Source organism: Syzygium oleosum, unplaced genomic scaffold (genome assembly GCF_021117445.2).
Source record: "Syzygium oleosum isolate NSW1041296 unplaced genomic scaffold, Sole_v2.1 Sole_v2.01, whole genome shotgun sequence".
NCBI classification, from domain to species: domain Eukaryota; kingdom Viridiplantae; phylum Streptophyta; class Magnoliopsida; order Myrtales; family Myrtaceae; genus Syzygium; species Syzygium oleosum.
Genome location: NW_026607485.1, coordinates 27,893,001 through 28,031,931, shown reverse-complemented (window position 1 = coordinate 28,031,931; position 138,931 = coordinate 27,893,001). Strand labels below are relative to the sequence as shown.

Genomic DNA, 138,931 nt, shown 5'->3' with positions numbered 1-138,931 from the left:
CTTGTCAACTGCTTTTTGTGGGTGAATCTTGAGTGAAGATCGATGAAGTGTCCATGCTTCTTGTCCTCTGGAGCGACGGCGCACGGTGGAGCCGGCACCGGAACGAACCAGGGTGGGTGGTCGGCGAGCACAGGCAGGTGTTCTTGGTGGCGCTCGGCTGCCTCGTGAGAACGGATGGGGCGGGGATCTCGTTCTCGCACGAAATCTCCACCTTCAAATCCTTATTCTTGGCAATCTCTTGATTCTCCATTCTATTTCCTAATTCCTGCAAGCATAATTCAATTGGGCTTGGATCAGTTGTCAGATTCGGCGGAACCAAACATATATGTCTAGATAACTGCAAGACATAAGTCAAGCAATGTGTAGCTATACGATTTGGTGCAAAACATCTGGACACGTGAGCTTTGGATGTTGAGAAGAAGATACGGCCTCAAGTACTAAACTGAAGTTGCATTTGGAATTTGAAGAGGGCGAAGATAAGGAAGGTAATGAGTCAAAAACTTGAACGATAATGAAAGCAATATATCCCAACTGCTCTCTCTCTCTCTCTCTCTCTCTCTCACGGGAGTGATGATCCAAAGTCCATCAACGTCCCACCTAATTTTGTCACTTTTGATAATGCTTCAACCACTCAAAAAGAAGCCATCATAAACAGGGAAGCACATCTTGTATTTTCCCATCTCTCTAAAATGTAAAAGGTGAAGTAGCATATATCTCGTGAGAATCATATCGAGCAATCCTTTATTAGAAAAATTGCCAAATCAGTCATAAACTAATTGTACGGATATCAATACAGTCTTAAACTTTTTAAATTTATCAATACAATCCTAAACTTTTGTGTTAAATTCCAGTTTAATCCTTCTGACCAATTGCTGTTGAAAATTGCTAATATGGCGATCCACGTAGGATGTCATTTTGATTAAAGTCAACATGTCACATAGGATGGCCGAAAATGACCACACGCCACATCATCAATTTCTGACGATAATTAGTCGGAAGGACCACATTAGAATTTCGACCAAAGGTAACAAAATTGGAAAGTTTAAGACTAAATTGACATTCGTATAATAAGTTTAGGACTACTTGGCAATTATTCCATCCTTTGGTAGAAATATCAGAGATATGTGCGCTTCTAATTAGATATAGCGAAAACTTTAAAAACCATCTTCACTTTTCATTTCAATATCAATTTGCATCCGTGAATTCTGAAAATCTACGATTTGTATCTCCAAACATAACTTTCACATCCAACAAGACCAACCTACCCTCGATCTTATCCACGCCCTAAACTCTCTCCGCATCATGGTCTCCCACCACCGACCCCGACCTATGCCACACTGCCACCATGTCGCCATCAACCTTGGCAAAGCCCTCTGTGCATCTCTCTCTCTCTCTCACACACTATGCTCTCTATGTCTCTCTCTTCTTAGCCATGGCCAAGCACAAGCAAGGGTTGAGCTCGACTCATATCTGGGTCAACGTGTCAAGCAAATTTAACTCGAGCTCGACGCTAGCGAAACTCGACATATGTGAATGGAGCTCGATGCTAGCAATGTTCAACTGGCTGTGGCTCAGCTACGGTGGCAGTTGGAGGCCAGTGGCGATGGCACGATGGGCGACAGTAGTTCCAGTTAGAGAGGGGCTAAATAGTGGGTGGGTTAGGGTTTTGGGCAAGTGAGTTTTCATTATGGGTGGATTTGAAATGGTGAGAAGAACAAAATTGAAATGAAAATGGCAAATTCATAAATAGGATTAGATGTTAGATGAAATTTGAGATGCTAATCGTAGGTTATCAAAGCTCGAGATGCAAATTGATATGACGTTGAAATGCAAAGATGATTTTTTTATATTTTTTGCAAAATAAAAATAGGGAAATATATAGATGGTCTCTCTTTAATTATTATGGCAGACATTCTCGTGGGCCTCATCAATTTCTCTCCCCGGTTCCAACGGTGGATCACATGCACTCATCTTTCATCATCCCAATGCCATACACATCATCAATAAGTTCTTTTCACTGCCAATATAATCATAAAAGACAGTCATTTCGAAGCTTTGGTGCTTCTCCCTTGAATTTGCCATATGGAATCTAGATTGAGGGCCAACCATCACCTTTTGCCCACTTGGAAATTGGCCAAACAAAACCAATAAGAGGTCTCTTATTTTCAAAGCGATTTGAATACTAAGTAATTATTCTCATAAAACAATAAATCCGAATCAAATAAAGATGAAAAATCCTCGATATTTAAGTATTTTTAATCCCAACGAAAACAAACATTATTTTCTTCAATTTAATTAAGATTTCGGAATAAAGAAAGAATAATATATAAGTCAATCCGTTTGTATCTTTAAATGGACTAAAGACTAAACCCTCGATTTGTATCTGTAATTTTTAAATACGATGCATGAACTTTCACAATGATCTTGCTCATGAAGCTTCTGATTGGACTTGAAATGCTAACGTGGTATATAGTCGATCAAATCAAGTGTCGTTATATCCACAAATTTTTCAAAAAGTCTAGCCGACAGCATGATCTACGTGATCTGCAAAATGTGACGTGGTCATTGGCACCACGAAACCTTATACTCATCCACAGTTAGAATAAGCAAAAGCAGATATAGATTTTGTTTTTTATCGGCCCAAAAAATAGTTATAGGTCAATGTGACTTCGACCAGCATGGCCTACATGTACGTCCACAAGGAAGATATGGCTCGGAATTTGCTATGTGAAAACCTAGATTACAAAAGTGATGAGTTATCACCATATAATTACAATGTAAGCTAGCGACCAAAAAAAAAACTACAAAGTAAGCCTAGAAAAAATCCCAATTATATTTATCCACAGGAAAAAATGCCACAAAGTGTCACTCGCTCGTTTCCAAACAATAATCACCACAAGTGCACAAATTTCAATACCGCATCGAATTCTCCGACAAATGAGTAATCGTCTGAAAAGTTATGACATTTGTGCTGTTGTCTTCTCTCTGTCCACGAACATGACAAACTACTCTAATAGCCAATATCCATAGGAAATAAATACACATATGATCTCTAAACTTTGGTCAAGTGTGCAATGTGGTCATTAAACTTTGGTCTAATCTGCAATGTTGTCCCTAGACTTTTAATTTGTTCAATGTGGTCCATAAACTATTGGTAAGTATTCAATGTAATCCCTAGATTATATGAAAATATTTAAAAGTGCAGGAACCACATTAAACATTGAATCAAAATTCAGAGACCACATTGAACAAATTAAACAATTATGGACGACATTGCATAATGGATCAAAGTTCAGAGATCACATTGAACAAATTAAAAGCTCATGAACGACATTACATATTAAACTAAAATTTAGGAACTATTTGTATCATTTTCCCTATCCCTAAATCAATCCAATAAAAAATATAGTGACAGGGACGACCCAACAATTGTAGAGAATTGGGCTTTGCTGATCCCTACACACCACAAATCTTCTCAACTTTCTTGTATTTTGACGTTTTTTCCAACATGGCCAAAGTCGAGCTACCAACTCGGCCCAAGTCACTGGTTGGGCTTCATGCCACCGTAAGACCCTCCAACTGTTGACCTTTCCAACCCTTCAATGGAATTTATAAACGTTACATAAGCATTGCTGCTTGCGTGGTTCCTCCTTAAAAAAACAAAAATAAATCATGGGGATGGCTTAGTCATAATGAAAGGACACGTGTTGGGCACACATTCGGCGCATGGCACAAGCTCGATTCTCACACCACCAAGTGCAATGATTTTGTGTTTAAGCCATCAACCCAATTTTGACTCGTCTCTTGTCTAGTCTATAAGGTTATCAGAAAATTTCATAGACCCGGGATTCACATGCTTAAGATGGACTTCCTTGTTATTCCATCGGCAGCAATTGCAACAATTATAGCAACAACAACTATATTTTCTCTCTAAAATTTTGAAAACGGAAAAAAGTATTTTAAGTCTCCAAGAATCATACAAAGTACAATCTGTAACTAGATATGTCAATATATTCTATAGTTTGAAAATGTTTCAAGTCATTTATGTTGAGTTAAATAAAAGTTCAATCTCAAATGTTACAAGAAAAGTACAATGTAAAAATAATATCAAATACCCACTAACGTCATACATGACTAAACAATCTCTCTCATTAAGACTCATTTCACTTATTTAGCACTAGCAAATTATATCTCTATTATTTTTAATTTGGGAACATATTTTCTTTCATGTGTTGTTGGGGGCGCTATGGAAAGAAACAGTTTGGATTGCTGCCTACTCAAGTGCAAGAAACATTTTTTTTTCTAAACATAAGTAAATGAAACTTAAGCTATACATTCTATTGATCTGCTTATGAATTCCAAAGTAAGCTTTCTTTTCCTATTTTACTAAGCCAACTACGAAGCAGGATATCTATTAAAAGAAAAGATTTTCATAGCTACATAAACGAGTTAATTACAATTTCTCTCTGCTAATTTTTCCATGGACTCCAACGGGAATTGACTTGCTTTCATCGAAATGTCCATGTCTAATCGACGGGACCACATTGAGGTATGTCAACAGCACAAGCAGATTTCATTTGAGCCGCAATTGGTTATCATGATCGGCTAAACATGATTTTCAATGTTTTTCCTTCTTTGGCCAAGACTACCTAGCCAAGCTTGAGTACCAAAAACCTTGTTATGCCAAGGCAAACCCCAGAAACTCCCGAACCTTCACATCACAAATTCAGATAATTAAGATAAAATTGATGGTTCGAAGTGCTTAACATTGAATAGAAGCTATGTGACATTGACACATGTCGTAGAAACAAGTTTCTAGATCGAGTCGGAAATGTCACCTTGCAAGCAGTTTAAGGAAGAGAAATGGAAATCAAACATCTCCGGGTGCAAAAGCTTGCTGTCCTCTAGAGATTAATGCCGTGTTGACATCTTTTAATTAACTTTTTTAATCACGAATTTGGGAATCTGGAGGACCAAAAGCATGGTCCAGCATCTACCCACAAATAATAACTACTTCCGTGATTAAACTCTACTTTTATTATAAGAGGAAGGTTAGACTTTTCGATTAGGGTTTGGTTAATCAATGACCCCACTTCTGTAAAGTGGTAGTACCTCTAGGAGTCAGCTATTTATTATCAATTTGCTTTTGGTTCAACAATAATGGACTCTTAGGGGAGGCATTGCATAAACCCTTTTCTACAAAGTTTTAGATCAAATGGTATTGCTACCAAGGTAAATTTTTTGGTTCGACAATAATAAATCAGATTTGATTTAATGCTTGAAGAGGGCTGTAAATTAGATTTGGATTCTTAATGGCTTTGAGGAAAGAATGGCTGGTCCATGCTCTTGTGGATGCGTACAAGAGCTACAGATAGATGCACATGTGATTCCCGTTTAAGTTGTGAAATTTCTTGTCCACCTTGAAAAGGACTCATGGGACTTTAAACTGTAGTTTGGCAAATCAGTTAGAATGTCATTCTGTTCCATCGCATAGCCCCTTCCCAAAGTTCTAGAACGTCGACAACGTTTGCTTATTGATAATAATACGTGCGAACTTAAGATCGTCCACAGAGGTGGACTAGTTAAGGTGTGTGACAACCGACCCGGACATCATCTGACTGCTATAAAGAGAAAGAATAACCTAACTTAAAATGGACCTGAACCGATCTTTAGAATTTTCTGGATAAAAAATTGTTTGGGGGTGACTTTACTTTTTTTTTTTTTTTTGGTATTGTGACTTTACTTTTTAAGTTTTTGTAAATCTTGTTCTATTCATAATCTGACTTTTATTTAAAGGGAAATACTTGAAATGATTCAAAATAGTCGGATATTGATATATTGTTGTTTTTATCTTAAAGTAAACAATATTTTGTGTTTTGGCTAGAAAAGCAATAATCTACTATTTACTTAAAAAGAAAAGGAATCTTACGTATAAATAAATCCAGTCATAAGTTCTATGAACATTAAGCTCTGGAGATTGTAAGGATGTGAAAGTATATTGATGCAGGGTAAGATTCTCCATTATCTTCATTTGGTTAGCATACTAGTGTGAAGCATTATCTTTTAAATAATTACTTAGGGTCCGTTTTTTTGAAGAAAACTAATTTCAAGAAATTGATTTTCGACTTTTCTTTCTGGATGACGAAAACTAATCAATGGCTGAAAACGTTTTCCATAAATTAAAAACAACAAACTTAGATCGGGGAAAACGACTTCCTACTCCAGCAAGGATGAAATCACCTTTCCCTAACTACCAATAAAATGAAAACTAACCATTTTCTTTGAAAATGATTTTTAGTTAAATATTTTCCTTTGTCGTGAAATCTTCAGTGAAACAAACGCACTGAATTTTGTTATTCCTTTAAGCTCTGTTTGTTCCGTGAAAAAAAAATTATGAGAAAACATTTTCCTAGGTTTGGATCGAAGGAAATGAGTCAACAATAAATTTGTTCCTAATCAATGGAAAACCTATGGTTAAATTCAAGAAAATGATCTTCTCTTTCAAAAATTAGAAATTATTTTCCAAACTATGACTAGACATTGGTATATAAACCAGAGACTCGTCTCTATGGACATGGGCCCAGAGATGGTTTCTTGGGACCGGCTTCTCTGGACCCACAACTAGTGCATGTGCTCATGCCTCGAACCCCAATGCCTATGCTCGCGTCCTTGATGCCCGGGTTTGGATCCATCTAGGTTGGGCCCGAGACCCCGGTGCCCGCACCCGTTTCCCTAGCTACCCGTGCCCAAGTTACTAGCGTCCAAATAATGTATGTCTATTTAAGAAAATAAAAGCAGGTATTCCTTTCTAAACGACAAAAAATTATTTCAAATTCATTTTCAAATTTCAATCAAATATCGAAAAATTTTATCGTTTTCCTAGAAAAACAACTTCTTATAAATCGTTTTCCGATATGTTAATTTATTTGCAAAATAAATGGAGCCTTAGGCTCTGTTCGTTTGGCGGAAAATATTCTCCCGGAAAATATTTTCCGGATTTTCCCGTGTTCGGAGGGCGGAAAACGTTTTCCGTGGGAAAATATTTTCCTTCCCCCCCTCATAAAATAGCCTAAGTCTACGGAAAATGACTTCCGCTTCTTCAAAAGCGGAAATCATTTTCCGGAGCTTCTTTTTCTTCTTCTTCACTAAGGTCGCCGGCCGCCGCCGCTGCGCCGCCGCGCTGCCGCTCGCCCGCCGCCACCGCCGCCGCCACCGCCGGACGCCGAACGTTGGCCGTCAATCGCCGCGCCATGCTGCTGCCGCCGCCGGCCGCTGCTGCCGCGGCCGCTGCGGCCGTTGGCGCGCCGCCACGCCGGCGAAAAATATTTTCCGAAACTTTTTCATATTGATCGCCGAACACCGGAAAATTATGTTCCGGGAAAATATTTTCCAGGAAAATGACTTCCGGGAAAATATTTTTCAAAAGGAGAATATTTTCCGCCAAACGAACGGAGCCTTAGAGTTATTTGTTTTTGCTATTGCCTAGATTGCTCATCAACATGGATTGACAAAAGTTTTATTAGTTTCAACATGATGAATTGCTAATGACTCTTGCATTTGACGATGATGAGCGTCTTCTCATCACTTTGCGTTGTCTTCGTTCTCTCTTCTTCGTCCTTTCGTGCTACCTGCTGTCTTCTCTTCCCTTTTCAAGAACCAATTTATGCTAAGGACCATGGACGGGTTCACGAGATATCCCACGCTTCTTCTCTCGACTGCCCATTGCACCGGATCTTAGCACGGCGTTGATGGCGGAGCCGAGTCCTTCGAGGATTGAGGATGAGGCTAAGGTCCAATGATCATGGAGGAGTCGTCAGGCTAGGCGGCGATGCAGCAAATGACACAGACACACACACACAAGCTGAGGGACTCAAGGTCTCGCCGGCAAAGGTGAGCGGCGTGGTGATCGCGATGGCTTCTGGCACGGCGGCGATGATGCACAATGGCGATTGTGGCTAAAGTAGGGTGATCAGGGTGGGGATTTTTCTAGGGGGGTCTATTTGGAGTTTTGGGGAATTTAGATTTATGATAGGGACAATATAGAAAAGAAAGTGGCAATTTTCAAAATGACTTCAGCTTGTTAATTAATGTGAAATGCAATTTGGTGTGCCACTCAAAAACTCAAAATACAAAATGGTTTTTCAAAAAAAAAATAGAGGATGGATACTGAAAATTCTAGATAAAAAGTTAAGGATGGTTTTTGGTACTTTTCCAACTATTTAAGTCCAAGACCAATTTGGCCATTCATACCGTCGATAGCCACCGCTGAGGAGGATGTTCCTAATGTGGCTTCACAACCTCTCCGAGATTAGGCTGCACTTCTTTTCCGATTTGGATTTAAGTCAAGTTTTGGGGGTTTTACTCTCTCGAATTAGATCTACGTATAGATTTGGAAGCTCCTTATATATATTTGATCTGAGTTCTTTCAACATTTTGATGTCGGTGTCTCTGCATGGCGGTAGTGATGAGGACGTTGAACCTAGATGTGCACCTACAGATCTCGACATGTGATCATCACTGAATTTGGTGATTGGCCGCCAATCGTTTATGGTAGTAAATATTCTTGAGGGATGAAAGTGTGCTCCTAACTACAAATTGTGCTTTTTTATTTACTTTCTAGCTTTTGCTTTGTTATGCACTTATTTGGGATTTGCTAGGCTTAAAAGCCTTCTATGTACCTCTCGAGTATTATATACGAATGGTATCTTTCTTTCGACCAAAAAAACAGTCCAAGTCATTAATTGAGTGATCAACTTAATTAATTAGCGTCTTCAAGTGACAAACTAAATAGGGCGGTGTATTTAATCAGTCAATGTCTAATTCACTTATCCATGCAATTCATTCAACCCCTAGATGTGTCAAAAGAACCTTAATTTCTCATTAACTTAGGGAAAATTGGACAAATTCATATTTCACGCAACTTATTAAGAAATTAAATTAGTTTGGCTTACCTCATTTTACTTTCGAAGTAAATTGGGTATATTTTAACTCTTCATTTCATTGCTTCTCACAAAAACTTTAGAGTTTACCCAATTTTCTACAACCCTTCCATTTTCCCTCCCCACTCATCTCCCAAAAAAAAAAAAAATTTCACGAATACATGAAATGTAAATGTATCCCCCCTTTTTTTTGTTAACTAAACATGTGATGAGATGTAAGATAAAGGAAATAAATTGATTGTGTATATCACCAATAATAAGAGAAATGACAAATCCCAAAAATCATTTCTAGTTTCTCTTAATAAAAGCTTTGCACCTTCTAATTTGGAATCTTACATCTTTACAATGTAAATCATCAAGAACAGATTGAGAAGATTATGAAACATGGTCATGGGAGAACTAAATTATAAATGAAATTTTCTGAGGCAAAGTACTGGCCGTGTTACAAGTAGAAATTACAAAGGGCATGATTCACCATTTTCATAAAAATCTTATTAACAAATATAATAAGATGAACCACCAAATTATGTAAGAATGGTAACACAGTTTCTTTGAGAAATTTCCAAAATTGAAGAAGCAATTAGTTATTTCAGAAAAGGATTTACATTACCAAAGCGAATTTAATAAACTTAACAAGTACACCTAAAACTCATTTTAACATTGTTCCCTTCCATAATTTTTTTTCCCAAACAATCAGTAGTTTTATTTTTCCAAAAAAGTTAAAAAACCTTTCCTTCCCCGGAGGATTTGTGTCGCCAAACCAAGGAATGCACAGACCACAGCTTTTTTCATTACCAAGGTCAACGCTCACCACCATGAACTCCAGAACAAACCTCGAGAATTAACTCAGTTGCAGACCACGCTCCGCCATTTTTTCGAGCCCCTCTCGTTCATCAATAACTCGCACACGCTCTGCAAATTATTAGCTCCCATCAACCCACCATTAACGACGCTTTCGAGCTTCCCCATCTTATGTTCAACCACGCACTTAGCAACTGACAGAAAAGTAATCATCGACATGACCCTGTTATCGATTCAACCATAGACAGAATCGGACAGAGAACAGAAAACCAAACAGTGGCACATATGTAGAGGATGACAAGGGGAAGCGAAGAAGAAGACGAAGAGAATTTGGAGAGGAGTACATGGCTACAACACCCGTCTTCACAAAACCCTAGAGAAAAAACCAGCAAAGATGGAAGAAAAATGAAAAAGCAAAGCACAAACTCCTTGGACGTTCAATCTAGGTTCATAGTTTTCTTTTTCTCCAGAACTATATCGTCAATACACAGAAGCAACATATGAATATATAAAAATATATATATATGTGAATATAGTGGAGACTCCCAAGTGATCGGCTTAAGCATCATGTACCCTAGCTGCGAAAGTGCCGAGAAATTCGGGGTACTGGAGCACATCCACATCCAACAGCGACGGAGCAGCGGCGGGAACCCCGACGAGGTCGTCGCTGTCGCCGCCGCACGAGTAGGTCTGCAGGTGTAGGCTGGTGAGGCCGTTCAAGCTCTGCATGTGCTCGCGAGGCGAAGTGACGGCGCCGAGGCCGTGCGGGTCGTCGTTCCAAAACTGACCCTTCACTTGATCCGAGCTCTTCTTCTTCCTGGGGAAGAACCCTTGGATGACTTCCTCCAAGAGGCCCGACTCGGGAGATTCTTGAAGGAAGAAGCCGCACGAGCCGTCGTCCTCGTTCGGTTCGGCCGGAGCTTGTGGCTTCTGGTACTCATTTGGCACGTGGAGACTCGGAGGCTGAGCATAAGAAGAAGTTTGGGACGGTGGTTGTGGCGGTGGTGGTGGTGGGTACAGAGGAGCGGTGTTGGGAGGGTTGAGAATGTCGCGAAGGAAAAACGAGACGTCCAGAGAGGCAGCGTTCCTCGGCGGCGCCGCCACGGGAGTTGCGGCGAGGACTGTTCCCCTAGTGTTTATGTTGGTTAAGTCTCGAGAGTAGGGTTTTGGAGGGAAGGTGTTGAAGGGAGCTGCGTTATGGAAGAAGTGGTGGTGGTCAGAGAGAGGCGGCGGGTTGGTGGGGTAGACGAAGTTGGTGCGGGCCTTGATACCGCGCATGGCCCGGGCGGCGCAGTCGTAGGCGCAGGCCGCCTCCTCGGCCGTGTCGAAGGTGCCGAGCCACCGCCGCTCCTTCGACTGCGGGTCCCGTATCTCCGCCGCGTACCGCCCCCACGGGCGCCGCCTCACTCCCCGGTACCTCATCGTCACGCCCGACCCGCCTCCCCCGCCGCCGTCCCTCAGCGTCCTCTTGCCGCTGTTGGCAAGGGTGGTGGGGGTGGGGGTGGGGGTAGTAGGGGTGGATGGTTTCTTGTGGAGGGAATTGTGAGGTGGGTTGGGGGTGAGGGTGTTGAATTGGGTGTGTTCTTGATCCATGTCTGCTAGAGGATTGATGAGAGATTGGGGTGAATTGGAAGAGAGGGAAGAGAAGGTTTTGGGGCACCTGAGGATTGGGTTGGAGTGGGACTGTGGGAGGGTGTGTATTTATAGAGGGAATGGAACGGAACGAAACGAAACGTAACGTGAGACTTTCGAGATTGTTGGGGGCCTAGGAAATTGATTGATTTAGTGCCATTCGAGTTTCGTGTGCTTCCTAACCTCTTAAAAGCTTAATTCGAGTTTTGTGTGCGTTCTAATCACAAGAGTAGGCTTTTTTTTTTACTTGCATAATTCCGATATAATTTAGTTAATTAATATAGAAGCGTAAAAACTTGGATAGATAGAGGCTTATCGCTTTTAATATTAACAAAAAGAAAATTACAAAGTGGCTACCTTTCTCAATTCGATGTATCCATCATTGATCGATGCGAGATTAAAAATGTAACTAGTCAAACGATCGTCGCTTTTGTGTATTCAAAGAAAACAGATCATGAATATTGCGTGAAAGGACTTTTCTTGATTTGGTCTATTTTTGTAGTCAACATAACATAATTTCTAAAGGGAAATCGAATAATGTTTTCATTTTTTTATAATATTGCGTTATGAAATTCAGGTAATCATTTTCCTCAATTCTAAATTAAAAAAAAGTTGGATTGATCATGTCACATTAAAATGACACAAATCTTTTAAGAATATCTCCACTCGATTGACTACATCACTTGCATCAATAATAAGTCCTTTCACGCTAGCACGAGTAGAATGCAAAGTGAATGAACAACAAATTCTTAATGCACCAAATGGGTTGAAGTCCCCCAAAGGACCTTCAAGCTACACCATATAGCTGAAAAACATGATCTTGTAATATGAATCAAATCCAAGAAACCCAAGACGTTATAAGGTAACAAGTGTTATTAGGGCAGCATGATAAAACCCAAGAAAAGATCCAAGATTGCAGTGGTCCAGATCTGATTCGACCCTTTGTGCCCTAAGTCCATTCTTTCTTATTGGTTTTTGTCAATGTCAAATACTGTAGATTTGATGGGTTTTATTATGAATATTGAGTTTTAAGTTCACTCAGACGACACATCTTATTATATTATATTTCTTGAGGTCATGTCACGATCCACACGTAAATCTTGATGGGTTTACCATGTGCCCTATCGATCCTCTTAACTTGTGTGGTTCGGCACCGCCAGCTAAGGGGGCAATTATTCCGCCAGTAATTGTCTTCTTCTTCGACTATTTCCAAAGAGCCGTGACGTGAACCCGATTAATGCAGAACATCAATGGGAAGAGCACGGGGGCAGATTTCTTCCCCTTTCCTTTCCCCCTTTCCTTTTCTTCTTTCTTTTCCACTTTCTTCATAATGAAAAGCAACATTTGCTTTGAATAATAATAATCGCTTCGCTGGTAATAATGCCCTACTTTTCGACACCCTTTTGTCCCGCAGGGAAAAAGTCGAAAAGGGATTATCTGCAACTGGTCTGCATCTTCACGTCCCCATCACACATGCAATGAAAAGAAGTCGGGATTTTCGGACAAGTAAATGGAGCTGTTTCCTCCTCTTCCATGGCTTTTTCATCTTCCTCGCTCTGCTTTATTTATTCATTCTGTTTGAATTTTCCAAGAGCTTTTTTCTGGGAAGTTGGACAGAGGGGGAGGGAGGGAGAGGGAGAGGGAGAGGGAGAGGCAGTGTGGTCAGAGAGGATTATCATTCAGAATGATTACACTGGCGGCGCTCAGAAGTTGTTCCTCCGTCTTTGGGTTTTGTCATTGTTCCACCTTTCCTTTTCGATTTCCTCTTGTTTGACTATTATCTCACTTGTATTTATTTCTCCCTCCTTCATTTATGCTGAAGCGCAAAAGTTAAAAAGAAGAAGAAGAAGAAGAAGAAGAAGAATTACCCATGATTTCACTTCGGTTAAACCCATTAAATGCATCTTTATGAATATGCCGATGTGATTCTTTATGCTGGTAAACTTTATTACTTGCCAGAGGATATAATGCATGAAAAAGTTTCTGTATATTGGGTTTTCTACGACGAACACATGCTGTATAAGCCAGATAATAAATGTTTCTATCTTTCAGAGTTAATTGAAGCATCTTATATTTGCAATTCCCTTGAAAATTTGAACTACATTTTCTAACCTTCTAGATATGAATTTGTATTAGTGGTAGAATGATTCAGCGATGACAAATCTTTTTTCACATAGCCTGACTACGTAGAACTAAACCATAAATGGAGCTATCATATAAACCATTGTGTTGATCGTATTTTCGCTCGTGTTTTTCATATGATTAATATCGTCGCTGCAACGTTTTTGTGCAATTACTTAAGTGAATAATAATGATTAAGTTTTCAAGAACCATGGATTAAATGTCACATGGATTTGTCTTGTCTAGGGTTTATATAGGTTGTAGGGTTTATATTAGGCTATGTTGGTGAGTTAATAGTCACATGGACTTGTCTCTCTAGGGTATATAGGTTGTGTGATTTGCGGGTTTATTAGGCTATGTTGGCTGCAGGTTGTTAGTGTTCAGCAGTACAATCTTGCATTAGTGAAGAAGATAGGTAACTCCCACTTACATATATAATTCCACTTAGCTTTCTCGTTGCCTCTACTATAATCATTCAGTTATAACGAGCAGTGAATAGGAATTCTAGGGTTTCCTAAGAGCTCACAAATTATTTCCGCACCTTTACTCGTTAACAAAAACTGACACGACTTAATACGTTTTCATCCATCTTCAGCAAAGACGAATCATACTGGTTATAAAAAAAAGGTTTCTCATTTTCGCTTGAATCATAAAGAAACACGAAGATGTAGTACTCGAAAGATTGAGTTGGTGGAAATCATCCAACCTTCATATCGGCCTCTCATCGGGCATTTAAGTTCTATACCATTTTTCTGTTTTTGTTTAACATAGGCAAAGGACAGTGATAACCAGCTACTGAGGTTAACACTCGAGGCATTTCAATATAAATCATGCTTTATATAGTTATAATGGCTAAACTCAATTCTAGATGGATTGGCATTGTTCAGATAATTGGTTCAAAAGGAATGATTTTTTTAAGGGTTCACTTCACCCTGCGCTGTATCACCAACCCACATGACACACATTAGGGTTCAGTGCCTGTAGTTTCATCAGGGTCATTCAGCTGATCTGCAAAGTATCAAAACTAATGATAATCAGAAGCAACATCACTAACCACATGGAATAACCTCTTGATCACTTCATGTTACACCTAGAAATATACTACAACAGTTGCTAGGCAAAGCTCAGCATGTTAGTCGCATTCACAGCAGAGGAGGTGCAGTATTCTCCTCCATTACTTTGTCCAGGTTTTCACATTATGAGATGTGCTTTTTATCAGTGCTAGAGACGATTAGGCAATGACCAGGACTCTCCATAAAAATTGATGAATTTATGAGAGAAGAGCTCTTAAAGTTCCTGTCCTTTCTCCTGGGTTGCTTCAGACTGTACGCAAAGAACTACAGTTGTATCTCAATTTATTTGCGTAGTTGTGTACTTCTTGTACCGCAAGCGAACTCCGTCACCATCGATCTGGATAGCTATGCTTTAGAATATAAAGAACTATCTAAATCGATCTTGATTCAGCGGCTTTTGTTTAAGACCGCAAGGAAGTATTTCACTTGACTTCCCTGAACTATCACCCTCTTATAGTTCGTTCTTGATTAAAGACAACATCTATGATAGATCCATTTGCGATTTACACAAAGGAGTTTTGTAAGGAATACAAATCGTTGAAGAGAAGAAAATAGAGAAGAAGACCCACGAATTTACACGTGGAAAAACCTTTCGAAATCAGAAAGGAAAAAACCAAGGAGCCGCACCAGGACAACTTGAGAAACAAAGACAAGTGAAGACTATAAAATTTCTATTCATTTTTCAGGAATAAAGTGCATGATCAATTTACATAATTCTCCACTAGCAAAGAACCCTTGCGGCACGCAGAAAACATCTAGCTCCTCGAAAGTCCGATAAAATTATCTTTATTCGAATTTTAGAGAGAAATCCTGATAAACAAACCATAAAGTAGTTGTAATGTGTTAAATTATGTAAAATTCATTCATTACAATCACATTAGTAAAAAGAGAATGATATTTTGATTTCTAATTAGTTCAAAAATGATAGTTGGTTTTGAGCTTTCAAATCTTCCAGAGGATTATCGCTTCTTCTTGGAGCGCAATTCTATCATTTTGAGTAAGGGTGATCGATTTCAGGGTGGATAGGTTCTAGATATGGAACCTTAAACCTACCATGTTAGACCCGATTTTCAATTTTTTGAACCTAAAATCTACCATATTTGCTTTGGAACCGGTCCTAGAACTGAACTGAACCGAACCTACCTTGTTTTTCGATTCGGTTCCAAGGTCTACCAGAGAAACGATTTTTTTTTTTGGTTATTTTTTTGTTTCATTTTTTACAGCAAAATAATATAAGTAACAAAACGATTCAAAGTAAAGGATGAACGAGGGCAAACAAGCAATGGCAAGTCAAGAAGAGCGAGGGTTGCGAGACTCGAACGAGTGAGGAGAAGGGTGAGTCGCAAGCAAGAGAGAGAATCGTGAAGTGTTTAAATGAGATTGGAGAGACCAAAGAAAAATAGAGATAGAGAAGAGGGTGCCGAGAGATAAATTAGGATTTTCAGGCTTTATGAAACCAGTTCCAAGTTCGGTTCGGTCGATCTGGTTCCCAAGTGATTCCTCACTCGAAACCACGAACTCATGTTCCCAACGCGCACAACTATTTGCAGTTCTAGGAATTAAAGCCGACTAACGCCTTCCAAGTTCATCAACTCTTGCCTACATTGCTCGATGATTGGTTTCGCTCTCCAATTATAGACCAGGCATGCTCGCATGGGGGGATTACAGTTGTTCGCCCTATACAAGTCCAAGATGTCGAGCCTATCTTCTAATAAAAAAAGGAAAAAATTATCTAATCAGTCTTAAACATATTTTTTCAAATGTCAATTCAATTTTAAACTTTTCGATTTTGCTAATTCAGTCTTAAATATTTGCATGAAATTTTCAATCTAATCCTCCCGATCAATTTTCGCCGGCCGTCCCATGTGATAAATTGTCACGCTAGCAATTTCCGTCCCTCATGGGATGATAAGTTCACGTTACGTCACGAACGAACCTCTATCCAGCTCGTGCCTTCGGCAACCTCACGCGCCTACGAATGGGACCAAGTAATTTTGGCCGAATCAAAGCAATTCCATAGCAGAGATGTAAGGCCCTTGCGATGCGACAACATGCCTGTCTTTTGAAACGGATTGCACGTACACAAGGACCTTTCGGGGGGCGATTCCGTTTGATGCGACCCAAGAAGTGCCTAGTTGCAATGAAAGAGGAGGAGGAGGAGGAGAAGGAGAGGACGCGAGCAGCGAATTGGCTTTGCAGTGCTCTGAGAGAAAAAGAGATGAATTAAATGAAAAGGTGGTGGGGGGTGGTGCGTGTTGGTGTTGTTTTGGCGGCTATCTCAGAGTTTGTTTCTCCAATCAATGGAGGTCCTGAGAGTCTTGTCCCCCCACCCCCACCCTGACCTCCATTGATATCTCCACCACCCCACCATCCTCCCTCCACCACTCCATGCATCTCTGCAAATCCTCAGAACTCCTCTTTCTGAAACCTCGACAACCAAAAGCTAAAGCCTACAACCTACGAACCACCCCCATCTACTTCTTCCCCTTTTGCCTTTTACTGTTCTTCTGTTTTTCTAATAGAAAAATGGTTTTGATTTATGCAAAAAGATATATAATAAAAGTAATCGCATCTGGTTTGAGAGAAACTTCATGGTGTTTTCTGTACTCCTGGAAGAGCCTACTTATGGCCCGAAGAAGATGAAGAACGGAATGGGATGATGCGTGGTTTTCCGACCAAACAAGAAAATGGTGATGGCTGATCAACTTTGGTTTGATCTGTTCTCTAGAAAATTAGACAATAAAAGAACTTTAGACCCAAAAATAGATAATAAAAGAAATGTTAGTTTTTGGAATTTTCGACGTGTTTTTCCTCATCTTCTTAAAACGTTGGGAAGGAAAATGGGATTTCCTAATGATTTTTCTATGTATATATAGCCGATTATTGAATTTCACGTATTCGAAAGAATCTAATCAAGTTAGAAATTGGATTTCCTATTTATGTTGCCAAATTTTCTAGACAATTTTGTTTAGATGGCAATGTTAGAGCTCTTCTCTTCCTCAAGATTAATGAGCACATCCACGTTTTTCTTTTTCTCTTCACTTGTAATTCATCATTTAACTCATATAATTTTGGTTTTTTATACAAGACTAAAATAGCGTAAGAAGAAAATGTAGTCGAGACATATAGAACAATATTTATGACTTTTCTGTAGAAAATATACACAAGATGAAATATCATCTAATGTTCATATATGGACTAGTCTCTTTGTTAAAAAGGCCTGTGGCGATGTGTGGGCTAACACCTAGTACATATATGAGTGAGTAATCGGATAGGTTTGACCCGGGAACCAGACTGAACACCCAAACGGCCAATTCCAAGGTCAAAGCGGTCTTATACAATGCAACCAAGGAGAATGGAACCGACGACCACCAGTTTGAAGTGGACACACAAAATCACTCAATTTAGAAGATTTTACTAGTCCTAAGGTAAAACTCCTTTTGCAGTATCAAATATGTGATCTTTACAAAACAAATCCGATTATCAGGTAGAATCAGGAATTGGCTTGTAACCCATTAGTTCTAATCAAGATTGGTTCTCGGTTTCAATTTTTAGAAACTAGGGCCTATATGGTAGGTTCCAAAATCTAGTCTTGGAAGCAACTCATCCTGGAACCCAACACCACCAGTACATTCGTATGAAATCATTTTTTCCTCCATGCTTAAACGGTTTGAGGGCTCTAACAATTTTACAAAGTTTCGAGGATTTGATGTATGTTAAAGAATTATTTGGTTCGCCCTAAATTACTCGGTCCATTTTAGGTGCATGAGGTAGCAATTGCCGAAGGCACGAGCCGGATAGAGGCAGGTTCCAAAATTTGTTCTTGGTCACTTGTGTAAAATTTTTGTATAGCGTACAGTATAATTCTTCATTAAATCCTTATCCGAAGTTGAGAAAATGGAAAACGACATAAATGGTCCATAAAACTTTGACCCAACATGCAATACCATACCTGAACTTTTAATTTGGTTCAATATGATCCCCGAACTTTTGATACATATTCAATTTAGTTCATGGATTATATAAAAATGTTCAATGTTGTCTCTAAACTTTTTTCTATGGAATGATAACGTTAGATATTTTCATCTAGTCTAGGGACCCAAATTGAACATTTATCAAAAGTTCGGGGATGACATTGCATATTTTGCTAAAATTTAGGGACCAAACTGAATAAATTAAAAATTCAAAGACGATGTTGCACGTTACGTGAAAATTTAAAGATCATTTGTTTAATTATCCTTTTAAAAAAATATCCCGGGCAAGAACCAATTGAACAGGGATCTACCCCGTGGATCTAAACCTAGTCCTTATCCAAAAGAAGTAAAGAATGGACAGAGGCCAAGTTCGAAGACAGCTATTGCAGCTAAGAAAGGCAAGAGAATCAGAGGGCTGAAATAGTCAACATGCCGACATCCTAATGTCCAGCAAACATTTCGAAGACATCGACTGCACTATCCATCGGACAAACATTGTTATAATGCTAATTCCTTCTTAGTATCTTAATCCATGAGATTGGCTTGGTAATTGAGAGATCGACTTATGTTAATCGACTCGGTACGCGGCACTTTAGTTTGATTTCCCACGTTTGATCTCTTGTAAGTATAAACAATTCTATGTTTAAGCCCACCATTTCGGTTATGATTAGCGCCTAATTTGGGATATCCCATGGGCTCAGGGCTTACCTACGTAACACGGGCTTTCATGTCATAAAAGATATCGGGGTTTGACGACTGATCAGTAAAGCAACGGATGCATGTGGTAAATCAGATGCACGACCTAAGTTCGACTCCCATATTATCTAATGCACATTATATCGTGGGCTTTATTAACAAGTGCCTTAAGTGGACCCGTTAAACACCTAAATAAAAGAAAGATTGTCATTTTCAATGTAGCGTTTCTCTCGTGTTAGGTGCAATCGGTGCATTGGAAATAGCAGTTCCTTCTGTATTTAAGTATGGTTATCAAGACCCTAGCTAGTCTTATACATGGACCATTCTTATGGATTTTGAATGACGTCTTACATGATCTACGAAGTTGTTACGGAATTTAAAGAGTCGGATTTACCTTACTTGTTATTGCTATTGTGTTAGTAATAAATTTAACAGAATTCAAATATTTAAAAACACTTGTGTGTTCACCAAATCTAAATCTTTCATAAACTCCACACACGATCCTATGTCAAATATTCCCCGAGAAGTAGCATGAGTATGCATGTCAATTGTCATCGCAACGAATTAAACAAGACACATCGAGATCGTGACGTAACCTGAGAGGACGCCATGGCCAAGAAGGGTGAAAAGAACTCTAGAGAGATGATCTAATACAACGGTTTCTCGATCCGAATACTATCTTCAAGGTACAATATAAAGTGTTTGTACGATATATATATAGTCGTTGTTATGTTGTAATTGTGCGGTAAAGTATTGTAACTTACGACGAAGCTAGCTTTGTGACACGTTTTAATATTGGATGCATTATGAATATCGTGTAATTCAACAAGAGATCTCAAAAGTGTTCACTTTGACCCGGAAGAAAGTCATGCTTGGATCTAGGAGTCATTGGCTAATTCAAACTTGTGACTAATGAGCCCACCAGCATGCCCTCTGAATAGAGTTCAATTTCACCATCTAACAGTTAGATTACTACAAGGACTAAACTTAGCTGCTGCTGCTCGCTAAAGGTCGCTCGTCTATTGATGTTTTTAATCGCGCACTGCACTCAACCGCACAAAATAAATTCACAAATCATACCGACAAAACCATCTCTCTCCCCCCTCAACCCACAGAGTCTGTCCTACTCCGCCGCCGTTGCCGCCGCCGCCACCCCCCGTCTCACCTCGGCCACCCCCAATGAACCTATTGCTAGCCGACCCCCATCATCAGCTCCTCCCTCGCTCAACCCCTTTCCCTCTCCTCGTCTTTGTTTGCCGTGGTCTTACCTCCACGCCCGAGGTCGGCGCTGGCCGTCGAGCTCGAGAGACCCACCGGAGGCCATCGCCGACCTTATACCGGTCGCCATCGAGGACGGCCCAAGCCCTACATCTCGCACGCACGAGTGCACGATAAGAGCAACAATGAACGAGCATCACCTAACGAGCAGCAGCCACGGCAAGTGACCCAACTTAGTCCCGTACTAGAAGTAACAAAAGGGGCGGACACCAAACAGATCCGTGAGAAAATTTTATGAAATTGGCGGGTATGCTCATATGGATCTAGTCAAATTTGCTTCCACAGAGATACACGCGCGGGGGTCAGGATGCTTGCCTCCATCAATCAAGCGCCACGTGTGTTTGGTGGTCTCTTCTGAGTTTTACACGCACAGCTTCACATTCCTTATAGGCTCAGTCCAGCCAGACTTGATCCTCACGCGCTAAACACGGTAGGTTACACGTGACCCTGGGCTTTACGAAAAAATTATTAAAACAGTCTTAAGTTTATTGCAATTATTATCAATTCCATCCTAAATTTATTTTAGTATTAATTTAGTCTAAACCTTTTGTATACATATCAAATCAGTCCATCCGGCTAATTTTGACCGATCGTCCTACGTGAAATGATCGACACTGACGTAGATAATTTTCAATAATATTTTGAATTATTTATTTATTTTTCTTTTCTTTCTCTTTCTTTCTTTTTTTTTTCCACCCTTCATCTTCAACCTTTAGCCGGTCACCGGAACTCGACGACCGGCAAGAGACAAGGGCGAGCCTCCCCCGCCCCAACCTCGCCAGGGGCCAGCAAGGCTCGCCCTCGCCAATGGCCGAGCGGCCTTTGTCCTGTCGTTGGTCGTCGACCAGCTAGAGGTTGAAGATAAAGAGGGAGGGAAAAATAGAAAGAGAAAGAAAAGAAAAAAAAAAGGCCGAATTGTCAATTCAATCCATCTGGCCTGTCAAAATTAGCCGGACAGATTGAATCGACACAAATATAAAAGGTTCAAGACTCAATTGGCACAAACAAGATTTAATATTGAATCAACATAATTACAATAAGTTTAGGACCGTTTTGGCAATCCTCCCCTTTTTTTTTATAAGAGGAGATGCAGTGAATATTAAATCATCAGTGTAATTAACGATTCTGATGCCACTTACGAAGGATAATCCATCCCACTACTACGGGAAATATAAGTCTTACATCACGACACGAAATCAACAACACAATATGGACTTTCTCATCACAAAAAAGTTCGAAACTTTACCGTTATTTTGAAATCATGACTCTCTCTCTCTCTTTTATTGAGAGTGCACTTGCTAATAAAATTCAAACATACATATAAACTTACATACATTGATATATATATGTATATATATATTTCAAAACTTGGAAAAAAAAATGAGGGATTGTGTTTAAGTTGAGTTCTAAGTAAGTAAAAAAAAAAAAATTGCGATTCATTTCTTAAGAAGAGAGGCAAAGAATGGGGGAACGAGGGAGCGGAAAAGGTGGGTGCCGCCATATCAGAAAGTCAGCGTTTGGCGGGGGGGGGGGGGCGCGAACCCCGAAAATGACAAACCTTCCCTGCGTTTTCTCGGCCATTCTGAAATCAATCTCTCCTTCCTTTTTGCGTTGTTCGAGGGGAAGAAGATCCGATTGTCGGCATTTAAATTCCCTCCCATCACATCAATGCCTCCATTCTCCTCCTTCCTCCTTCCCTTCACCCCCACCCCCCATCAAGTCAAATCAACCCCCCACCACCACTTTTTTATTCTCCCCCTTTTCATGCACACTTCGGATTTAAAACAAAATTGGAGTAAAACTTTTCTAGATTGATTTTGGCTACTTATTCTCCTTCCAATCGATTCAATTTTTTTTTGATTTTTTCCTTTTTTAGTTCCAAGTATCCGCAATTTCACAATATAGAGATACCGACGCTTTCTTTTCGAAGCTCAGCTAATTTTAAGTTTCGAGGGAACGCTGCTTGTGCCTTCTACTTAACGCCATAAAAAGAAATAGGAATGGTGGTCGAGTACGTTAAAGAAAATATCTTGTATCTTTAGAAGCGTTAAGTATTGATAAAGCGAGAAAAATGTAATATTGGAAATCATATATTTCGTTATTTAATTGATCAATAATATCCATTCGCTCGTCAAATAAATCCACTTGATGTAGAAACTTCATTCGCTGGTTGGGTAGAATTTGTTAAGTAAGAAAGTGATGATACCACAAAAAAAAACCTCAAATTATGTCCATTGTAATACAGATATCTAAAAAAAAATCATAAACATGTCTACTGTGATCCAGATACCCCTTTGTGTCACGAAAAAAAATCCAAACTTATATATATGTGACACATATACATTCTATTTCAATTCCATCCGATGTATATTTTGTCACACTGATATTTGTATCACAGTAAGTAAATTTAAGATTTTTAGTGATAAAAAAAAAGTTCAAGGCATTTGTGTCTCGATGGGTATAGTTTGGAGTTTTTTGCAGATTAATCCACTAAAAAAGCAATGGAACGTTCAATTCTTTATAGAGTAAAGTTAATAAATGCCTCAAAGCAATTGTTAACAGTAAAAAAACAAGTACCTTATTCTAAGTTGCTTAAAAAATAATCATATTTAATTTATCTAGTGAATTCAAATGGTTTCCCCATCATCAAAAGGACTATAAAAATTCATATTTGGTTTAACAAGTACCCACCATATAATTTTTTTTTTTCTGTTTTTCGCTAGAACCCACATTTTTTTTGAAAGGTAAAAAGTAGATACTTAAATTTTTTTTTTGAAATTGGGGCTATAATTAGACCACAACCATCATGTGAGGTAACTAATTGTACGGAACAAGAAATCCACAGCAAAGAACCAGGAAGGAGTGCGTGGGTGATCGTGACGATAAGACAATGTTCCCATAAAGAAGCCTTATTCGCCCCCAACCCCGATCGCCTCGAGAAACGAAGGGGTCCTCCTTAGATCCTTTGCTCTGAGTCTTGGATTTGGATTTTGCTTTTTTGTCTTTAGGGTGGTACAAATATAAATATGGCCATGAATATTTCTCACTTTCTTTATAAAAGGAAAAGGCTGACCCCTTTTTTTATGGTCTTTCTATTGATGCTGCTAAGCACCCCCTTTTGCTTCTTAATTTTTTCTCTTTTTCAGTAATTGTATAAACCTAACTTCAAAAATTTAGTGTCCATATGTGAGATATCCAATGTACCCTCGACATATAATCTTATCTCGATGAGCAAGGACGAGGTGAATGTGTAATTTGACGGGCGAGGCGGAGGGAACGGTTTTTTTCCTCGGCCGCTATGTGCACCGCTGTGGTTGAATATGAAGAGAAATTGGAGAAAGTGATGGAGCAACACCTATTTTATTTTATTTTTTCGGGTCGAAAAATTAATTTCCATTTCATTAAGTACGGGCCCAATTATACGATGAAAGGGGCTTCGCATCAAATGAGCTCCCAAAGAAGGGGAGGGAGATTTGAAACACTAGTTTTGTGAAAGGGCTTTATTTTTATGGGGCTTAACATCCTAGTATGCAAGCATATTTCTTTCTCTAGGACATTGGGCTAGAAGTGTCCTGTAGTCGGCGATGAGCGCGCGGACATCCCGGAGGCAGAGCGAGTCGCCCGTGAGAGAATCTATCGGACTTTAGATTGTTTTAGTCGAGTTCTATCCTATTTCTTTGTCTATTTTACAAGCCACTGTTTGTGTATATGCTATGGGCAGGTTTCGAAACTGTCCTCCTTTACTCGCGCTAAAGTTCAGTTCATATTTTGTTGAGAAGTCCTCGAGGGTTTGAAGACGTGCAATGGTTTCGACTTGCAAGCTCTGAAGAAACCTTCACTGTCTTCGAGAATCCATCAATCAATCTCCCCTCAAAATTGCGGCAAACGCAAGTTACGGAGCCTTTGGATGATCGATCCTTCATGGAAAGATCCGTCGATGTTTAGCTTCGCTACTCCTTTGTTCGGACGTTTCAGGCTCCTTTTGGCAAACAGGGCATGTCGGCATAGGTACTATCTTCATTATGAATGGATTTTCTCTAGTAGGCAGGGCACTTTGGCACACACTAGTCTGACTTTCGATAGAGTTTCTAGATTCCAAATCGTTTTCCAGAGAGCTGTGGGGGGTTTGGGTGGAAGATGAGGCCTGATTTACATTGTGCTTTGTCTAGCATCTCCGAGCTTGTTATAGCCACTTTGGACTCGGTAGCATCTTGATTGATTGCATGTCTAGACTAGCTTATCTGCGGTTGATGTTGTTGAGAGAGGAATAGCTACAGACGGACACTGGAATTTTGAAAATTGACATTGCATATTGTAGGAAAAACCTACAACACGGCTTTAATTATAATTTCCTTTCCCGCCTTTGAAAAAAAACTTTTGTTCAAGGCCTTCAAGCTCCATGTTCACTGTTGCCATGCTCCAAGCGAACATTTGCTTTTTAGATTGGCCACAGTTTGATGAAATACCCAAGTATTTATTTGCTTTATCAATTTCTGAGACTCTCATTTCCTGAGCCATGTTCCTTCCTAAAAGTTGTGGACATCCAGCACTAAAGTAGATTCATAACTTGAGCAAATCAATGGCCTGACTCGTGGTAAAACGGTACTGATTAGGATAGCAGTTCATTTATGACATTCCCTAATCTTTCTGTCAAGAAAAAGGATAGAGTCATTTGCAAACAATGAAAGGTCTAATGTAGGCGATGACTATTTAATTTGATACCTTTAAAGCTACCATCTTTTTTTGCATAAGGAATGAGAGTACACTCGCCACAATTATGAACAAGTTTGGGGATAATGGGTAACCCAGATAAAGTCCTATCGAAGGTTTGAAGTAGGGAAGAGGTTCCACGTTGAATTTAACATTCCCCGTTGAATTTAACACTAGAGATTCCTAGGTGACACATTGCATGACCTATGAAACCCATCTCTCACTGAATTGCATTTTTTAACATACAAATTTTCAAGAAATCCCATTCCACTCTATCATAGGCCTTTTTCATATCCAGTTTCAGAATAGCCTGAAATTTCTTTTTTCTCTTCCTAACTTTGAGTTGGTGTAGTACCTCCGGAAAATTGTAAGAAAAAGTTATAGATGTGAGCTTGCAATTAACTATCCACTAAAAAACAAAAACTATTCAGATTTTTCCATAAAAATAAATGTGTCACCCGGAACACGCAGTTTTTTACTCTAGTTCTTTTTTTTTTTTTAACTAGGGGCTACTTATTAACTTTGTCATTAAAATCTGAAATTTATTTTGAACGTACAATAATTATATAAAATTTTGTAAATGATTATGTATGACAATGTACGTATACTTTGAAAATCATTTCTAGCTGAACAAAAGTCCATCTGTGAGAATTGTAAGATTTTATGAAGTATTTCAAATGAAAACTAGAAATCACTTAAAAATAACATTTAATGCATTCGAATGCTGGCCACAAATAAAAGCAAGATTCGAATAAGTGCTAGCAAGTTCCCACAATTCTCTTCTTTTCGGCTGTGCTCAAAGGAGTTTCTACACTACAATGCACATATCACTCGATCAGCACAGCTTGTGCAGATGAGATGTCCTGCACAAAACAACCTGTCTCACAATCCACACCAAGAATCCACTCAACAGGACCAATAGAGAAGATGCTGGACAAAGGCTCAAGCCCCATGTCCTGGAGAAGAGTGCCATTTCAATCCAAGCTTCAGAGCTCTCCATCCCAAAGTTCTTCCACAGATTTGAATGGCCCTTTGGCTGAGACAAACTCTTCCTTGAGCATCATTTTCTTCTGTGGGATCCGCTCGATCTTCTCGTGGTCACCCTCCGTCAGTTCCCAGTCGAAGATGCTGAGGTTCTCCTTCAACCTCTCCTTGTTGAAGCTCTTCATCACAAAAGTGACTCCTTGCTCATATAGCCATCTCAGACATACCTGCCAAGAGCAATCCCAGATTGCTACTGTTATATTTACACATAATAATCCATTTTAAAATGCAAGTTTATGTCAATCTCCATCAAAATTTAGCAGCCTAGTCCTTTTTTTTACTATTGTAACTTTGAATGCTTGGATTTACTGATAATCGGGTGTCTTCTATGGCCGATTTACTTCTAATATGATTCGCATATGTACAAAAAATAGGAGTCAGAGCAATTTATCTGAAAACTTTAACATCTAAGATGTTGAAGAGATTAACAATCAACTTGATAGCACCACCCGCTGGGTGGCGCTGCTGGAGCGCGCATTCTTCCGCTCGCAAAGGTTGAGTGTTCGAATCCCGGGTGCCGTAGGGTGACTTAACCGGTGCACGTGTGTGGTGGCTAGCACGTGTCGCCCCGGGTTTACCTCCCGGCTGTCGGCCGTGCGGGGGTTCCCCGGGTCATCAAAAAAAAAAAAAAAAAAAAAAAACAATCAACTTGATAGCGAAACCTGGGCAATACTCTTTCCCCGAGCCTTCGCAATTTCCTTCAGAGATTCATTCTCCATGACTTCATTTGTTCCCCAATTCGTTCCTGGAGCTCCTAAGGGAGAGAATGCGGTGATGATGATGTTATTCGCTTTACAGAACTCTCTCAGCTTCTTCTGCTGCCAGAGAGGGTTCATTTCCACCTGAGAGACAAACATCATCCAAACAGTTAGCAGGTCATTTACAATGCGGACACTTGCATACTGCCATGTCGACTAGTCTTCAACTTCCTTTAATTTCTTGAACCAGAATTGTATGAATGAAAAAAACAGGCTCGCCTGATTTACTGTTGGAGGAATCTTGGCGAAGCTGAGGATGTTTCCGAGTTTCTTGCAAGAGAAGTTGCTGACTCCGATGGACTTTGTGAGACCTAACCTCTGGCATTCTTCCATGGCTGCCCAGACTGCCTCGAAATCCATTGTCATGAGGTCAGATTCGTCCACAGGGAACGTGTACGACCCTGGCTTACAGCTGATTGGCCAGTGGATGAGATAGAGGTCAAGGTAATCCAGTTGAAGATTGCTGCACATATAAAACAGTCATTGAAGTTCGGCTCGCCAAATATGGGAGAAAATGATTTTTACAAGAATCAAAACACTGACACTGATGCTAATGATGAAGTTAACATGGCCTTCAACATATATGGCTTCGGTTCAGAAACCGTATAACACGATGACTGGAAAAGCCAATCATGAGTGTCTGATAAATTCAGCAACAATATCATTCTCTTCTTCCATTACCTATTAACTGAAGGAAAGGAGGCTCACTCACAGTCATAGCCAGTAGACAACTCGATAATCGCATAGGACAGTACACCTAACATAAACAAATTTCATTCTACAAGTGCAACTGATGCAGAGAAAAACACTCTTTAGTCCGTCATGGTGCAAATTGTTTGAGCTACAACTGATGTGAATTCGAGTTTATTCGTTCTTTCACATGAATTCATCCTTTCAAGTTTCAATTACAGCTATAGATGTTCCTTACCCCAAGAATCCAAGAGGGCTCCAACTTAGAAAAACGGAGTGGCATCGCTACAAAATTTGGTGTTAGAAGTTGCCCAGCTCAAGTCTAAGGAACATCCATGAAACAAGCTAAACAGCAAGCATGATCATCTTTCTTAGGAAGACCACTAATTTCTGTTGGTGCCTCAACAGCTGATCGGACAAACAAGAACTATGAAGGGTAACCAGCCAACAAGGTACTCTGTTGTCACTAGTCAATATGTTTTAACTCATCCTTTTGAAATCATTAACCAACAATAATTGGTCCAACTAGATATGTTGATAGCTGGATCGCAGTACAACGATCTACTAATTCCAGAACGAAGACAGGCCCAGATAGCAGGATTCTGCAGAAAACAGTTTGCAAGCAACAACACCAAAAGTGATCGAAACAATCAACCTCAACTTTATGCAAAAATCACGAACAACATAGCGACCATACAATTCATAGTTGAGCTAAGGCCCAATCGATAATGATTACCTCAGCGACTTCCTGAGTGCAGGCACAACGCGATCAGCATGAGCATCGCTGCTCCAGAGCTTCGAGGTGATGAAGAGCTCAGCCCTCGAGCCGACGAGCCCGAGCCCGAGCGCTTCGGCCAGGACTTCCCCGAGCGGCTCCTCCGATCCGTACATGGAAGCCGTGTCGAAGTGCCTGTAGCCGAGCTTGATCGCCTCCAGCACCGCCGACCTCATCGCGACCGCGTCGAGGGGTTCCGCCGCCGTGCCCAGGCCGATCACCGGCATCGGGCGGCTCCCAGCGGCGGCGGAGCTAAGCCGCACCTCCGGGACCCCGATCGACGGTCCTGAAGCGCTCTCCATTGCTGCTCGAACTTCGACTGCTTGCGAAGACAGTGTGCAGAAGAATTGAGAATGGTTTCGGGGGCTTTCGGCACGCGAAGTGGAGTGAGCAGGTCAGGCGTCACGAGTCAAAAAGGTTGCAGGTTGAGAGCGTAACCGACAGTCCTAGCCGCCATCAAGCTTTCAACGTAATTTTTAGCGCTCCCATGATCACAAGTTCAGCTCCAACTTGGCGACCACGGTGGACCCTCGCCGTGCAGCGTCCACGCCTCTCGTATCCCGTCTGACATTGTTCGTGCGTGGCACGGACGGAGGGAACCTTGAAGAAGCTTCAGGATCGGCGAAGGTGGTCTTGTCTTCTTCGAAATTGGACCGTTGACCTTGAGGTTGCGGGCTGAGACAAGGCCAAGTACGTTGTGATATTTCCTAGACTTGACGTGTGATGCTCCAGTTCTCCTCTCTCTTTTGCCACTTCTGACATTCCCCCTCCGCACGGGCACGACCACAACTTGCCAACCACTCGGCAGAGTCGCCTTCCACCGCGCCGCGGTTTCTACCGCTACTCCGCGGCCTCTCTCTCTCTCTCTCGACCCTTCTCACGCGGCCTCTTCTCTCGTTTGTCCCTCGCTGCTGCGGCGGCCAAATGTCGTATTTGTGCTGGATTGATAGATTAATAGAATTTGGTTTCCTCCATTGCTGACCTGCGAACCGTAGAGAAAGAAGTCTATTGGGAATCTATTCGGGGGGATCCTCAAGTGCCTACAATGAGTAAGGTGGGAAGTTGAAAGATTATGGAGAAGGGTTAGGGAAATTGACCATTATATTTGGGGATACTTGTTATGATCTTGGTGTTTTTGAGTATTTGTACTAACCATTGAACACCCTTTTATACTAGAGGTGGAAATAAAAATCCAAAAATCTGAAACCCCCCCTTCTCGCTCGACCGGAAATTCCTTAATTTGAATAGCCCGAGGCAAGGTTTTCGCGCTAATTTGATTTTACCACTCAGGTAGGGCCAAGCTGTCAAGCTACATACCATGCGGCACGTTTATATTTGGGATAATGACATAAATAATCCATGAACTTTGGCCCAATATGCAGTATGATCACCAAATTTTTAATTTTTTCAATATAATCCCGAAATTACCCAACGTGCAATGTGGTCCCTGAACTTTTAATTTAGTCAATGTGGTTATTGAACTATATGAAAATATTTGATGTGGATCACATAATCCGGAGATTAAATAGAACTTTCACTAAAAGTCCAAGGACCACATAGTACAATTTAAAAATTTAGGGATGATATTGCACATTGGGTTAAAGTTCAGGAACTACATTGAACAAATTAAAAGTTCAGGGTCATATTGCACACTAAGCAGGGTCATATTGCACACTAAGCTAAAAGTCAGAGACCACTTGTGTCATATATCCCTTAATATTTCATATATATATATATAGAGTGAAGGGCTCTAATTTAAAAATATTTGAAACTTGGTTGATGGGCTCTTGAAGTATAAAGCCTGGGCACTCGTGTCAAATGATTACCCTTTAGCACATTAGAAATTCCACGAAATTCGAGTTGGAAAGGACAACAATTCGGCATTCCAATTAGGGGAAAATTATCCAAAATTTTTTAAATCTATTGAACTTTTGTTAATTAAGTACGAAACCCTTTAATTATATCAATTGAGTACTAAACTTTTCATGTTTAGAAAAAAAAAAGTAAAGGAGGAAGAGAAGAAAAGAAAAAAAAAAGGAAAAATAAAAAATTAATGAAAAATTCGAAAAAAATATTAAAAATTGTTCGCGTTAGCACCGACTGTCCTATGTCGATCGTACCACATAGGATGGTCAATATTCACGTCAGCGATTTTTTGGAAAAAATTGGCTGGATAGACTCAATTGGCAAAATGTGAAAGGTTTAAAACTCAATTGATACAATTAAAAGGTTTAAAACTGAATTGACAAAAGCGCAATAGGCTTAGGACTTTTTGAACAATTTTCTCTTCCAACGAGTGCTTTCCTTGCGACTTTTCGAATTTTGGGCTTAGCCTAGCCAGAACCGAACAGGCCCCGAAACGTTGCCCGAATCACAACCATCTCTCAATTGGCATAATTCCTTAAAAAATCCCTAACTTTAGGTCTAGTCCAAATTTGTCAGGAATTTTTTTTTGTTAAAAAAAAATCACAAACTTTTAATATAGTCTCAAATTTGCCCCAGTTAATCTTTCGTCCAAAAACCGCCATTAATCGTTTGACGTGACATTTTCATGTTAGCAATAAATCTACATCAACAAGGTGACGTGGCAAATTTTCTCCAAAACAAATCTGTTCCTTGATATTACAATTAGAAAAATTAGGGACGAGTAATGGCGATTTTTAGACGGAGGGCTGACGGAAACAAATTTGAAACTAGAGTTAAAGTTAGTGATTTTTTTTAGACAAAAAAAAATTGTGGATTTTTTTCTAGATAAAAAAAAATCAGGACATATTTCGACTGGACCTAAAATGGTTTGAGGTAAAATTGGGGCTTTTCAGGAGATTAGGGCTGCGAATGATAACCATTCTATTTCTATTTTCTGTTCCAAAAATAAGTTTGGAACAGAAATCCGTTTGGTAACGCAATTTCATTTTTCAATTTTTGGAACAAATTTTGATTTTAGAATTAGGTTTGAAACAGAAATAAGAAGAAATTTTTTTTCAACTTTTCTATTTCCGGAACTAAAATGAGAAATTCTTCTTATCGCTTACCCTTGCTACTAGTCGGCCACTCATCCACTGCCCATTGCCGCCCACTTGCCGGCCGCCGCCTCCCGCCGTTGGCCGTCTCTCGCCGACAGCCGCCGTGGGCTGCCATCCGCCGGCTATTGTCTCCCATCGTTGGTCGTCTTCCTCCCGTCGCCGGTCGTTGCCCACCTCCTGCCGTTGCCGGACGCCGACCGCCTCCAATCGGCCGTTCTCCACACTGGCCGCATCACGGTCCACCGCCGCCTCCCCCCACTGTTCGCCGCCCGCCTTTTGCTACCATCGTCCGCCCTCCTCCCGCTGCCGCCCCTCTCCAGTCACCCGCCTCCCACCGCTGCCCGATGCCAGCCGCTGTCCTCCGCACTGGCCACGTAGCCGTTCGTCGCCGCCTCCCCCCACCGTTCGCTGCCACCGTCCGCCCTCCTTCCGCTGCCACCCCCCTCCCACCGCCGGCCGTTGTCCGCCTCCCGCCGCTGCCCAACGCTAGCCGCCTTCAGCTGCCATCCTCCGCACTAACCGCGTTGCCGTCCGCTGCCACCATCCGTCGCTCGCTGTCCGCCACCGCCATCCGCCCACCGTCCACTCGCCGGTCACCCGAGAGGAAGAAATTTTGTGCTGTTATCAAACAAATTTTTGTTTCGGGAATAGAAATTTTGTGTCGTTATCAAATGTATTTTTTTGCTCAGAAACTCGTCCAGGAACAGAAATAGAAAAATCTATTTCTTGCTAGAAATTGATTTCTGAAATAGAATGATTGTCATTCGCAGTCTAGGCCTCTCTCAATTTATTTTTATTTTTGAGTAATTTATTTTTTGGTCTAATATATATTGTAGTTTGAATTGAAGTCAATAATAAGACTTTTGGAAGAGCCAACAAGCACCACTCATTTGAAGAGAGTAGAGCAACAAGCAGCCAAATCCACTCCGTACCAAACTCCCTCCTCCGTCTTTCCACCAGAAAAACTCTTCTATTGAAAAAAAACGAAAAAAAATCAATGAAATCTCTTCCATCTTCTTCATCTCCATCTCCACCTTCATCTCCCTCCCATTTCTCCCTCCTCCTCCCATGGCCGCCGCCGCCGCCGCCGCCGTCGCCAGTACTCCTACCTAACAGCGATCCGGCAGCCACCATCCCCATTACTCTCTCGCCACCTCTTCCCCCTCCGCATACAGCCAACTCATGACTTCTTCTTACTTCTTATCCTCCACCAAACAGTACACCACACCTGAACCCCTCCTCCTCCACCACCGCCACCTCCGCCGCCACCACCTCCCAAGACACCGAGTCCTTTCCCTACTATCCTCCGCCGTTGGCGAAGCTCACTTCCCGCAGAAACCATCCACCTTCTCTCTCCAACTGCTCCGACCCTCCGCCCGCTTCAGGAAGCCTTCCTTTGCCACCACCGTCTCATCCTCCTTCGAGGGCGAAGAAGGAGGAGAGCAGCGACGGGATGAGGTGCCGGGAGGTATGGCGGAGGAGTTCCACATCTCGTCGAGCACCGCGACAGCGATCTCGGTCCTCATAGCCGTCGCCGTCCTGTCCTTGCCGCTGCTGATGAAGTCGCAGCTGGGGGTGGGGGCGCCGCTGAAGAGCCGGGCACTGACGTACGTGACGCTGCTGTTCGGGTTCTACATGGCGTGGAACATCGGGGCGAACGACGTGGCGAACGCGATGGGGACGTCGGTGGGGTCGGGGGCGCTGACGCTGCCGCAGGCGGTGGTGACGGCGGCGGTGCTGGAGTTCTCCGGGGCGCTGCTGATGGGGACGCACGTGACCAGCACGATGCAGAAGGGCATCCTGGTGGCCGGCGTCTTCCAGGGCAAGGACACCCTCCTCTTCGCCGGCCTCCTCTCCTCTCTCGCCGCCGCCGGCACTTGGCTCCAGGTACCATGTTTGCTACTTTTATTTCGGGATCAACTCTTGTTGTCGTGCGGTATTTAGTGTTTGTGTTATGAACTGTTTTGTGCGTTTAGTATGGTTCTATGAAAGTTCATATAGATATATATAGTGGCGGAATCGAGTCATGTCTCATTGGAAATCATGTCATTTGGATTCATAAGGATATAAAAATTACGTACTTTATCTAGATACTTATACAAAAAAAAAATGCAAGAAAAAAGAAAAGGAGTAGAGAAATAGGGAAAAATTCAAGAAAAATAAAAGGCAGAACACATGTCGCGATAGCATTGACAACTTATAACTTTTTTTAGTAATTATGCATGACTATTAGGTGTAGAGACTAGACATAAGAAATATGATTAATGAGATAGATGCGGCTCAGCCCATGCGAGGGTAAAACGAGGTCCGTGCGACCCTCGCCGGCCCTCGAGAGCTAAGGTAAAGGGATCGGTAGACCTTTTACCTAGGCTAGGCAAGCGCGGCCTAGCTTTCGATAGAGCTCACGAGGGTTGCACCTCCCCTTGCCTAGGCGGAGGCAAGGGTCATCATGCTTCCCTCGTCCATGGCTCGAGAAAGTTGGCCGTCAGGGTCAGGGTAGACCGCACGATCAGCCCTTGCAAGGGCATGAGGATTTTCGTGCGACCCTCATCGGCCCTAGCCTAGGTAAGGTCATGCGCACCCCTTGCCAAAGCCCTTGAGGGCCGAGAAAGGCAACCGTGGTCGGGCTAGACCACGGCCATTGCAGGCCACCCGGTCCTTGTCTCCCCTGATTTTCTTTTGATCTATGTGCTCTTCACACCTTTTTTGTTTTTTGGACGATGGCACAAACAGTTCCTAAACTTTGTGATTCAATGTATAATGTGGTCCTTAAATTTTTAATTTGTTCAACGCAGTCCATGAACTTTAGCCTAACGTGCAATGTGATCCCCGAACTTTTAATTTGTTCAATGTGATCCCTAGACTTTTGGTATATGTTCAATATAGTCCCTGAATTTGAATTAATGAAAAAACAACATTGAACATTTTAATATAATTCAGGGACTAAATTGAACATGTATCAAAAGTTCAAGGACGAAATTGAACAAATTAAAAGTTCACGGGCCACATTGCACATCGGACTAAAGTTCATGGACTGTTTGTGTCAATTTCCCTTTTTTTTAGTGATATAATAAAACTTTCCATGGTAGCAGTTTACATATGAAACGATGTTTCGGTATCTATGCAAGGCATTGCCAAAATTTCTAAGAGGGATTTATTTAAATCTTAAAGCTTCATGCTCCTCGTGCATCATTTCACATGGATTTTCTATGGTTTGAAAACTGATCCATTGCCCTATAAATATCTTACCCTAGTATATTTTCTCGTATTTATTACGAACCAAATGCGCTTGCGCACAAACACTTATAAAAATTTCTTAACGAATGATCAAGATTTAATACTTTTGTGATCAAATGGTTATCAAATTTCAAGTATAAGATCCTTGGGGTTAGCCATTGTATTTTATAGTCATTACTCATTAGAATTTGCTAAAATCTTCTCTCGGCCACTGTAAGGGCATGATGCCCTGTGAGCCAAACCCCTAAAACAATGCTTTTCTAACTCAAAGCCCTTGCCAAGATTGGAAAATTATAGCTTCTTCCCCCAACTTCAATCCAACAGAAGTTGATAGCCATGGCGTAAAAGCCACACAAGAAGAAGCTCATAAGCTCATCAACACTCACTTCGTTCTAAGATGCACAGAGAAGTCAGCTTGCTCTAGCTTCTTGATCTGCATCAGTGATGTCTGCAGTGTATAGTCTATGCCAGTGCTTGTAAGGGTCGAAGGACAGGGCAGCGAAAAAGGGGCACGCCGGAGTTGTTAATAGCTTGCCAACAAAGCCGTTGTTGGGCTTAGTAAGTTAATGTTGGGTTATTGGTTTGATCAGGTTGCATCCTACTATGGTTGGCCCGTCTCCACCACACACTGCATCGTAGGATCAATGGTTGGGTTCGGCCTCGTGTACGGAGGACCGGGCGCTGTTTTCTGGAAGTCGCTGGCGAGGGTGATGTCGTCGTGGGTTATTTCGCCTCTGATGGGCGCTCTCGTCTCGTTCCTTGTCTACAAATGCATCCGCCGGGTATGTTCAGACATCTGAATAGAGTAGTCTGCTTCGACTTCGTAACGTTCAAAGTGCAGATGTCTAAGATATGCTTCCTTTGTTTGAGACCTAACCTTGGTTTTAGCTCTGCTTCTAATTGACCTTTGCTATGTCCAGTTTGTGTACAGTGCTCCGAATCCAGGACGGGCTGCCGCCACTGCTGCACCGGTTGCGGTGTTTGTCGGCGTAACCACAATCTCTTTTGTGGCTTTCCCGCTCAGCAAGAGCTTTCCTCTGGCTCTGGCCCAGGCTTTAGCTTGTGGCACGGCTGGTGCGGTCTTGGTTTACAGAATCATCCGGAAACAGCTCGGTCATCTCCTCGACAAAGCCGACTCACCAGGGACAGAGCCAAAAGAAGCGGCCATGCTCAATCAAAACATCGGATTCCTGACCGAAATCGCCGGCCCGAAAGGCACCCAACTGGAGATAGTGTACGGGGTCTTTGGGTACATGCAAATCCTGTCAGCCTGCTTCATGTCGTTTGCTCACGGGGGGAACGACGTATCGAATGCCATCGGTCCATTGGCCGCTGCGCTGTCCATTCTTCAAGGCGGGGCGAGTGGGGCCGAGATCGTGATCCCGACCGACGTTCTCGCTTGGGGAGGATTCGGGATCGTCGCGGGTCTGATGATGTGGGGGTACAGAGTGATCGCCACGATCGGGAAGAAGATAACGGAGCTCACGCCGACCAGAGGCTTCGCCGCCGAGTTTGCAGCAGCCACCGTGGTTCTCTTCGCATCAAAGCTGTGCCTGCCGATCTCAGCCACTCACACGCTGGTCGGCGCCGTCATGGGAGTCGGGTTCGCTAGAGGACTGAACAGCGTGAGAGCGGAGACCGTCAGGGAGATTGTGGCCTCCTGGGCAGTGACAATCCCTGTTGGTGCGCTCTTTGCGGTCGTCTACACATGGATATTGACGAAGCTCTTGTCATACATATTGTGAGCAAATGATTCGCTGGTTCAATGCCTCTGTTGTTGTGATTCAGCCTTTGCTCTCTTCCCTGATGATTCTGGGGGATGATTTTGGTTTTCTCCGAACTTTGATAAGGCGATTCCCGTCGAGCCGAAGCGTGCATCCCATCTCGAACAAGAGCTTCCCATCAATTTTGCTTCTTCTGCTTGTGTTTGTTTCAGAGCTCGAGCCTCTTTCTTATCCTCCGAGTCGTTCCTGGATGTGTTATATGCCTTCTTCTAGATGAGCAGATTCTACCTATGAGGTCTTAAGATAGCATTTATTTATGAGGCTCGTATGGGCAGAATGAACTTCGTAACTTCTCTGTTGGCCTGACCAGACCAGTTTTCGCACTTCCAGTAATCACCGGTGTAAGCAAACACTTGCTCCAGAGATCGAACGGAAAGAAAACCGTCGCATTTTAACAACTACAATGACTTTTCTTCGTGGTGATTCATATTAGTACAGAGCAATAACTATAACTACAAAGCCCAGCAACAGTAAATGGATCTTGAAGTTCTGTCATACAGCCATCCCTAACTTGATCTGGCACACCGAAAAACTCTTAACACATTCCAATACCCACTTTGGCAAAGCTTGTCAGCATGCTTTGCCTCACTCAAAACACATCCAGCACGCCATGAGAAACTACAGAACTTAACTTTAAGAAACTTTTCCTGGAACAACGGGTACCACCATACAGCAGCTTCCACTAGATTTCTGGATTCAAGGATCTCATCATGCTCGATTTTCCATTCTATTGTCAACATTAACAGTGCATTACTGGAACCATCATCTTTGATGACGAAGCGAACAAATTAAAAGATCATAGCAGACAAGCACCAAAAGTCGGCATCTACACGAATGAGGATTCTAATTTCTCTCATTTTGACTGTAAATTACAGATGGGAAAATAAAACAGAATTGCTAGGAGATGACAGAGAGGAGATGGATCATCTCGCAGCCAACAGGGCACTCTTTTGATCACTGTAGAATTCACGTCTTTACTTTTCCCCGCGCCCATGATGTATGAAGACCATGATGCTCGGGCATAGTAAGAGGGTAAAGGAATCATCGGCAACCACGGTGACTAGAGCACTCGTTTCAAACTTAAAACCAATCTTCTCGTCATCTTGGCCTTCTGATGGGTGATTTAGACCTCGACCTTCTCCTTCCCCTGCAAGGAAAGAGAAGAAAAAACCCAACTCTTATTGAAGATCCAGATATACATATAGAAACTGATGTCTTCACCTGAAATTCTATTGTTGTTAAGAGTGTCATGTCTTGAAAACATCAACACAGAGTCAATTGTCAGAGGCTTATGGAAACGTACCTAGTATTCCCAAGAGAAGAGTAGGGAGAATGCCTGCGCTGAGAATGCTTGCTATGTGGGGATCTCGATGGTCTAAAAATGAGACATCCATCACACTAATTTGGTGAGTTCAAACGTGCAAATCCAAGAGAAAGATGCTCAGCCTTTTAAAACATCAATTATCCTCCACTTTCTAACAATCACTAAAATGAGAACACGCTAAAAACCGAAGCACCATCGTTTACCAGCCAAAGGAGGAAAAAAAAAACTGCCAAATAGTTCACTGTGATGATCATTAAGACACCCTATATCATAAAACTACATGAAGGATGCTAATCTATAAACCGGACAGTATCAGTTCCCACACTACAATCTGTGTGCAACCACAGCTGCCAACAGCTGCTAAGCTGACTGGGTAGAGTTGGCGGGGGGCAGGAATGGGAATCTATCGAAATGATGGCACCTGCTCGCGTTATCTCTCTCAACGAAAATATTATCGACTCAAAAGAGAAAGATGTTCACTGTTTAACAGTCGGAGGGGAAAAAAACAGGTTACTTCCGGGCAAAACATAAATATTCTGTTGCTCCTATAGTTAATATTTGTTGCTGTCAAAGCAACAAAATATTTGTGGAGATGGAAGGGAAAGGTGTTGCCGCAAAATTTGACAAACTTATAGAACAGAGAAGCAACAAGCGAATCACCATTAGAAAGCAAATTAATATTGCTGACCATCTGTCCAAGAAAACAAAGCAAAGGGAGAATTTATTCAGATCCTTCAATTGGAAGTTTAATACCAGCTAAAGCCAACTTCCACAAACTTCACAATAACTTGTTTAAAGAGCCAAAAGCGCAAGTCGCTTGCAGCTGACTGTAAGATCAGCCCAAAGCAAGAACAGCAAAACCACCATATCTAATGATATGATGTTACAAGTAAGTGTGGATTTTATATATTCATTTTCTTTCTTCTACTAATTTAATTTTTGGCTCAACATCTTATGTCCTAAATGTAAGTTATTGCATTACCAGAGATAACAGCATTAAGGAAATTACAAACATTGGCTCCACTAGACTTAAGAGTTCGTATTTCATCCTTCACTGCCAAGTAAGCCCTCCTTCTCTAAATCCAGCCTTAATAAAACCTTGCCTAACTAGAGGTGATACAGAAAAACAATACACAAAAAACAAATAGCTGTGTAGAGCAGAAGACAAATCATCCACAATTTAAACAGAACTGCCTGTTCCAGGAATATTTTCTCTCATCACAAGTCCATGACAAATGGTCAAAATCAGATAAACCACAGTCCAGAAGCAATGCAAATAATGAGATGAAGCTGCTATCCCAATCATTAAGAGGAAAATCATTAATTTTAAATACAACTCGGAAGATATCACATACTCTTCCAGTCAACCTTAGGCTCAGCAACCACCACATCAAGAAAAAAGGAACAGCACATGCCAAAAGGATTTAGATGAATTCCAAAATGGAAAATATCTAACCATCATTATTATTTTTATGACATTCGTTCATGCAGATGGCACAATATTATGGACTTGTTTGAGCTATGATCTTATATCCACTTAGCAGTCTTATCAGTCATCTGCTTAATCCAGGGTACACTCTTAAATGCTCAAATTCTCACAATCAGTCAAGATGCTAGATGACATGACAATACGCTAAAAGCTAAAGCAATGTCATTTGGTTGAACAATTACCTTCTTCGTGACCTAACAGGAGAAGGTGAGAGGTCTCGTTTCCGGGAACGTGACTTCCTGCCAGTCAGAAAAGAAGGCAGTTGAATCCCAAAAATGTCTCTCCTTAATATTTGTAGTACCAGCAAGCAAAATTTTTGCTCAAATTGGAGGACCATCAAGGAACAGGCAGAAAATTCTCTACCAGTAAATAAATAAAGGCAGATAAACCACAACAGAAAGTAGACATCAAACTAATGACAAACCTTCTAGAATCGTCAGAAGCATCGTCACTTGAACTTTTTGCATGTGAATTTTCCTTACTATTTCTACCTCCACTACCAGTTGAAGAGGAACGTCTTCTCTTATGCCTTCTCAAATCATTCGGATGCTCTTTCCCCAACCTGTCCTCCTCCTTATGCTTTGACCTTTCATTTCTTTTGTCACCTTCTTTGGCACTAGACCTATAGGATCGCTCTGCCTCCTTTCTATCCTCCCTGCCGTCAACATCATTTGTTCTGCTCCTTGAATGGGATTCCTTCACTCTATCCTCAGATTTACGTAGCTCCGGCGTCTCTTTGGAATCCAACCTTTCTGTCCTTTCCTTCCTTAGACCCCTTTCATCTGTTCTCTGCTTCTCATCCATCTTCAAATCCACTTTAACTTTACCATCTGAATCACCTCCGCTTGATCTGAATCTGGTCTCTTTATCTTGAGAATTATCTGGCTTGAGTTTTGATACAACGTTCTCACTATGATGTTTTGACTTCATTGAGACATCATCTTTCATGGGATCCCCTGACCCAGAAGTATTGACATCTTCGTACACCTTTTTACGATTAAAATCCATCCCGTCAACAGCGCCTCCAGAAGCTAACTGCGCCGTCACATCTGCCTTATTGACACTTGAGCCAATACCATCAGTGCTGTTTTTCCTTTTGGAAGCATTGACTTTGGTGGAGCCACTCTCCATTTCCACCTGAACCCTATTACCGTCTTCAATTTTAATTGGTGGCAGGCCATTCTCAAGGGCCTTATTGACACCATTTCGATCCCTTTCACCACCTGGGATCATCGGAGCAACACCTTTTGCAAGAGTTGGTGCACTGGAGCTGCGCATTTTTTTGTCCCTGACATCGTCGTCGTCATCAGAGGCATAAGTTGCCAGACCCAAGATATTCCCTGGGGAGCTGGAACTAGACTTTTCACTAACATCTTCAGACTCTGATTCCTTATTGTCAAGTGAAACTGGAAGCTTTGCAGGTGATTTTGGAATAGGGCCAGAACGGGCAGATGGTGAGACCCTACGGTCTGAAAGAGTTACATTGTAATCAGATGCAGAAAATTAAAAACACCCATAGCAAAGAAGCCATAAGGAGGATAGATGCTACTTCAATTATGCAAGAAACACCAAATGATTGACAAATGGAGAGCTGCGAGGTCATCATAAAATTACCATCAGTTACCGGATCATCTTCATTAAGAACCTTTGTTGCTATTTCATCAAAAAGCTCATCAGTCACCTGTCCAAAAAATTATAATTTATACTTCATGTATACTGATGTATATGTTCCTGAAGAGAAGTAATCCAAACAGCTATTAACCTTCAAAAGAACTTCAGTTAGAACACGCTTGATTTCTTGGTTAATGGCCACAGTTCTGGCAGCTTCTGCATAATCCTACAACAAAAGGCAAAGCTGTCTTAATAGGTAGAAAAACACGCAATAATGCAACTGAACAATATGTGCAAAGTCATATTGAAATATGTGCTCCGTACACCCCTCTCCCCACCCCTAGAAATAAATAAAATAAAATAAAATAAAACAGAAAGGATGGGTAAACCTCATCATCATCATCTTCTTCAGTTGACCTAGACGTGTCAATGCTTTTGTCTTCTCCTTGGTCGCCCATTTGGAATGACTTATCTGCTTCTTCATCTTCTAGGGATTGAGATTCAACTTTAGCATGCCCCAGAGATGTACTTGAAATGGAAGCTTTTGTCTTAATTATCTCCTCTCTAAGCCAATTAGGCACTGGAGCCTGGAAATATGTCAAGCCAGAAGTCAGCACCGATCAAGTCATGCTCGATGGGTCCATTCAAAGACTAAATCTAATACCTTTTTGGGACGCTCGGATATATTAGAAACACCATAAGCATCGCCAGCAAAGGATGCAGCAGGAGGTAATGCTGTTCCTGCACCCAGACTGAAAGGGCCACCAGGAGATGGAACTGTAGGCTGAAAGCTTGTTCCAGAAAATCTTGCAAATGGTGTTGCTCCTTGTCCAGAGAGAGGAGATGGTACGGAGGGATCGTGCTGCAAGGAAAGGTTCTTGGCATGTGTGCACAGGCAGAAAAAAGACAAAACGGGAGAGAGAGGGAGATCCAAACCTGAGGCCCTGGTGGATTAACTGAAGGAACTGAAGGGTAAACCGCATCAGGAACCACAGACGAGGTCCAAGTATTCACAGAAGCTGAAGCTGCAGGGTTAAGGTGATGAGCATAACCAGGCTGCTGACGTGAATCTTGATCCCGAGTAAATCTGGGAGTAAATTGCAATGGCTGATCAGCAAGATCAGTCACAGGCTCAGCTAGTTGATTGCCATATGAAAAGGGCTGTCCAGATGGAACTGATCCAGTAATAGCAGGCCTTGATGGTTGCAGGTGGTGCATATTTTCCTGACCTGCAGAAACATGCCAATGCAGCCTTTGATCTGCCCTGTCTTCTTGACCTAAAATTCAATTGAGTAGTCAAACAGCTGACAAAGGGGAAATTAGAGGATATCTTACATGGACATTCATGAGAGATAGTAATCAGAGTTTTACACCAAGTATCATAAATAAAAACCTCAGGTACTTTGTAAGTTCACAATCCATGTGCAAATCTGTAACCTTGACATAAACATAGCCTACTATTTCAACCATCTTCATATCCGATATACCTCCTAATTTGTCTACATGAACTAGATTCTTTCAGAAATAGGCATAAAGAAATTAAGGCCTTGTCTGTTTGAAAGTTCACTTTCCTAAAAACACATATAACGTAATATTACTTGGTAAAAATCATTTAAAAAAGAAAAAAACATTACCTAACTTTAAATGACTTTTATGTCAATAATTGTATGCATGCAGAGATTCGACGGTGAATTAAATGAGTCAAATCTCAAACATAAGAGCAAATAACCAAAAAGATCAAAACAAAATTCATTCTGAACACAACCCCTGAGGAAGTCCCCACCATATAAGAAATTAACTCCACAAAAAAATAATAATGATAGTCAAAAGAAAGCTAACACGATTACATGGAAGTGAAATGGATAATGTAGCGCCTCTTTCACATCTAGTCACATCTTTAAACATGTGGTCCTTACCTTTTCATAAGGCAGAGGAAAGAAAAGAGTGAAAATACATTATGTACACAACCAGTCTCGCTGTATTCTCTTGGAAGTTTTTTTTTTGTCAGTGGCTTGCAATCTTAAGGGCATATTTGGAAACCAAAAGACTCTAGTTAAAAGTCATTACTTCTATGAATGAATGTCCCTCCAAGATTAGAAAAAGGACAAAGCTTAACTATTGTCTAAGTTGCAACATCACACAAGCCAACAGTAGATTTTCTATTAGAAAGTTCCATGGAAACTGCTCATCAGCTCTAGTTTCACATGCAAACTATATGTTAAGTGAATATTACCTGAAACAGAAGAATAACTAGAAGGTACCTCCTGCTGATGAACAGATACGTTGGTCGGCAAAGAATCTTGTTGGCGTAGTACCGAGTTTGCATGTCCAGTTACTCCATCTCTAGCTGGGAAGGGTGAACTTCCATCCGGAAGGTAAGCTGATGGCCCAGAACTGACAGATGTAATCTCCTGCGTATACAACGGTTGCCCTTGTGGGGGTGCGGCTGAAAGAGAATGTTGCTGATGGCCCTGTCCAGCTAGTGGCTGGTGATGATTTTCCGTATAGTGAGAGTCCAGTGCAGACGGATATGGGATGTGATAATGGTTCTGCTCATCCATCCTGCCTGGTGGTGCATATTGCGACTGAGCTTGTTGGTTTTCCGTGGCAGCTTTGGCATCTGCCCAAGCTTTAGCCCTGGCAGCCCAATCTTCGGAATTGCTATGTGCTGCCGAGGGTAACAAAAACAATTCACAATGAAATACATAAGAGCATTCAAAGGAGGAAAAAACACAACCGAAGATATAGTATACAAAGAAAATTCATCCAACTAGTTATACGGTTTATGAACATTAGTTACAGAATTACGGGTAAGAACTAATGACATACTATCAATGATGAGGAGCCATGAGCAAAGCGACAAAGAGCATGTACCTGGATTTTGCCAACTCATATAGTGACATTAACTACAACAGGAACTAACATGATTATATACATTCCACAGACCACCCCCACAGGACCTTCGTTACAACGTAAGTTTTTATTTTAACCCACAGAATGACAGAAAAAAGAAGAAGACTAATATCTATAAGAACTCACATCTGGTCGACTCTTGTTGTTTCCATAAAGGAAGATGGCTATGTTCTCTATCATTTTCTCAGGCCAGACTTATATAAACGGATTGCAAGAAAATACTTTTCATTATTGATATACATATACTTCAGACAAGAAGTTTAGTCTTACGAACTTTAAGCTCCAGAACATAAGCGGCAGGCATAATATAGAAGGATAAATAATCGGTAACAGTAAACCAGTCGCACCTACACTCAATGATATCAACGGTTTACATAAAATTGAAAGAATCTGCCAGACCAGATTATCGATAACCAAGAACTATAAAATACAAGAACAGATAATTCTTAAAAAAAAACCTGCTGGATGGTTCCAATTTTGCTGGTAAGCCCAGTTCGGATTGCCCCATTCCTGCAAACATTACCGGATTAGAAATCAGAGACTGCACAATACCATTCTACCAAAGAAACAAAGCAAACAAGGCAAAACCAAAAACTCACTGAAACAAAAACAGGCAAAGCACCCCCCCCCCCCCCCAAATCTCTCAAAATCAAACACCCCCTAGCACACAATTGTGCGTAACCTAGCTTCAGAGTTTTAGCCTAAAGGAAATACAAGGACGACAGAATCGATCATTTCACACTCGAATGAAAAGCAGCAAATCAAAACACCTCCTAAAAAAACAAAAGCAGCAAGTCCAGGAATTAACTGACCTGCGGAGGATACGAATTAGGGTACGCCGCATGAGGAGGAGGAGGAATAGGAGGAGGCGGGGGGAGGTGAGGCCGAGGGGCGAACTGGCCGTGGTGAGGGGGATAAGGCACCGATCCCGGAGGAGGCGGAGGCGGCGGCTGCGCCCACTGCTGCGACTGCGGAGGCGGCGGCGACGGAGACCGGTAGTGGAATTGATTGGGGTACCACGGGCCTTGATGAGGATGCGGCGGCGGCGGCGGCGGGGGCTGCTGCTGCTGGTACTGGTGGTAGGGATCCGCCGTCGACGGCGGCGGCGGCGGCGGAGGAGGTGGCGGCGGCGGCGGCCTCATGTAGCGGTGGTACGCATCCATCGCCGTCGGAAGGTGGGGGCCGGCTGTGGCTCGAGTACGGAGAGACGGGAGATGGGAGGTGTTCGTATCTATGCGCTGCTGTGTGTATCATAGAGAAAGGGTTGTTATCAGCGTCTATGCAACTGGTGCGATCACGCGATGGAGAAGGTGGAGAGCACGCGCGGCCTGCGTGAGGACCAGTGTAGGGGATCCTAACACGCCCATCGGGTCGGGTCGGGTCGGTTCATGTTGTCCAAAGATAGGCCCGATTCACTTATCACGAAAGAGTTCGAACCTCTGCTTCCTACTCGGACCCCGGTCCGTATGGACTGGATCAGTCGCAACCATACGAGTCTCGCACAAATCTAATAAATTTATAGACCCGGATCTAAGATTGCATGGATCGAATCGTGCAAACCTTGATCCTATGAGGCCTCACCGACTCTTAGATAGGATATATGGTTAAAAACGTTTTGTTTTTGTTATCCAAGGCTCTAAGAGCGAGACTTGCCAGTTTTCTGCCTAATAACCACCTCTGCCTTCGACTCATCATGGCCATTCACGGTGGCGCAGCATTCATCGAACGCACCGCGAGAATCAGAGAGAGATGGAATAGCGAAAGGCTAGAGACCGTTCTTGATAGAAAATTTCAAAATTCATGCTGTTTATGCTACTCTTTTAGAGTCGGGATTTGAATCGACGGTAGTGTTTGAAATAATTGTTACTCCTAGCTTTTTCTACGAGTTTTGGCAAATCTACACGGTAAAATCTAGGCTTACGCTATTTCCACATGCACAATGGCTCGATCAACGACTATCTTTTTGCTGCACCGACCAAAAATAAACTCAAGCCAGCGGTCGAAATCTTAACATTACCCCGCCGACAACTCGCCATTGATCCGAGATTATCACTCATTGGACAGTTTTCTTGTTTAAATGCAAAATTTCACTCCATTATGCTATATAACGGCGTTCAAATTTGTACGGAAAAATTTTCAAATCACTCCTTTGGAATATTTTGCATTTTCAATTAATTTATATAATATGTAAAGTAATACTTCTTTGGTGCAACACAAATTCTCAACAGTTCTCCCAGCTCCTGAAATTAACCGAGGCTTGGCTAACATGTGACATTACCGGAGAGAGAGAGGGCGATGGGACATTACTGTTCTTTAGCTCTCAAGGTTTACCGTATGAAAAGAAATTTGTCAACAAGTGCCATTAACAAGTACTCCAATGACACTTGTTAAGTAACCAATTCAACAAATTTTGCATTTCTAAAATAGGCTAATTATTTTTCGTTTTATTTGCAATCACATCATTGGAAATTGCAGTATCTATAAATAAGTATGCTTAGCAAGCATCCCGGATCACTCTTTAACACGACCCGAGGGAAAAATACAAAAAATATGCTGATTGGCACCTTTTGGTTACAAAAGAGTTATCGGCACCCGATGCTCGCCGAAACAGTATCCTCGCATTGTAACTAAATGGCCAAAAAACCCATGCGTTACCACCTGCGAGAGAGTGAGAATCAAAGGGTAGCATAACCTGGCGAATCTGCGGGAAGCTGCTGCCTTCAGCAACTCACCAAAGCGTGACCTGTGTATGCACCCTTCCTGTTGAATGATCCTCGTATAGAGGTCAGCAGTCAGGAATGAAATCTTCTATGCTGCATCCAATGAAGTTACCAACACACTCCATCGAAAGAATGAGAAATTGCCCGCGTTTCGCCTCTGCAAAATCATGCTACGGCGTCCGCCTGCCTTCTGGTGAGCCGTGCATACAGCCCATCTCTGAGGAGGAGCTCACTGTGCTTGCCCATCTAATAGAGACAGAGCGAGAGAGAAAAAATTAATTGATGGCGCAAGGAGATAAAATGACGAAAGGATACTTCTGCAATCTTTATAACTATCATGCGGTCTTCATGCTAACTTCTATATGATGTAGCAGAAAAGTGCAGCCGTGTCAGGACATAGAAGAAAGCCCAAGATGTCGAAGCTCGAAGTCTGGGATAAAAAACACTGCAAAGTCCCTCCATCCACCTCAGAGGCTATTATATGCTCATGAGCAATTAAGCACTAAGTAGCCAGGTATTATGTTCTTAAATCTTGTCGGAGCATCGTGTAGAGAGAAGCGACAGAGAAATTGACAAACACTCAGATTAGAAATAAATCTGCTCAAGGCAAATCCACCGCTCTATTGGCAAGACGAGATGAAAGTTCACAATAAAAGTGGTAAGAATACAAACCTCAACAATTTGGCCACTGTCCATTACCACTATCCTATCAGCAGCTTGTATTGTAGAAAGCCTGGAGAAATGAAGAATAAAACATCAGCACAGAAAGTGAAATGCTCAAAAAGGGCTGAATAATTATCTCACCTATGGGCAATGACTAGAATAGTTCTCTTTGTGGTCAAGGTACTTCTCTCAGCACGAAGAACACCCTGGATAAAAAATTAAGAGAAAGAAAAAGGATGTGAGCTGATGACATCGAACCTGCAAAACCCAATCTCTTCCTTTTTCTTCCCTAGGTTTTCTGTTGTTGCTAAATGCACCAACCAACCTTGATATTGTGCTCACTCTCTGCATCAAGTGCGCTCGTCGCTTCATCAAGAATTAAAATGATTGGATCTCTAAGAATTGCTCGAGCAATAGCAATTCGTTGCTTTTGACCTCCGCTGAGTAGATCATCATCAACAAGAGTTTGGTAACCATCGGGCAGTGACAAAATGAATTCATGAGCATATGCCTGCTTGGCTGCCCATTCCACATCCTCCTGTTTAATATCGTGTGTACATCCATATCTTATGTTTGAAGAAATATCCATGCGGAAAAGTCGCGGTTCCTGCTAAAGCTATTGTGTCAACAATCAAAACATAAAAAACAAAATTCCAATGCTAACGAGAGGCTAATTAGGCGCCAAGACAAAAAAAAAAGAGAGGCTAATTAGGCGTAACCTGTCCCACGTATCCAACTTTTTCCCTGAACCACTTCACATCCAACTCTTGAACGGGGAAGCCATCTACCAAGATCTGAAATAGAAAAAAACCAAAGTAGCATCATATGACTGAGCAGAAAGGCCTTGAAATATAATCACTGGATGTAGCCTAGTTTTAAATGTCCGGACAATGGAGGCGTCCAATGGCAGAACGATGGCACAATAAAGTTCAATCGTTGAATACGAGAATTTAACATCCTATAGGAAAGAAAATCTAATCGGCTACTGTTTACTCGAGAGCATTATAACCACCAAGCGCTTTCTTTCCAACAGAAATGTTCACAAGTGAATCTTTAGCCTACAGAGAAACTCTAATTGATATTCAGGTTGAGATAGCATATTTCTTAAGCTTCATACAATTCAAATCTAGTCCACGGAGGTTAAAGATACATCACCTGACCGTTAGTTGGCTCGTAAAGGCGGAGCAACAGATTCACTAGTGTACTTTTACCACTCCCGCTAAGACCAACCTACACAATATAAAAAGATGAGGCAAAGGGTTCCTAAAGTGTAGCCTACAAAGTAAAAGAAATCGATTATAGAAAACTTGTCCGTACAATTGCAACAACTTCACCAGGTTGCACAGTAAGGTTTACGTGTCTGAGAACTGGCACCTGTTCAAAGTACTCTTTGAGTTTTATATATGCATATATAGAGGAAAGAAATAGGAAGAGTTGTTACTGTAACCATTGAACAATTACTAAGTAATACATGAGAATGCAAATCAGACAGGCCCAAAGAAAGCAAATATAATATAATATTACAGCCTCATCTGTAACCATGGAATTTACGGTGCTTGTTGGTTCTAGCAGAGGAACATGAGTAAAAATAAAAGCAATTGAAACAGAGAAATAATCCAGTGACAGAGGAAACATGGTAAAGAAAAACAACGCCAGCAGCTAGGGAACAGATGATGATAGAACGTCTCTCAGAATCGCATTCAGAAGAAGCGTGTATTCATAAGGGAAAATATATAGTTGGGTCAACAAAGAAAAAAAAAACTTACTGTAGGCCTAGAGGAATAATAAAACGAGACATTATGAAACTCAACGCATCCATGAAGCCTTTCCAACTTTGAATCTGAGAGGTGAGAGGGAAACATTAGAAAAGGTGATCCATCCCCTACAATTTTTATCACAAGGTGTGGAAAATGTGCACAGATTATTTGAGTCCAAAAATCACATAACCATGTAAGCTAACTTCAACTTATTCATCTTAACCATTTGAGAGAACACGGGAAGATTTTAAAGTAAAAAACGTGTTAAGGTTTCTGATCTCCACCTATTTATATGATATTCATATTGCAATTACAGAATGCCACTGAACAAGTATACTGCATATTATGATATAATGTTATTCTATCAATTACCAAAACACATTATGCTTGTATTTGTAAAGTTGAAAATTCTCCAACAATTCTATGTAAATACTGCTCCATGCCTCTATCTATAACTTAGAAAAGCTTTACTATTAAGGGGGAGATAACTAGCACTAATTCAGAGAGGACTCGGGAAGAAGAGACAACTAGCACTAATTCAGAGAGGACTCGGGAAGAAGAGACAACTAGCACTAATTCAGGTTAGTCTCCTTTAAGCAAACTAAGCCACTTGCCTTTTGATATGAATTGGTCACTTGCTGGAAGATCCATCAGTTGGAAGACTTTTTCGCTAGCCCCAACAGATTGCATCAATGATGATAAATTGTCCCCAATCCACCATGTCGAGTAAATTAACCACTCACTGTACAATAAAAACTTTGTGAGTTGCTCTGCAGTTGTCTGACCAGCCAGAATGGACATTCCTCCTATCAGCACAGCAATAACCTACAAAATACAATCTACGTGTCAACATACACGACGTTGTCAACTTGATCTTTCATCTGAAGAAGAATCTTCAATTAAATCTCAAGTGAAGACTTGTTCCTTGTACTTAATACCATACAAGCCAAAGCGCTAACTCACAGAAAACTTCATAGATATATACGATAAACAGGGTGCCCTGAGAAATAATGCTAGAAGCACCTGAAAGTTTGATTAAGAAAATAAAATACAAGCACCTTCTTCTTAATTCTCAATAAGAATTATCATTTGATCTCTCCTCAGCCTATTGTCTAGGGCAAAGAAGAAACAAATACTTTAGCTCTCATAAATCACGCATCAGTGAACATCAGAGAAGGCATAGCAGACCTGTGTACTGTGATAAAGGGTATTGAAACTCCAATTCCAAAATCCATATGCAGCACTCTGCCTCAAGCTAATGCCAGCCAGTTTTTCAAGCCATTTTGTGTATCTTTGAAAGATAGAGATATATAGCTGTGTCAGTTAAGCCGTCATCTAAGAGGTTTCATTTGTTGCAAATGCAACTCGTACATCAAATATGAAAGTGCATACAAAGAGGGCATCCTTTGAACTGCGAAATACTAATAATCACCTCTTGAGTTCTTGCTTTTCCGTTCCGTAAACACGTACTGTTCTCATAAGAGAGAATGTCTCTTGGGCCACCTATCAAAAATGCACAAAATTAAAGCAAGGAAAGGAGCTTTTGACTGATAACTCATTCTGATAAAAAAGAAAATTCAGAAAACATGAAGGCAGTTCCTACTTCATTAGCGGAAGCAGTGTACTCCTGGATTAGCTTTGCAGACTTCTTCTGATACCTGTATGAAACATTATAGTCATGTGAGAAATGCTACATGATGTGGCAGGAGAACAGGAGCGTAAGAACATTGTCCGCATGTATAATGCAAAGTACTCAATGTTCCAAAACACATATGTAGAAATATCTTCTTAGATTCCATACTCTTAACAGTACTCCAGAGAATCAGCAACAAAGCCAAAAGAATCTTACTGGCCATAAATAAGCATAATTGCTGACAAAGTAGAGCATATAGCCAGTGTGCATAGACCAAGTGGCCATGACAGGATTAGCAAGTAGATCAATGAACCTGCACCCTGCAGGGTTTAAGGCATAAGACTACAAAGTTGTTGATAAATTATAAGCAAAACATGCGGTCCCTTAAGTGCGAAATCAACCTGTAGGCCATTGCGCAATATCAGGTTAAGATCATTGCCAATTACACGTGACACTTGCTGACAATCAGCACCAAGCCTGCTAGTCAGATCACCCACTGTTTCCCCATCAAAGAAGGAGATATCCTACAGCATTGGCAGTATGAAAAGGACATTAAATGAAGTATCTTAACAAACATGGGCAACCAGCTTGCAAAAAGAGTGTTGATATATCTCCTCTACCTGTGAAAGGAGAGACTGGTACAGCGTTTCTCTCATTCGCTTGACCTACAAAAGAGTAAACCCTGTTAGCTTCGATATCCCTCTGATTAGACAAATCTTCCATATAACAGCTACTTGCCATAGATAAGCCCCGGATATTGTAGTTATCCCGAGGTATTCTTAAAAAAAAATTACTACTCTTGCTTCTATTTGTTATGATATACTATCCCAATTATGAATTTCTAACCATATCAAGAAATCCTCTTCCTTCTGTCCTAAACAAGCAGCAAAGATTTGTAGCTTTTTTTGGTTTATGTAATATCTACATTTAAAGGTGATGTGTTTTTCCTCAACTATCAGAGAACAACAACCAACTCCAAGCAGTGTCTCACTAATTAAGTTGTTTACATGATTGTGTTATGCTCTGTGCCATAGATCTGTTCAGCACCATATCTGCAGTTTATACAATAAATTCAGCTAAAAGATAGAAAGAAAGTGAAAATTAAGGATTAAAAAATTGAGAAATCCACCTTTTTAGATATTTCAAAGACCAATTATCAAAACCAGCGGTCTGGATGCAATACTATTAAGAAACTTTTTCCATCTCTAATAACTGAGTCCATGCGTGTAGATGTATCAGTTGGGTGCTTCAACAGCTCCAAAGAGATTGAGAAGAAAATGAAATAATTCAAATTATTTAACAGGTAACTATGCTAGGTAAAAACATTCAATGCATCATGAGCATCTGCTACATCCAGTGGAGAGCTGCATGAATCTAACTTTATCAATTGTTTTTCCATGAAAACCTGACAATGTCCAAAGGTATAGCAACGTGTAACTATCAATGAACAATTATTTTTATCAAGGAATTATGCTAGGTTAAAACGTTCCGTGTATCATGAGCATCCGCAACATCCAGTGGAGAGCTGCATGAATCTAGCTTTATCTAATATTTTTCCATGAAAACCTCACAATGTCCAAAGGTATAGCAACGTGTAACTATCTATTAAAACATATATATCGTGTAAGACAGCCTTGGAAGCACCTCAATTTTGGCAACTTGTCATTTTTATAACGACAAAATAAAATGGAAACTCACAAGGATCATATTTGCAATGCCGAAACAGCAACCGCGTACACCACTGTTCATCAAATTAACAGACCATGAGGTCAAAGATCTCCCTCAGAATCTGGGTATTCGAGATACTTCAAATCAAAAAATTCACCAGAAAATTAAGCAATTTGTTCATTGGTAATTCAAATCAAATGCAAAACATAAAAACTGCACTAAGAAATGCCCTCAGCTAAACAGCCTATCGAAAAGACAGTGTGTCGACATATATTGTCAATCAGAGAAATCACATATGGTGTAGTATTACGGAAACTACAACTTGGACATTAGGAAAAGACTATCAAAGGAGTGGAGAAAAAGAGTTCTACAGTTAGCAACTTAGAGGAGAAGGGAGTTTTGACCATACAAGATTTCAACCTGCATATTCCTGCACCGATGCACAGAAGAACCAAGAGACACACATTCCGATGAAACACTGCGATGTTCCCACTCTGTGCCGAGAATATTGATGCCGTCAAGTAATGTGGTATAGAGATCTCAGAAAGCTGGAAAGAGGAAAAGCAACATCATTAAAATGGACCAAAATAAATGAAACCAAGAATTAGTTTGTTTTATATCTGTGGTATCCGTGACAAACTGAAGGGTATAATGCACCAAAACCAGATTACTAATAAATTCAGTGACGGTAGCCACCAATTAAATCCCAAAGACTGAAGTGCGCTTAGTGGTCTAACATTCCTTGCAATGAAGGGGCTAAAACTATCACCCAACCCCTCCAAAGGAAAAGCAAGAAAGCACTGTTGGCCATTCTCTTGTCTGTTTCCTTTACACATGTTTTTATTTCTTTTGGTCCTTTTGTGACCGGCCAAGTTTTTCCTATTATTCTCATTAATAGTAGGACGTCATGAATAGCTCAAATAAGTACCCAAAATCCGTAATAAGTCAGAATTATCTACGTTAAGTGCAATATTAAGCTAGAAATAGGTTTTAGGTGCATCTCAAGAAAAGGAAACTAATTACATGAAGGAGATTCAAAGATTCTAATGAGGCACCTCGATTTTCCTATCTTTGCAGTCACCGAGTCCATTAATAGTATGCAATTAGAAGTTCCTGCCCCCTATACCATTCAAAATTGTACTGAGCTCCACAGTGTATTAAGCTATCCGTTGATGCACTTCCATAAACTAAAGACAAGTAATATTCCGTACAATCATCTTCTCTCCTTGCTAATAATGACAAGTTGATGCGCTTCCATAAACTAAAGACGGCCTCATCCAAGAATGGCCATCATACATGACTACTGCCGAATTCAAACACTATTCAATTGATGCCCCAATGCTGATAGTATCCCAAGCATAATGTAATAGATAACCGCACAGCAATCATGTATCTCAACTTATGAGCTTGACATGGAAGTCATCCCCATCATGCTGCCATAGAAATGCAGCGACAGCATCACGTAAAAACAAGATGGAACAAATCACACTCAACAACAAACGAACGAACTAATTGCACAAGAGTTCCAACACAACCTGGTGATAGAGAATTCAAAGGACTAAAGCGGGAATCCTAGCGAAAGAACGCCCCAAAACAAATCACGAACCGCGGCGACAATGAGGGTGGAGAATGCGGCGAAGATGATCCACCGGTCCCGGGCGACCAATTCCCACATCCTGGTCAGCGCGCGCCACACCGTGACCGGCTTCGCCAGCATCTTGAACTCCACGTCCTCCGACAGGTCCCACCACATCCCGCCGGGCAGCACCGACCGGACGGACTCCATCCACCTCCGGAGCCTCTCGAACGCCGCCCCGGCAGCATCGTTCCTCCCTCCGCTGGCCCCGAGCAACGGCTCCGGGTGCTCCTGCGCGACGGCGCCGTTGATCGACGAGGATTTTGGCGGGGAGGGGCGGGGCCGCCGGGGGGCGCCGCGGCGTGGGGAGGAGGATCCGCCGACGCGGAGGCTCGCGCGGGGGAGAGTGGGCTGGGCGGCGGCGGCGAGGGGGCGGCCGGCGCGGGGGAGGGAGGCGGAGGGGGGGAGGAGGAGGAGGCAGGGAGGCGGCTGCGTGTGGGAGAGGAGGCGAGGCACGGTCATGGCGGTGCAAATGGCGTGGAGGATGGAATGAGAGAGATGGAGAGCGCGAAGAGGGGGGTTGGTTTTGGTGTTTCCGAAGAGAGAGAGAGATAGAGAGAGCGCCTCGCGACCATTCGGTGGCCGCGTGGGAGAAGAAAGGTGAGCGGTGCCCAGTCCTGTCCGGTCCAACTCAAGAACCGAAAACCGGATCGGGAGTACCGATTTTTAATTTTTAGGGCCGAAAATCGGATCGGCTAGTCTTGAGACCGTGGACCAGACGGGATCATCAATCTGGTCCGGTCCAATCTGGTTCCAATAGGATCAACATTAAATATTATTTGTGACCCGAAAACCGATTGTTCCGTTCTTTCTTTTGTAGTTCTAATTTGATCTCAGATGGCCATGGAAAAAATTGAAAAAATATATATAATATATGAAAAAATTGAACAATCAATTCCAATGGGATCAATATTAAATATTTTTCATATATATATATTATATTATATATATGAAAAAATTAAAATATATATTTATCGATCCGGTCATATCCGGTCCGGTTCCCACTCAAGAACTGGGAACCGAACCGCTCGAAAACCGGTTCCACTTTTAGGAACTGGGAACCGGATCGATATTCCCGCGAATCGGACCAAACCGGTCGGTCCGATCCGATTCCGATTTGGTCGGTCCAACTTGCTCACCCCTAGGAAGAATTGGGCTCGCGTAATGCCACGAGCCAAGATGAGCGACTGGCGGTCGGGTCCGTTGATTTTTCACTTCTTTTGTGCAACTCGACAACAAACTACATAAAAAAAACGACGACGACGATGACGACGAACTATAGGCGCAGATAATTTGTTTATCTTTATAGGTCAAGGATATTCCCGAACTCTGAAGCTCATCTACGACAAAAATGGTTTAGTGACAATTTCTTAACAGACTTTGAATGTGAAATTAAATTTCTAGATTTTGTTTAGATCAATTGAGTCTTTGGATAACGTTGCTCTTTTTTCCGATATTCCTCTTTGAGTATGAAAAGGCCGTTTAAAATGCACGTAAGCACTACTTGAACCGAAAATTTAGACGGAGAATCACAAAAAATAGAGAGAGAGAGAAGAGGGGGCGATTGGGCCGTCGGCCCAATTAATAGCGACAGTTGTCGGATCCGGTGGGCTTGGGCTGAGGTCCAATGACCCTCGCCGTGCTTGGATGAGGGGTGGCCGTCGCCGCCGCCAGAGAGAGAGAGAGAGAGGGGGAGCGGGGGTGAGGCATAAGCGGCCGCGCCACCGAAAACCCTCTCTGGGTAACCGTGGGAGGGTCACCATCTCGCCACCATGCGGCCCTCCCCGATGGTGGCGAGGTGCGACTTTTGCCCCCAGATGCAAGGCTCACGGAGGCAATGCTCGCCTCTTACCCGAGCATAAGGAGGTTCGCCGGACCTTGGGTCGAGCATAAGCGAGGGCTAGCAACCCATGCCGATGGTCGAGCGGTGGCCCAATGGTTCCTGCTCTCCATTTCTCTCCTCCTTTCTTAGGGATTTCCTTTTATGAGCAGTTTTGTTGCGCATAAGCATTTCAGGTCGAATCAACGGGCTATTGCGGGCGCGCAAACACATATAGAAATCTACAATCGATAGGAACAAAGAACACGATTAAAAGACTCAATTGGCCGAAAAATAATTTAGCAACCTGATAGAATAAACGGCAAATAAATAAACGAAAATAAAAAGAAATCTGCAAAATTAAATGAAAATCCTTTCTTGTCCTTAAACTTGACCTGTACAAAAACATAATGGCTCGGAAGGCGAAATCTCTGTCGGTGTTCCTTTCATCGCGATCGATTTTGCCGATTGCTTTGTCGCCGTCTTCCACGTACCGGTTGTGATTGGACTCCGTTGGCACGAAATAGCAGAAGCAAGAACCTGAAGAGAAATCACCAGGGAGACGAGTTCATCCCGAATTCTGAAATTGAAACGAGCTGCGACATTTGATGAATAATAATAAATATTTCGAGAATTCGAGAGGGACGAAACCAGCGTGAAGGCCATGGAGAAGAACAACACGCACTGTTTCTCTAGGAGGTGACAAATGCAGAAATTGGTAGGATGACCGAGGGTTCTGTCTTACCTTGGACAACAGCAATAATGATAACTATTACTGAGAAAAACTTAAAAAACAGAAAAAGACAAGCGAAAAGTAGAATGAGGAAGAAGAGGAGGAGGAGAAATCAGAGAATAGAGAGAGAGAAGTAAGGAATACATAAGGGAGAATCACACAAAAAGTTTCCGAATTTTGATTTAATATGTAATATAGTTTATGAACTTTTAATTTATTCAATATAGTTCCTGAACTTTATCATAGTGTTCAATGTGGTGCATGAATTTTTAATTTGTTTAATGTGATTCATGGATTTTTGGTGCATGTTCAATTTAATCCCTGAATTATATAAAAATATTCAACGTGGTCCTTGGAATTTTGGTACATGTTCAATTAATATGCGTCAAATTGGTATCGAAGCAAGGTTCACTGGATGGTCGTCATCGACGTGGACCAAGTGTTGAGTCTTTTACGGCTCGAGAAAGAGACCTACGGGACGTGGAGGTAGATGATTTTAGGAGCCAAGTGCAGCAACACCGGGAGTCTTTGCTATGCTTTGAACTTCAACAAATGAAAATGGTCCTCACTCTCCTAGAAAAACGACCAAGGGGTGGCAAAAGATATTCGACCAAGCCCGTCAACTAAAGGTGTGTACTTCTTCGACAGCTCTTCTTTTAATCAAGCCAAGAATTTCTCAAAAACAAGAGAAAGAAAAGGAAAAGCCCCCTGAGTTCATTAAAGAGCTCAAAAAAGAATGAAATGGTGAAGATAGTAAGTACTTCAAGTGCTACGGCTATTTTGACATGCTACGGCTATGACCATCTACAAGTGGAATGTCTTAACCATTAGGTTATCGCCATTCAAGATATCGAGAAGAATGATTCAGAACTTCAAGAGACTCAACAAGATCAATACCATGTAGAGTCTGAATCCAAGGAGCAAGATGAGATTGTAGAACAAATTGAAGAAGGAGAGATGCTCGCCATCCAGATGCCATCAAGTAACTATGATATTATAGACGGTGAATCTCCATATAAATGTGTCGAGGCAAATGCTGAAGTTATAAATGAAGAAGGAATGATTATAGCGGCCCGAGACGTTACCTACCACTTTCATTTCATATGCCCCGAAGCGCTCTCTCTCAAAGTGTTCATCAATTCTCAAAATACGTTTGATATATTTTCATCTTGTCAACATGCCATTAAGATATTTGTTAGTATGAAACTAATGTATTATCTAGTTCGTTGGAGAGGCCGTCCGAGAAATTCGTTGGAATCAAGTTCATTTGCTAAGGTTCGGCAAAGCTCAATTTCGCGGATCTTTCTCCCTACCATGAAGATGAAGACAAAGTAAAACTCATGTGCGAGTTTTACACACCGCAAAAGTGTCTGATGCCGGATCATTCATTGGAGGCCATTAATTCAGCTACTTTGAAACTAGTAAAACTCGGAGACCTACGGCCAACTATATTTATAGTAAATGTCGTTTAAGTTTCCAAAGTCGTTAATTGTAGTTGTTTTTTTAGTAAAACTAGTTTTGTCTTTCCAATGAATCTTAGTAATTACCCATGCTGGAGGCTTGTTCCATGCTCAGTTATTTAAGCATACCATGATGAATTAAAAAACAAGACTTAATTGATTCATAACTTATTTGAGCCTTTGGCTTGAGAACAAGAAAATTTTTCTTCTTTCGTTCTTACCTCTTAGGTTGACTACTTACGGGTGGTGAGTATTGCTCTTGATTCCTACGGGTGGCGAGTAAACTATCTATTCAAGTTCTCACTTGCGTTACCTCGTACTTCTCTATATTCTCTCTAACGTTAGCGCAAGCAAATTTTTTTCTCATCTCTCACATAGCGTAATCTAAGCAAAATTTTTCTCAAGCACATTTGATTCTCTACCTTGCCTTTAAGATTACGAGCTCTCATCTTCCTCAAAAAAAAAACGTAATGTAACCTCACACAAGCAAAATTTTTCTCATCTCTAGTAACTTCACATTTGATTCTCCTCTGACCTTGCTCTGTTTTAAGATTGCACAACAGAGCTTGGACCCTCGTTGATTCGCCAATTTCGTTCGATCAACTGCAACGATCAATGCTAAGACACGTTTGGGAACCCATTTAACCCCGAGTTTCTCAAATTTTCAAAGGTTTGATGCATTCAAGGACACTGTTCGGCAGATAAATTTTGCACTACGTAATTCTATAATGTTCGGTGCCATAATTCGAAGAACGATTACTTTAATGCTAGTACTTCAATTTAACGCCAAAACTTTTTAGAAGCTCCCTTTATGCAGTATAGATAAAGGCAAGTCAAATATTTGGTTATCAAAATTATCTAAGCGATCATTTGTTTAAAATTATCAAAATTTAAATGATGGCTTGAAAAATATAAAAGGTTAATACCATGAAAAATCCTAAGTTGGTATACACATGACAATTTCACCTCAAACTAATTGTTTGACCACTAAAAACCTCAAGCTAGTACACCTATGATAAATTTACCTAAAACTAATTTTTTGATCATAAAAAATCACAAATCGATACACTTGTGATAAATTTAACCTCCGTTAAATTGGATTAACGCCACAAAAAATCATATATTGATAAATTCGTGTAAAATTCTAAATCGATACACCTATCTCTTTTTCCCCTCCCCCCAACACTACAACCTAGACTATGAGTAATTGGTGGGATACCCATCTCATCCGATGATGGAAGAGTTGTTGAACCATATCACATAGTTCCAGCAACAACGAAAGCTGCAAAAAGGACAGCAGCGATACTACTAGTCTGGATAAGACTTTTTCTACCCCTTTCGTCTTTTTAATTGACATAGAACCAAGTCATCTAGTAAAATGAGGATAATGTGTAAAGAATGGTCAGGATAGCTCAGCCGGTAGAGCAGAGGATTGAAAATCTTCGTGTCATTAGAATAAAAAGAAAAAGGCGTCCATTGTATAATGGATAGGACAGAGGTCCTCTAAACCTTTGGTATAGGTTCAAATCCTATTGGACGCAATGGATAGGACAAAGGTCTTCTAAACCTTTGGTATAGGTTCAAATCCTATTGGACGCAATATTTTCCATCCTTGCTACCGCGAGCTTTACGTAATCGGTGTGTTAAACATGCTGCCAGCATTCATCTTGATCCAGGATCGAACGTGTCATTCAACTCAACAATTAGATGGTAAAATTGAACGAAAACTAACATATGGTAAATTTATCACAGATGTACCAATTTTATATTTTTTATGAAATTTATTACAGATTTACTAATTTTAATATTTTTTAGGCATCAACCCAAATATAAATACCAAAACGAGGGTCGTTACACTAGTCGTGGCGCCAACCCCACAGAAACTTCGAGAACAAGTGAGAGAATATCTGTTCTGTACTAATTTTATTTTTTATTTTGAGTGGAGAAGGCAAAATAAATATATTTTAAATTGGTGAATTAGATAGAAAAAAAACATTGGGGATTAAACAGCTGCAGACGAAAAGAAAAAAATACACGAAGAAAAAAACTCTCCGGCCACGCGCTCCCCACGGGCGCGTGCGCGCCAAATTCCTCCCCTTCGTCGTCCTCAAAATTGACAGTACTCGAAGCGCCCCCAAGTAACGTAAACCAGAAGTTTCCGCTTCTTCGCGGGAGCGTCCATGGAAATTACAGGCGAAGGTTGACTTAGTCAACCGGAAGTTCTCTCTCTCTACACCACGCGCTTCGAGGAGGAGGAGGAGGAGGAGGAGGAGGAGGCGAAGGAGACGACGACGACGACGACGACGACGACAGTGGCGGCGATTCTCTCACTGGGAGCGACGTGAAGACGACATGCCCATCACGTTCTGACGCCTTCCCCAGAAGCTGCCTTCGTCTCGGCGCGCTCGCGTCCGTGTCCGTGTCCGAGTCCGACCAAACCTCGGCCTCATTCGATGAATCCGAAAGCCTCCTCACGATCGTCGTTTCGTTGCTTCCGGATGAATCTCCAGCCGCCGAGGAGGATCGCCGAGCCGCCGGCGAAGGCTGCGGCGGCGGATGGGGCGGCGGGGGAGGGCCGCGTGGAGGACGCGCTGTCGCACCCGATAGTCCTGGCGGAGCGGGTCCGCGCGGCGGTCAAGGAGTCCGAGTCGTTCAAGCTCGAGTGCGCCGAGATTGGGAGGCAGGTGGAGAGGCTGTCGCAGATGCTCCGGGCCCTGGCCCGGCTCGCGTCCTCGCCGCCGCCGCCGCTCTACGACCGCCCCGTCCGGCGCGTCGCCGCGGAGGTCGCCAGGAGCCTCGAGCGGGCCCTGAGCCTCGCGCGCAAGTGCAGGCGCCAGAACCTGATCCGCCGTCTGGTCAGGATCACTAGCGTCACGGATTTCAGGAAAGTGCTGAGCCTGCTGGACGCCTCCGTTGGGGATATGGAGTGGTTGTTGAGTGTTCTTGGTCCCGACGAGCCTGGCGGCGGCGGCGGCGGGATTGTGCTCTCCTTGCCGCCGATCGCGAGTAACGATCCGATTCTGGCGTGGGTCTGGTCCTTCATTGCTTCCATCTACGCGGGAGAATCGTCGGACCGAGTCGAGGCTGCCAATGAATTGGCTTCGCTCGCGAAGGATAACGACCGGAACAAGAAGATTATTGTGGAGGAAGGTGGGGTTCCTCCTCTGTTGAAGCTCTTGAAGGAGGCTGCGGCCCCGGAGGCGCAAATTGCCGCCGCGGTCGCGCTCTTTAATCTGGCCAATGATCAAGAGAGAGTCAGGGTCGTCGTGAGCGAACTCGGGGTTCCTCTCATTGTGAAGGTCCTCAGGGACGCGCCCATGCGGGTGCAGATACATGTGGCGCGGTTGGTGGCGAGGATGGCAGAGCTCGACCCCGTCGCTCAAGATGATTTCGCAAGGGAGAACGCCATTAGCCCTCTGGTGTCGATGTTGTCATTCGAGACGTTTATGGAGGATGATATGAAAGTTCATTTGGGTAAGCAGAGTATACATTCGATCATTCAATTGAACAAGGAAAAGGGTAAATTCGCAATGGCGAAATCTAACAGCCATCTCCCTCAATCGAGCACTCATTCACGCTCGTTATCAGATGGGGTTAATAGATTGGGGGGTCACAGGAAGGAAAGAGAGGGTGAGACGCCTGAGATTAAGCTTAAACTGAAGTGTAGTGCTGCGGAGGCTTTGTGGATGCTTGCAAAGGGGAATGTTCCCAATAGTAGGAGGATAACTGAGACAAAAGGATTGCTTTGTTTGGCAAAGTTGGTCGAGAAAGAGCGCGACAAGTTGCAGTACAATTGTTTGATGACATTGATGGAGATAACCGCAGCTGCTGAACTGAACAGTGATCTTAGGCGAGCGGCTTTTAAGACGAGTTCGCCGGCTGCTAAGGCCGTTGTGGATCAGCTTTTGAGGATTGTCAAGGAAATAGACCGCCCATCATTGCAAATTCCTGCCATAAGGTCCATTGGTTCATTGGCCAGGACATTTCCAGCAAGAGAAACCAGAGTAATTCAGCCGCTAGTAACCCAACTGAGCCACAGAGATGAAGATGTGGCCACTGAAGCTGCCATTTCTCTGGTGAAGTTCGCTTGTCCCGATAATTATCTCTGCACAACACATTCGAAGGCAATAGTTGAGTTCAATGGAGTCCCTCCTCTCATGAGACTTTTGAGGAGCAATGAACGAGCTCAGTTGAATGCGCTGATCCTCCTCTGCTACCTTGCGATACATGCTGGAGATAATGAGGGTCTGGAAAGAGCTAGGGTCTTGACTGCACTCGAGGGAGTAGATCGTTCCATAACTGGGCAGAATCTTGAATTGAGGGATTTGATTTCCAAGGCCGTGTACCAAATCAAGATGTATCATGCTGATGTCCATTCTCATCGCATACATTCATACTCGCGCTGAACTTCAAGAACTGCTGCGTTCTATAATTTTTCATTTGTTGGTCACCTGGAAAAATATACTTTTGTTTTATTAGCACAGATAGGTTAGGGGCCTTAGGTCCAAAATTGTAAAATCAATCATCAAATACACTTTTGCAGTACAGTGGATTGAAATTTGAAAGGCAGTTTTCATGCCTTTGTGGTTGCTTTTGTCTGATGGAACTTGATGTTTGCATGAGCAAACTGATGTCTTGTGGCCTCAATTGTTCTCTTCTCCAACTGGAATCCCAAGTGGGCGAGTTCTATTTTGCGCAGGTAAGTGAAATTCGAAACATGAATATGTGGCAATTCATACAGTGAGCTGTTTTCATTTGCCTGTACTTGATTTTGATCGACTTTGACATTTGGCATCGACAAGCTTGAACGGTATGGTGATGTATGCTGTGTCTTCTGGTACTGTTGGTTCTCCATTTTGGTTCCATTTTGGTTGCACCAATCGCAATTGGGGCTGAGACCAGACCATAGTGTATTCTAGTTCCAACCAATAATGCCAGTCAGTTCTTTACCAAATCGGACCAATTCCTTGTTTCCTCATGCCAGTTGTTGTTGGCAATTGACATTTGATTATGGCCATGGACTGATCTGTCGAACCCATACAAAAAGCAAGCATCTCTGTGCGTGTGGTGGTTGTGGGTGGGACAATTGCAAATTAGGCGGGGTCTGCCGCGTCGCTGTATTCTGGATACTCTAAAGGTATCTCATCTCTTGCCTTGTTCAGAATTAGGTGGGTGTCGCCTCCATTTGTAGCGTGTAGAGAAAAAAGGGGTACACCAAACGGTTCTACTTGGCTTTGCTTTGCTCGAGGTCTATCGGATCATGTTGCCCGTCTAAGGAATCGGTCTTACATGACTTTGCGCATCCGTCGCTGTGCGAAAACGGCTAATAGATTTTATTCGATGGAGTTGTTATTAGGGGTTAAGAAGTAGGATTCTGGATCAAGTGTAACTCATGAACTCTAATTGATTATATTATCGTCTGTTGTTGGTAAAAACCGATGCAAAGAGAAGTCCTTTCATATTTGAAATACAAACACGATTCCACATCGAGCGCAAACAAACACAAGAGTGACATCGAAAGGCTTTCATTCTTCCCACGATAATTCCTCTCGCGGGATTACAAGTTAGCCGAATGTCTGTGGAAGTTCTTGTCCGACCTTCGAAAAGCAGGTGCCATGGTGCGTCAAGAGATCATTTCAGTAATTACTCCTACTTGCAATCGGTTGTAAAAGAGCAAACCTTCAAATCTCAAGAGGCACTCCTCCCCCTGTTGGTTGGTTTAAATCCAATACGGATGACTCGGATTCGATGAATCCGTTCCACGGGGTTGCCGGAGGTGTTCTTCGCGACCACTAGGGTCGATGGGTTTGCGGCTTTTGCACGAAGCATCGGTTCTACCTCACCTTATCCTGGCTGAATTGTGGGCGCTTGGCTGATCATCGAGCTCGACGCCGGGGTCGTGCTGCAGCTAATGGAAAAGAAATCTATCGATAATGCTATCCTTGTGGGCATTGTTGGTGAATGCAGGCTGTTCCGGACCTGTGTTCCGGAGTGCTATCTTCACCATAGTTAGAACACGTCTCTTGAAAGTTGAAAGGCGTGTATCTGACCGCAGCAAAATTTTTTACGTTGTGAAAAGGACTGAACAGGAAGAAACAAAGAACTCTTTCACCGTATGAACATGGGCTCAATTCCCTTTAAAAAGCACCCACTTTGACTTTATACTCAAATTTGGCCCAAACTTTTTTTTTTTAATGTCTAGTAAAATATCACAAATTTTCGCTTCATACTAAATCTGGCTCTGTTATTTATCCGTCTAACATTGCCCTTAAAGTTTGAATTTCTCTCTTTCTCCACGTGGAATTTCGGCTCTATTAAATAATTTATTTAAAAAAAAACCTTTTTTTTACTATTTTCTTAGGATGCGTTTGGTAACATTTCCGTTTTCAGGAACAATTTTTTTTTTCAGAAATAGTCTTTTTTATTTTTATTCCCTAGATGAGTTTTTGAGCAAAAGAACACGTTTGGTAACTGCACAAAATTTCTATTCACAGAATAGAAAAAGAACACAAAAGCATTTGGTACGATCTTAAATTTTGTTTGCGACGTGGGATTTTTTTATTTTTTAATAATTTTCTGAGATTTTTTTTATTTTTTAAAATTTATTTTCTTTTTTTCCTCTCTTCTTCTTCCTCCTCTAGCTAGTCGTCGGGCCTTAGCGAAGGCTAGCGAGGTTGACTTCGCGGTGGCTAGGCAAGGTCGGCCTCACCATAGACTCGTCCAAATCTAGCAAGGTTGAGCCTCACCCAGCCACGACTCGCCCGAGGTTTTGGCGATGGCCGGCGACCGGCTAGGGGAGAAGAAAGAAGGAAGGAAAAAAAAAAAAGAGAAAAAAGAAAATGACTTGTTTCAGAAATTGTTCCTGAAACAAAGAAATATGTTTTTTTTTTACTTTTTATTTCTATTTCAAATCTATTCTCCACCACTTTTCTATTATGGGGAATAGAAAAATTAGCTAGGTTGCCAAACAAATTTATGTTCTTTTTTCTTTTCCGAAAACAAAAGAATAGAAAATAGAGAAACATGATAGTTACCAAGGGCGCGAATGATAAAATTTCTCTTCCCCGGCCCTATTTTTGACCAAAAATAGAAAAATCTATTTTGTTTTCCAAACGAGCTTCTGAACAAAAAGTAGCGTTTAATAAATATACAAAATTTTTGTTCCCGGAATAAAAATTTGTTTGATAGGTTATTTTTAAATTTCTACTCCCGGCCGTTGACGGCAAGTAGAGGTGGATGGTCGGCAAGCGGCGGACGGCGAATGGCCATTGGGCAACGATGGACGGCCAGCGGGTGGGGGACGGGTGGCCAGCGAGCGGCCATGGCAGCATACAGCCGGCCAGCGATGGGCGAGTGGCGAACGATCGGCGGTGGACAGCAAGCAGCGGCTAATAGTGGGCAGGTGGGCGGCGGCAAGCAATGAGGGCAAGCAATAAAAGAGAGTTGTTATTTATATTTCTGTTGCAAAATTAGAAAAGTAAAAAATTTCAACTTCTTCCAAATCTATTACTGGGTTTTAAATTTGTCGCGGAAATTGAAAAATAAAATTATTTTACCAAACGAATTTATGTTCCAAATCTATTTTAGAAAATAAAAAGAACATAAAAACAGAGAAACCGAATAGTCATCGTTCGGCCCCAATTGATTATTATTTTCGTTTTTCTTCTTCTGTCTTTCCTTGCAACCTCCATGCTTGAGCTCAAAACAAAAGCAGCCCATAATACCCATACCTATTCAATTCATCAAATAATCAAACAATGCCACATCAATCGAAATAGCTTAACCAGTAAAAAAGCCTTCGATGCAACCAGTTACGAAACAAGAGCTCCGAGCTCCTCCTTGTCACTGTTCATCATCTTCTTCGCAAGGACTCACTAGGGCAAAGCTTACCAGCGCTCATCCAAAGCGTAGAAACACTCAGAATGAAACAAGCAAGTAATCTTCTCCCAAGCTCACGGCAGCACCCATGTAGTTCATTATATGTTCATCAAGTTGATTTTAACATCACAACGTTAAAAGTTGGAAGAAAACACCCACGTGTACAAACGGCTTCACTCAGATTACATCGTCAAATGACCTCATCAAGGAAGTATCTCAAACGGTGGATGATGTATTAAAAAGTTGGAATTCGAATGAATGAAAGGGAATGAATGAAAAGGAAACTGACGATTTGAATTGGTTCTCTAGGATTATCGTAATTGTTTTCTCATTCTTGTGTGTAGAGAAGTCGCAAGTTGGTTGTCAGTGTCCTGCGGGAAGGTCGGATGATTTCGCAAAGGAAATTGCCGTTAGCCCTCTAATGTCGTTCGAGAAAGTATGAATTGAAACTTTATTTAAAATGGAAAAGCTAAGCTCGCTCACCCGGATTGTAGAAAGAGAAGGTAAAAAAAAAAATGCTTTCAAACCGCTCTTTATACAAGAGTCCCTCTCATTACGACCGTTGATTGCTTTTCGATCTAACGGTGGAGATTGCATCTGCCTATCTACCAATTATTGCCATTTACGATGGAATGCTCTAGAACATTATATATTTACCATATTGTCCGTCTCTAGATATATTCTAGAGGTGTCCGAAAACCTAGGAGGCTGATACGGTTTTCTTGGATCGTACACAGTCCTTCGGGACTGTGACATTCTCCCCATCCATTTGAGCGACGTCCTCAATGGTCTCGGCTCGGTAATGTGGCTTGCCCGACCGCTTGGACGTTGGCGATTCTTCCGTTTTCTGATGCTACTTCGTCTTTAGCTTCTTGGCTTGTCAGCTACATGACTCTTGAATCACAACTTGTTCCACGAGGAACTCCTTAATCTCCATGATATCAGGCAAGTTCTCTACTTCCGGAAAGAGCACATGCATCGGCATGTTGTGTTGAGTTGGTGTTGGATGATCCAACTCTATATGGGGTTTTTCAAAATGTTATGTCTGTGTGCTTGCACAGTTCCGAGCCCAAACAGACCCCCCATCGTTGCAAATCCCTGCCATAAGGTCCATTGGCTCGTTGGTCAGTACCTTTCCAGCAAAAGAAACCAGAGTAATTCTGGGACCAGTTGGGAACCTCTTTAGACATGGATTAAATCTAATGCTGCACAGAAAACATCTGCAACAGCATTAAACCCCACCTTCCCTAGAATTTGTCGTTTCCATTTGTTATCTGGAATATTTGAAAAAGCCGACGAAACAGGGAAGTGAGGTCGGTGATGACACAACCGAGTTTAATGTTACGAAACCTCCGGGGGAAGCTGCTGAGCTTTGGAGTTGTTCTACTCATGGTTGCGATCGGTGGAAAAAGAGCAGACCTTCAAATCTCAAGAGGTCCCCACACCCTGCTGGTCGGTTTAAATTAACTACGGACGACTCGGTTCTCATGGAAGGGATTGCTGGAGGTGTTCTTCATGATCACGAGGGGTCGATGGGTTCGTGCATTAGACGAAGCATTGGTTCTATCTAGTCTATCCTTGCTGAATTATGGACTCTCCCAAACGGCGCGAGAGAAAGAGAGAGAGTCAATAAGCAACTATTTGCAGCGGGCAAAGCTAATTACAGCATAGGAATTGTGAAGGGCCCCGCCATTTCTTGATATGTGATGGGATTTTAAAATGAGTTTAGACCGTAACTTAGTGAAGTGGGTGTTATTGATGAACAGTCTCATCTAAATACTTGCTCTGCTCATTGCTGGAGGATGCATATGTTTTGCTCATTGTTGGTTGCATTGACCTGATCCAAGGTTCATATTCTACACTGAGCCTAAGCCGATATGGAGTGGCCCGTAGCGCATGGTGAATAAGCAAAGTTTGTGTTTCTCCCTTGTTGGACTACCTGCAACATTAGTATACTCTCTGATTAAACTCCGTCTACCATTTCAAAGTTACTCTCCATCATGAAGCGAAATGCCTTCCGATTTCTCCCTCTTCAGATTTCAAGTACAGCCGAGTACGCAAATTCCTAGTGTTCCACCAATCCTTTTCACACGGTGGACCGCTCCTTTAAGGTAAACTGTAATACACGGATTATACTTCGCATGGGATAAGCGTCAAATTAGCCTGTCTTTTAACACATAAATTGATTCATTTCATAAGCAGATTGATATTTCTATTTTAGGACTCTCTGAGAAAAGCTTTGTCAAAACAATAATGTTCATAATGATGATAGTAACAATAATAATTTCCACAAGGGTCGACGTGGAATGAGGATGCCAAATAATTTGTGTTACCAGAGCGAAACAAATTTGCTTAATCTTGCGGGAAGAGCGAGAGAAAGATCGGGCAATCGTGTTACGCTTTCCCTCTGCACATATTACTGCCTCCAAGCTTCAGGAATTACATCAATTCCTGGTGGTTCCATCACAACTCTGCTTTGGCACTGTATGTGTTGGTCGTGACTCCGCTCATCATAGAACAGACTCCTTTTACTCAACAACAGATCAGAAGGAGACCAAACGTGCCAGACTTCAGCATGTAGAACATTTGGATGGATGACCGAATTGCAAATTTCAAGTTTCAACTGTCATAATTCACAAAAATTCCTGTGACCAGTTGTTACTTTACGAGCTGCGAGTGTTTTGAAAGGACTTCAAACCCTCTCGACATCAAATCATATATCCACTTACTGTAAAACACAGTTGGGAAAACTACTTGCAAACCTCGGCTTCATCACAGTGCAGTAAGGGAGCACAAGCGGGAAAACCATCATCCAACAACTAGGTCCACCGTAATGTCACTTTTGCCCTCGGAAACTTGGATGCTACGGCCCTAGTCTTAGGGAGAGCCCGACACATATGGAACATCAGAAATGAGAATCGAAGGAAGTCGTACAGGAAGCGAGTTAATAATACATTCAGGAGATAGCTTAAACGGCAATCAACTGTCGCCTCTGCTCTTAGCATAAGCAACAGAAGAGCCTATTCCATGCAATTAAACTTACCTGCAATTTGTTTGGAATTAGTCACTGTCATACACTCGTACCGCAAATAATGTGCCACCATAGTCACTCAAATTATTAAATAAGATAGCTCGCAGCTCTTCATAAATCAATTGCATCCTGATATTTTGCGACCTCGGAATTCGCAGTAAATTGCTTAGCCATCATCTTTGGTACATGCCATTGTTACTTATCTAAGTTGAATTCCACACAATAGACACTAACGCAGTTTCCTGAAAACGGTTGAATGTGGTCAGCAAAGTAATTTTTGGGACAAACAAACTCCAAATTATGAATGTCGGAAAATTTCGGACTTGGGATTTTAAGGTGCCAACACCAATACCCATGCCCGGTGATACTGTCTGTTCTCTAACAAAACCTTTAAGTTTAGTACTGCGAGCAAAACAGGACTAACAAGACCGAGCACTGCAAAGATGAACTATGGCTTGTGCTATTGCTTCCCCTGTTTCGTCAAGGCCAATTCTCACCATAAGTTAGTGGCTCTTGAAATTTTGATCTGTCTCTGACTCGGTCTACCCTGTCCACAACTCACCTACCCGCCGGGTTTGATGTTCTTCAAACCTCCAAAGAGACCCTTCCCTGTGAAGGCGAACAGAAACTTGAAGCATCCGAGTATCAAATTAACAATTTCGGAGTCTTATTATTGCTAAATTCATCTCTAAACAAATCTATCTACAACACCGTATTTTGGCAAAGGGCTATAAATTTGGTGCAATGGTACTCTATGCAGTTTTAGCATTTCAATAGCCTTGGGAGTTTAGATAGCCTTGGTGTAATGATGCAAGCTAACATTTTTAGTGTGCTATGATCTGTGTAGATCCATGTCTAAGAGTGATGCCAAATCTAGGTGAAAATTTACAAGGCCTAGGCCATGAAGATACTCAAAAATCATGTCCATTCAATGTGAACAGGAAGATTAGTTGGGCTAATGTTCTTCCAGCAACACCTGATACTGATGATATGCACTCGCAGTACATACAAGAATGAGCATCGATTATCTAAAGAGTCGATCACCACTACAAGCATGGTTTCTTAACAACCAGCAAACATTTATTTATACACAAAAGCATCCATATACATAAAGCAAGCAACATAATAAAGGCTAGGAGTAGAGCATTTTGTCCTAGATCCGCATTTAGTACTTTCAGTTTTAAATATGGAGAGAACCGGAAGTGCCCTCGACGAGTTGAGCTTTGCCCCTGTAAGTTCTGAGGGTCGCCTTCTCGTCAAGTTGAGCTTTGCCCTTGTAAGTTCCGAGAGTCGCCTCCGAGTTTGCCTTGCATCTCCTGAGATATGCGGCCCGTGCCTCACAAATGTTCTCTTCCATTCCGGCCCAGGCCTTCAAGATGCTTTGCTGTGGGGCCTGACCGAAGGAGAAGGAGAGGCTCCATGGCTTCTTGCCTAGGAGCTTGCTTGTGGCATTGAGATTGAGGCCTCTCCTTGGCTTCTTGCCCTTGAGCTTGTTCATGGCATTGAGGTTGAGGACGGCCTCCCCCTCGTTCTGCCCACCAGACAAGAACATGATGGCTGGAACAACAGCAGGCACGGTTCGCAGCATGGCACGGACGGTGTACTCAGCAATGACGTCCGGAGCAACCTTGGGGGCTTCCAATCCAGGGGTGACCATGTTAGGCTTCAACAAGGTTCCCTCGATGAGCACACGGTGGTCATTTAGGGCCTTGTAGCAAGCGACGAGGACACGCTCCGTCACCTCAGCGCACTTGTCAATGCTGTGGCAACCATCCACCAAGATCTCAGGCTCCACAATGGGGACTAGGCCGTTCTCCTGGCAGATAATGGCAAACCTCGCCAGTCCATTTGCATTCTCATTGATGGCAAGCAGAGATGGCTCGCTTGAGCCGATCTTGAACACAGCACGCCATTTGGCAAAGCGAGCACCGGCCGCGTAGTATTGTTGGCATCGCTGAGCAAGGCCATCGAGACCCTGAGTGGTGGTCTCGCTATTTGTGCCAGCGAGCTCAACTGTGCCCTTGTCAACCTTAATGCCAGGAAGTACCCCAGCTTCCATCAGGATATCTACGATGGGCTTACCTGCACAAATACAATAATTCAGTGAATGAGAAAATTACATAAAACTGTAATCCTAGACTCGAAATGAACGTGTATGCAGATGTCTCGCAAGCCAAAACATCATGATGAGCTTCTCATCTACTCATTTCGAGACAACTGAAGATCGGCTAAGAAAATGCTATTGAGAACACTGACCTTCAGCGGTCTTCTGGTAGAGAGTTTCCTCGGACAGAATCGCTCCACTAAGGTACGCGAGAGCTCCAAGAGTGGTCAAGAGGAGTTCAAGGAGGGTATGCATGGGGGACTCGACAGCTTCAACGTTGATGTCAAACAACTGCTTGCTGATGGTGCCAGTCGAATCATCAGCAACGAGAATACCCTTTCCAGGGGTACCGAGGTGGTCAGCATAGGCGATGAGCTCATCTACATAAATCCCATAAAGTCCTCACGCATTAAAACTCTATAACATTTTGACCAAAAAAAAAACTCTATAACATTGTCCATCACCACCGTGTCTTAAATATACACATGGAAAGAATAATCACATCAAAAAAGATAGACTTGAAACGCCGGCAAAGATACGACACATCGTCGATGAAACTAAATTGAATTGGGCGAAAGCTTGGGTTAAATTATATTACATCTAGGCCCGTCAAACAGGTGGGTCGGGCCGGGTTTGGGTCAGGTCATAGATGGTCCGACCCGAATTGACCCATTTAACCCGTTTTGACCCATTCATTTGCAATGCAAGTTTCTCGACTCATGCCCGACCCGTCTCGAGATTCATTTTTAGCATTTTTCCAGTATAACAGTATTTAACAGGGCATTAGTAGGTCTTAAATCTGGAACAAGATTGCAGAAAATCACAGTATTTCGAATCATTTAACAACATGCCCTAGACTTTTGAATGAGCAACACAGGCATGCCTAAAGCAAATCACACGAACAGACTTTTCAATAATCACCAAAGTTAACTTTATCTAGTCAAAACCCAGAAAAAAGACGAGTGAAATACACTCTAATTCAGAGTAAAAGAAAGCTTTCACTTAAACAGCTTATCAGGAATCTCAGTGAGTTACCATCCACATTATATTTGCTGGAAACCACTCTCACTCAACCTCAGAGCTCAACTTGGCAACCAAGCAAACATTGCAACTAATTGACTCGATTCCTTGCTATCCTAGGAATATAAACAGGAACACGCAGGAAGTTCCAGATCATTGTAGACAAATACTAATGAAGACAACACTCATAAAACTTAAGGATGGCCAAACATATGTACAAAAACTTCACATCGTCGATGAAACCAAATCAAGTCGGGCAGAAGCTAGGGTTAAATTATATCACATCTAGGAAGAACAGGATCATGATTCATGAGTAGTCAAGGCAAAGCCTTGCACAGAAAAAGAGTTATAAACAGATTGTCGTGATTGGCTAGATCGACAATATCTTCCTCCAACTACAGACACGTAGAACTTGAATCCATAGCACGCAACGTTCAACTACCAGTAAAAGCCGCTACAAATAAATTCAGCATCCAGAGAACAGATAAGAAGGCCAAACTAGAGCAGATCAAACCAGACACCACTTTTACTACAGATAAGAAGGCCAAACTAGAGCAAACCAAACCAGACACCACTTTTACTACAAATAAACTAGAATTCGAACTATGGCATGAGTAAACGAGATCAACCTTCTGCAATCAGGTGTCGGGCTACCATTGGCCCTCGCGCAAAAGATGAACAGTAATAAGAAGGGAAAAACCGGAATAAGCCAGAATAAGTGAGGGCAGTTTGGGAAGAAAAAAGTTGGTTTCAACATTCCTAATGTTGGCTTTCGGCCGAAAGCCAACATTGGGAATGCTTGCCAAATGGTAGGGGTGTAAACGGTTTGGTTTGGTTCGATTTTCTTGAAAAACCGAACTTAGGGTGTACCCTTGAACCGAATCGAATCTCGCTCGGACCCAATATGAACGGAACAAAAAAACCGGTTCGGTTCGGTTTGGTTCAGTTCGGTTTTCGGTTCAGTTCGAACCGAATATGAACTGAATATGAACTGTGACAGAAATCGAGCTAGGAAAAAACAGAACTGTCGACCAACTAGAATACTATGTAGACCAAACTCGACTATCCAAAGGAAGCAAAGCGTGTGCGCGCAGAGAGAGAGAGAGAGAGAGAGAGAAAAGGAGTACAGTGGTATTTTCCCTTGAAGCACGACATGTTCTGTTTGTTTCGGGCGATCTGATGATTGAGAGAAGACGAGAGCAGCAGAGTACGACAAAGAACTGAGCGTGTCGAGAAAACGAATGTGTGTTGGGCCTTTTATAGAACTGGTGGGCGCCTGGGCGGTTGGGCGAAACTCCGAAAAAGGCAAAAGGAGAAATCGATGCCAAAATTTCAAAAAGGTAATGACAATATTAAAATTATTAAGAGAAGGCACGAACTTGTTGGGGGTGCCCCAAGTTACCGACAGCATCGTCTTAGTCGACATCTGCCTTTAACTCTTTTGCCGCCCCTTCTCCGCCCACTTGGTGGTCTCATCTTTGACTCGCGTGTGACGTCTCTGGCATTTTCTGCCTGGTCGGATGGCTGGACCAAAAAGTGTAAGGTTTTGTAACTGTTTTAAAAGTTTAAACCTATTTATCTAATCGCGTAATTTAATATTTAATTATTCTATCAATCCCCTTACGCTTCTAGAGCGGTCGAACTCAGGACTTCCGAGATTTTGGTGGGATCACCGCCAATAATCTCCCTCTCTTACTAAAAAAGAAATCATTCCCTCTTTATCTTCCGGAACACGTTGCAAAGTTGAATCAATCTTCAGAGAGTAATTTCTCTCGTGACAATCCGATGGTATCGCCTCCGGTCAATTGATATCTTCTCTCGATGGGTCACTCGAAGAATATCTAGGATCGAGGATCGCCGGTATCGCGAGGGAGTCACGTCCCCCGGATTGCGGGACGCAACGACGAAATGGGGTCCAAATTTTCACAAAGTATTGTTTCTCCCCCTCGCGGCTAACATACGTTACGAAAAAGATTTTAAATATTTTTGGAGTCGATATTACTTCCGCCCACTTTGCTTTTTGACTCGGCTTTTAATTTTAGGTACCTTGAAACTTTCTTCATGCACGAAAAGTTGATAGATATTTTCCTCATGATCGGTCGTGAATCATGTCGTTATTCTCCATGAGTTGGCGGTGGGAAAGCCATGTGGAAAATCCTAGTTCTACTTTTTTTATATAGTGAATGGAAAGGCCATTCCAATGGCCTTCTGATTTTTTCTCGAAGTAGACATCAAAGTTGGCCCCCCCGTCGTGAGTCGATAAGACTATGCACTAAGTTCTTAAATATCTCATCGTCGATTAAATTCCGGCGAATGTCTTAGTTAAATGTAGTTGTAACTCTCAAATCATTGTATTTTATGTTACTGCATTCTGTCGTCGATTAAATTCCGGCATAATTTTATTTTCTTTAATGTTGATTAAATTTCGTTAAAGCACATCTATCAGTTCTTTTGTGTTTATGTGATTTTTCCAATCCAGAGTCACCGCATAATTGCCTCCTCTTATAAAAAAAAATCGAAGAACGACTTTTGGTGAAAGGTATTTTGTCGTCGAGTCGAATTCTGACGAAAAATCTTTTTGGTACGTCCGGTGGGACGTGCAAGAGCACTAACAAATCTGATCACAAAATTTTCACGGCAAGAGCACTAACTTTATGGATGTAATTCACCAGTTTCCTCTGCACGCTTTCATCAACGACAACGCGAAGACCCACGCAAATAATGTGCCACCATAGTCACTCAAATTATTAAATCAGATAGCTCGCAGCTCTTCATAGATCAATTGCATCCTAATTTTTTGCGACCTAGGAATTCGCAGTGAATTGCGTTGCCATCATTTTCGGTACGTGCCACTGTTACTTAATCTAAGTTGAATTCCACACGATGGACACTAATGCAGTTTTCTGGTAACGGTTGAATGTGGTCAGCAAAATAATTTTTGGGACAAACAAACTCCAGATTATGAATGTTGGAAAATTTCGCACTTGGGATTTTAAGGTGCCAACGCCTATACCCGTGCCGCAATATTTCCTTGGTTCTCAAGGAAAGCTGCTCCGAATTTTGAGATTGATGGTATGCATCCTGATAAAAAGATCAAACACGCTAATCAGAAAAATTGCAATCTCAAGATGCTTGCTGATACTAGCTCTTGGTCTTTTACAGGGCATAATAAGATCAAGCAAGGTTGGGTTGGTGAACCTGGTCGCTGATCGTAGAATCGAGAGATCGGTCGTGAAGCTCAACGCTATGGATTTTCAGGTTCTCTAGATTTGTATATGCATATTATACTCTTGTAGGATGGTTTATCCCTTTGAATTTAAGAATTTATGAGAGATTTTTCTCCGACTTTGCGCTCGTGGGCGCATGTTAGCGAATGGGTGATTTGTGTTTCTATCGTTTCTGCTGTATCACTGAACAAAACATAAAGAATAAAAATCAATCCAGACACGTTATTTCAATTACTACGGTTTTTGTTTAGGAATTCATAAAGTTTAGTAGGTTCACAATTTGGAGCTCATGTTGACCATAACTCGAAACAGTCGAGTTTTATTAGAGACGAGCCCGTTGCTTTTAAGAATTTTGTGGGCGCAATTCAATTTCCATATGGAGGCTCTTCCCCTGCTGCCTCTTAGGGCAGGAGAAGAGATAGTTGTTAAATGTTATAATTGATTAGGATTTTCAGATTTTGTTCGATTAAGTGTTTAGTGGGTGCGTACCAAAAAAGTGGATTAACATAAAAAAGACTCCTAGCAAATTTTTGAGATTTAAAGGGAAAAAAGAAGAAGAAGATAGGACCACATCCAGGTGATGAACACTTCCTGATTGGGTAGTGGAATTACAGCAATTCCTGGTGGTTCCCATCCACAGCTCTGCTTGGCACAGGATGTGTTAGGCCATAACTCCGCTCGCCATTGAATAGGCTCTGTTTATTCAACAAACAACCGGATTCATGATCGATTTCAGGAGGAGGCCAAACTTGCAAGACTCCTATGTGTAGCCGGATCGAACATTCGGATGGAGGACCGGATTTGCTAGTTTCAAGCTTCAACAATCGTCATTCACAAAAATTCCTGGGACCATTTATGGCTTTACTGAGTTGGCAAAACTTATCTTACAACCAGCAATAGGGTTTCATGTGGAGCTCGACCCTCAATCCATCAAACCTTACGTCCGCTTACGACAAAGCACACTTTGGAAACTACTAGCAAAAGATCAGCTTCATCACAGTGCAGTAAGGGAGCACAAGCAGGAAAGCCATCAACCAGCAGCTAGGCCCATCATAACAGTCCCTTTTGCCACCCTCAGAAACTTGAATGCCCACGACTTTAATCCTAGAGAGAGCCGGACACATATGGAGCATCAGAAATGAGAACGGAAGAAAGTGCTACAGGAAAACGAGTTAATAATACATTCTAAAGACAGCTTGAAGAGCAATTGACTGTCGCCTCTGCTCTCAACATTTTTTTCAACAGAAAAGCCTATTGCATGCAATTAACCTTATCTGCAATTTTCTTCGAATCAGTAACTATCATATACTTGTACGGCAAATGATGTGCTACAATAGTCAATCAAATGATTAAATAAGAGAGCTCGCAGCTCTTCATAGATCAATTGTATCCTGATTTTTTGCAACCTATGCATTCTGAGCGAATTGCTCAGCCATCTTCGGTACATGCCATTATCGATCCCACGTGAAAAAAGTTGACCCAAAAGCAATGCACTCTGTGTTTGGGTTTACCACATTCACCTAGCTAAGTTAACTATGGTGAAATCCATCTAAATACTACTAGAAGAAAAATAACTGAGCTGCCCATATATTGCCAGTAGACGGTAATGTATGGACTTAAGTTCATAAATACCTACCTCAGCGAGATGAAGGCAAAGCACGCCAATTGTCAGCAAGAAGCATCACACGATCACGTGATGGTGCTGACAGCTGTTGGAGAATTACATTCTTCAGGTGAGCTGCTGCTCTTTCGCCAGCCCGAGTAGCAAGTTCCAAGTATACAACAGCTTTCAGCATCTCACCCGCCTGCAGAGGGTGAGAAAGTCCCCATCAGTCTCTGTAGTCCCTTAAGAGAGCAAAGTCCAAGTAAGCAAAAACTTATAATACAGTTATCAAATGTCCATTCTCAGACATCATTCATCCTATTAAAATGGTAAAATGAAACATCCGGATGATATTGGGTAGCTTAATCACACTGGTTGATGAAAAAAAAAATTTCCTGTGATTGTTACATACTGAAAAAAGGCTCAGCCCGTGCTCAAATTGAGCTTTGCTGTGACCACGATCAGCTGCTCGCTTCATCCAGCTTCTAGCTTGTCTCCGATTTCGGTGTAAACCCTCCCCAAATGAGTAGCAAAGTGCAACATTGTACATAGCACGCACATAACCACCTTCGGCAGCTTTCAGATACCATCTAGCCTATGACAAAAGAACCTGATAATTAAAAGCGACGAAATGATAAAAGAAAGAAAAAAGAAAGCAGTGGATCTGTCAGACACATGCGAACTCTTCTTTGATCATGGACACTAGCGAACTATTTGCAGACAGTCTTGCAAGATAAAAGGACTGCGGGACACATCTACTGCTTCATTATTAGCCTAAACTTCAACTTAAATTCACCAAGGTTTCTTCTTTAACTTGTAATTTATGATGTTCAAATACAATGAAAGAATAGGACAAAAGGCAGCCTATTGCAAGTACTGAACTCTCCAGCCCTCAACTGCATTAATCCATGTATACATCTGATTCTTCAGTATGTTCAAACGCCACCATTGTTAAATGCACCAAGTTTTCAGACAAATGAAGCACAGACTCGAAATTAGGATTTTGAAAGCAACCAGCAAAAAAACTATGTACAGTTATTAGACAAAAAAATTGTGCCCAGAGCAGGAGAAGGGGAAGGGAGGAAGGGGTGGCTATACATTATGTCAGAAGCTCATAAGCACAAGAAACTTTCTTGAATTTTAATCAGCCACACAGCCTTCCAAAAAATAAGGCCAAAAGACAGAAAAGCAGTATACCGCTTCCACTAAATTACTATCCAGGCCACAGCCTCGATGCAGGCAAAGTGCCAATTGGTACTGAGCACGGACATGGCCAGCCGTTGAAGCTAGCTGTAACCATTTAATAGCTTCCTCAGGTTTTGAAGGTTCAACTGCAAGCATGCAGAGTAATCATAAGAACATGCATAACAGACTTCGGCAACCGAACCACAAGAGGGAGTCATAATTTAAAGCGACAAAAGAAGAATCATGAGCAGAGTGACCCCCAGAAAGAAGGGAATTTCGAAACATAATAGAGTTCACAAACGCATTGAGAATTGAAAGAACAAGCCATTTGCCATATCATGCACTTAAGCTGTCAATCAGCTCGGTATACGTTAAAAAACACCTCCTTCATGGAAATGGAGAAAATTGCTCTCGACAGCGAACCGATTCGACGATGTTCCATTCACAATCCTTCAGGCCTCCGCTCTCAGCAAGAGTATGATCTCAATTTCGAAAACCAGGAAAATCAACAGACACCAATCTCTTCTAGTTGGACGTTTACCAACATTCCTGACGGATAATGCTTTGCTAAATGGTTGGGAAGCAAAAGTTACACCAATCTCATCACATCACAAGTCCCCAGATGCAATCTTAACAAAAAGAAACCAAAGAAACAATCACGAGGCACAAACACTAACGAAGTCTAGTCCCTTTTATCTTCTTCAGCTCAAAGAAGCAATATTTGGTTAGTGCAACTACCAAATTACTAAACCCTAACCTTGCAAGCAAGCAATCCCCAAATTGCACTGCCCCGCCGGATCACCGAGCGACGCGGCTTTTCTGTACAATTCGACGGCGGCCTCCTTCTTCCCCATCTCCCAGTACATCAGGCCAGCATCGACCATGGCGAGCGTGGACCCGCGCACGGCCCCCTTCAGGAACGACTCGAGGGCCTTCTCCGGGTTCGCCCGCGCCCCGCCCCGGCCGTGCTTGAACCGCTTCCCCCAGTGGAGCAGCAGCATCGCCTCCCTCAGCGGCCGGAGCGCCTCGCTCCACGACCTGCACGCCAGCGACGCCGCCCGGAGGTTCGACTGCGAGAACGAGACGGCGATCCTGGCGAGCACGTCGTACGGCAGTGCCGCGAAGTCCCGGGACGGCGCGGGCTCCGGCGATCCCGAGGGTGGGGCCAGAGCCCGGCGCGAGGCGGGGCTCCTGAGCCCGGACGGCGGCGGCTTCGAGGCGTGCCGGCTGGAGGAGGCGCGGTCGGTCCGGTGGTGGCGGACGAGCTTGGCGGCGAGGTTGTCGGCGCCGCAGCCGTCGAATGGGAGGGCGGAGAAGCGGGGGTTGTCCGAGCGGTGCGGCCATGTTCGCTGCTTCATCGCCGCCGCGTACGGCTGATGCCGGGATGAAGATTTCTTTCGGGAGAAAGGAGGAATCGGCGTGCGGAGCATTTTCCTCGAGTCTCGCGAAAACAGTAGAGACGCGATCTTGTCATGCCACGTCGTTTAGCTTTTAAATTTGGGATAATAATGCAAATAACCCTGAACTTTCGCCTAATATGCGTTGCGATTTTTGAAATTTTAATTTATGCGATGTGAACCCTAAATTTTTTTATACATATTCAATTTGATCCCTGATTGTCCTTCCATTGATTCAACTTTAGAAATAATATTGAATATTTTCATATAGTTCATGGACTAAATTAAACATGTGCCAAAAATCTAAAGACCACATAAGGACTATATTGCTTATTGAATCAAAGTTTAGGAACCATTTATATTATTTTTCCATTAAATGTTGCCATCGATATTTTTCATGATAATCGTAGACACAGAAAAAATCTAGGGATGCATCATATCACGAATAATGAATAATTTGAAAAATAGTTTTCTAAATAGGGTTAACACCACCAAAAAACCCAAACTGGTACACGTGTGATAATTTTACCCCGAACTTTTTTTTTTACCACCAAAAACCCCAAACTGGTACACATGTGACAATTTTACCTCGAACATACCCCAAAAAACTCCAAACTGGTACACTTGTGACAATTTTACCCTGAACATACCACAAAAAACCCCAAACTGGTACACATGTGACAATTTTACCCTGAACTAAAATTTTAATATTATTTTTTTATTTTTTCGAATTTTTATTAATTTTTTTTGTTTTTTTTTCTTCATTTTCAATCTCTGGCCGGTCGCCGGACCGGCGACCGGCCAGAGGCGGAAGCCGGCGAGGTCGGCCTCGCCGACTGCTAGCGAGGGCCACCCTTGCCGGCGTCGGGCGAGGGCGACCCTCGCCTGAGTTGGGCGAGGGCTGCCTTACCCGGATCTGGCGAGGGCGACCCTCGCCTGCATAGGGCGAGGGCTACCCTCGCCTAGGCGGGCGAGGACAGCCCTCGCTCAATGCCGGCGAGGGCGGCCCTCGTCGCCCTCTCCGGCTTCCGCCTCTGGCCAGTCGCCGGTCCGACGACCAGCCATAGGTTGAAGATGAAGAAAAAAAAATAAAAAAATTCGAAAAAATAAAAAAATAATATTAAAAAATTATTAGTTTGGGGTAAAATTGTCACGGATGTACCAATTTGAGGTTTTTCGTGGTCAAAAAAATAGTTTAGGGTAAATTTGTCACGGGTTTACCAGTTTGGAGTAAAATTATCATATGTGTACTAATTTGGGATTTTTGGTGACAAAAAAAAAAGTTTGGAGTAAAATTGTCACAGATGTACCAGTTTGGGGTTTTTGGTGGCAAAAAAAAAAGTTCGAAGTAAAATTGTCACACATGTACCAGTTTAGGGTTTTTGGTGGTATTAACCCTTCTAAATATGATTACTTGTATCTTTTACAAAAATGAATAAATTGAAGAAAATTTTTACTATTCACAAGATTGTTTAGAAATTAATTATTGTCGATAATAATAATATTTTTTATTGACTAATTATTTCAAAAGATCATTTTTTGAAAAAATATTCTTTAAATCATTCATTTTTCGAAAAACAGATGGAACTTTAATCCTTCCGAATCATTTCTCTTATTTTCTCTCAAAATTATTCCAATCATTTTTTTCCTATCTAATCATCCTACCAAACACAGTGAAGTTAATAGACCTAAAAATGAGATATATATAGTTCAGGAATTCACTCATTTATCCTATTGGTATTTAGGCTTCCTCATTCTTGATAACGGCATATCATTGAGATGTACTTTTCAATTTAATTAAATAAGTGAATACGCATTAATATCTTTTGGAGCGTATATCTCATTGCTCTGACATCTTTTTCCAGGCAGTCTGTTTTTTTACTCTACATAAATTTTTGAATGGAATAAACCCGAAATTACTAGAAAATAGAAGCAATCAAGTAATTTAAGCTCGTCTCAAATTATTTGTTGCATTGCAAGAAGTTTTAGATGGCAAAACTTCACAAGTATATATATCTCATTGTTCCCACAGTTTTTTTAAGCGATATTATTATTATTATTATTATTATTATTATGCATGTCCTAATATGATAATTCGAGTAACATGATGCGCTCCCAGGGAATTGATGAGTTTAGAAATTAGACCAGACAATATTTTACTCTCTAAGGCAAAGTTCAGAGCCTTCTCACATCTTTGAATATGTAAACAAACTTCAAAGGGACTAAATCAGCATGATTTCATAATTAACCGAGTTAAAACCAAGTTGTGATCGGTAAGGTTTCAGAGAACCCCGAGCCATGTATGAGCGCCACCTCGTGAGAGTAATCGTCCGCGCTTACTTGATGATCCATTAACTCACCTCGAGATCAAACATCTAATAATGTCCCGCCTTGAGAGGGTCGCGACATTCGTCCATACCATAAACACGAAAGTAGTTCATCGAAAGACAATGACAAAAAGAACCCAAGCGTATTCATGTAGGACCTGCCACTTGCTTTAGTATAAAAAGCATCGTTCATTCTAAGTTCTTCAGATTCATCAAGCATCAAGTTGTGCATCTACATTCATTGAAAGTTAAATTCAATTCCACATAAAAATCAAAGCCAGAAAGGTCGGAAAGAAAATGTCATAGAGACGTTTAACGCGAATGGAGGATAAGACGGAAGTACAGGGAAGTATTCAATAACAATGTGCTCGCAGGCCAAATCAGAATGAAAAGATCGAGACAATTCGAGGAGAGTTGTACCAGAGGAGGAGATTATATTACAGATTGTTGGGAGACGTACGGCATCGTGTTTACATCCTGGAATAACCCCGATGGTCTTCATATTGCTCCATGAACTCGTCGTTGAACTTCTTGAAACTCGCCATGATCTCCGGCATGTCCTCCTCAGCAGGCAAGATGGTCGTCCTCAAATGGAAGACCCTACAGGCAAAAAGGGTAGATCAATTAGCTCGGTTGCTGTCTGAGATGTCGCAGGAAAAATGTGCATCATCTTCGCAAGAAGAGCAACATGTGGCAAAAGAAAAGGTCCTTTCACTAACTCGGAAAAAATTTCACATATGCAAAACCCTGAAAGACAGCTTGAAAAGTCAAAACGAAAGGAAATAAACTGTAAATGAGCACAGAAATCAACTATAAGTTAGACGAGGAAGATTTTGCAGAAATGGTATGAGTAGATGAATATTTTACCCTTCTTTCTGCCCGAATCCTGAACCGGGGACAGTGGAAATGCCAGTTGCTTCCAATAGCTTGAGACAGTAGAAAACATCGGGAACTTTTCCAGCTTGTTTAGCCGCCTGTATGGCTCTTGGTGGCAAACGAATTTGTGGGAATGAATACATGGCACCTAAAAGAAGTTTTGCGTCAATCCTCAGACGAAATTCGGCTAAAGTTATAGGAAGATTGGCAAGAATGCAATAATATTGGCAAGATTGCGATAAAAGAGATTATAAGCAAAATTAACAACTTATACCTTCCGTGAAGTTGCAAACTACATTTCGGCAGCTGTTGAACCCGTCAGTCATTATCCTTGCTCGTCGCCTCAGTGATTCAAGGATCCCTTTGCTGCAAAATACATGCTTTAAACATTAACCAGAAGGCCATCACAATCCATGTGCTATAAATTACCAAAAGTTTCTGCACGTTAATTATGCTGTTCTAAGTTCCCTCGAGTCCAGAGAACAATACCTTCCCTGAAAGCAAATTCACCAATAGAAAAAAAAAAAATAATAATGATCAGTGGAGTGTTAGGAGTGGTACCTTTCGCGAACATACTGGTCGTATGACATGTCTCCAGGTTTAGGAGGGTTAACCATCAATCCCATCTGAATGGTATCATAAACAAAAAGGGATGATTAGTTGTAGCTAGGTCATAAACGACTGCTTAGACAGTGGAAATTTTTGCAACTTACAAAAATCTGGGCAGGCACGTTAGGACTAAGTGATACCGATGCAACTTTGTAGATTTCATCAACACTCTGCAATGTAGCGACATGAAGAGAACATAAACTAAGAGAATCGGCACAAAACAACTTGTATAAATCGAGACACCGCTAATGCCTCAGCTATCCACTGCTCAATGCCATCATAAATGACATCCATACAACATGAAGTCATGAATCAAAAGTGAAAGAAGAGCACTAGCACCTATGATAAGAATAGTGGATAAATTACAAAATTGCATGATCCTGTGGAAACAGAAGATTGTAGCCGGGGGGAAGTAGCTGACATTGAAAGAGTACACATTGACAGAATAGTGATGATTATATCAATTACGATCCTAAATTTTCACCATTCTCAATTTGAATCAGAATTAATTTGAATAGCCGATGTGCATACATGTCTAGTACATAGGATCAGTACCCATTACCATAATCCCACCAGCGACACAACATAGTGGGAGAGAAGCAAACCTTAGGAGGTATATTAGTCATCTCAAAGTATCCACCTCTCTGTCCACATTCACCCCAGTATCCCTTTGAAACAGTGTGGAAAGAAACGAGCTGAAGTTCCCTGCTGATAGGCGGTCCCATATCCAACAAAGCCTACCAGCATAAGAGGAAAATGGATATTACTGAGCTTGATGATTGCAGAGAATTTGTAGGAGTAAGACTAAATCAAACAACAAAAAATACTACCTTTCTAGCACTGAGAAAAGGACGCTCATCCTGGTAGATATTCTGCTGATAAACCTCGTCACCAAGCAAGGCTAAGTTCTCTTGATAACAGAAGTGGAGAATTTCTTTCAAATTAGCTTCGCTGAGACACTGGCCTGTAGGGTTGCCAGGGTTTATAATCACCATTGCTCGCACCTGGTCATTCAAAATACAAATTGTAGCTAGATGTGGAGAGAACAATGCAGCATATTATTAAAGCAAGTTATCAACTAGTGTGATCTAAATTGACAATAGACATGAAATGTTACAACAAGATGAGGATTTCAAAATGATTTTGACTGTGGTTTTCCAATACGATGGCCAGATAAGTAAATGGTTAGCTGCACCAGTCTGCATAGTCTGCTCTTTCAATTTCCTTTTGATGCACACATGCAAATTTTAAGTGAATTGCTCCTCTCAGATATGCAGTAGCTGCACACATTCAAGTTTAAAAAGAAAGAGTATTTACTGTAATTCCATTGGCACGGGCCCGTGAAACTGATTGCCGAAGATCATTTACATCAAGACCCCAATTTGCTGTCTCCTCGAGATAATACGGGACAAGAGAACCACCGAACAAAGCTATTGAAGCTGAATAGAGGGGATATTGTGGGACTGGCACTAGAACCTGGCAAGAGAGACACGTAAATAAGAATGAACATTTTTCCCAAGGAAATAAACCCTGGCACCCTTGAATTAATTATTTAACTACAATAATTAGAGGAAGAAAAAGAAGATTAAGATCAAGTAAAAGAAGAAAGTAGCTTGGGAAAAGGGGCAGAACACCGGAAAGGGAAAAAATGGAACATTTATAAGCAAATATGAGGGCGAAACGGTACCCCATCTCCTTCACCACGGATAATAGTATTCAAGATCTGCATGACACCTTTGCTTGCGCCATCTGTGAGAAAGATGAGCTCCGGGTCACTGCCATCAGAGTTAAAAAAAGGTGAGTTCCCTTCTGTTGGGAGCCGGGATATGACGAAATCACTGTAGTGATACTTTAGGACTTTTGGGATCACCTTGGGTACCCATCACGCCTTCCAATGAACTCTGCCACTTCCTTCCTAACACCCGGAAGACCACGTGAATCACTATAAGCACCTGAGACATAAGGGACCCTCCATAAGAGCTCCTTATTTTGTTATAATGACAGAATTTCCTAAATTAAATATGGCAACAAAAATGCAAGAAAAGTATAATGATACGCTTTCAAAGCACCACCACCGAATGGCCACGTAATTAATCTATCGAAAAGATTAAACACGCATAATTGCAGATTTCGTGGAGAGTGTCAATTGACATGATTATGTTACTGGGAGCATGGTCATTTAACCTTTGAGAATTTGGGATTCTTTTGGAATAAAGACAAGCACCTAGGTAAGCACATGAGAATGACTAAGTCTGCAAAGCTCTAAGAATTTGTGAGGTGATGAGACTACTTGGGAAGACCCTGAGTACATATACCCAGTGGTGGTCCTCCCACTAAGGTTATGAGGCCAATAAAGAAGTGGATTACGAGTGAAAATGAAGAGTGATGCATGGACAAAAAGTAAGAGTGTGGATAACAATGCTCGGGTGACTGGTAAAGTTATGATTCCAGAGGTCTTGTAACAAAACAACAAGAGTAGCACCTAAGCCACCAGTAGTAAGTGAGAGATAATGCTTGGCTCTTGCAATTGCATCTGCAGGGAAAAGCAATCCTACATTTGGGTCATCCAATAGAAATGGAGCTTGGCACAACGCAACCACCTGATATAATGAATATATTTGGTTAGTTAGAATGGAAAAGGAAAGAACATATGAGGTTATGGTGCAGGTGAGTCCCGCAAGATATGGAATTGACAAGTCACGACCTGACGAGGAAAAGTCAATGGTTTCTGTCCTAGAGCATGGGGGTTGCCAACATTTGTAAATATGATCTGCAGAGATAAAATCGGTAATTAAGTAGCTGGAGAGAGAAACATCCAAACATATGTAATGACTTTTTCAATCCAATTTCAGTAACATTGGAAACGAAAGAGAAGAACTAGATGGTTTTATGCCTTCGTAAATAGAGATTTAAATAGCATATGTATTTCAACAAAATGTAGGTGTCTTTTTTGGCCATGACGTGAATATCAATTTTTTTCTGTGAAAGTTGCAAATGAACAGATCAGCAAAATAATGTAGAAAGACACAAGTCTTTTTTTTTCCTCCAAGATACTTAACAGACTGAGTTACTGTCATTCAACCAAAGGGCCACGATAAAGAGTAACACTCTGGCAAACTGAATGAATAAAAAGTTTGATACTCACATTCCTAAAACAACTCTCGACCACAAAATTTCACCGGCTACCAATTCGATGCATCAGCTTACGGACAGCATAGTGCAGCAAATCACAAAAGCACATTATCTCAAAGCAAAACTAAGTCAAGCGAACTGTAATACCTTCTTCCCTTCCTTCTGAAGTTCTGAAGCACGAAGATACAGCTCACCCCTAACAGCATACTGAACTTTCTTCACATTCTCATTCAGTGACTCATAGTCCAGTGCCCTCGGTGCCATGATGACGTTCCGGCCTCAATAAACTGCTGAATTAAAGTACCAATTTCTAATGAGTATCCGCCGCATGAAAAACTGGAATTGCAATCTCGGAAAAGTTTGTTTTTAAGAAACCACAGGAAGACCAAAATTGCATAGGCTTGCTAAGTAATTTGAAAAGAGGATATCCTAGCCCCTGAAAATAGCTTATCCCGTGGCAGTAAGTACGCTTTGCACTTTAAATACATAGCCCGTTCAACTAAGTATCACCAATTTAATCGCCATCTTGATTTCCGAAATAGTACTGTTCCCCAACTCAATTCGAGTCATAAATGACAGAAATGACAGCAATTGGCATGGTATGAAAAATTTTGAGATTGATGTTTTTAGCAAAGAGTCCCAAAAGCATCAAAGAACAGCGAATGTATGAAGATTCAACGGAATAGCCTGGCAAAAGACACTCCATTTTACGAATTCTGCTCATCATATAGTGACACTACAAAGACACCTAGTCCCGAATAGAGAGTTTACCTTCAGATCGAAAAACGCATCAAATTCTTGAAAGAGCTGGCCAAAGTATCATACTGTGGCTCAGGAAGAGCGCAAATGCAGCACACACCATAGAAGAATCGCCAAGAATCAAACAAGAACACTTGGAACACGTCATTAAGAACCAGGGCATCAGGACAAAGCAGCGAGTGCTCAGAATGAGAGAGAACAATCACGAAAGACAATAAAGCAAGATAAAGACAAAATTTTCGGAGAACTCATCATCGACTCGCCACCAGAAAATCACAATTGCAAATTCGACAAAGGGGTTCTCACTTCTCAGAGACACCTGTCAATTGCACTTGCAAAAGCATACGGCGAAAAGAAAAGGAGTCTGAACCAAAAACCGATCACCCTTACGCGACGCCCCGACCAAGACTTGATTGCATGCAGCAGAGACCCCGACCATCGAATCAAACGTTGGAATAACGTCAATCAGTAAAAATCATGACCCCAAGTCACAAAACACTAATGACCCAACAATGACTAATTACCAAGATCATCATCACTCGACAAAGTGAACTCGATCGACCCAAATAAGAGTCGGCAAAAAGAACCAACACCCATTTCCCACAGCTTCATTTCTCATCACAAGAAACAATCTGCGTCAAGCCACGAGCGCATTTGATCCGGGCACCCACGCACCCACCCGCCCACCCACAGAGCGGGAAAAAATTTACCTGCGCGAGCTTGACTTCGAGTCCACTCGACCACGCAAGGAGCCGGTTCCAACTGGGACTCCAACTGCGAAACGCAGAGGCTATTTAGGCCCTGTTTTTTTTTTATTCTCTGGGGGCACCTGACAACATATCTGTGTCTTTTTGTCTTGGGTGAGAACAAGCAAAAATTATAAGGCGGAAGCAGCGAAGGAGCGTGCGCGTAGTACTACAACATGTGTGGCAGCGGCACTCGCGAACCGCAATGGGGATCGAACGAGAGCCACTGAAAATAAGGTAAGATGGGGATTATTTGGCGACGCCCCCAAATTCAAGAATTCCGAAGGGATAAAGCGTCGAACGACGAGTGTGGCGTAGCTTCAAGCTCGCGAGGTTCCATCCATCTGCTGAAAGATCATCGACGACGCTGAGAGGGGCTTGCGAAAGGGTCCCCACCCCACCACCTCTCGATTTGGACTCGTCTGGGGTTTTCTCTCGGCGCTGGTCAATTTCCGTGGCTCAGGAGCAGACACACAGTCGTCTTGAGTTCAGACGCGCGGGTGCTTCGGAGGAACGTGACGACACTGTGGCCTAACTTGGCTTGGCTTTTGCGAAAATTAATAAAACTTTGGCCCGGAGGAACGTGACGACACTGTGGCCTAACTTGGCTTGGCTTTTGCGAAAATTAATAAAACTTTGGCCCGTATGAGTCGTATGAGTGGGGGTCGGAGGTTGGTAGGTCTATATAGGGAAGGGAACGAAACGTGAAGTAAGAAGAGGGGGGAAAAATCCTTCAACTTTGATATAACATGCAATATCGCTCTGAATTTTTAATTTATTTAATATAATTCATGAATTTTGATTCACTATACAATATCGTTTCTAAACTTTCGATACATGACTATATGAAAATATCTGTTATTCTCCTTCTATTAATTCAAGTTAAAAGAATTCATTAATTTGACTTTCAAATGGGAATAACGTCACACGTGGATTATCCACATAAGATACTGAACTTGAATCAGGATATAGTAATCCATGTTATTTTGATAACATGGATAATCATCTTTCAAAATTGCACATATTAAAAGAACTATTATATTCTGATTTGAGTTGAATATCTTTTGTGGATAATCCACGTCTGAAGTTATCTTTTTGTCCACCGTTCAAACTTACTAGATTGAAAGTTAAATCAGCAAATTCTGTTAACTTGAATTTATGGAGGGATAACATTGGATTTTTTTATATAATTTAGACATCAAATAGAACATGTGTATAAAAAGTTCAGAAATTAAGCGGAAGCTAAAAAAATTCAAATCGAACTCAAGAAGAAGAAAATTATTGAAAAAATCAACAAGGAATTCTAAGGGCATGTTTATTATTCCTAAGATAAACAGACAAAAATCTTAAACGACAGTGAATCTTCCTATTAGCGAAAGTAATTCAATGACATTATTCATCGCTCCAGTCTTAATAATCATATTTTTTAAGAAGAAAATTAGCTCAAATGATCGACTGTCGTTGCTGTGACTCGACCCTCTCTTGAACTTCTCTTCCATCTCTAGACGCTTGATTACCAAAAAAAAAAAAACTCTAAGGGCTGTTTAGTAATGCTCTAGATTCTCTGATTATACATTCTTTTATTCCCGAAACAAAAAAAAGAATAAAAATCCATTTGGTAACATCAGTCAATTTTTTTGTTCCTCGGAACAAAAAAAGTGGTTAGGGAATAGATTTGCAATAGAATTGAGAAGTGAAAAAAAGTTACTCCTTAATTCTAGGAACAAGAATCAGAAATAGAAGAGATTTTTTTTTTTCGTTTTCTTCTTTCATGTTCTTCTTCTTTCATAGGCAATGTTGAATTCAACCATGAGGCGGGCTCGCCTCTTCAGAGGTCGCCGAGCGGCCTATAAATACCTCTAATTTCTTTTTCTCGTGTCGAGAGGATTGGATGTCCAGGTCCTTTCGACACTCCCCAGGAATTCTCTCGATTTGGTCGCGATTTTGATGCTTTCGAGGCTGTTACACTTTGTGAGATAAGTCCCGACACCCTTGAGTTCAATTTCTAATAGAGCCGCCATCAAGGCTCACGACCTATGTGAGGGTGGCGATGAGGGTCCAGCCCTCGCTGAATCTGGCGAGGGCGGCCTTGCCCAGGTCACGAGCCTCGATGGCGACCCTTTTTGGCTTGGGCGAGGGCTAGAAAAGGCTGGCGAGGGCCGCCCTTGCCTTTGGCTGGTCGCCGGCCATGGCCAAGAAGGAGAAGAAGAAGAAAAAAAAAAGAGAGAGAAAGAAATATTAAAATATTTAAAAATATCATTAAAGTATTATTAATAAAAAGAAATTTTGTGCAGTCACCAAAACGCATTTCTGTTTTTTTTCTATTCCAAGAATGAAAATTTTGGGCCGTTACCGAACGCCTTCAAAATGCTTAGAAATTATTTTCGGGAACAAAATAAAAAAAAATCATTTCTAAGCAGAAATTATTTTCGAGAACATAATGGTTACCAAACAGGCCCTAAGTGAGCTAGCTGCCAAGAAATCAAATATGAAACCGGAGATAATAGGGTTACTTTTCTCAATCCTCAATTACACCCAAAGCAATATAGGTAATATTAATCCAAAAAAGCCAGCATTTTTTTTAGGAAAATCCATTCAAACTAAGAAACTAATCAAACTAGGAAATCTACTCAAAAACCTTTTAGGAAAACCTACTTGGATCGAGTTATCTTACAGGCTCCAATGGTAGACATATCCTTCGCGTTTTGTTTGATTCAAATATTTTATTATCACAAAAGTTTTTAAATCAACATATTCACCCCCGCTTTAGATTATATTATTAGCCTCAACAGCTTATAATCAAGATCTTCGGCTAGTACTCTTTGACTTAGGGAGCTATCAGTCGCTTTTCGAAATGTTGGGAAATTTCCCGATTTCGATTGCATATTTTGGAACTAAGGATGGTAAGCATCCCAACACAATTAAAGTCGGGTCGAAACGGATGTCCGATGAGGAAGTATTCGCCAAAGGAATTTCAGTCACACCTTCCAATACTCGAAAGAAATATTGCTGAGCCTAAAACCGTATCTAGAGGTCTCATAATCAAATAAAACTTTCCAAACCCTTAGGTTATGTAAATACTGATTTTCAAGTCATAGAAATGATGCCCGGTTTATAGATCCGAGCCTTAGACCCCTATATGGCTTGAAATCTTGAGCTTGGGATTTCTTGATATGTTCTAGCGATATTTTGGCTTTTTGGAAAGCCCTTGAGACGAACATTCCGACAGTTGGAAAATCACGCGAACCGGGTGTCAGAGGAGGGAGATATGGGCTTAGAAAAAGCGAGTCTCGACTTCAAGGGAGCCCCTTGAGCACGGTTCAAGATGAGGCAGGCTTGCCTCTCCTAGAGGTGGTCAAGCAGGCCTATAAATACACCTGGTCATGCTTTTAAGAAATTGTGAGTGTTTATAGGCCGTTGTGATGACTGTTTTAAATCTTAGATCTGAATGAAGTGCTGTGTCGAAAAATTGTATCCAAAGCATCATTTATAAATTCAATTTTAAAACGTGACTCCACACATATTTCAAAAAAATTACATTCGTGATTTCGATTTCAACTTCTAAGTCATTCAATCCTGTCTCATTCGATATCTATTTCCATGTCATACCATACAAATACACGTTCACATACGATGGGGTCACTTGATATGCAAAATCATGCAATCTTTCCACCTAATAGCATATCGGCCAAATGCGATTATCAAAATTTTTTCTTAAACAAAATGCACAATAAATTCGTATTAGGCCTAAATTGAGAACTTGTAGCATCAAAATGGCGCCATGGGATGCTAATCTGTCCCTCACGTAACAGATCCCTCAGACCTCAGCCTTAGGTTCTCGCACTTAGGGCCTGTTTGGTTCGGTTTTTTAAATACAACTTGGGGGAATGTAAATACCTTTAGCATGAAAATGAAATTAATAAAGAAAAAAGGGTAAAAAATTTGTGAAGCTACTTTGGCCTAAGTAGTGTTTGGTAAATTTTTTTGCAAAGGCCTCTTCAATTTTTTTTCTTAATATTCCGGTTTGCCCCTATTATTATTCATCTTCTTCCTCCAAATTACGTAAAAAGGGGCAACAAATGCGGCAGTGAAGGGAAGCAAAGGAGATTGTCTCCATTTTTTTTTTACAGCAAATTGGCAAAGGGAATTTGGTCGTGAGGGAAAAAGCATACAGAACGGGATTTTCTCTTTGAAAGATAATGGGAAATGTTGGTCAACAAACGAGGAATAAAAGGAAAATATGAATGAAAAGAAAGAATGCGAGATATTTAAGCACTCAATGGTGAAGAAGATGAAATCAGTGAGGCAAACCCGAAAATGAAAATTTGAGTGAGGGCAATTTGGGAAGGAAAAATAGGCTTATATTATATATATAGTTGAAAGCCCAAAGTTGATCGAATCATTTTTGGGTTTTCGGCATTCCAATGGCATTTCAAATGCGGCTTTCGACTTTCGGACTCGGAAAGCAGAAGCCAAACGGTTCGGCATTTTGGGAAGGGGCTTTCGAGGCCTAGGCGATTCCCAATCCGAACGGCGGGACCTTAGACCACTCACTTTGCACCTGCCACCTAGGTAGTTTATTTTCCCTAAAGCTGCTTAGGTATGCTAGGTGTCCAATTGACCTAGGTAATCAAATCGATTGATGAGACTCATTTCTATTTTTCCATTTACTTAATTAGTGTGTAGCCAACTCGAATTTAGGATTTGAAAAATGTCCTAAGAACCAAAGCGTCGTGATATGACAATCCCCGGTTGGCAAGACTTAAGACTCTACTTAGCTCTGAAAGACAAATTCATGTCAATGATCATCAATTCATATATGTATGAGCATTAGTAGAAGTAATAAGAATGTTGTCCACATTATACTGACATGAGAATTTCCCAATTGACACAAGGGACGTTTCTCGTTGCTTCTTCCGCGGTTCAAATGCTTTTTGAAACTTCAAAATTTGCATAGTTCACTCTACATTATGAGTTTTTTCGAAATTCATTCATCCACTTATTCGCTTATCAATTTCTCTTGAAAAGTAAATAACTTATTTCCAATTTTCACTTTTACTTCTTTCGGAGGTATATTTATGTTAATTAAAATTTTCAATATTAATCTCTTTACGTAATTTCACGTTTATTTATTTTTAATGAAACCTTTTATTGGGAAATTTAAATCTTAAATACAAATAAGTGTATCATTATCTTAACTTCTTTTGCTTGTGGCTTGCTACACTTTTTTTTTGGGCTAATTTTACTTTAAAAATCCTTTTTTTCACATAAATTTTCTTTTAACGCCGTCTATAATGATGAGTAGATAACTCGTTATATATGCTGACCAAAAAAAAAAAAACTCGTTATATATAAAATGAGAGAAAAATTAAAGAGAAAATACTAAAATTGAAAAACCCTAACATCCGGCCCCGGCCCCGACCGCCGCCCCTGGCCCCGACCTCCGCCTCTCTCGTTTTCAGCAGCTCGCCGAGTCGTCGCCGGTCACTCCCCGTCGCCGGCCCCAGCTCGCCCTCGAATCCTCGCCGCCGGTGGCTCCCCGTCGACTCGAGGCGAGTCTCTCTCCCTCCGTGCGTGCGTGTGGAATCGTGGGTCGCACGTTTCTTGAAATCTATGCTCGTGCGCATCGCTGTGCGCTTGCTCTCGTCCACGAACTGATCGGGCTTGCTGTGCCGGTGCTTTATGGCATGATTGACCCATCTTCAGATTTTTAATACTTCCGTGAGTTACCATGTAGCTGGAAAAAGATCTTACTGTTGTTCCCGTGCGTTGCGCCTTTTTCCAGATTTGTTTCGCCGCGAGTTGATAGAGGGGAGATAGTGGCGGTGCTTGCGAGGCGTTGGGTTGAAACTGGGGGTGCCCAGTGCGAGAATGGGAGGAAAGGAGGAGAAGAGAGGGAGAATTGAGGAGGGTCGGGTCAATGTCGCGATGGATGTTGGTCGCCGCGAGGTCGGCGCAGGGGATGGAGTTGAGAATGGTGTTGATGAGGTCGATCGAGATAAGAAGAAGAGCAAGACCAAGAGGGAGGTCCGTGACGGTGGAAGTGAATTTGTAGCAGAAAATGTGAAGGGTTCTGTTGGTGATGAAAACGAGAAGAAGAAGAAGAAGAAGAAGCGAGAAGAAGGCCTGGACGAGAAGGAACTTGAGAAGGCGGTGAGGAAGGGAAGTAGACTTAGCGAGGGCAGTGAAAACAGTGGAGCTAAGAGCATCTCAAACGTCCCCCAGATTGGAGAATATGGAGATGGGCACATGAGTCATGGTGGCTTCGAAAACAAGGAAGAAAGACTGCAAATCCAAACAAAGAGGGACAAGAATAAGAAGCACAAGGAGGTGAGGAAGATGGATGACACAGATGCGGCTTTCTCAGCAACTAAGCATTTTGCAGACGACAAACCTGATGCGGGAGTTCAGGAGCTGAACAAGTCTTTGGGCAAGAACATCGAGGAAATAAAATATACAGATGAAGTCAGTATAGAGAAGAAAAAGAAGAAAAAGGGGAGCAGGGATGGTGATCCTGTTGGGGATAAGAATAAGAAGGAGAAGAATAAGAAGCACAAAGAGGTTAAGAAGATGGATGACATAGATGCAGCTTTCTCAGCAACTAAGCATTTGGCAGACGACAAACCCAGTGCAGGAGTTCAGGAGCAGAACAAGTCTTTAGGCAAGAACATCGAGGAAATAAAAGATACAGATGAAGTCAGTATAAAGAAGAAAAAGAAGAAAAAGGGGAGCAGGGATGGTGATCCTGTCGGGGATAACCAAAAGATGGAGGAAGCAGGTGGATCTTCTGATGCGGTGATAGAGAAAAAGGATGTCCATGAGAAGGAGAGGAGCAAGAGAAAGAAAAAGAAACGGATTGAGGAACAGGGTGATATAGCAAGTGGAAATCTAGATAAGAAGTACATGGAATCTGAAGTTGATGCTCTTTCTAAGAATGACACTATGGGGAGTGAAGAGAAGAAGCTAGCGAAAGATAGGAAGCGCAAGAAGGAGAAGGCTGCAAAAGATGGTATTGAAGGAAAAGATCGAAAAAAGAAACCAAAGAGAGTAAGTTTTGCTGAAAATGTTGAGGTTTTTCCTCCCTTAGATGGTCCGAGTGAGGAAGATAGTAGCAAGGATCGTGAGGAAGATAGTAGCAAGGAACGAAACCTTGTGCGGGGTAAGAAATTCTCGAAAGAAGAAGATGAGCTAGTCAAACAGGCTGTTTACAAATATATAGAAGCTCACGACTTAGGTGAAGATGGCTTGAAGATGGTACTCAACTGTGGAAGCCATCGCGAGGCCAGAAATTGTTGGAAGGAAATAGGCGCAAATTTACCTTGGAGGCCTACCGAAAGTGTCTATCATCGAGCTCATCTGCTATTTGAAAGAAGTGAGAATCGTACTTGGACTCCTGAAGAATGCGAGCTTGTTCGCAAGTTTCACGAACAACATGGGTCAGATTGGAGGAAGTTGGCTGATGCTCTTGGTAGACACAGGTTCCATGTGAAGGATACCTGGCGAAGAATAAAACTCCCATTTAAGAAAGGACCTTGGTCCCAGGAGGAGTACCAGAGACTATTTGATCTAGTAAACATGGACCTACGTATGAAAGCCACTGAGGAGAGAAAGTCGAAGCACGGCATGCTCCTTGACAATATTGCCTGGGGGGCTATAAGCGACAGTTTGGGCTCTCGCAATCATGCCGTTTGTTGCGAAAAGTGGTACAAGCAATTGACATCTTCTATGGTAGCCGAAGGCAGTTGGGCGGATACCGATGACTATCGGTTGCTCAGCGCTCTTGTTGATCTGGATGCTTGCGCGATGGAAGATGTAGACTGGGACAGACTCATCGAGGGTAAATCTGGGGAATTATGTCGAAAGCGGTGGTACCAAATGGTCAAATACATTGGCAATTACTGGATCAAGCCATTTCCTGAGCAGGTGGAAATTCTCTCGGAACGATATTGCCCTGACATGCTGGAACCGAGGGAGATCTACGCTAACAAGCCTAAAGTTTTATGACACCTAGCTTCCTTTGTGTGAGTAAGGCTTTCTGAGCATCTTGAAGCCACCTAAATGCGATGTGATCTTGTATCTCGAATTGCGTTTCGTATCGTTGATGCTACTTAGGGAAGGACTGGTTATGTTCCTCGATTTTGTGAATGAATCGAGTGTCCTTGAAAAGTTCTGGTGTTTAGTCTAGGATTCCAATTCCTAGTACCGTGACGGCGACAAGGTTGTCCTAAGCTAAATAATTGATCCGATGGAACCTTTTCTTCTACCGGAGATCGGCTGTGTCGGTTTCGATGCACGATCCAAGCCGGTTCCATCACAACTAATGAGCGGATCCGTGATTTCTTGTGGCACAGGCATCCCGACTGAATCAGTCTTATCGTTCTTCAATATTTGCATATGGCTTTTTGTGACTAGGTGTTCATTTTGTAGGGGGCTTTAGTATAATGTTATTGTTCCACAAATGTGGTTCGATTCTATTTTCTAGCCATTCAAAATCGCATTTTGTTTCCTTTTCTTATCAAAGTCCAAATAAATTAGTAATTACATACCCTTTACAATTTTCCAAGTGGGGTTTGTAAGTTTCCGGCAATGTAATTAATTTACCAATATCAAATTAATATATTAGTAACCTCTTGCAAATTTCACAATAAAGTTGACAATATTTTAAGTTGCCAACATTACGAAGAATGTAATGATGTTTTAGAGTTATAATGTCAAAATGTTGAACTTTTCTTCGTTTAGGTATATGGATAGTAATCTATGTTATTTACCAACATAAATTCATCGTTGGGGAATTACCAACCTAACAAACATTTTGCACATAATTGACCAACTTTTACTTGTGAATAAATTTAAATTTTAGCTTGAGCAATTCATAAACTTTTTTCCCGTTAAGCTTCAACTTCAATTTCAAAGACTAGAAATATCTGATTCTCACTTTACTTATCTATCTATATAATATATTAAACTGTCCGTAATAACGAGAATGCAATATTTCCAATTATACTACAAAATTTTCTTTTGCCATCAATTATACGAAGAAAATTTTATATTTCGATTATTGATTTATACCATGTGTAGTATTAGTTAAAAAAAATTGAAATAAATATGTGGTTACTGTTGTAACCGCCGTTAGCATTGCCATGTTTGTTTAGAATTAATGACAAACACGATTAAATTATTTCCAATGATAAAGTTAATTAAATCATTAGAAAGATGTATATATAAGAAAATAAAAACATGATAAATAAGCTATTCGTTAGTGTAAAGAAATGTTGGAAACTCATAATCGACTTGCAAATCTAGTGAAGAGAACTTTATCGAATCAATTAATTAAAAGTTTATGCAATTGATTTCATTGGTCTCTAAATAAACTTAGAGCTAATTTGTTTGATTTTTCATGAATCATCATATTTTTGTAGCCTTTTAGAGTGTTAAATGGATATAAATAGGTTATTGCAATAAGTGGGTATTATTAGGATATTGGATTGCGTTCACATCCTTCGTCACATCCGTTACTTTCCGGATCAAGAAGATTGGATTTGACCACGAGGACCGATTATATATATTTTATTATTTTTTCAAAATATTAGTAAAATGTAAACTAAACCCTAAGTAAAGCACATTTTTTAATTTGTCTTTTCAATTTGAGGATCATTGAATACGTATCACTTAAGTCAACACGAAAGATGGCATCAAGTAGTGGGAAAAAAAAGTGACCGGTTCCATCGGACCGGAAATCGAGTGAGAATTGATCACTTCTAGGTATTATCAACTTTGTTATTGATACGATCATCAAATAACAAATAAATAAAAAGTAGTCCGGGCCCGTGTCGACCATGTAATGCATGCGATGAGTCCGGGGGTTTTTGGTTTAAGGACCGATCGTTGTTCACCTCAAAAACTGAACCGGCTCTAAGATGATAGATTTCGATTCCTAATCTGAACCTACCTAATGATCATCCCTAATTTAAAACACAGAATTTAACCATATACCAAGAATTCTTGCCTGAAGATTGTTCTTTCCATTTTCTACTGCATCACTCGTCATGATATTTCCATCATTTTGAACATATTCTCTTGCATGATAATTGCTTCATATTTAAGCACTTGATTTGGTAATTCTTGATTTTTGTCTGATTCTATGGTAGGTTGAATAAGGATATTGGATTGCGTTCACATCCTTCATCACATCCGTTACTTTCCGGATCAAGAAGATTGGATTTGACCACGAGGATGTGATTTTATGAGGCAAAATAACACAAAATGATGCCCGAAATGTCGTCAATGAACTTTTAATTTGTTCAATAAGAATCCTAAACTTTGATTTAATACGCAATGCTGGTCTACTTAACTTTTAATTGCAAGCCGATCCCCGAACTTTGATTCAACGCTCAATGTATTTCATAAATTTTTAAACATTTTAACATATTGTAGGGACCATATTGAATATTTACTAACAATTCATGGATCATGTGAAATAAATTAAAATTTAGGGGTGATATTACATATCGGTCTGAAGTTTAGGGATCATATTACATAAATTAAAAGTTTAGATATGACGTTGCATATTCGACCAACCTTCGTGAACTAATTTGTGCCGTTATCCCACTTTTCCAAATGAGGCAGGGGTATTTTGGGAAGACAGCCATCTCAATCTTCAACTACGGACAAAAGTCCAAACCAGAAAGCCGTACACGAAGCCGTCGCCGCGGCGGTAAACAACAGAAACACACGCCGCCCCTCACCGCCGCCGTCGCTCTCGCACACATGGCGGCCGCGCCGCCGCTTCCCCCGCCGCTCCGAATTCCTGGCGCCAAGTCCCTGAACTCTTCCTCCTCCTCCTCAAGGCCGCCGCCTCCACGCGAGCCGTTTCCGAGCTACAAGCTCGGCTGCTCGAGCAGGTGCGAGGTCAAGAGCTTTGACCACTCCCAGAACTGGACCACCGTCGATCGCTTCCCCGCCCCGGATCCGATCCGCATCTTCCACGCCCCCCCGAGCTCCCTGACCGCTTCTCCGGCGCCGATGGCGGCGAGCGCGCGGGAACCGCCCTGCGGGAGCTCGAAGAAGGTGTGCCTCTTCTACTGCGCGGAGACGAAGCCGCTGGCGGAGCGAGTCGCCGCTGCCGCTCAATCCGACGCCATCGAGCTCCGCAGCATCAACTGGAGGTACGCGTCTTCGATGTCCAACGAGCAATTGAATTGACGAGAGTTCGTTCTTCTTAGCTGTTTTCTTTCCGAATTCTTTCGCGCTTGATGATCGGCATGCCGGATTTCGAGCAATGTTGGTTGATGGATTCGTTTTAATGGCGGAGATATGTACTCGGTGGAGTCTGGCCAGCAATGTCGCATCTCTCCACCATTGTTTATGTGAGAGGATGGAGAATGCAGAGCGTTCTTGTTTTTTTCCCCCTTTGTTTTTTGTGTGAAGAGCGAGGGTTGTCTTTGTGAGATCATGGAAGCAGTGTTGTTCGTAGACGTCGCAGCGCTACAAGTAAACTGTCTCCTGGCATCGGTCCAGCTTCGTAATGATCTTCTACTATTTGAAAAAGATATAAAATTGCTGTTGTCTTGTATTACTTGGTTACTAGTTCTGTTCCTGCCATCTTTGTGAAAGCTTACAGCTTTAGTGAATTACTTTTAATTGGTTTGGGGGGGTGGTCATATGCATATGTGACTAGTCTAGTTGTTGTTTGATTGAGAGTTTTGATTCATTCTATGTCTGTTTCTTCAGGAAGTTTGCTGATGGATTCCCCGACCTGTTCATACCCAATGCTCATGGAATTCGGGGACAACATGTCGCTTTCCTGGCCTCTTTCAGTTCCCCGGGCGTGATCTTCGAGCAGCTCTCCATCATTTACGCGCTGCCGAAGTTGTTCGTCTCTTCCTTCACGCTCGTGCTGCCCTTCTTCCCGACGGGCACGTCCGAGCGCATGGAGGACGAGGGCGACGTTGCGACGGCTTTTACTCTCGCAAGGATCTTGTCCAACGTTCCGATCTCGAGGGGTGGACCTACTAACTTAGTGATTTTCGACATCCATGCCTTGCCGGTTCGTTTATGCTGGTGCAAATGCCCTTTTTCATGCATCAATATCACAGAGCATGCAAACATCCATGAGCACATTCAGCGGATGACATTTTATGTCATTCGATCTCTTCGTGCTGAGTACCATTTTCCTTATTTTCTTTCATGGATCTTCACAGGAAAGATTTTACTTTGGAGATAACATTTTACCATGTTTTGAGAGTGGGATACCATTGCTTAAGAATCGTCTCCAGCAGCTTCCGGACTCTGACAATGTGAGATATCTATTTGTTGGCTTGGAAGATATGTACTTGTTCTTCTTCTTTTCATGAAGAATTTATCTGCTTACGAAGATCATTTATGTATTTAGTATTTTCATTAGGGAAACCGAGAGGTAACTATAGTATGTCTTGAGATCTAAACATTACCGTATCCCAACTTAGAGTTGGCAGCATTACTCTTGCTGGTCTTTGTCATTTGGTGTTCATTTCTATGGTTTCAGACAACAGTGGCAAACATGAGATGAATTACTAAATGTTCTAGTTTTAAGCTTCGCCCGAACATTTTCTGACCATTCATGTGATTTCTGACAATTTATGCTGGTTTATTGAGGACCAGATATCTATTGCTTTTCCGGATGATGGTTCATGGAAGAGGTTTCATAAGCAACTGCAGCATTTTCCAACGGTATGCATATATACTGCTAAATATACTGTGTCCACCGTATATGATAGACTCTTGATAGTATGTCATGTCCTATTTTCTTGTATTGCTAGTTACTTGGCAGATATATGGTATTCTAAGTAGTGGAAATATTTAGCTACTCGGGCTATTTAATCTCTTCCAGAGTTTTCTAATGAAGAAACATTTTGCAATTGATAGTTTTTTAATCAGACGGAAATGGCATCGACACATTCCCTGCATGGAATCAGTTTCTGGTTGTATGTGGACGTGGTCTTGTTAAGTTGACCAATAATTCCAACTGCAGTTGGATTCCACTCTTTTGATCTCAATATCATCATGTTAGTTGGTTGTTTAGTTTATATTGCCATGTGCCTACAGGTTTCATAGAGACAGCTGAATCATAAATTAAAGTTTTGTGTGCAGATGTGGAGTTGGTTATGTGTTTTCTCCAAACTAGGGAGATGTGATCTTTTTAATGTTAGATTGGTATTTATCATTTAGTGAAAACAATTGGAAGTGGTGACTGCACTGCAACTATTTCTCGTTGTTAATGATCTGGAAAGCTAGTATGGAACTTATCAGAAACCACCATCTTCTTTATAAGATTACTAATATGCTTCAGCTTCATCATGCCATTATCTCAGTGGAGTCATTCTTTTGTGTTTTATGTAAGCTATTAACCCATCTAACCTTAATTTTTTAGATTGTATGTGCTAAAGTTCGGGAAGGTGACCAGCGGATAGTACGCCTGAAGGAGGGAGATCCCAAAGGACGTCATGTTGTCATCGTCGATGATTTGGTGCAGTCAGGTGGCACTCTAGTTGAATGCCAGGTACTTGTTTTTCTATCTGTTTTTTTTTTAGCCCCTGGAGCTTGTATTATGCAGTCTACTTCTTTGAAGCTTTCTTATTATCTAATTAAGAAAGTTGACTTGTGTGAGGTGCACGTTAGGTGTGGAATCTAGGTGTATAGCTCATAGTCCTTTAACATGGGTATTAGACTCATGGTGAAAACATAGATAGGGAGCATGGGGAGTAAAGAATATCATCATTCTGTTTCTGGACTTGGAGTGAGCTTTTCGAAGGATATAACGGGCCTAGGTTCAGTTCTAATTAATCACGGGTTCAATTCTTTGAACGCTCAATAGAGGAAGTTAGGAAAATTGAACATTTGAAGTTGCTCTGTACTTGGGCCTATTTGGTTCAGCATTTGAAAGCTACTTTGGGGGTCTAAAGTCCCTTGAGCAAATGCAAACTTGTTTGGCAAGCTTTGAGGAGATGCAATTAGCTTGGAAAGGGCCTTTGGCTGAATGGAGTCCATGAGGAGCATTGAGAAGTTGCATTTTCGGAATGCAATTGGGTACTGTTCATCGTCACTGTTCATCCTCTTCCCAAGTAGCTGGTCCGGCGCCGGCGACCGCCGCCTGAGGGCTAGCTCCCTGGCGACCACCGCCTAGGGGTCATGCGACCCCTAGGCGACCGCCGCCTGAGGTCGCGCGACCCCAGGCGGTGGTCGCCGGGGTCGCACGACCCCCAGGCGACCGCCACTTGAGGTTGCGCGACCTCAGGCCGCGCCGGCGACCAGATCTGGCCGGCGGTGGTGGCTGGTGGTGGTGGTCGGTTGGCCAGCTTTTTTTTTTTTTTTTAAATATCAGCAAAAGTCTTTTACAAATAATTTTTACCAAACGGTATTTAGGCCAAAGTTGCTTTCAAATGTGATTTTAAAATACACATTACCAAACACTACTTGCATTTCGAAAAACCCTTTTAGCTCAAAGGCTTTTGCATTTTGCCAAATGCATTCCCCAAAAGCCGAACGAAACAGGCCCTTTGTTTCTTCTCCATCAATTAAATGGAGGAGACTGATAAGTACGAAACTAAGTGGCGTGTTGGGTCAGTTGCAGGGCAGGCTATTGGATAGTTGCCTGTTATAGGCAAGCTATCTTACAGGCTAATACTGATAAAGCAGGATAACCTGATCAGATGCCAACCGGGTCCAGAAGTACTATTCCTCATTAAGAATTGTAGTCGTGAACAGTGACTTAGGGTTTTGGCTGATTCTTCATGTTAGTTATGCAGAAACTGATAAGAGAAAGTGTTTGGTTCAATATATTTAGGAAGGTATTAAGGAATTTTAAAAGTCATCTTAAAAATATTCAGGCATCATACCCAAATCATTACAAGCATTGCATCTTGGGGTTTTAAAAACATCACAGCTAAAAAAAGAACTGCATCACACAACTCAATAGCAAAGAATCCAAAAAAGTGAAATAATGATGACTGGATCAATTAATAATCCATAGGAAGAGTATGTATTTAAAGACGCTCCCAGACCCTACTCCAAGTTAACATAAGGAACTTTTCAGGAAATTCAATATTTTCATTCAAAAAACTAGGAGAAGTAATGCTTGATTCTTTCAAATTGGAACGGAAATTTATTAGAATCCTGATGGATCTCCCACTCTTAGATAATCCTAATTTGACAAGGAATATAACTCTAATTGTTATCTAAAGAGTTGATCCTCGGCACACCTTGTATGAGTCTTGGAAGGTTGTTGCCACAACTCTCTTTCATCAAAATCACCAAGCTCTTCCAACATCAGCTTGAGTTAGGTAAATTTCATTTCATAGTGGTGGAGAATTGCGGCAACAACCTTTGAAGACTTGGGGGGTGCTAGATGAGGATTTACTATTTAGATAACAATAAGAGTTGTTTTTTAGGAATCATTCTATGAGAGTTTGAGGTTTATTAGGATTTTGATAAATTTCATTGCCTATTTGGAGTTGAATGTTGTGTTTCCTAGTTTTATTTGGAAAGGATTTTCCCATCCAAGAGCTTATTTCAACATGGAGCAGCGCCTTAGTGTAGTATTTAAATATATGCTCTTCCTCTAAATTATTAATTGATTTTGAGTTATAGTGGAACTTAAGTTTTCTGCAATGTTTGGCTATTGAGTTGTATGGAGAGGAATTCTTCTCTTGGTTGTGATGCTTGAGAAACCCTGCTAGGATGCTTAAGTTATGATGCTATCTGGCCACATGAAAAAATGTTTAGCCTTTCATGCGTCATGCATAATTTAGGAGAATCTGAAGAATGGTATCTTATCATAAGACAATGTATACAGTGCATGCTACTGTGAGGAATTCTCCAATTCTGGGATTAGTAATCTAGTAAGGGATCCTGCTTCAGGCAGGTAAAACAGTAGGAAAATAAGTTGCACTGTGTATCACCACATCACTATCTTTCTCATATCTCGACATGATTTCTGGTGATTGCTCTTTTTTCTTTTATTGCTTCTATAATTAAATTTTTTTCAACTTCTTTGCATAAACCTGTTGGTTTTTTTTTTTTTTTGGATTGCTACTTAACTTACTTTAAACCTTTTAGAAAATGTTGGCTGCCCATGGAGCAAAAAAAATCAGTGCTTATGTGACACATGGCATTTTCCCCAAGAGGTCATGGGAGCGCTTTGACCATGACAATGGAGGTAATATTTGCATTGATTCAGACATGTCATATCCTTGAAATGATAACCTCTGCTTTTCACAGCAAATCTTTATGTACGCTGATACCATTAGACATTCTTTTATTGCTCTTGCTGTTGTTCTTCGTTGCTAGTAAGTTATTTTCCTTGTTCTTAAATAAAATGGCAATATCTGCATAAGGACTACCTTCCCACTACATTGGATATGCAAGCTTCACAAGGAAAAGCTTTGAGAATGTCCTTTTTTCAGATTCTCCCAGTTGGGCCTTTGAGCATTCTCTCAGTTTTAACTAATAAAATGTCAAAGTTCATGGTACCATCTCGAGGCATGTGATTCTTTTAGAGTATAATATTTGTATTTAGATTCAAGAAGAATTTGTTGCCTTTACTTGACCTTGCTGTCTGCGTGGTGTGGGGGAAAATTGTCATTGGGGTGACTTGGTGAAATCTTGAAGAAGGTTTGCATCTCATCATGAATCTGGATGCATGTATCAAATTTTATTGTGGAAAATCAATATAGTATCGAATATATTTGAATATCATATATGATGTTTGTTCTTATTAGTTGACTGGAACCTCTTAGGGAAAAGACACAAACAGTCCCTGAACTTTGGCTCAATGTACAATTTGGTCCTTGAACTTTTAATTTGTTCAATGTAGTCCCTGAACTTTAGCCTAATGTTCAATGTGGTCCCTAAACTTTTAATTTGTTCAATGTGATCCCTGGACTTTTCGTACATGTTCAATTTAGTCCTTTAACTATATGAAAATGTACAATATAATCCCTGAACTTGAATTAATGGAAGGACTATATTGAATATTTTTATGTAGTTCAAGGACTAAATTGAATATGTACCAAAAGTCCAGGGACCATATTGAACAAATTAAAAGTTCAGGGATTACATTGAACATTAGGCTAAAGTTCAGGGACTATATTGAATAAATTAAAAGTTCAGGGACCAAATTGTATATTGAACCAAAGTTTAGGGATTGTTTGTGGCATTATCCCAACCTCTTATATGCCATATTTTTCTCCTCTGAATGAGATATGATTTGTCAAAATTGGAGCTCAAAAGTAGTTTTCTTGTCTGTCTATTCTTTTCATGTTCTGTCCACTTATCCAGGAAATCCGGAGAATGGTTTGACCTACTTTTGGATCACGGATTCATGCCCTCAAACTGTGAATGAAGTGTTGAATAGACCACCATTTGAGGTTCTCAGCCTAGCTGGTTCTATAGCATCAAGTCTGCTCATATAACGGAATCAGTAATTTATGATCTGCTTCTTCTGCGGCCTAGAAAACAAGTTGGACATTCCTGAGATTAAGACCTGAGGTAGGAAGCGCTTAACTTGGCATGTATCTCCTCACTTGACCTCTCTTTTCCTGTATTATTCCCCTTCTCTTCTGTAAATTTTGCATAGGTAGGCCAATTACTTTGGGCTTCGAAGGAAAAATGTTTGCCTCTCAACTAAAAAAATAATGCAGCCATGTAAGAGATTTCATCTTTGTAAGCCCGGAATAACTGGTGAAGAGTATTGCAAGACGCTTAATGGATCCCCTCTTTGCTTCTTTTGGGAATCGGGTTTATGTTTGATCGATGTGTGCTTCTCAAGCGTCAAATCAGTTAATAAAGCTCCTTAGAATGCGCCACGCACATAGTATTACTCTAGTGGCACGCACTTTGCATTGATTTATATCATGTTATTGGGATTGCTATTGGCATTGGCGAGTGTGATCTAGCTTCATTCCTTGATGTTATGGGGAATATTTAGCTCCCTTTGGGTGCCTCGCCATCGAGAAACAGTTGTCTCTGTTTTGGATTCCGTTGCATTAGGAGGAAGACACCACTTAATGTGATCCTTTTCGTTTGGCTTCATCCACCCTCCCGAGGTATTTTCGTTCAAGAAAGGTTTCCTGATTTAGATACGGATTTCCTACATGGTGAGAGAATGTGTTACGTCCCAAGGATTGCAAGTATATTCACGGCGCAAGAACATGCCTAAACAAGGCTAAGGAGAATCGCATTCCATTTATAACGAGGATAGTAATCAGCATTAATAAGAATAGTCATCAATTAGTTTCTATCTATAAGGATAGTCATTAATTAGTATCTATAAGGATAGTCATTAATTAGTTTCCATTTATAATTGACATTCATGTGTGTACTCGGCTATTTAAAGGGCCATTAGATTATACTAAAGAGTAAGCAATTACAATTCTGTTCCTACCTCTCTTCCTTCTTTCCCCTCCTCTCTCCTCAATTCCTGCTAAATTAACTATTCTCTTAACAATTTGGTGCTCTCGTCGACTCACACCTCCGCCATGCCTGCAACTCGTTCTCAAGAACAGGAAACCCAATTACAACAGGTGCAACAACTAGCCAATGAAATTGCTGGAGCTGTCGAACAATTACAACAAGATCTCATTACCTCTACAGCCAATCAACTGACTGCCGAGAGCCTCATGATTCTCTTGGATAAACGTGACCAACGTCTCACCGCTATCCTCCAAACATAATCATCACCACCGCCCACCTCATCCAATCCTATGACGTCCGGCATTCTCGGGAGTGGCCCACTGAAACCCACCCATACGGATGAATCACCACTGCCCACTTCATCCAATCCTATGATGTACGGCATTCTCGGGAGTGGCCCAATGAAACCCACCCATACGGATGAGAGGCCAACCCAGCGCCCAACACCACGTCTCATATTTCCGAGTTTCTCTTCAGGTGATCCGTCTGTTTGGCTTTTCAATGTAAGCCATTTTTTTCAATATTATCACACTCACCCCGAGGATCGCCTACTGCTAGCGGCAATGCACCTCGATGCTCCCGCCGCCACTTGGTATCAAGGATTGGCGGCTAAAAATCTTTTGCCGGATTGGGATGCATTTACCTTGCTATCCGTCATCGCTTTGGCCCCTCCGAATACGAAGATGCAACGGCCCTCCTTGCCAAGTTATCGCAAATGGGTTCCGTCCTTGATTACCAGGCCACCTTCGAAAATCTTTCCAGCAAGGTACGTGGACTATCACCGGGCCGGCCTACAACTCCGAGTGCGCATGGCCGTCCAAGCTCACCGCCTAGTGGACTTGCACGATGCCTTCGCATTAGCACGCATGTACAAGGTCCAGTTCAGCGAGCCGCGCAACCGATCATTTTCCCCGCGCCCTTTCACATCACCCCACCTGTCCGCATCTGCAATCGCACAACCACCGCTTCCACGGCTTCCCGTTAAATATCTGTCTGCAAAAGAGATGCAAGTACGACGTGACAAAGGTCTGTGCTTCAACTGTGATGAAAAATTTGGGCGTCCGACCCTTTTATATTTGGAGGGCTTCGACGACTCGGATGACATCTCGCTACCAATCGAAAGTGAGGCCATCCAAACTACTCAATCTGAACCCGAAGTCAGCCTCAATGCTCTCCTGAGCCAACGTTCGGCCAAATCCATGCACATGACGGGACCAGTGCGAGGTTAGTCAGTTTAAGTACTGGTTGATGGAGGAAGCACACATTGTAGAAAAGTAAGGAAAAATAAAGAATTCTCTCATTGATCTGTATATTCTTCTATTTTTCAAAGTTACAATATAACAAGTATATATATACAGAGGAGGACAACCCTAATTGTCCTACAAGTCAGGAGATAAGAATAGGAAGAAACCAAATAAGGAAAACTTCTCCTATTAGGACGCTAATTGACAGCTCGTCAACACTCCCCTCAAGCTGGTGAGAAGATATCTTCGATACCCAGCTTGACAAGAGCGCTGTGAAATGCTTGGCTCGATACGACTTTAGTAAGCACATCCGCCAACTGATCTTTAGACTTGACGAAAGGAAACTCTACCACCTTAGCATCCAAGTTTTGTTTGACGAAATGTCTATCCACCTCAACATGCTTAGAATTCCCACAATGGCTACAGCCCCCTACGTTCTGCAAAGATGATCTAGCCCTCAAACCATCACCGGAGCGTCCTCCCCCAGAATCGCTAGGCACCATCTGCAAGGTAGTGTGTGTGGTGCTGCTCTCAGGATTTTTCTGGCCAAGTTTTCCTCCACGTGACACCATGGCAGCAGCGGATGTAGTGTCTGGACGTGTAAGCATAACATTTTGTCACATATCCTCATGTCGAACTCGTGCATAGGATTGCTCTACGGTAGGAAAAGGTTGCATTTGCAACACATCAGCCCTGACATTGTCAAGGCGATCATTGAGTCCATCCAAAAATAAGTAGACACGATCTTCTTGTACTAAGGCATTATAGCGCTCAATATCGCGCGGGCATGTCATGAGGTTCGGACGGCGAAAATCAACCTCCCGCCAAAGACCTTGAAGAGCATTGTAATATTTCTCAATGGGTCCACCTGCCTGCTTCAATCGACTCAGGCGTTACTTCATATCATATACCTGGGAAACATCGAAGCCGTCAAAGAATGTTGTAGGTATGGCCTCCCAAACTGCCTTAGCGATGGGGTACCGAATAAAATTGCCAATCAATTCCGGGACCATGGAGTTGATAAGCCAGCCTTTAACTGTAGAGTTGTCAATTTTCCACTTCCGAAAACTAGGATCGATCGGAAGCGGTGGGGAAAGATCTCCATTAATATGCCCCAATTTGTCTTTTCCGGAGATGTACATCTCGACAACTTGGGTCCAAAGGCCATAATTGTGGCCATCTAACTTCACGGCAATGGATGGTGCAGGAGCCTCAACGTGGGACGGTGAGACCTGATGAGCGGTCAAAATTTGGGTCAACTTCGATGTTAAATTCTCAAGGAGGGCATCAGTGGTGGGAGCCCCTCCTGGGGCTTGGAAAGGGACACCGCCACCCGAAGGGTGCGCAACAACTCCTGCTGAAGCTGGAGGGGCCACATCGGATGGGATCTTGTCATCGGCCATGTCTCGAGAAGAGAAGAAACGGTGCGGCAACCAATCGTGGTCGCGGCGATTTCTGGTTTAGAAGGTCGGAGTGGCGAAGAGATCGCAGTAAGAGAGGGTCGGCGTGATAACAAGCAAAGTCGCGGCGGATCGTAGTACCTCCGCTGTGGTCGGTGGCGAGTCAAGCGATCGACACAGTAGGCGGCGGCGCTGGATCGTGAAGTAGAAGAGAAGACCAAATCCTAGTTTCCGGGTTTGGTTCAATTGGTCGGGTCAACATGTTCCTAATCGAACCCGCTCTGATACCATGTAGAAAAGTGAGGAAAAATGAAGAATTCTCTCATTGATTTGTATATTCTTCTATTTTTCAAGGTTACAATATAACAAGTATATATATGCAGAGGAGGACAACCCTAATTGCCCTACAAGTCAGGAGATAAGAATAGGAAAAAACCAAATAAGGCAAACTTCTCCTATTAGGACGCTAATTGACAGCTCGTCAACACACATAACTTCCTCTCTACGCGCATGTCCAAGTTCCTTGCTCCGCCGCTGTCGCCGATCACTCCCTTCCAGGTGTTGGTAGGCAATGGTGATACCCTACGATGCATGGTCATATGTCGCGATGTGCCCGTACTGCTTCAGACCCATTTATTTACCATGGACCAGTTTATTCTTGACCTACAGGGCACTGATATTGTTTTGGACGTCCAATGGCTAGAAACTTTGGGGCCAGTCGTAACAAACCACGCCAACATGACAAATGAATTCCAGCACCATGGCTAACCAATGCTGCTGCAAGGTGACCCCTCTCTGCGCGCACTCTTGATCTCATCCTCAGGCCTTTTCAAACTCATGGCTGCTGAAAGCATAAGCGTAGGCTACATGTGCTTATCCGCCTCTTCATCAGACCAACCTCCAACAGACGTGAATGCTGACATTCCGCTGTCAGTATAAACCCTTCTTGCGGAGTACGACGACCTATTTGCCCAACCAACCGGCCTTCCACCGGCGCGTGATGTCGACCACCGCATTCCCCTCAAAATGGGCACCGAGGCGGTCAATGTCCGACCTTACCGTTATCCACACTACCAAAAACATGAGATTGAACGCCTAGTCACGGAACTCCTCCGGGATGGAATCATTCGCCCTAGTCGCTCGGCCTTCAGTTCGCCGATCCTCCTGGTCTAAAAGAAGGACGGCTCTTGGCGCTTCTGCATTGATTACAGAGAGCTTAATGCCGCCACTATTCGAGATCGATTCTCCATTCCAATGGTTGATGAGCTATTGGACGAATTGCACGGCGCTGTCATTTTCTCCAAATTGGATTTGCGCTCCGGATATCATCAGATTCGGATGGATCCCTCCGACATTCACAAAACAGCCTTTAGGACTCACCATGGCCACTTCAAGTTCCTGGTAATGCCCTTTGGACTCACCAACGCACCATCCACCTTTCAGGTGTTAATGAATGAGGTATTCCGACCGTTTCTTCGTCGTTTCGTTGTTATATTCTTCGACGATATTCTTGTTTATAGCAAGGATTTGGCCTTTCATCTTGATCATCTCCAACAAGTATTTGCCACTCTGCGCCACCACCACCTGGCAATCAAACACTCGAAGTGCAGCTTCGCCACACCCACTGTCGAATTCCTCGGACATATTGTTTCAACGCATGGTGTCTCTGCTGATCCTGCCAAGCTTGAAGCGGTTCGAGGCTGGCCACTCCTAACAATGCCCAAGCAGGTTCGCGGCTTCTTGGGGTTGACCAGCTATTATCATCGTTTCATCCGCCACTACGCGACGTTAGCCACCCCCCTCACGGACCTCCTCACCAAGGGCGGATTCACATGGTGCGCACAAGCCGAGCACGCCTTCAACTCCCTCAAGGAAGCTTTGAGTCATGTCCCGGTATTGGCACTACCTGATTTTTTGCATTCCTTTTGTTGGGGAGACTGATGCCAGTGGCGTAGGAATTAGCGCAGTATTGATGCAGGCTGAACACCCGTTGGCCTTCTACAGTCGCAAACTTTCTCCCATCATGCGCAGCAAGTCAACTTATGTGCATGAGTTGTTCGCAATACAATCCGCCGTTCAGAAGTGGCGTCAATATTTGCTCGGCACTCACTTCATTATACGGACCGATCATAGGCCGCTGCACCATCTTCTTAAGCAAACCATCCAGACACCAGAACAACAGCAGTTCCTCTCGAAATTAGTCGGCTTTGACTACTCTATCGAGTACAAGCCGGGCAAGAAAAACGCAGTGGCAAATGCCCTGTCAAGGGTTTATGATTTCGATAACCAGGAGAGTGCACTTTTGACATTATCCCGTCCCGTGAATACTGACCTTGACACCCTTCATGCTGAGTTGCTGCTAAACCAGCGTACAAAGAGCATCATTGACGACCTCCAGCGTGCACCTGACTCCTAGCCCGGGTGGTCTTACTCATCAGGTTTGCTCCGTCACCGTGGCTGCCAGTTCTTGTCGGCGGACTCCTCCCTTGTGCCCTTCCTTCTATCAGATTATCACTCCAGCATACATGGTGGTCACTCTGGGGTACAACGGACCTTACAACGCATCTTTGCGCATTTTTAGTGGGACGGCATGCGCAAGGACATATCCAAGTTCGTCCAAGCATGCGATGTTTGCCAAAAGTGCAAACCCACCAACCATCACCCCTACGGGTTACTTCAACCCATTGCTCCACCCGACTCATTATGGACCGATCTCTCTATGGATTTCATCACACATTTACCACCATCTGCTGGGTATGCGGCCATATTAGTGGTCGTTGATCGTTTTACCAAGGGGCCCCACCTCGCTTCTTTGCCACCACGTTACACTGCCACCAAGGTGGCCCAAGTTTTCTGGACTACAGTGGGAAAGCTACACGGCATACCTCACTCCATTATTTCCAACTGTGACCCCATTTTTCAGAGTGCCTTTTGGAAGGAGTTGTTTAAACTCCAGGGAACAAAGCTGCACTTCTCATCCGCTTACCACCCGCAATCGAACAGACAAATGGAGTGTGTCAATCGCTGCATTGAACAGTTCCTTCGTTCATTTGTTCATGATCCACCCTCCAAGTGGTCCAAGATGCTTAGCTGGGCAGAGTACCACTACAACACCACGTTCCAGGCTTCTACGGGTATGACGCCCTTCGAGGTGACATTCGGCAGAAAACCTCCCTCCCTCTTGGCCTATTGTGCAAGCACCAGTGCTGTCGAAGCAGTCGATCATGACTTGCACTCACGTGATATAATCTTGTCTCAGTTACGTGCCAATTTATCCAAAGCTCAGGCGGTCATGAAAACCTAAGCAGATAAGCACTGCACTGATATTTCTTTCAAACTAGGCGACATGGTGCTTCTTCGTCTTCATCCTTATCGCCAGCTGTCAGCTCGCAAAGACTTAGCCCACAAACTTGGACTTCGCTACTATGATCCGTTCCCTGTGGCGGAACGCCTGGGACAAGTGGCTTATCGACTTTCTTTGCCAGCTTTCAGTCGTATACACCCAGTTTTTCATTGTTCACTACTCAAACCGTATATGGCTTCACACTCCACTGGAGTGCACCCACTCCCAGAGGCAGTTGTTGATCACCAACCCATTCACAAGCCACTAGCAATTTTGGGTCAACGAGTTATTATGAAGGATTCTAAGTCGGTCTCACAAGTGTTAGTTCAATGGCAGGACCTCGTGCCCTACGACTCCAGTTGGGAGGATGAGCACCTCTTGGATAATATTCGACTTGAGGACAAGGCTAAACAAGGCTAAGGAGAATCGCATGCCATTTATGACGAGTATAGTAATCAGCATTAATAAGGATAGCCATCAATTAGTTCCTATCTATAAGGATAGCCATTAATTAGTTTCCATTTATAATTGATATCCATATGTGTACTCGGCTATTTGAAGGGCCATTAGATTACACTAAAGAGTAAGCAATTACAATTCTGTTCTTACCTCTCTTCCTTCTTTCCCCTCCTCTCTCCTCAATTCCTGCTAAATCAACTATTCTCTTAACAGAATGGCATTCCAAAACAAGTTGTTTTCTTCGTGAATTATGGAATCGAAACATCTACATAGAGTGCCCATTCCATGTAGGCTGCGGTGGGACTAGTGCTCGGAAACTCCATCTTTGGGTTGAAGGCCAAGGTTCACTAGAATGACAAACGGTGATTGCGTGGTGGCCTAGGCGGCGGCTGTCCCGTGCCCAATTGCCGGTGAGGTTTGTGTTGAGATTACATCTCCATTCAAAAGCAAATAATTAAAATCTCATGTTACCGTGAAAACTCCTTTGAGGAAAGAGGATTCACAAGAGATTGGTACTACTTTTCAATCAGAAGGAAAGGAAAAGAAATTGAAGTAAACGAAGCCTCCAGCAATACGTGTCAAAATCAGAATTGCGCTCTTGATAACCATTGTGCTGCTTTGTGCCGTGGTGAGGACTGTGATGAAAAGTAAAAACAACCAGCGAAGGATTTTTTCTTTTCTTTTTTCTTTTCTAATTATATTGATTTTTTGTTGATGAGCTATCATTAAGGTATTAGTTGTTGTATATCTGAGAATGAGATATAAATTGTAAATGAGCGAGAGAGACCACAAGCTCTCAGATGAAACTTTCCTCCTGGGTTTGAGAGAAATGGCCATGGCAGCAAGAGATCGTCCTCATCTGCTTTCGTTTATTTCTTTTCTACTCACCCATCTTTTTTCTCAGTTTGCTTATATAATGTTTCGAGTTTCTAATAATGCGGTTGCAATGTTGCTGTCTAAATAATTTTTGTCGGGTTCTCTTAAGAAATTATCTACATGAAAGAACATATGGTCCAGGGCTGTCAAAAAAGCCCGACCCGGCCCGATCCTAACCGAAACTAGGAGAATACCCAACTTTTAGAGCTATTACCCAAATTGGAGTAGACCCTAACCGAAAAGGCCTCAAATTTTTGGGCCGGGCTTTTTTGACAACCCTACCAAGAGCCCATGTATTGGTGAGAAAGCAAAATAAATGAGTATCAAGGTGTCCATTTTACGAGACCTGAACACTAGAGGGTAGACTCATTTTGATGGCCAAACGAAGGGCCTATGTATTGGGATAACATATCGGAGCCGGGTTTCCATCCGGGGACCTATGGATAACAGGCCGACCACGCTTCCACGGCGTATTGATCTTGGTCCAAATGGTACAAAGAAAAATCTCTCGGAAACATGTCAAAATAGAGCACATGGAGGTATTTGGTCTTTTCCTGAGATGATGTCAAAGAAAAGTCGAACCTGAAACATTTAAGATACGTGTTTCCCTTGTCTTAAAAGGGCCAGAAATATCAGCTTAATCGACTCACTAGAAGTGTATAAAATTTCTTCACACATTTTGCACGCTGGAAGCCATCGTACAACCGCTTAACATCCGCTTAACATTTTCTCTTCTGTAACTGCGAAATTTTCCCAGTAGTTCTGATCATACAAAAATGGCATCTTATTCATATGCTTCGACATCTCAAGAAGCATTGAGCAGAAAGAGAAGAAAATGAAACCTGAACGACATTGACTTTATCTTTTTTGCAATTTCACAATGGATGGCGTAAGGCCGATGTATAAAGTAAATGCAACAAAAGAGAGTGTGCGACCGCTTCCTTCTTACTACACTTTGTGGGAGATTTTGATGTAGTTTAGGAGTCGTTTCAGAGCCTTGCCACTGTCGATGGCCTCTCTGGCTCTTTCCAGGGCCACAGAGATGTCTTCTGCGCCCTCACATCCAAGCAAGTGATCGACCATTCCAGCATTCAAGACGATTCGATCATACGCGGGTCCTTTTTCTCCATGAAGAGCTGCTAAACCCAACTCTATATTCTTTGAGATCTGCATTCACAAGCCCCATAAATCAAGAAGTTCACGTGACATCACTATTTCAGAGACCAACATAAATGTCACATCAACAAGAATTTGCATACCAAATGAATTATGTATTTAGTTGGCAAAAAATGAGTTATGTCGACAAGAGGGACCCTCAATATAAAACAAATTCCAGAAATAACTTCGTGGTCGAGAGATTGCTACCTCAGAGAGAAAGGAAAACTAAATAACAATATCCATCATAATTTGCTATTGATCTTCATGATAAACATGCATAACCATTTACCAAAATAGAACTCAGTATAACAAAAGATTCAGAAAGATTACCGATCTGTCAGTTCTTGGGGTATTAGAGGGCTCAAAACCATGATCCTTAGCATTAACCTCAAGACTAAAGCTCTGCCGTGACACCCCTGCCAAAATAATTGGCCCAAGAGTTAGCACTTAAGTGAGAACATAAAATCTTGTTAATTAAAAATTTGAGACAGCTCCCAAATCTAAAAGACAATGATGGAACCACTAGAAAAGAGGCAAGTCTAATGAGGCCACTGAAAAGGAACAGACCATCAACTTCAAGAGCAGAAGCTGTGCTCAATGAACGAAACCCTGAACAATAGTTCACAGGAAGCCCTTTTGACACACTAGCTGATCGCAATCTTGTTGTCATGGAAAGCGCTCCTTCCTCACCCTACAAAAGAGCACATACAAAACCCTACTTTCATAACTCAGGTTGATGAGATAGGTGACCTTCAGACACCCTTAAGAACGATAAAGAAAGAACTAACTCATGACTGGCATCATCCACTATCTTATTCTCATCAGAAAGAAAACTCTACTACTAATGTGAGCCAAAAGCTGCAGAAGTCCCCAACCTTGACCACCAAGCCAGAATGAACGCCTCTTCTCTTCATAAGCATCAGCAAAGGCTCTTCATAACCTTCATGATAGAAACCAGCAACAATTGCTTCCCTTCCAGTAGCCTGTAAGAAGGAAATATTTAGTGCTTTCCGACCAGTAATCTTGAATAAAAAGATTTGCTAAAAGTAAGGTAGTTGATGAAATATATCTATGCTGATGCACAAGTAGCACATACTAGGAATTCCTGCGAGAATACCAAAATGACTTCTCCTATATATTTTAATAAGCATCTCAAAGCATCCATACGAGCTCTGGACCATTGAAGTGGATAAAGGATTTTTCTTTTGCTTAAAATGTTATTTGAGAACTCAAAACCGCAAACAGGACACCACAAGCTCATTTAACGACGCTTAGTGCTTACCCTCACAAATTGCTGGATCTTCTCACTTGTGGCAAGTGGGGGGCGCTTTTTTATATGCTCTCTCAAACCAATTAATGAATATCTACAGCTCAAAGATATAGAAGTCAGAGTATATTTCCGGTGTAAGTGAACTACATAAAAGTATCAGATCACATTTTTTTGTACAAGGAATAATGCAAGTTATACAGCTTAGAAGCGAAAAAGGCAGACCATTGACATGTAAGCGAAAAAGGCAGAGCATGCTTCTTCCTACCCTGTCCATGTAGTATAGATGGATCACAAGTTCACAACCATTCACTTGGACGTAACAAATGAAACTTGCGTCTGGTCACGCTTCTTCCTACCTTGTCCATGTAGTACAGATGAATCACAAGTTCACAACCATTCACTTGGACGTTAGAAACTACAATATGCATAACATATTGGTGCTCATAAACTGGTGGACATCAAGCCATTCAATTAAGGGAACAAGAATGCAAAGCCCCTATAATAGCGCCGGTGTGAAAAGAAAAGAAAATCCTAAGAACCATGAGGTATGTGAACCTCACCAACATTCTGAATCACCAACCCTATAATAGGTAAGTTCTCCTTAAGAATGACTACAGTAAAAGAAGGTACTGTAAAACATACAGAGATGGCCGAGCTTCACGTAGACTAATGTATGCGAAACCAGCCTCCTCATCCTGAAAATTCATAACATGAGGTTTACTTAAACGGAAGAATAAGCAAAGACATAGTAAAGATTCTGCAGTGACAGTCTAAGAATAACAGTTACCTCTAGAAGTGCTTTTGCCTGCAAAGTGGATACACTTGTATTTGCACCCATGTACTTCAGCATTTGCTCTTCCGTTATTCCTCCCTTCATATGCAAAGAACTTTGAGTGATCCCAAGCAGTAAGAAAGGCGAACAACATCACAAACAAAAGTACAAGACATCCAAAAAAATGCACTGCAATAATTTAAAAAATCTAGCTAGGAGTCTATGTTCCAGAATAAGGGCTCTTGTCAGAACGTTATTATCATGCTGCTTTTTAATTTCAAAGCAACCTTCAAGTAAATTCTTTGATCACAGACTTCCACTGATGGCAATATCAGCTTTACAATTAGTATTCAACTTTCACAAAAGCAGATTCCGAGACATAGGTGACGAAAATACTTGTACAGGAAACCAACCTTAGGTGGCATCCATTCTACACCATGAAGCAAGCAAGATTCACCATAACACGATCTAACAGCAGCCACGAACAGTGTGCTCCTAAAGTAACGCGTGTTTCCGTCATAAGGTTCACCATAATGAGTCAAAGATCTTATATCAGCAACAGGAGGAGGACCTGCCCAGTATAATTGAATGCATTAACCATTACAAACCAAGAACACCAATTGGAAACATCTGACTAGTATTGTTCCAACAATTGATAATTGATAATCAAACTAGATCATGTACCAAGTTCATCATCAAATGCAAGGCAGTATGCTTTTAACTCACGATCTGTTTCTCTGTTCATACGTTGACCTATTAAAAATGCCGAAAGCAAGGACTCACTTACTCCTTCAGATAAGCTATCTTTTATTTTTAGGGGAAGAACATCTTTTAGAACACCTTGGACTTCCTCATATCCAAGATGCCCCCCTGCCAAGATTTCTCTGAGAGCACCAACCAATCTCATTTCAGTAGTATCATTGCCAGTGTAGTGGGGTCCAATTGAACTTCCTACTCCCAGTATAGAACCTTCAGGATCTGCTATAAAGATCAGATCAGGAGGCAGCACTCGAACTAGCATTGGCCAGAATGTGTTCATTGCACGCTTTTCCCCTTCACTCCACTGGGTTGCGTCAGGAAATGAATTGGCACGTATCGTCATAGCTGCAAAGAATGCCCCCATCTGTGCTTTGGACACTTGTTCTTCATTTTTAAGTTCTCCTTTGGCTGGAAATGCATGACAAAGCGACAATAAGCAGCTACAGGTGATGATATGTAATTTATATAAAAGTAAGTCTCCTTGAAATCGTAGCAGATTTCTCCACATAGAATACGAACCATTTTCCTCTTTTATGTGACATGATGATAAAGCAACGATCACTAATGGTCTTCTAAACCAAGAGAACATGCACTAATGAATAATGATAGGCATGAAAACTCACCATCCCAAGATCATGACAGGCTTTTGAGGAGTTAAAAATCTGACATTGAGAATCTTGTTTCAAAAAACACATGGAGGCCAAGAGATAGCAAAAGGGAAATCAGCTGCAAAACGTAGAAGTCATAGAAAACCAGCTTCCACTCCAGGGGCAAGTAACCAGCCTGCAGGCCTGGCGCTGGCTAGTAAAACGTACATTGACTTAGGTTAAAAGAGACAAGACTGATTTGAGCACCTCCCTGAAATTCTTTGCCTTACTCAGAACTAAGTATGACACTTCTCAATAATCTCGAACGAAACATGAAGATCACCTAAAATATGGCTAACTCAGTGAAAGAAGCCAGTCACTTCAGGATGAGTTAAGAAAAGACAAAAAAATCTGCATCTAGTCTAGACTCTTGAGCAGCTCCAGGAGAGACATTACCAACCTACAGTTCTTATAAATTCAAACTGAAAGTACTAACATGAGGCCATAGCCCAGATACCCACGATTCATTCAGACAGCTTAATCGCATTCATCGGGGATTTGTACGGAGAAGTGGGCAAGGAGTACCATCGTTAAGAACACTCCAATCATCAAAAGCAACGCATAAGGACTTCACGATCATGCAAGAGGTCGTAGACCAAACCAAACTCGGAAAATGCATGTCCCGACGCAAATGACGAGCAACGCGAATTCATCGTGGAAAATCGCCGCGAATGCGGGAGCGGCGCTGACCTGATCTCAGTATCGTATCCAGAACCTTAAAGGCCTGGTCCTCGCTCAACGGCCTGGTCTGCGTCGGGCCGGTGCAAACCCTCGCTTGAGCCTCGAGCACCGTCTGGTTCGGCTTCCGAAGCCTCGCGCCCCGATACGACGGGGAGAGGGAAGGGTTCCGGGCCTCCGAATCCGGGAGCTCCAGGTGACCGATCGTCGCCGAGTCCGCCGCGGCGCCCACGGTCACCGAGCGGGGCGGCGATCCCCGCCACCAGCGGCGGCGGCGGTCAACGGCGGGGAACGCGGCGGAGGCAGCCACCGGGGTGGGGCGACGCGAGCCGCCGCCGCCGGCGGCCGGAGAGGACGAGGAGAGGGAGAGCTGGGGGCTGAGGAGAGCTCTCATGGCGGCTCTGGGCTTTTTGGCGGTGGTCGCCGGAGAATTTGCTTTGGATCGACCGTTGAGGAAGGAGGAAGAGAGGAGAAGTCAAGGTTGGTGAGGACCGTTTGATGTCGCGAAACGTTTTCGAGCCGGGGGCTGTGGTGGGTCCTACATTTCGCGAAGCGTCGTCCGTTGACCGGACCGATGGGCCAGGTGGCGGATTGGGATTGGTTGCGCCGAAGTGCACGCTGTACTTGGTGGAGCAGGGGATCCTACTCCCGTCTTCTTGCGCATAACCTTTTTGGCCTTTTTTCGAGCTTCACTTTTAACGTTAAGAGCTGGCTTGTGCTCGTCGAGAGCTTTTCAGTTGTACCCCAATTTCCCTCGATCGGGCGGCTGGATGTCGAAAGTTATTTTAACTCTTAATCACGGCCGTTCATTCGTGAGGTCTCGGGAAATTTTTTCAGTTTAGCCCGATTGATTATTCCTATTTTAATGATCAATTTCACCAGGTTTCCGATCTGCAAAAATCTCTTCGATCATATTTTATTGTTACTTTTCACCATGACCATTTGCCACCTAATCGGGGCTGATTTTGAAAAAATTTGCGATCCCAATGCTACCCAAAAAGTCAATGAGCATTTTCGAAAAATTTATGGTCGAGAGCCATCTAGGGATGCAAAAGTTGGGTCTACCGGATGTTCGAATGGTCAAATTATGTTCGCTCAGAGTTTGGTCAAATTTGAGTTTGTTCGATCGCGTGGGAAGGGCTACGTTGTGGTCTCCTCCTAGGGCCACCGAAATATGGGCCGAGCAGGCCCGGCAGTATTCAAAGCCGAGCTTGTGCGGCCCAAATCCGGGCCAGGCTTGGGCCGGGTGTGCCCGGCGTGGCCCAAAGCGCAACTTCTCTTGCACGAGGCCCGTCTAGCCCGGCCCAATTTTCTCCATCCTTGAACAACAGCCCATCCGCCCGGTGAACGTTCGGCCCATATGTTGCGTGTTTGGCCCCAAGCCTTGGCCCTTGTACAAGGCCAATCCAACCTCGTGCAAGGTTAGCCCAACCTTGTACAAGGTTTCTCTGGAACCCAAAAATCTTTTCGCAATCCAAGGCAATCAACTCTAAACTCTCTCTTTATACGAGTCTTATAGTATATGTAGCATTGTTCCATGTGCAACGTTATTAAATAATTTGAAAATCGAACATCTTCTTAATCGAGCATAGTTCGCAAGTATCTCGAGACGCTGGTGAACACGACCCGCGACATATTCGTGGCTTCCTCTGGTTAGCTTCCCAACAAAGGCTACTTACTGACTAATGTAGGGAGATTTCATCGGCAAATTTGCAACGAATTGTTCTTGCCCTCATTGTCTTGGGACCTTGGAAACCATTCTCCAAGTTCTAAGAGACCATATGAGCAGCACAAATCGAGCACTATCGAACTTGAACTCGTCTTACTCTAAGATTTGAGTTACACTCGAACTCAATTTGAATTTAATAGGAATGTCTATGAGTTGCTCGTCTCGTTTTGTAAACCTAGCAGTACATTTATCTTGGGGAACAATTGTTCAAAAAGTCTTAAACCTATTGTGCGGAGGCCAATTTAGTTATAAAATCTTTCGATTGCGCCAATTTAGTCCTAAATCTTTTGACGATTTGCCAATTGAGTCTTTAAACCTTTCTTCACGTCAGTCTAGTCCGAAATGTTACATTTTTCTAATGAGCTTCTTATTGGGCCGAACGGCTATAAAAGAGTGGGCCCGCCTATGGCCTTGGGCCATGGCCCACAAACCTGTATAACCGTTTTCTCTTTTCTCGCTCCGCCCTTTTCATTTCACTCCCATCTCCTTTTTTCAAAAACCTCTCAGAAAAACGTCCCTTCCCAAACCGCGTCGAAAATGGCGGGGGCCCTGGCGGTCGTCGCCGGCGAGCGGCTGCCGGAGAGCTCCGCCGTCGCCTCCACCGGAGGCCACTGGGAGGTACGCTTCTCTCGGTTCTTCCCCCTCGCTTCCCGCCCGTCCGCGTGCCCCTCGCTCGCCCCTCTCCGCGACTCCGACCGCCGTCGCCTCTGCCCCTCCGGCGGGACCTGGCTCTCGTCCTCCTCCAAGGCTTCGCTGCTGCTTCACCCCGGTCCGGCCGCGATCATCACCGTCTGCTTGGGCGGGAAGTTGCTCGTGAGTCGCGGTCTCCCTCGTCTTCTGATTCCTCCTCTTTCGATACGTTGTCTTCACTCTCGTCGTCGAGCTCGTCACTGAAATGTTCTTCTCTGATGTCGAAATCAAAGTGATTAGCGTTTCACAATGCTCGATATACGGAGCATTATGCGTTCGGTTGTGTATCTCCAAGTAGTTTTCGCGTCAATTGCGGCGTGAGACAGTAAGAGTGCTTCCGTGACTTTCCTCTGTTTTCCGTGTGTATTGCGTCGGAGATTTGTGCTTTCTCTGACGCTTTCATGACCAAACCGATTTCTGTGAATAAACTTTGAGATGGTTTTTTTTGGTGCCGGTTCCATTCGGTCTGAAAATGAGTTGGATACGGCTGAACTAGGAGTTGGATCTAAGCAAGATAATTCTTATTTCTCGGAATATAGAGATCGATGATCAGATGCATGAACTTCAATCATTAAGGTACCAAGGATATATGTGAGCAGTGGATTTAAGTGTTTGGATACATCGCGGGCGTGAGCCTACATTTTTGGAAGCTCTTATTTCTTCTTTGACAAGGCATACTTTTAAATTTAGGTTCTTCAGTTCTCCACTCCTCATGAACTTCGTGGTAAATTACGGAATGGGGTAGTCCGTACATGATGTCTCTCTCTATAAGACTACAATTCATCCTGATTAAGAGTCTTAAACTGTCTCAGGAGCAGCATTTCGTTTCCAAATTGCAGTTCTTCAGGCCGCAGTTGTCATTCATGCCTGAATTTCCGGCAATGGCTAGCAGAGCTGTCCTTGTGAGCTACAGGGATTGCAGGAATGAGGCAAGCATTGAATCTGTTGGTTTCAATTGGTTGTGTGACATGGCGTTTGTCCTAAAGCGAAAAATGAGGTTTTTGTGCTTGATTTGGAAGTTTGGTTTTAGGGTAATCGATACTTGCTCGTCTTGAATACTAAGGAGTTTGTTAGTTCCTCTAGATGAGATTTAGATCTGTCCTTTCCGAATAACAGCAGCGAGGAGGACCATTATCTAGCAGAAGAACAGTGAGAAAGAACAGGAAACTTCTTTCTCTCATTATGACCTGGGCACCTTGCCTTCTCTTGCTTTGTGCTAGTGACACAAACCCTGGCTCCCTTTTAGCCGTGGTAGGGTTTGCTCTATAACTTTCGATAGCTGTTCTTTCCTTCCATTCACTCTATTGCATCTAGTAAAGATAATACTGGAGCATTCCAGCAAGCCTTCTTTCTTCAAGGCCTATTCAAACTAGAATATATTACTTCTTTAGTCGTTGAATATCTGAATCATGTCATCCAGTTCCTCATTTAAACCTGAACCTGTCATACATTATTGGATCAGACGGCAATGATTATTTCATCGTGCATTCTATTGATTTTCCTGGAGATATACATATTTCATTGATGGAAATTTCTAGTGGAGTGAGTTATGCTCTGCTTACCTGATGTATGAATCAACACATTAATGGACATGTCGACTTAAGTGATAATGTCTGACCAAAAAAAAAAAAACTTAAGTGATAATGGAAAAAGGCATTTAAAAAAACGACAGATGTTTTGCTTTTTTCCAGCCACGACGTGTAAAGGTCAAAATTTTTTTCCATATTCCTTTTCATTTCCTATGAATTTTTCGACAGTCGCAGAACTATTGAAAAATTGGCATGAATAAAGATTTTTCAATGTCAAAAAGATTTCTCACCTCAATTTTCCAGTGTTATACTTGTCTGAACTCTGTGTACCGTCCTCCACCTAGTAATAGGATAATCCAAATGTAGAATATTGTTCACACATTGTATTAACACATGTTTTGGTGGTTCGTGTCCAATAGTGCATGATGGACTTGTCAGTTTATTTGCAGATCCAGAAATTTGCCTTGAGATTTTCAACTACTTATGAAACTGATTCATTCACAAATTCTTTAAAGGTAATATTCTCATTGAGGGACTTGAAATATTTATCGTGCAGTTAACAATTTCTTATTGCATCACCCACTGTATTAAAATGACTGCATTCAATTGCTATACACGCAGGAGATCTTGAAAGATGCCACTGAAATTGAACTGCAAAATACTCACATGGCATCTCAAATATCTGCGCAGTCTGAGTTCACATCCTATTCTCCATACAGGTGGAATGGGTCCTAGTTCCTGACATACTTCATGTCTGTCTTTGCTACAGTTGATAAATTATGTCGTCGTGGTTGATCTACTTTTAACAATGAACTTGTCTTGTTGAGTTCTCAGAGTTCAGGAGGAAAACGATACTGTTTCTTGCATTGGCATTCAGAATCCTGGAAACTTATTGATCTTGGAGAACGAGTCTCAACAGCTCTCTTCAAACAAGGAAACTGCTTATGATCGTGATGCCGATAATGGCCTTGCATCCTTTCCTCCAAGCTTCACATCATTTCTGAATAGTTGTTGCGTTGACCGTGAACAAGGTGAACTGACTGCTCTCTCTTAAAGATAGAAGTATTCTCTCTTTGGAAGACTTTAATTGATTTACTGTATTGAATAATGTAGCTACGGCACAATCAACTATACCTGAAGTAGTCGACATCAAATCTCAGATCATGGTAATACTTTGTCTGACTGAATACTGCACGGATGTTATCTCTTTACAAGGTTAAGTTATCAATCATTGATTAATGGGTTCTTCTGTCACAGAAATACATGGAAGATTCTGAATTCCAAGGTAAATAATTTTTCAAATCTATCTCATGCACTGCTAGTTGCTGGCTTATACAGCCTGCCGTGCGTAGCTCTTTTGACTTCTTGCCAAAAACAATCGGAAAAAGCAAAAGATAAGATTAAAATTAACTCAAAATAATAAAAAGATGTTATCAAGAGGACATTAGTTCCTCATTTCAGCAGCTTCTTCTTTTTATCATATTCAATTTCCCCTTTCAAATAGCTGCTGATAGCCTGCACTGGAGACAGAGAAAATTGCATGTGGTTCTTTGCGTTTAAACTTTAAAGATTATACTGATCTGTATAGCTCTCTTATGTTTTCATCAGAGATGTTGATTAGAGTGGACAGCGTCATCAATGAAATTGGAGTGTGATTTCTCATCGCGATTGTCACGGCTGTTGATATCCTTAGCGAGGCATCTGATACCTTGGCCGCCATGGTGGGTCTTGAACCTAGCAGTTAACCCTCTAGAGTGTACGTCTCATTTCCATTTTTTCAGCGATTCCTTTTTGCAGTATAATGCTGTAAAACACCTGGAGATATTCAAAGTCATTCAGGGGCAAATTGTTTCTTACGTAAACTCCGGTTCCCCTGGTTACTGGTTGGAATTATATTGGGCGATTTCAGCATGCCACAAGGACTGCCTGCTGAAAGCCCCAAGTATAGTGAGCTTTGGTTAATGCTTGACTTGGCTTTTCTCCTCGGCGTTGTGCATTTTGTCCGTTCTGCTCTTAGACTTTGGCGTCGCATCCGCCTGTCTGGGGAACAATACGATGATGATGTCTCATTCTTATTTTTTGAATCCGTTATTAACATCGATATTTAGTCATAGCTCTGCATTTGAACAGATTACAAACCACGATTACACATTGGAATGCCCACTTTGCTACAGTAATTTCGTGTTGGTGGAAAATTTTCTTTCGATTCATTCATGTAACAGAAATCCCTTTGGCCAAGTCTTCCAGATTTGTTCATTTTATTTTCCCATTTATGATTCCGACTTCATTTTGTTTCTTAACCTTATTTGCTAAATCATGGTAGTTTGTTGAATCAGCCAATGGTTTTGCTGAATCAGCTACTTAGGCAACAGCCATTCTTCTTTCTCTAGGGTAAGCGTTTTCTGATGTACAAGTTTCTCATAAAACCGGTCCAACTACACTGGGTCAGTTTGCTCTCTATTGCATCTTGATGTTTCTAATATGTTTCCCGTTTTCGTCAACGGGACGTGACATCACAGATCTGCGATGGCGGCCCCGAATTTGCGATACAATAATGAAACTCATGTCTGCGCGCGTACAAAGCACAATGAGCTTCACTCCTTGTTAGCATCCTCCTAGGATTTCTTTCCTCGTTCTGGAGCATCTTCCTCCTATCAAGAACGTTTAACTCATAAACAAATTCTAATGGAGTCGACGAATCATCATTTGAGTCACGAAAGCATAGTCCAGCGAGTCCCGATTAAGGTGTATTTTCGCAACAACTTTATATTTTGATAGTATATAAATTGAAAATCTTCTGAAAGGGTGGATCTCGCACCAAAAATTAAAATATAAATGTCAAGTCTTTGGTAGGATTCACATCGCACCAAGCCCAGTAAAACAAGAACGTCAGTAAGTTCGTGCAAAACTTTTGGCACTTCTTGGATGGATGATGCGAAATCCATGTCACAACAAGACAGCGACTATCCTCCATAATTTGCCGGTTTCCAACAGATGCCAATTCTATAATAATCTCTCTCAAAACAAGATCACTCGAACAACTTTTTGCCTCAAATGGGATACAAGGTTCTCTCAGCCGGCTACGCGAAATGAAGAAATCTCTGTCATTTCGCTTTCGAAATTAAAAGTGACAAATCACAAATAAAAGCGAAACGCACAAAAAAAAATAAATCCTCAACCCCTAGATCCTAACAACAATGGAGGAGCTTTCCAGGGCCATGTCGACTATCCAGATCATCGAAGGCTAGCTGCTTTTTTCGAGGTGTCTCGTCATTGAACTTGGTCCCTCGAACTTGGAGGACTTCGATCCGGTTCATGGGGGCGGCGGGGAATGATTCCTTTAGTCACTATTGAGAAGCCAGACAACACTGCCGCGAGGAAATTCCCTCAAACTTGTAGAACTAGGTCGATAATCGGGAGATAGAACTCGAGTTCATAATAGCAAAAAATAAGTACCCAATCGAAGGTCGAGATTCCTCAGTGTTTTTTGTCCCTAGACAACCGATGACTCGACTTGACAGTCTGTCATGTACGAATGCTCGAGTTATATTGTATCCAAGGTTGTTTTTTTTCCTGAGTAATCTCGTCAAATAACTCGAGAGAAACCAGTTAATAGCAGCATATTTTGGTACGGCCTGATAAGATTCAGGTTTGAGAAAAAGAATAGCTTATAGAAACCAGTATATGTGATAGGTATCTTACGAAATGAATGCGCAAGAACGCGAAATCTGCAGCTTATCCCTTCGATGATAAATGTACAGTAGTATCGGCGATAACTCACTTCGTATAAGTCATGTGTATAACACATGGAGAATTGTGGATCGCAGTTCACATGCATCATGCATATACCATACGAATAGCGTTTCGAATCGAATCTATAGTAAGTTGTCCGAGGAGAGAACGCAACACAGCCAATCGGTGTGTGGCGATTTTCACCACATTCACAGCACAAAGTCATTCCAGCTGTTGCTGAAAAGAAAAGGCATGCCTCCACCAGGACCAGCAAAATCCAAACTGTTCCTGAATTGAAAAACATCAGCTGCCAATGTGTTGTGTTCATCAGCAAGTTGTAAGCATCGACGGGAAAAAACTCTATTTTTATTTAGGATGTAGCATACAAAAAGACTCTTTGAGGACTGCGATGAGGCGAGCCAAACAACATTGTTATCTACAAAACTTTCAAATCAATCCCACATAGCAACATCTTCTTCCCTCTCATATGCTGATAGAGCCTATAACAAGAAAGTGGGTGCTTTCCAATCTCCATACCAACCATCATGGGCAAATGTTTTGCTCCTTTGAGGGGCTTGCCGGACATGTAATGACAAGAAGCAGACATTCGTTGTTCTTCCCATCTTAATTGTTCTTTCGCAAGAAGACTGAATCGTGCCTCATCACCACCGATGGCTCTCGGCAATCTTCTTCCCGGTCTTCTGATTCTTCTGGCCTGTTCGGCGGCAATGGCTTTGGCCAACCACGTGTTCACCAAAGACACCGAAATGTACCCTTTCAAATGCTTTGACCAGATCACAACCTGCAATGCCTCTCTGTACCATTACGACAGTGGCCTCCAGGAGGATCGAATCGCTGCCTACTACTCAGTGAGCCCCTCCCAGATCAAACCCATCAAGCACGCGGACCGGCAAGACTACCTCATCAGTGTGCCGTGCTCTTGCCAGAGCACCGGGGACACCACCGGCTACTTCTACAACGTGTCCTACAAGGTTGAACTAAACGACATCTTCGTCAACGTCTCGGCGAAGGTCTACAGCGGGCAAGCTTGGAGCCTTGAAGATGAAGAGAAGAGGTTCAAAGTGAGCGCCACGGTCCCCATGTATCTTCTATGCGGGTGCGCAAAGAGTGACTCTCAGACCGTGGTGACATACACGGTTCAGCAGCACGACACGCTGACTGATATTGCCAACCTGTTATCTGCTGAACTGAGCAGCATCGAGAACATGAACCCCAATCTGATACAGAACTCCAACTCCATAGGCGTGGGTTGGGTGGTGTTCGTGCCGATGGAGAACAACGGAATCCCATCCCCTAAGAAAGGTCTGAAGCGCTAACTTTGCTTCAAGGCATGGTGATTCCATGATTCCGCGAATTCAGAGAATATAGATAAATTTTGGCTTGTTGCTTCTTTCTCAGCCATGTCTCGCTCGTCTCGTCTGCTTTCTTTGTGATTTGAACTTGCGTAGTCGTCAAGGAACCTCAACACGCCTTCTTTTCTTCCTTAATAAAAGATACAAATGTCTAAATTGCCCGCATAGTTTAAAGTTCCTTCATATCTTATTCACCTTACTGATCGATGTCTTCTAGTTCCGACAGATTGGCCCCGACCATCTTAACTTCGTGCCTGTTAAATGGGTTTTGTTTCAAAGTTTACCTGATATCATTTCATTTTGCATAGAAGGACGAGAATTTGATATGTTCATTGTTGCAGGAAGTGAATGAACACTAAGAAATTAATTTCATATGATATTGATGATAATCGTTTCTCTATTCAATATTAGGGATAAAGCACAAGTGGACCATAGTCGTCGGCACATTATCGGCTGTCCTGCTGATTTCAGTGCTAGCATTGATCATCATTCTCGGAAGAAGACTGTCATGCCAAGATGCCGAGGAAGACCCAAAAGCTGTATCCAAAACCTTGAGCGCTAACAAGGCCTACTCCTTTCATAACCAGTATCTGCATAAGGAAAACAAGGAAGGTTAGATATGAAAATGATGGCGAGTTTTGATATAGTAACTTTTTCTTCTTTCCGCTGACCGAAGCCGCTCATACTGAATTTTCATGTACAGACTTCCCGATTTTTGAATCAGAAAGGCCTCTGATATACAGCCTTGAGGACATTGAGTTCGCTACTAGTAACTTCGATGAGACGAAGAAGATCGGAGAGGGTGGATACGGGAGCGTGTACTTTGGAGTATTAGGTGAACAGGTACCCAGTCTATTTCCCCTCTCTCCCCTCTTTTCGTGCCCATTCAGAAGATTCTTTTTTTCAAACAATTTTCACGAATGTGTCGGTTTGGCAATAATTCAGGAGGTGGCCATAAAGAAGATGAGATCTAGCAAGTCCAAGGAGTTCTTCGCAGAGCTCAAGGTCTTGTGCAAGATCCACCACATCAATGTGGTAAGCGCCAAAAATGGCAAAAGGACACTATAAGTGCCATAACTTGTGTACGGAGATCACTTTGGTGCCATAACTTTTTTTTTCGGATCACTTTGGTGCCAAGTCGGAGGAAAACGATCACTTAAGTGTCATAAGTTTTTTTGGATCACTTCAGTGCTAAAATTTTGAAAAACGATCACTTAAGTGCTAAATTTTTTAAAAACGATCATTTAAGTGCTAAAATTTTGAAAAACGATCACTTAAGTGCCAATCTCCGGCGAGCCACGTCAGCTTCAGAAATTAATAAAAAAATGCCACGTCGGATTTCCGCAAAAATTGTGTACGGCACCGGAGTTGGCACTTAAGTGATCGTTTTTCAAAAATTTTAGCACTTAAGTGATCGTTTTTCAAAAATTTTAGCACTAAAGTGATCCAAAAAAAACTTATGGCACCAAAGTGAGCGCCGTACATAAGTTATGGCACTTGTAGTGTTCTTTTGCCCGCCAAAAATGTCTGAAGTTTTAATCCTACTCCAAGAGTATACACGAACCCGTCAGGAGAATGACCATCCGGTGTTTTGCTTTTTAGGTGGAGCTGCTGGGATATGCGAGTGGAGAAGACCACCTCTACTTGGTTTATGAGTATGTTCGGAACGGGTCGCTCAGCGATCACCTGCACGATCCTTTGCTTAAAGGCATGGAAATTTCAGTTCATTCTGTCTTTGAGCTTCGCAGTTGATATTTGTTGTCTTTTGTGGAACTTGATATATGCAGAGATATCACTTGAGGAAGTTTAATAGTCTTACCTTCACTATATCCGTTCTCTTTACATCGTACAACTTCATGTCTTCTGCTACCTCTAAGAAATCTCCAAGGTCAGGTATATTTTGTCAACTTTGTGCCGTGGCTTGCCCAACTACACATCAGGCACAAATGTACCTTATGTTTCATTGCGCGTAATTTGAGGAATTTGATTATTGTGCTATGAAATGAAGATCAAATCTACAAATAGAGAAAGTAAACCCTACAGAGAAAAGGCGACAGTGATTGGTGCACGCATAAGATAGCTAATTGCAAAATTTTATACTCAAATTTTAGTATGGCGAAATTAGAAACTTCAACAGAAGAATCTCAAAGCGACACTATTACTAACAAGAACCCGAGTTTATAGCGACCTCCTCACCAAGTTCACTCCTGAACCAGGTAGGCATCCCCTGTCTTGGACAGCAAGAACGCAGATAGCATTGGATGCCGCCAAAGGTCTCGAGTACATTCACGACCACACAAAGGATCGTTACGTGCACCGTGACATAAAGACAAGCAATATTCTGCTTGATGAGGGGCTCCGAGCAAAGGTACTATTCAATTCCTAGCTTCACACAGCCATCATCCCGATAAACATACAGAGACTCTGCATTGAGTTTGTACCCAATAGCGTCACCTTCCATCACAATTATCATCACTTCCTTACATCATCTTGTAAGCTAGCTTAAAATTCAGAACCATGAGCATAATGTTTTGAATTAACTTCTTTGACTTCTGAAATGCATTCTCCTTTATAAATTGACTGAAAACCAGAAGCTGCAACATTTCTGCTCATGGGGCTGGAAATTCTGAACAAGAGCTTGATAACGAATGTGCATGAATAGTGCAGTCCTACCAGGGCGTTTCATCACTGTTCCTGCTCCTGACAACCATAAAACCTACCTCGGATAGTCTTAAAAAATGTCAAAATAACTTACTTAATCCACTTCCCTGTATTATAAGCTACCATGTTGAACAGGTAGCAGATTTCGGGTTGGCAAAGCTTGTTGGTCGAAGTAATGAAGAGGATCTCATAGCTACGCGGCTAGTAGGAACGCCGGGCTACCTTCCTCCTGAGTAAGCTGCTCGATCTTCTCTTCACTATGTCAGAATGAAATTTGCTTTCCTTCCTTTTTTTGCTCATAACAATTTTTTTGTTTACTTTTTGTCTGAAATCTGCACATACCATCTCTGATCAAGTTTACTTTCTTTACCCAAAAAAAAAAACAAAAGATCTGTGAAGGAGCTCCAGGTGACTCCAAAGGCTGACGTCTTTGCATTTGGAGTGGTTCTAGCGGAGCTAATAACCGGCCAACGTGCGCTTATCCGCGACAACCAAGAGCCCACCAAATTGAAATCGTTAATCACAGTTGTCAGTTCATCTATACTTCAATCTCTGATCAATCTTCCACAAGTGAATGGGACAATAGAAACATTAAAGTCAATTCAACCAAAAAAAAAAAAACGATTTCCCACCAACCTGAATAAGGTTTAATTAGTTTAAGATGTAAGTTAACCGAGATGGCTCCCAACTTCACTCAACTAAAACTGCATATAAGTTAAATGCAGAGTCAAGCTTCAAGAGAACTTAGTGTTGCTTCCATAACATGACAGATGAATAAAATTTTCCGACACAAAGATCCGGAGGCAGCACTAGAAGCTGTGGTGGATGGCAATCTTCGAGGTAGCTATCCGATGGAGGACATGTACAAGGTTCGTGTCCTGATCCAAATCGATCTCATTCATAACTCTATTTCCATCAAACACTTTCTACGTCAATGACTGAAAATCTGTCTGCATTATGTAGATGGCAGAAATTGCAGAATGGTGTCTGAGCGAAGACGCAGTGGACAGACCGGAAATGCGGGAGATCGTAGTGACACTGTCTCAAATCATGATGTCCTCAACAGAGTGGGAAGCATCTTTGGGTGGAAATAGCCAGGTTTTTAGTGGCATTTTCAACGGAAGATAACAACTAACTACTTCAGTCTTTTGTCCCCTTCCCCTTTCTTGGACATGGCGTGATTCTGATTTATAGCACTCAAAATGGTGATTCCTGTACTATCAAGTATAACATGGAAATAGATTTCCCTAAAAATTCAGTACATTTTGAAATCTGAAACCGGAAGTAAGCAATAGTACCTAAGTAGATATTTTCTGTAAAATGTCTTTCAACAATTGATTCAATAAACTTAATGAAGCGAAGTTAGATTCATGCTCATTTGAGTTGCATTGTGCAGGCTCATCCTACTTGATTGAGCTAATTAACGTATCCACAAACTGTGAAGCCTACACTAACTTCCACTAAGCAACATCAAGTTTCAGTATTAGTTTTGTACACCACAGTATTTTTATACCGAGTGTACACAGTTTCTTCCGGTAGCCATTACCAAGGAAAATCTTCCATGAGCTAAGTACACGTGGACGGGACACAAGCATAATAATAAGATATTGTAAGGCTTTTGTTAATGCCACCGAGAGAACTGTCACGAAAATATAGAGAGCGTGAAGTGGAAACATGCACAAGCCGTCGCAATAAACAGCAGTGAATGAACGGACGGAAGCAAATTTAGGCGGTATGGTGCATTCAATGCAGACTACTCTGCAGGGAGAGACAGCACGGATTCCTTTAGAAATCTACGAAGATAAAAATCAAGCAGTGTCTCACTCAAGCCATGCCTCAGTTATACCCAAACTTGCTGTGTTTTGGGCGTTGTCACTCCCCGTGTTGTGGCAGCTAATGTCACACCCGACTCCCACAGGTATAGGAGAAATGACATGCCGTCTTCCTACCTGAGGGACGCTGGTGTGTACCCCTACGAGCAATCGTTACTTAGATAGCTGAACCAACGTGGGGCCAAATGTGCCTCGTGTTCTAGTTTATCAGCTTCAATGGGAAGGGAGTTTGCTAATCCTTCTCGTTGTGTCGGTTTCGAGCCTCGTTGCGAGCATTTCAGGATTAAAAAAGTCCCAAGTGCACCGTACCAATGTGGGGAATTGCGCCTTCAAGATTGACCGGAGAGGCGGATCGGTCGAGGTGCACGGAAGTTTTCTGGGACATCACTTTGACCGCTAAACCAAAAAAGAACAGATCTTCATTTTCGTATCCGCAAGAGACTTGATTAGGAATGACAATTAGATAGGGATTTGGAAAACACTGACCAAATTCTAGTGGGACAAAGCATTATGAGCGACTGATTTCGCCGTGTTTACATGAATTTGGCCCCATTTGACCTTAACAAGGCCGAGCTTGGAAATAGTATAGAAACTTCAAAGATCAGTTGGGCTGGGCATTGCTTTGGTAGCCAATTATCAAAGAAAAGAAAGCCCTTTTTGGCCACTCTGCTCAAACGGAAGACGACCTTTCCTTGTTTACAAGGCCCTCCCTTGGGTGTTATCATAAGGGTGTCGTATTTGTTTAGAAAACGTTTTGGATTTAAAATAGGAAAATTATTCAAAAAGTCATAAATCTATTACACTTTTGTCAATCAACCTTAAACCTTTTATTGTGCCAATTGAGTTATAAACATTTTCACGTTTTGCCAATTGAGTCCATCCGGCCAATTTTCGCCGGAAATCGCTGTCATGGACGTTAGCTGTCCTAGGTGGTACAGCCGACGCTAACGTGACAATTTTAAATAATATTTTAATATTTGTTCCTAAAAAATGGAAACGAGAATCGGACCGGGATGTATTGGAACCTGGAACCGGACCGGTTCCCAGCTCGGTTCTACCCTAGAATCATGATCACCCCTACCCTCTATTGCAGATCAGTTAAGGATATAGTTTCGGCATAAGGAAGTTCGCGTGCTTCTAAGCCTCCAACGCCCTGAGCGTTGTGACATCTCTCTCATCTGAAGTAATTACCGGGAACACTTCGATAAGTACTTGACTAGATTTAGCGTGGTCAGATAGAATAACATTTTCTACTACCACCGCTTAAAACCCACACTGGTGAATTTCTCTAGTTTCTCATTCGGTGTAATTGGAGATGGTGCCATAAAAGAAGGCAAAACCTGTTGATTTATACGTGTACCACCATAGATGATTTCTGCCAAAGGCCTGTAGCGTTTGTTGCCATAACACTAGGCTCCGAGGTATAAACCTCTCCACGAGCAACGGTCGAAATGACCATAGGAACTTTCTAGAAATGTTTTGAAAATCATTGGGTACTTCATTGTTATCAGCCATTATGAATTTATGATAAATCCAATAAACAGTAAAGGATAATCGTCTTAAGATTGTTGTTCCCTTGTGCAATATTGTTTGTTGTAAGCAGAAATTTAGTAACGACCAAGCCAATGTTTATATAATTTTAACAAAAAAAGATGACTGAATTACACACCAAATATAGACTTGCTAGATGCTATAAAATCGGAAAAGAATGAAACATGAGGTGATGTACGGATTACCGAATCTCCTTAAGGCAATTAGTTCCTGCCCACGGTGCTTTGCAGATTTGTGAACTATATCTTCCGAGACACAACACCTACAACCCGTTTGTATTAGCACTATATGAACATAACTCTATCGAACACTTCTTGAAATCAGCACACTTAGAGCACTAACTTACCAGAACTGAAGAGACGCGTCTTCTTAAAGACAAAAAACCCCCTTCATGTGAATTGAAGAGACGTCTATTAAATCTCCTCCACGTGAACTGCAAAGACAACTATTAAATCTTCTGCACGAGAACGAAAGAGACATCTCACTAATGTTGAGTCATTCATAAACTATAATTACTATGATCCTTAAACTAACAGGTATGACATCATTTTCTGCAAAACGATCCTAGCCAGCCTAAATGCCTTGACAATTTCATTAGTCCAATCAAACATTTGAACCAAGGAGCTGACAATGTAATGGTCAACATCAAAACCCAAGTAGTGTATTCCATTTGCAACCTCATTCTCAGTATCAAAGATACACAATTGGGCAAACATGGGTTTACATTCGGACTGCAAAATATATATGTTAGGCCTTATTTAGTTTGGCGGGAGGCACCTTTGTTAAACAAGTTTATAAATAAAATACACTCTGTTTTTGCGAGCATAAAAAAGCTACTACGTAAGCAATGAGGTCCAATTGCGAGCAAGACAGTCTTACTTTCGATAACAGGACATAAAGAATTTCATCTTTGCCTCCTAGCGCTCTCAAGATGCTCTTCAACATTTTTACCCGAGCACACAAAAATACGAGTAAGTGAAAATCCAACAAAATTATTAAAATGGAAAGGTAAGCAGTCGCCAACTCACCGTCACCTTCCCACATTTGGTCGGCCGTGACCGGAAGTTTAGCGACGAGACAGAGAGAGGAGACCGAAGAGCACCCTCTTGGTCATATAGCTTCGAATTTCTGTTGAACGTGATTACTTCTTTGCAAGTAATCCAAAGACTTAGATATGGAGGACTGTTCTTCTGAAATTCGAGTCGTCTAAAATGCAAGCTTTTTTCACGGCAGATAAAGAAGAAGAAGGAAGGCTTCCTTTTTCCAAATAACTGCAAACCGGGCGTGCGCGTGGCTTTTTCCTTATATTATTGTGGGTATATGTGCGCCTGCGTGTGTTTAATTGAAAAAAATTGTCTTGCCACTTTCCATCTTTTCACTCATATATAATCATTATATGCATTATAGATGATTTTATGTATACCAGCATGCTTATTTTTACATTAAAGTTTATTCTTATTAATCCTGACCGCTAATAATGGCAATCTCAAGAAAGGAAAAGAAAATGTGAAGTACTAATCGTAAAAGGGAGCAGATAAAGTGAAAAATAGAGAGTTTTGCTTTCTAAATTGTTTAAGGTAAGCATTTTTTCTATGAATTCTATTCCCTGCAACAACTTGCCAGATCTCTATAATGAATTTATGTAGCTCATTTGTCATTGTTTAGAATAGTGATCTTCAAACTACAGATGTTGGATTTGGACGAAAGAGCTGGTAGGCATTTACTATATTTGACAATCCCGTGAAGCCGTCGAAAAAACGTGGCATTATGATTACCAATGAGGTCGCATCACTTGCAATTGCCACCTCAACAACAAGAGGAAGGAAACAAAAATGAACATCACTACTTACAAACAAAAGGGTGTGAAATAGAAAATCGATAGATTTGTTATTTGAATTGCTCAAGATAGCTTCTTCGTGTTTTTATATCCCATGCAATAACCTCCTGGACCTCCAAAGCTAATGAGGTAGTCACTTCGATATATTGTACTATGGCAAATCATCAAACTATAAACATTGGATCTATCCACCCACGCCATCATCTTATCTGAAGGAGGTAGGGATTTGCCATATGATCGAATCCAATGGAGTTGTCCAAAGATTGTGGCATGCCTGAGATTACCATTAGGCCTGTGACCACTTCCCATCGGCAGACACATTCCATCGCTTGCAGCTACGCCAATCCCTTCCTAAGCTGTGTGTAGTGAGCCATTGCACAAATACAAGAACAGTTCATTTGGTCAGTTGCCTACTTTAATGGTTCGAGAGGTCACAATCAATCACCAATTCCTAGTATTTCGATCCTGATTAGAAATGAATAATGTAAAAAATGCAGATGTTATAAACACTAGTTTATTTCAAAAAACGTTGGGATATCGCACCATGCTTGGTATTAGGGACAATGATAGGTATATGACATGAATGCAATGATTGATTATATGCTTATATGATAACTTTTCAGTAGGGTAGAAAGATGGCGAAATTTTTTAATTGCGAGCAAGACAGTCTTAGTTTCGATAACAGGATATAAAGAATTTCATCTTTGCCTCCTAGCGCTCTCAAGATGCTCTTCAACATTTTTACCCGAGCACACAAAAATACGAGTAAGTGAAAATCCAACAAAATTATTAAAATGGAAAGGTAAGCAGTCGCCAACTCACCGTCACCTTCCCACATTTGGTCGGCTGCGACCGGAAGTTTAGCGACGAGACAGAGAGAGGAGACTGAAGAGCACCCTCTTGGTCATATAGCTTCGAATTTCTGTTGAACGTGATTACTTCTTTGCAAGTATTCCAAAGACTTAGATATGGAGGACTGTTCTTCTAAAATTCGAGTCGTCTCAAATGCAAGCTTTTTTCATGGCAGATAAAGAAGAAGAAGGAAGGCTTCCTTTTTCCAAATAACTGCAAACCGGGCGTGCGCGTGGCTTTTTCCTTATATTATTGTGGGTATATGTGCGCCTGCGTGTGTTTAATTGAAAAAAATTGTCTTGCCACTTTCCATCTTTTCACTCATATATAATGATTATATGCATTATAGATGATTTTATGTATACCAGCATGCTTCTTTTTACATTAAAGTTTATTCTTATTAATCCTGACCCTTAATAATGGCAATCTCACTCTCAATCTCAAGAAAGGAAAAGAAAATGTGAAGCACTAATCGTAAAAGGGAGCAGATAAAGTGAAAAATAGAGAGTTTTGCTTTCTAAATTGTTTGAGGTAAGCATTTTTTCTATGAATTCTATTCCCTGCAACAACTTGCCAGATCTCTATAATGAATTTATGTAGCTCATTTGTCATTGTTTAGAATAGTGGTCTTCAAACTACAGATGTTGGATTTGGACGAAAGAGCTGGTAGGCATTTACTATATTTGACAATCCCGTGAAGCCATCGAAAAAACGTGGCATTATGGTTACCAATGAGGTCGCATCACTTGCAATTGCCACCTCAACAACAAGAGGAAGGAAACAAAAATGAACATCACTAATTTCAAACAAAAGGGTGTGAAATAGAAAATCGATAGATTTGTTATTTGAATTGCTCAAGATAGCTTCTTCATGTTTTTTTATCCCATGCAATAACCTCCTGGACCTCCCAAGCTAATGAGGTAGTCACTTCGATATATTGTACTATGGCGAATCATCAAACTATAAACATTGAATCTATCCACCCACGCCATCGTCTTATCTGAAGAAGGTAGGGATTTGCCATCCGATCGAATCCAATGGAGTTGTCCAAAGATTGTGGCATGCCTGAGATTACCATTAGGCCTGTGACCACTTCCCATCGGCAGACAAATTCCATCGCTTCTAGCTACGCCAATCCCTCCCCAAGCTATGTGTAGTGAGCCATTGCACAAATACAAGAACAGTTCATTTGGCCAGTTGCCTACTTTAATGGCTCGAGAGGTCACAATCAATCACCAATTCCCAGTATTTCGATCCTGATTAGAAATGAATATTGATAATAAGTGCTAATAATGTAAAAAATGTAGATGTTGTAAACACTAGTTTATTTCAAAAAACGTTGTGATATTGCACCATGCTTGGTATTAGGGACAATGATAGGTATATGACATGAATGCAATGATTGATTATATGCTTATATGATAACTTTCAGCAGGGTAGAAAGATGGCGAAAATTTTTAACTTTAAGAACAAAACTATTAGCCTCTAATATGTTTTACCAAAACCATTATCTTAAGCACCTTGACATGATCAAACATACCTGTTCAATGTGGATTACAAGCACAGATTGAAGTCGACCATAAGTAGAAGTAGGATGTATTGGATAACCGGGGTTACTTCCCTATGCACTTGGACGAAACCCGAACATAGTACATTGTAGCACCCGTTGTGGTAGTCATCACCTTACGAGGATAATGCTGTAGTCAGTAAGATTCAAATCATCTCCAAATTCTAGTTTGGAATTCCGTAAATCGGTGAAAAAGTGGTTCGATTAAGACCTAACAATTATCTTCATAGCTCACCTGTCCAATATGTGAATAACCGAGAAAGATTATCACCATATAACTGTGGAGAAACCTAGGAAAATAAGAGATTTTTCTCTCGGATCATTATTCCATATGTTGAACTTCTTGTATAAAAATATACTATGATGTTGACTTACTTTAAAAATCACTTGCCAACCAACCGGCTAGAATCATGCTAATATGCTTTGGGGGACCAGTTTCAATCCACACATTATGTGTACTGAATTGGTCAGGAGCAACAATTAGATTGTAGACTGTTGTACCTCCACCTCCTCCGTATTTGATATTTTCAATCATGTTGTCTGTTAGAGAAATCACCTGCAAATGATAACTTATAATTTAGACTTCTATAAAGTGAAATAAAACTTAGGGTCCATTTGTTTGACGGAAAACTATTTATGGAAAAATGTTTTAAAACTTTCTAGTGTTTGG

The 138,931-nt window shown here is 41.9% G+C and overlaps 15 protein-coding genes across 25 annotated transcripts in view; 6 read left to right on the top strand and 9 right to left on the bottom strand.

Moving 5' to 3' along the window:
- The window catches only part of LOC115689929 (uncharacterized), an 829-nt gene extending 257 nt beyond the window's left edge, over positions 1–572 (bottom strand). The window contains exons 1-2 of one of the 2 annotated variants that reach the window (XM_056311380.1): positions 430–572; positions 1–265 (exon numbers count right to left, since the gene is read on the bottom strand). The exon at positions 1–265 is cut by the window's left edge and continues 257 nt beyond it. In XM_056311380.1, the coding sequence (XP_056167355.1) occupies positions 5–250 (246 nt within the window). In that variant the 5' untranslated portion in view covers positions 251–265; positions 430–572 and the 3' untranslated portion in view covers positions 1–4. Of the gene's footprint in view, positions 266–372 lie in introns of both variants that reach the window. The other variant, XM_030616117.2, reaches the window with a different exon arrangement.
- Positions 573–9,999: 9,427 nt separating this feature from the next.
- Positions 10,000–11,393, bottom strand: LOC115689964 (ethylene-responsive transcription factor ESR2). The gene has a single exon (XM_030616178.2). It carries the CDS (start codon positions 11,331–11,333, stop codon positions 10,299–10,301), a length of 1,035 nt encoding a protein of 344 aa, XP_030472038.2. The 5' UTR covers positions 11,334–11,393; the 3' UTR covers positions 10,000–10,298.
- A 14,722-nt stretch (positions 11,394–26,115) lies between these two features.
- On the bottom strand, positions 26,116–29,062 carry LOC115689973 (non-functional NADPH-dependent codeinone reductase 2-like). The gene is made up of 4 exons (XM_030616187.2): positions 28,453–29,062; positions 27,246–27,489; positions 26,931–27,110; positions 26,116–26,435 (listed from the first exon to the last, which is right to left on the bottom strand). Exons 1-4 carry the CDS (start codon positions 28,791–28,793, stop codon positions 26,211–26,213), a joined length of 990 nt encoding a protein of 329 aa, XP_030472047.2. The 5' UTR covers positions 28,794–29,062; the 3' UTR covers positions 26,116–26,210.
- Positions 29,063–32,490: 3,428 nt separating this feature from the next.
- LOC115689948 (inorganic phosphate transporter 2-1, chloroplastic-like) lies at positions 32,491–36,686 on the top strand. The gene is made up of 3 exons (XM_030616154.2): positions 32,491–33,401; positions 35,342–35,533; positions 35,672–36,686. Exons 1-3 carry the CDS (start codon positions 32,697–32,699, stop codon positions 36,494–36,496), a joined length of 1,722 nt encoding a protein of 573 aa, XP_030472014.2. The 5' UTR covers positions 32,491–32,696; the 3' UTR covers positions 36,497–36,686.
- Positions 36,687–37,362: 676 nt separating this feature from the next.
- Positions 37,363–45,139, bottom strand: LOC115689946 (uncharacterized). 2 transcript variants are annotated; one of them, XM_056316311.1, is made up of 12 exons: positions 44,685–45,139; positions 44,331–44,382; positions 43,193–43,627; positions 41,896–42,236; positions 41,624–41,821; positions 41,349–41,546; positions 41,111–41,185; positions 40,963–41,029; positions 39,773–40,817; positions 39,531–39,587; positions 37,839–37,933; positions 37,363–37,682 (listed from the first exon to the last, which is right to left on the bottom strand). In XM_056316311.1, the coding sequence occupies exons 1-12, from the start codon at positions 45,033–45,035 to the stop codon at positions 37,510–37,512; spliced, it is 3,087 nt and encodes a 1,028-aa protein (XP_056172286.1). In that variant the 5' UTR covers positions 45,036–45,139; the 3' UTR covers positions 37,363–37,509. The 2 variants fall into 2 exon arrangements, with proteins under 2 accessions (XP_056172286.1, XP_030472011.2); XM_030616151.2 differs by having other exon boundaries at positions 37,541–37,682; positions 37,839–37,910; positions 44,685–45,138.
- A 1,195-nt stretch (positions 45,140–46,334) lies between these two features.
- On the bottom strand, positions 46,335–54,475 carry LOC115689949 (ABC transporter B family member 26, chloroplastic). 2 transcript variants are annotated; one of them, XM_056316321.1, is made up of 18 exons: positions 53,920–54,471; positions 52,734–52,861; positions 52,344–52,386; positions 51,266–51,310; positions 51,047–51,169; positions 50,862–50,965; positions 50,616–50,670; positions 50,445–50,515; positions 50,201–50,303; positions 49,627–49,837; positions 49,022–49,095; positions 48,573–48,629; positions 48,411–48,485; positions 47,975–48,049; positions 47,581–47,862; positions 47,397–47,461; positions 47,265–47,325; positions 46,335–46,838 (listed from the first exon to the last, which is right to left on the bottom strand). In XM_056316321.1, the coding sequence occupies exons 1-18, from the start codon at positions 54,409–54,411 to the stop codon at positions 46,758–46,760; spliced, it is 2,145 nt and encodes a 714-aa protein (XP_056172296.1). In that variant the 5' UTR covers positions 54,412–54,471; the 3' UTR covers positions 46,335–46,757. The 2 variants fall into 2 exon arrangements, 1 of the variants encoding a protein (XP_056172296.1); XR_008817613.1 differs by lacking the exon at positions 47,397–47,461 and having other exon boundaries at positions 46,687–46,838; positions 47,514–47,862; positions 53,920–54,475.
- A 5,574-nt stretch (positions 54,476–60,049) lies between these two features.
- LOC115689947 (ARM REPEAT PROTEIN INTERACTING WITH ABF2-like) lies at positions 60,050–62,539 on the top strand. The gene has a single exon (XM_030616152.2). The coding sequence runs from the start codon at positions 60,415–60,417 to the stop codon at positions 62,365–62,367; it is 1,953 nt and encodes a 650-aa protein (XP_030472012.2). The 5' UTR covers positions 60,050–60,414; the 3' UTR covers positions 62,368–62,539.
- A 7,389-nt stretch (positions 62,540–69,928) lies between these two features.
- LOC115689955 (fructose-bisphosphate aldolase 6, cytosolic-like) lies at positions 69,929–73,211 on the bottom strand. The gene is made up of 3 exons (XM_056316380.1): positions 73,122–73,211; positions 71,127–71,354; positions 69,929–70,952 (listed from the first exon to the last, which is right to left on the bottom strand). The coding sequence occupies exons 1-3, from the start codon at positions 73,147–73,149 to the stop codon at positions 70,051–70,053; spliced, it is 1,158 nt and encodes a 385-aa protein (XP_056172355.1). The 5' UTR covers positions 73,150–73,211; the 3' UTR covers positions 69,929–70,050.
- A 2,588-nt stretch (positions 73,212–75,799) lies between these two features.
- Positions 75,800–79,492, bottom strand: LOC115689960 (F-box protein At1g70590). Of its 4 annotated transcripts, none has more exons than XM_056316375.1 (5): positions 78,767–79,489; positions 78,022–78,155; positions 77,237–77,419; positions 76,858–77,026; positions 75,800–76,064 (listed from the first exon to the last, which is right to left on the bottom strand). In XM_056316375.1, exons 1-4 carry the CDS (start codon positions 79,437–79,439, stop codon positions 76,859–76,861), a joined length of 1,158 nt encoding a protein of 385 aa, XP_056172350.1. In that variant the 5' UTR covers positions 79,440–79,489; the 3' UTR covers positions 75,800–76,064; position 76,858. The 4 variants fall into 4 exon arrangements, with proteins under 4 accessions (XP_056172350.1, XP_030472032.1, XP_056172347.1 ...); XM_030616172.2 differs by lacking the exon at positions 75,800–76,064 and adding an exon at positions 76,070–76,325; XM_056316372.1 differs by lacking the exon at positions 75,800–76,064 and adding an exon at positions 76,070–76,325 and having other exon boundaries at positions 76,854–77,026; positions 78,767–79,488.
- Positions 79,493–81,941: 2,449 nt separating this feature from the next.
- On the bottom strand, positions 81,942–88,249 carry LOC115689953 (glutamate--glyoxylate aminotransferase 2). 3 transcript variants are annotated; one of them, XM_030616164.2, is made up of 14 exons: positions 87,820–88,244; positions 86,498–86,640; positions 85,923–85,988; positions 85,701–85,818; positions 85,089–85,170; positions 84,906–84,993; positions 84,536–84,694; positions 84,049–84,222; positions 83,824–83,955; positions 83,323–83,388; positions 83,171–83,235; positions 82,884–82,975; positions 82,601–82,757; positions 81,942–82,333 (listed from the first exon to the last, which is right to left on the bottom strand). In XM_030616164.2, the coding sequence occupies exons 2-14, from the start codon at positions 86,612–86,614 to the stop codon at positions 82,204–82,206; spliced, it is 1,446 nt and encodes a 481-aa protein (XP_030472024.1). In that variant the 5' UTR covers positions 86,615–86,640; positions 87,820–88,244; the 3' UTR covers positions 81,942–82,203. The 3 variants fall into 3 exon arrangements, with proteins under 3 accessions (XP_030472024.1, XP_030472023.1, XP_056172333.1); XM_030616163.2 differs by having other exon boundaries at positions 86,498–86,637; XM_056316358.1 differs by lacking the exon at positions 81,942–82,333 and having other exon boundaries at positions 82,597–82,757; positions 87,820–88,249.
- A 5,061-nt stretch (positions 88,250–93,310) lies between these two features.
- Positions 93,311–96,410, top strand: LOC115689959 (uncharacterized). Its single transcript, XM_056316326.1, has one exon. It carries the CDS (start codon positions 93,727–93,729, stop codon positions 95,857–95,859), a length of 2,133 nt encoding a protein of 710 aa, XP_056172301.1. The 5' UTR covers positions 93,311–93,726; the 3' UTR covers positions 95,860–96,410.
- Positions 96,411–98,477: 2,067 nt separating this feature from the next.
- LOC115689975 (ribose-phosphate pyrophosphokinase 4) lies at positions 98,478–105,617 on the top strand. The gene is made up of 7 exons (XM_030616189.2): positions 98,478–99,020; positions 99,586–99,901; positions 100,056–100,151; positions 100,495–100,563; positions 101,264–101,392; positions 103,948–104,047; positions 105,169–105,617. The coding sequence occupies exons 1-7, from the start codon at positions 98,623–98,625 to the stop codon at positions 105,300–105,302; spliced, it is 1,242 nt and encodes a 413-aa protein (XP_030472049.2). The 5' UTR covers positions 98,478–98,622; the 3' UTR covers positions 105,303–105,617.
- An 8,703-nt stretch (positions 105,618–114,320) lies between these two features.
- Positions 114,321–119,361, bottom strand: LOC115689956 (uncharacterized). The gene is made up of 10 exons (XM_056316339.1): positions 118,921–119,361; positions 117,509–117,991; positions 117,238–117,395; positions 116,840–116,923; positions 116,695–116,747; positions 116,065–116,146; positions 115,658–115,765; positions 115,350–115,473; positions 115,113–115,198; positions 114,321–114,791 (listed from the first exon to the last, which is right to left on the bottom strand). The coding sequence occupies exons 1-10, from the start codon at positions 119,300–119,302 to the stop codon at positions 114,573–114,575; spliced, it is 1,779 nt and encodes a 592-aa protein (XP_056172314.1). The 5' UTR covers positions 119,303–119,361; the 3' UTR covers positions 114,321–114,572.
- Positions 119,362–121,120: 1,759 nt separating this feature from the next.
- Positions 121,121–124,940, top strand: LOC115689968 (protein POOR HOMOLOGOUS SYNAPSIS 1). Of its 3 annotated transcripts, none has more exons than XM_056316385.1 (8): positions 121,121–121,450; positions 122,140–122,256; positions 123,306–123,371; positions 123,478–123,575; positions 123,691–123,887; positions 123,970–124,022; positions 124,114–124,141; positions 124,638–124,940. In XM_056316385.1, exons 1-8 carry the CDS (start codon positions 121,175–121,177, stop codon positions 124,664–124,666), a joined length of 864 nt encoding a protein of 287 aa, XP_056172360.1. In that variant the 5' UTR covers positions 121,121–121,174; the 3' UTR covers positions 124,667–124,940. The 3 variants fall into 3 exon arrangements, with proteins under 3 accessions (XP_056172360.1, XP_030472042.2, XP_056172362.1); XM_030616182.2 differs by having other exon boundaries at positions 124,465–124,940; XM_056316387.1 differs by lacking the exon at positions 122,140–122,256 and having other exon boundaries at positions 124,465–124,940.
- A 1,983-nt stretch (positions 124,941–126,923) lies between these two features.
- On the top strand, positions 126,924–131,893 carry LOC115689957 (lysM domain receptor-like kinase 3). The gene is made up of 10 exons (XM_056316390.1): positions 126,924–127,911; positions 128,373–128,573; positions 128,638–128,804; positions 128,907–128,996; positions 129,564–129,669; positions 130,178–130,329; positions 130,758–130,855; positions 131,012–131,150; positions 131,393–131,491; positions 131,586–131,893. Exons 1-10 carry the CDS (start codon positions 127,260–127,262, stop codon positions 131,748–131,750), a joined length of 1,869 nt encoding a protein of 622 aa, XP_056172365.1. The 5' UTR covers positions 126,924–127,259; the 3' UTR covers positions 131,751–131,893.
- The last annotated feature ends 7,038 nt before the right edge of the window (positions 131,894–138,931 follow it).

Coding starts and splice junctions, on each gene's coding strand:
- LOC115689973 (XM_030616187.2), bottom strand. CDS start 28,793: ATGGAGAGCGCTTCAGGACCGTCGATCGGGGTCCCGGAGGTGCGGCTT. Junction 27,490..28,452: donor GCACTCAGGAAGTCGCTGAG/GTAATCATTATC, acceptor TTATATGTGCAG/CAATCTTCAACTGGATTACC. Junction 26,436..26,930: donor GGGGAAAGAGTATTGCCCAG/GTTTCGCTATCA, acceptor TGCTCTTGGCAG/GTATGTCTGAGATGGCTATA.
- LOC115689956 (XM_056316339.1), bottom strand. CDS start 119,302: ATGAGAGCTCTCCTCAGCCCCCAGCTCTCCCTCTCCTCGTCCTCTCCG. Junction 117,396..117,508: donor TGCATTTGATGATGAACTTG/GTACATGATCTA, acceptor TATACTGGGCAG/GTCCTCCTCCTGTTGCTGAT. Junction 115,199..115,349: donor TTCTGCTCTTGAAGTTGATG/GTCTGTTCCTTT, acceptor TTATTTTGGCAG/GGGTGTCACGGCAGAGCTTT.
- LOC115689957 (XM_056316390.1), top strand. CDS start 127,260: ATGGCTCTCGGCAATCTTCTTCCCGGTCTTCTGATTCTTCTGGCCTGT. Junction 128,574..128,637: donor GCATAAGGAAAACAAGGAAG/GTTAGATATGAA, acceptor CGCTGACCGAAG/CCGCTCATACTGAATTTTCA. Junction 130,330..130,757: donor ATGAGGGGCTCCGAGCAAAG/GTACTATTCAAT, acceptor CATGTTGAACAG/GTAGCAGATTTCGGGTTGGC.
- LOC115689964 (XM_030616178.2), bottom strand. CDS start 11,333: ATGGATCAAGAACACACCCAATTCAACACCCTCACCCCCAACCCACCT.
- LOC115689949 (XM_056316321.1), bottom strand. CDS start 54,411: ATGACCGTGCCTCGCCTCCTCTCCCACACGCAGCCGCCTCCCTGCCTC. Junction 52,862..53,919: donor CCACCCTCATTGTCGCCGCG/GTTCGTGATTTG, acceptor TCCTCTTTCCAG/CTTTCTGAGATCTCTATACC. Junction 47,326..47,396: donor ATTCTAGTCATTGCCCATAG/GTGAGATAATTA, acceptor TCATTTCTCCAG/GCTTTCTACAATACAAGCTG.
- LOC115689953 (XM_030616164.2), bottom strand. CDS start 86,614: ATGGCACCGAGGGCACTGGACTATGAGTCACTGAATGAGAATGTGAAG. Junction 84,994..85,088: donor AGGCGTGATGGGTACCCAAG/GTGATCCCAAAA, acceptor CTCTGATGGCAG/TGACCCGGAGCTCATCTTTC. Junction 82,976..83,170: donor GACCAGTATGTTCGCGAAAG/GTACCACTCCTA, acceptor TGTATTTTGCAG/CAAAGGGATCCTTGAATCAC.
- LOC115689975 (XM_030616189.2), top strand. CDS start 98,623: ATGGCGGCCGCGCCGCCGCTTCCCCCGCCGCTCCGAATTCCTGGCGCC. Junction 99,021..99,585: donor CTCCGCAGCATCAACTGGAG/GTACGCGTCTTC, acceptor CTGTTTCTTCAG/GAAGTTTGCTGATGGATTCC. Junction 99,902..100,055: donor TCGACATCCATGCCTTGCCG/GTTCGTTTATGC, acceptor GGATCTTCACAG/GAAAGATTTTACTTTGGAGA.
- LOC115689946 (XM_056316311.1), bottom strand. CDS start 45,035: ATGGATGCGTACCACCGCTACATGAGGCCGCCGCCGCCGCCACCTCCT. Junction 44,383..44,684: donor CTAATTCGTATCCTCCGCAG/GTCAGTTAATTC, acceptor TAATGTTTGCAG/GAATGGGGCAATCCGAACTG. Junction 42,237..43,192: donor TAGTTATTCTTCTGTTTCAG/GTAATATTCACT, acceptor ATTGAATTTTAG/GTCAAGAAGACAGGGCAGAT.
- LOC115689959 (XM_056316326.1), top strand. CDS start 93,727: ATGGGAGGAAAGGAGGAGAAGAGAGGGAGAATTGAGGAGGGTCGGGTC.
- LOC115689947 (XM_030616152.2), top strand. CDS start 60,415: ATGAATCCGAAAGCCTCCTCACGATCGTCGTTTCGTTGCTTCCGGATG.
- LOC115689968 (XM_030616182.2), top strand. CDS start 121,175: ATGGCGGGGGCCCTGGCGGTCGTCGCCGGCGAGCGGCTGCCGGAGAGC. Junction 121,451..122,139: donor GCTTGGGCGGGAAGTTGCTC/GTGAGTCGCGGT, acceptor AAACTGTCTCAG/GAGCAGCATTTCGTTTCCAA. Junction 122,257..123,305: donor ACAGGGATTGCAGGAATGAG/GCAAGCATTGAA, acceptor GTTTATTTGCAG/ATCCAGAAATTTGCCTTGAG.
- LOC115689948 (XM_030616154.2), top strand. CDS start 32,697: ATGACTTCTTCTTACTTCTTATCCTCCACCAAACAGTACACCACACCT. Junction 33,402..35,341: donor CCGCCGGCACTTGGCTCCAG/GTACCATGTTTG, acceptor TGGTTTGATCAG/GTTGCATCCTACTATGGTTG. Junction 35,534..35,671: donor TCTACAAATGCATCCGCCGG/GTATGTTCAGAC, acceptor TGCTATGTCCAG/TTTGTGTACAGTGCTCCGAA.
- LOC115689955 (XM_056316380.1), bottom strand. CDS start 73,149: ATGTCGTGCTTCAAGGGAAAATACCACT. Junction 71,355..73,121: donor CTTCAAGGGAAAATACCACT/GTACTCCTTTTC, acceptor GGATTTATGTAG/ATGAGCTCATCGCCTATGCT. Junction 70,953..71,126: donor CTACCAGAAGACCGCTGAAG/GTCAGTGTTCTC, acceptor GTATTTGTGCAG/GTAAGCCCATCGTAGATATC.
- LOC115689960 (XM_056316375.1), bottom strand. CDS start 79,439: ATGCTCCGCACGCCGATTCCTCCTTTCTCCCGAAAGAAATCTTCATCC. Junction 78,156..78,766: donor GGGGATTGCTTGCTTGCAAG/GTTAGGGTTTAG, acceptor GCATGCTTGCAG/TTGAACCTTCAAAACCTGAG. Junction 77,027..77,236: donor ACGGGCTGAGCCTTTTTTCA/GTATGTAACAAT, acceptor CACCCTCTGCAG/GCGGGTGAGATGCTGAAAGC.